Source organism: Mytilus trossulus, chromosome 5, assembly GCF_036588685.1.
Source record: "Mytilus trossulus isolate FHL-02 chromosome 5, PNRI_Mtr1.1.1.hap1, whole genome shotgun sequence".
Lineage (NCBI taxonomy): Eukaryota > Metazoa > Mollusca > Bivalvia > Mytilida > Mytilidae > Mytilus > Mytilus trossulus.
Window position 1 is genome coordinate 44,680,486 of NC_086377.1, and position 144,179 is coordinate 44,824,664.

Below are 144,179 nucleotides of genomic sequence, written 5' to 3' on the forward strand. Positions count from 1 at the left end.
GTTGTCGGACGTTTCGTCTCTAAAGGGGATATCAAGCCCAGTAGTCTTCATCTCTGTTGTCGGACGTTTCGTCTCTAAAGGGGATATCAAGCCCAGTAGTCTTCATCTCTGTTGTCGGACGTTTCGTCTCTAAAGGGGATATCAAGCCCAGTAGTCTTCATCTCTGTTGTCGGACGTTTCGTCTCTAAAGGGGATATCAAGCCCAGTAGTCTTCATCTCTGTTGTCGGACGTTTCGTCTCTAAAGGGGATATCAAGCCCAGTAGTCTTCATCTCTGTTGTCGGACGTTTCGTCTCTAAAGGGGATATCAAGCCCAGTAGTCTTCATCTCTGTTGTCGGACGTTTTGTCTCTAAAGGGGATATCAAGCCCAGTAGTCTTCACCTCTGTTGTCGGACGTTTCGTCTCTAAAGGGGATATCAATCCCAGTAGTTATCACCTCTGTTGTCGGACGTTTCGTCTCTAAAGGGGATATCAAGCCCAGTAGTCATCACCTCTGTGTGTTGACAAGAAATATCATCAAAAGTATAATTTTCTGTAGATTTACTGTTAATAAATAATGAAATACTCAAAACATTTAGGTTTTCCTCTAAATATATTGACTTAGCCGTATTTGGAACAACTTACAGAAATTACGGTCATAAACACTCTGCGACTTTGTTTTATTTGATTTGGCTCTACATCTTTTTTGCATTGAGCACCACCGATAAGTTTAATATAGCCGAAACTCGCTTCTGGCGAAACAAATTATCAGCATGGTATCTTTGATGTGGTTTTTTTTGTAACCAATAATATGTACTGGTAAAATCAAAATGATATATTTTAGATATCAATTTCATATTCTAAATTATGTATATAATACTAAAGCAACGATTAAAACCATTCTTTGTTATGTTAACTGTACACAATTTTAGACCCTTGTGTTTTGGAACTTTCACTTTTGAACTTTTAACTTAATGTTTTAAATAATGTATATAATACTAAAGCAAAGATTAAAATCATCCTTTGTTATGTTGACTGTACACAATTTTAGACCCTTGTGTTTTGGAACTTTCACTTTTTAACTTTTAACTTAATGTTTTATCTATTTGGCTAAAATGTGATTTTTATAGCGTCCCTTATTTAAATACGCATGGAGAAGGTTATTTCTGGGGAACATGCCATGAACACTTCAACCAGTGTCATTTATGTTAATTTATACTGCACTCGTTCTATTTGAGCAGTCAAAATGCGTTGACCGTATATTTCTATGTCATATACAGTCACTGACCTGATATCACTTTTCCTCATGAATATTTAAATAAAAATTGTCGAAATTATATTTAATTATTCATACGACCTCTTCAACCTTTTCTTGTTTCCAATGTAAACAACGATGCGTTTAACGACTCAAACTTGTTTCTTTTACAATTTTTGGGCAAACCTATTCCACTTATTAATACTTTTTGTTTGCAACCTATAATACATTATGTTTTATGTTTATTGTTGATATTTTGGTCTGTAAACAAATAAATTCGTTCACCATTGATTGCAAAAGGTAATGATGTACATTTCATCGTGTTGTATATTTCTCCGCCTGTGTGATATGAGGCCTTTCTAAAGGGGGATTTTCCCTAATATTTAAATCAAATAAATAACATTAACACACTAAACAACAATTGAAAATGTTATTTTAGATTGCAGTATAAAGACAACAATAGTGCATTGACTTGACATATCAACTATATAAGGATTCGGCCTGAAACGGGGAAAATGCTCGGCACAGCCTCGCATTTCCCCGTGTCTAAGCATCATCCTTATATCGTTGATATGTCAAGTCAATGCACTATTATTGTCTAAATATCCAGATTATATCATTGAAAGTATTAATCTTTTATAAACGTAGTTCAGATAGATAAATGTTTTTTTTTATAAACGACAAAAAGGGTAAAATATTTAAGGGTTTGTCTGTTTCTTATGTCTATCGTTAACACCAAAAAAATATTTATTTGGAGGAAAATGGTTGTAGAGCGTTACTGCGGTACAAATGTTTTTTTCCAACTAGCAGTTAATCAGAGAGAGAAAAAACATATCGCTGAAGTGTGTGTTGTATATTACATATCATGACGTATGAGAAAAACATATTAAATGTAGTAAATTTTACTGCATGACTTGATTAGAAATGGTTAAATATTATTTTTCTATACAAATTTAACAATTTAAAATTTTTGTATATTGCTTTATTAAAAATGTATACAACGCCATGCAAATCAGTTAAACCTATGATTAAAAGACCAATTAGGATTTACGGCATACTTTCATACGTTTAAAACTTTGTCTTTGTGAAATCCTTTGTGAGAAAAAAGTGTTCTAATATATCATATTATCATTGAATAAACTAATTAAAACATAAGAGCTCTAAAGATGATTTTTTTCTAAGTTTATTCAAAACAACATGAGATTGCCTTTGTTATGCAAAGATTTTTTTCTCTGAGCTTAAAATATTGTAGCTTTGGGAGAAATTCGCATAATGGTTAAACAATTCATATTTGGGTAATTGTTTGGTTTTTAAAATTTCAGGAACTAGCTGGTCAGTGCAATGGTAATAAGTGTACGGTCAATGAGGCCTGTATGCCAAGTGGAACGAATTACTATTGTGTTCCATTACCTATTCAGTTATCTGAAAAAAGCACACGTAAGTTTGAAATATAATGACATATGCATTTGCACAAAGAATTATGATGCAAGATGTAAAGATGTAAGATTTTTTCAAAGATTTATGAGGTTCTGAATGGGATCCTTGAATTCTGTATTCTTAAGTTTTTTTATGTCATATTTCTCTACTCTTTATCATGTTTATATTTTTTGTCCATTACCCTCTGTTCCTTGTATTTAAACATCTCTATCTTTTTATTTTATTAACGATTTTCCTATTCTTTATATGTTATGGTCTTTTTTCTGTACTTTTTATCTATTATTCTCTGTTCTGTAAGCCCAATTCAAACCCTCATTTATTGCATTTAGAATGGTTTCTTTTCGAAAGAAAAATATATTACTTATAAAAAGGAATTGTTCACCGATGTTTATAAAAAAATTATACTTGTTCATTCAAGATTTACTTTCCTACGGGTGCAAATTGACCACATGTTACCAAATATTCTTATTCCCTTGATATCAATACGTCGTTTCTAAAAATAATACTAACAACTGAAGCCAACTTTTAAAATCAAAAATATAAACCAACTATCGGGTGTTGTAACTTAATAATTACATTAGATGTAAGTTTCATTATAATACGTTATTCTGATTGGCTAACATGTTATTCCGTAAACAATTGCATCAGACAATAACATTTATCATGCATGATGACACGAGGTCCGACAAAAAAGTGCACAGGTGAATTAAATAAAACTGGATAAAAATCGTGTTTTCATGATTTTAGCTAAAAAAATGTAATTATAAGTATTGAATACTTCTTTTTGAAACTTTATAGGGTTGTAAAAGCGTTGACCGTGCGTACATTTTTAGAATGAAGCGCTTCCGCGCTTCATACAAAATGTACTTCGGTCAACGCTTTTACCACCCAATAAATTTACAAAAAGAAGCATTCAATTCTTAAATATCAAATGAAAGAGTATATTTTACAAAATGTACATATTTGATCAATTTTGAAAGAAACAAAATTGAGAACAATAATATTACGAATTAGTCTGGTCTTTTGCATTCATAATTTTGTTAAAACTTATCTATCTATTTTTCTGACTAATTATAGCCAGATAACATGATCAAGAGGTCATTTACAGACCACTCTTAAAGGTACAGATGTGGCTTCAGAATTGCCTCTACATGATAACAAATAACGATAATACAGAAATAAATATTTGTAGTTTAGATTAAATTATAACATTTTATCAGTGCTTAAATAAGCTTAGCTTTTCAAAAACATACTCATTCAACAGTTATAATCAGATAATAATGTAAGAACATTGTTCAATAGTCGAAGTTACAAATGTTTGTTTTAGTAACAGAAAAAAAGGTAAATGAAAATAAGGATGTTTCATTTTAGCTAATATGTAGTAATTGTTGAGTCGTCGGTTGGCTTTAAAGATTTTTTCACCATGGTTTTGTATATTTTTCTACTAACATTTTTTTCTTGTTTCTTTGAAATGTGTTTAAAATAAGTTTCAATAATCAATCACGTTTTAGAGAAAAAGAAAGTACTTTAGATCTCTCATACAAACATATATAAAACTAAATAATTATTTATTAGGTACTGCGTTACATATTTCTTTTTCGTTCTTGATTTTGTACATAATTTAGACTATTAGTTTTCTCGTTGAATTGTTTTATATCTGTCCTTTTTGGTGCCTTTCGTAGCTGACTATGCAGTATGCGCTTTGCTCGTTGTTGAAGGTCGTACGGTGGCTTCTCGTTGTTCATTTCTGTGTCATTTTGTCTTTTTGTGGAGAGTTGTCAAATAGGCAATCCTACCACATCGTCTAATATTTATATTCAGTTAATAAATGTGAGTTTTTGAAATTGCAATCTTCATCATTACATTTACAACACGAAAATACGCGGTTCTGTATCAAGGAGGAACTTTAAGGTATTTTACATCAAGGACTAGAACAAAAAGATTTAAAATGGTAAACTCATATAGATATTACTATCACAACGCGTTATCGTTCAGTCGTTCTCCGTGCACTTCACGTATAAAATTTCTGATACATGAGATAAATAAGTAAAAATAAAACAAAACAAATAAAGGCAACAGTAGTATACCGCTGTTCAAAACTCATAAATCCATGGACAAAAAACAAAATCGGGGTAACAAACTAAAAACGAGGGAAACGCATTAAATATAAGAGAACAACGACACAACACCGGAATGCAACACACACAGAAACGGACCAAGTAACAGACAAAACACCACGAGAATAACAAACATAACATCAAAACCAAATACATGAATTTGGGATAGACAAGTACCGTTCCACGTCTTATCTCAATATCTCCAAAATAAGAGAAAACACAAACGACTCAACGTTAAAATGTACCACACACAGAAACGAACAATATTATAACAATGGCCATCTTCCTGACTTGGTACAGGACACTTTTAAAGGGGAATAAAAGTGGTGGGTTGAACCTGGTTTTATGGCATGCCAAACCTCGCACTTTAATGGCAAAGTTAAATATAACATTGAAATGACAACATAACAAATCTACTTTTTAAAACAGCTTTAGACCTTTGCCCACATGACTGCAGTGACCTTCCACAAGGAAGTGAATCAGGGGTATATACAATATATCCAGCAGATAAGAAGTTTGATGTTTACTGTGACATGGATACAGCAGGATTTGGTTGGACAGTAAGTGTAGAAAGGATGTAGAATTTATTTGATTTTTGTTTCAATGTAATAGTATTATTTTGTTCGAACATAATACAGATATTAATGTTTAGTGTATTTTACTTTTGAAAAATTGGTGTTCTCTATGTCGAACAAGTGAAATGAAAACCAGTATTTCTCAGTTATAGATTTCACGACACATTTGTCGCATCAAAATATTGTTTATAAATAGAAAGGAACAATGACTAGTTTTAATTTGTTTTGTGAATGCTGTTTTATTTTTCCTTTTTGTTTTTTAAGTATTTGCTGTTTGTTATAGGCTATATACAGTTTTTGCACTTTCTTTATTATATATTGCTGGGTTATTTCTTCATAAAACCTACGAAACTTGTTTAAGCTTACTGTCCCTTTTTTCTAAAATTTTGTTCCATTTATTTCTTCATCTAAACTTTCAAAGGAATGGGGGGTTTTTCACTAACAAGATGAGCCATGTTTTGTGTTTTGAATTTACTGAAACTTGATTAAAAGGCAAAAAAATAGTGACAAATTTTAATTTCAGACAATACGGTAAATATGCTACATTGTTCAATATCTGTCTCTATTGATTTTTTGTTAGAAGAGGTAAATAACAAAACATAAACATGTTTGACGTATTTGTACGATATCGATTTCAATGAGCAAAACACTATTTACCTTACTCAGGTATTCGTAAAATTGAGAATGGAAATGGGGAATGTGCCAAAGAGACAACAACCCGACCATAAGGCAGACAACAGCAGAAGGTCACCAACAGGTCTCCAATTATATATTAATGTTTAAATAGCTGGTGAAGAACTTAAATGCAGATATGCATATTCAATTGATCCGTGACCACTTAAAACTGTGTTGTAAGCTAAATTTTATTTTTCAGTTATCCAGCTGTAAATATATATAAGTGTTGATTCGTAAACATATCATATGTCCAAGCATTTTGGGGTGTACACAATATATCTTTTAAAAATTCTCAGAGCTTTTCTGTCAACGAAGAACAGTCAATGCCTATAAAAACGTTTCAATAACGACTCTTCCGATTTCTGGATGTACTTTTTTTTCATCAGGAACGCTAGAAGAAAAAAAATGAAAGCGAAAGATCTACAATTAGATACGCACGTGAGTGGCTATAAATTCAAAATAAAAATGTAAAAAGAATAACGATACTGCATCCACATACGAGTTTTCTTCAGTGGAAATAATCAAATCGCTGAAAATGTCGAGGTGCGTTTACTTTTTTCATTATTATTAATGTTCTTAAATTTTTTAAAGGTTTTCCAGAGCAGAATAAACGGAACTGTTGATTTTTACAAAGGATGGACCGATTATGAAATTGGATTTGGAAATTTGAAATCTGAGTTTTGGCTGGGTAATTTTCTGTTTATAATTCATAGAAAAAACATCTTGTCAACATTCTGCACACTTAGTTAAGCCGTCTTTGGTAATTTTTTGTAGCCTATTCGCGTACAAAGTTTTTCAACCATAATGATGAAAGATTGGCAAATGTTTTCTTTGTATAAGAATGTTAACAGTATAAAGCGCAGACAATTCACGATTGACTTAAAGGTTAGAATTTGACCATGCTACTTGTTTATCTTTAACTTTTGGAATAAGGTTGGAGCTGGGTTTTCACTTTTCTGTTTTTCACAAAACATGAACATAGGATTCGACCAAGAAAGTTTGACTATGTATTTTTGTGCTGTGATGTTATGTTTTGATTTGTTTTTAAATGCAAATTCTTTAAAGGTTGAAAGCAAAAAGTAAAATACCACAACTCCAAGTAAAACTAAAAACGGAAAGTGCCTTATCAAATGGCAAAATTAAATGCTCAAACACATCAAAGGAATGGTAATCAACTTTCATATTCCTGACTTGGTACAGGCATTTCGAAATTGGTGGATTAAACCTGGTTTTATAGCTAGCTATCCTCTCACGTGTATGACAGTCGCATAGAACTAAAACTATTTTTTTCTAATACAATTGAGTACCTCTAACAAATACAAAATCCTAGTTACCAATACAGCCATTTTAAGCGCAATTAAGAATTATAGGATTAAAAAAGAAATGATAAGCCAATCAATTGACATTTATTCTCAGATTTATTTCTTATTTTATTTTTGCACAGGAAATAATTTAATAAATGTTCTGACCTCTTCTGGAAACTACAAACTTTACATTCACCTTGAAGATTTTGAAGGGCATTCAAGATATGCAGAGTATTCCGAATTCAGTATCGGAGATGCCACATCACAATACACTTTGAATATAGATGGATATAGCGGTGATGCAGGTATAACTTCACCATTTCACTTGAGTATTTTGAATCATTCATCATTATCTTTCTCAAACATGTATGTAATCTCTCTCTCGCATTTTTGGTGCAGTAAAATTGGTCCTATAAATGTTATAATTATATATAGGTTTATAGTTCTGCGATTTAATTTAGTCACTTAGGGTATCACCATCCAAGTATCCAGTTATTCGGTACTGGCATAAAATAACGATTATTATGTGATTGAAATTTGGTGCCATAACATTTTGAAAATCATTTTGATTTAAGGTAGCACAATACAAAGATTTGTTTACTTCCAATCACTAATCTTTGAAATGCTGTAACTTTTTTATGAATGCATAGAAAAATATAAAATAGGTATATAGAGATAGACAAAAGATTAATCTTTTAAATGAATGCAATATTTTTATTATGCAATCATTATGTAATCAATTATTATGTAATTAGTGGCAAAATCTGGGTAAGTTCACTTGAATGAATTTAGCTCTATCATCTCTTTAGCTATACAGAAAATTTTAACGAAATCTTAATCAACACATCATAGGCTTCAAAAGGGTGTCTCAGATTGTCTCTATGGTATTCCATTCTCTCATAAATCTCTAATTAGTGTAAACATCCTAACCACATAAAAGAAGATAATGTTTAATTAGCTGTAAAATTTGTTCTATACATTCTATCTGAAATCCGAGACACCCTTTTGTAGATAATGGCCATAGGAACAACATATAATAAAATCAACCCTCTAGAGATACCTATGCAGAAGCTAAATTCATTTGAAAGTGGAAATTTGGTGAAAAATATTTTAGACACAGTTAACATTATAATTGATTACATAATTGTTGCATAATACTAACATTGCATTATTTGGAAAGAGTAATCTTTTAGCTATCCAAAACTACCACTTTTATAAATTTTCAAGCATTATTAAGAAAGTAACAGCATTTTAAAACTTGGGAGTTGGAGTTGTAAAATCTTTGTATTGTTTTACCTTAAGGAATATATCTCACTCATGCCAGGCGCTGATTTCTGGTCCATATTTGGCTATACTTTAGGTTTGGTTTTTTTATCAGCTCTCCAACGTTTAAATTGATCTTGGGCATCTCTTAAGAGATATTAACTGTAGAAACGCTCACCTGGTGCAGTTAATTTTGTACCGTTAATGTAATTAATTTCCAATATTAATTTTTCGAAACAAATGAACGAAATGAGATATCATCACCTCGTTATTTGCAAAGTGTTTTAAGTCTATATGGAATTCAATTAAATATTATCTTTATTTATTTGCTCAGGAGTTTGCAAAGTGTTTCTTATATAGATTTATATGCTATTCAATCTTTATTTATTTGCTCAGGAGATAGCCTTACCTACCACAACGGCATGATGTTTTCTACTAAAAACCAGGATAATGACATATATCGTAAAAGCTGCGCACAAAGGTTTAAAGGAGCATGGTGGTACAATGCATGTCATTATTCTAATTTGAATGGGGAATATTTAGGAGGACAGCACTCTAATTTTGGCAATGGTATCATATGGCGTGAATGGACAACACAATACTACTCACTGAAATCTACTAGAATGATGATTAAACGGCACTAATAACCATTTTATAAAAGACATACAGCTTATGTTTCAAAAATACACAGTCAATGAAAGTTTATGAAAGTGGTTTCATGAAATAAACTATTCGAAGATAAGCAGAGAGTTTTAAATATGTGCTTATAGTGTAGATAAATAAAATAAAATACTGGTTTTCTTATTTGTATTGTGTTTATTTTATTCATAATCCATCTGTTTGGTGAAAAAGTCATTTTTAAAACTATGGAATATCTATCCGAAGTGAGAGGAACACAAACTAAAAACTAATGTGGGTGTCATCGTGCTACATTTATATGTCCAAAAGCAGTAAGGAAACTTTTAAAATGACACAGTAAAACAGATACACGAAAATTTCAACAAAAAAAAACACCACAAAATACAACACTGTTTGAGAATTAGTTGGTAAATAAATATAATCTAAAACAATGCTAATTTCAACTAGTAAACAGTCTGTTAGTTTTCTCGTTTGAATTGTTTTACAGTGTCTTATCGGGGCCTTTTATAGCTAACTATGCTTTGCTCATTGTTGAAGGCCTTAGGATGACCCATAGTTGTTAATGTCTGTGTCATTTTGGTCTTTTGTGGATAGTTGTCTTATTGGCAATCATACCACATCTTCTTTTTTATATGATTATTATAAAAGTTCAGTCTTGTTAGGAGATTTAAGTTAATTTTCATTTATTGTCCTTCTGTAAATTCAGTGGTTATCAGATATTTCTCCTGTTATAGGTCTTATTCTCCGGCATACCCGTATGCTGGTAAATTAGTACAAGTTAATACCAACTACTGAACATATCTTAATTGACTGTAACTAACTGAAAATTTCAAAGAAAATTCGTGATAATCAGAGTACATCAAGATAAGTGTTTGATGTGCTACGATAAATTACACTTGGAAAGTCAAAGGGCAAACAAAGACTTCAGTAACATTTAACTTTCATCTGTTTCCCATGTCTCATGAGACATGGAATTAAACATCAACAAAATAGAAACCCATGAGACATCATCAAAGCTTATTTAAGTCATTGTTGTACTAATGTTCGTTTTTCCTTGATAACCATTGTAACAAATAGCAAGGTGCAAACGTTTTATATACCCAAAGGTGTTTTGCAAAGTGTGTAATTCATTTTGGGTTTGGTTATCAATTAGATAGAAAATGAATATAAACCTTATGTTTGAATATAATCAGTAAAAAATGTCAACATCGAAAAGTGGACACAATCAGTAAATTTACATATCAAACGACTATTTTAAACCAATTGATTTTGGAAGATACTTATTTTCGCGTTTAAGGACGTCAATTTGACTTCGCGGCTATTTAATTCCGCAAGTAACACTCTCTCTAACGTGTATTGGTTATAACCATAAGGAATTTTCATTTCTATTGTCACTAATTAAAACGTGATCAAATTTGAACTTATTCCACGCACCTGTTCATCTCCAAGATTATGTAACAGATATCAGATGAGGACGCGGTGTATCAGTGTAAGATCAATCTGATGGCAGGAGGCATAGACGCTTGAATTTTTGTGAGTATTTTCTACATAAATTTTCAGGGAAGTCTTGATTCCGCATAATTACTTCCAAACTCCTTGTTTTCTTACAGAAGTGATCTTAGTTAGATCACTCCTTATAAGACCACCCTACCTTGAGTTTCTTCCTTTCTTTTTTTTCTGGAAAAATCCGATATATGTCCGGTGTCTTTGCGAGGAATCGAACCTAAGACCTGAAACCACAATACATACCTCGACACCAGGACGACTGAATACAAACTCACTGTGAATTTAATATATCTTAAACATTATATCCGGGGCTCATATAGGGTATAGACCATATATAAAGTATATAATAATCATAATAATAAATATTTGATTGTATACACACCTGCAGGGCATGACTAATTTTAATTTAACCTGTAAATGCTATGCTTTCATTTTTTAATGGTCTTTTGTATAGAAAACAATAATTTTACTTGGAAGTTATGCACACCACAGATGTTAGCAGTCAGTTTTATAAAACTTTTAGTAAATCATTCATCAGACTGGTAATTTCATACATACAATTTTTGCAAACATTGCTTTGTTTAAACACTTCTAGTTCATATTTTAGCTAAATTATGTTATATATATTAATTTTGGATGTAAAGCGTCTTCTCATTGGCTGACGTTGTTTTGTTTATCAGCTCATAGACATAATTTTGTCATGTAACTGTGACGTCATCACCGTTTTTCATAATTACGCCCGTTTAAAACGGAATTCATAATTAAATTATAAGAAATGAGTGTTATATTTTTTCTGTCTATTCAACATAACATACAAAATGAGGTGCACACTTATAAAGTAGCGGGTTATTCAGTATGCACCACATTTTTCATGTTATTTTATCATAGACAGAAAAAATATTACGGTCATTCCTTAAAGCGATGATATGGATGTGACAATATTTCTTAACTGAACATTTGAGGCAGAAATTGCGAACTTTTATTGACAAATAGGAATATAGTAAGATGTGGACTGGAGGCAGAGGCAGGATTGGAAACTTTATATAATCTTGACTGTTGGAATGATTAACTACTAAACGTATGTCAGAAAACATGTACATATGGTAAGCTGACACTAATTAAAGTCTTGTTTTCAAATTCTTTAAAAATTGAAACAGGTGTTGGGGTATAGAATGTACTGTAAAAGAAAAGTTGGAGTATATGCAATAATTTCTTTAAGGCTATAATTCTCATAATTGAGTATTGTTGTGAGGAAAAGTGTTTTTCAAGATTTATCTATTTGAATAAAAATTAGTATAGGTTGCACTTTGTAAATACAACTGTTTCAAAGGTAGTTCCTATGGGAAATTGCATTGTCTATATTTACAGAAGTGCAACAGTTATGAAGTCCGTATAGTGTGACTTTTTACGACCGTAACTTATCAATTGCTATATGTAAACGCCATACGATGAGGCAGAATGGACAATACTGCTGATAAATGGGAAATTAAGTTGGAAAAGTTGATATAATCACGCTTGTCAAAGATTCAGGATTGACGTCGCTAATTCGTGTCATTATCAAGTTTGAAAGTTTTGCTTATGTAACCTTTAATACTATAACTGAAATTCAGACCCAAAAATTTTACAAAACTATTCCTTTATATGTTACAAATTTATTCCTGCAGTATATTCTAAATATAGTTCTGCAGTCGATTGATGTGAGACGAACTGAACTACTACATTCAATGATCATGTCAGGATAAATCGGCTTCACAATCGTATCTCTGTATTGGTTTGTTTTGTAAGTCAATCAATGTCGTTGGTTCTTGTATGTCATATTTATTTTCGGTATATTAAATTGTGATACATCGGGCCGTTATTTTTCTCTTTTGAATTGTGTTACATTTTTCTTGTCGGTTCTTTTATGTGTTATTCTCCACAAGTAAAATCGGGGATTAATCTTATTCGAAAAGTGGTGATCTTCATATAGAATAAAAGACAGTGCAAATGTGTTAATTCCAAAGCGCTTCGCAAAGGGTGTTCGAACATGGTTTAATTAGAATTTCTTAAGACTTAAAATGTAAAAATATGTATAATTCACATTGTTGATATAAAAACAAATGCATAACGTGCATATCATGCATATCTGATGATTTTTTTTTATGAATAAGTATAGATTATAACATGCCTTTTTCCATATTGGCCCTGGTATCATCCCGAGACTCCCATATCGGCATCGAGGCTTTAGCCGAGGGCCGATATGGGTCGAGGGATGATACCCGGGCCAATATGGAAAAGACATGTTATAATCTTTTTATCACATATTTAAGTTCTGCAGAAAAGAGAAAAAACGTAAATTATAACAATTTTATGATACATAAAAGGTAAAATCTTATGCAAATAATCACAAACGTGTTATTGAGGATGCAATGACGTCACGTCATTAGGAACAGGGCACAATATGGATATGTCTTTTTTGCCCCGGGCAATTTGGAGGTTATTGCATATGCAAAACCTATGATATTCATAACAAATATGTGATAAATAAAGTATAAACTTTGGCCCAACTTATTTATTTATTATTACCCTACAAAAGTTAACTTTGAAACCGGTTTTCATCATTCGTGTTTTCTGAAATTTCGAGAATTCACGATTAAATTTCAGATAGAAAATACAATTTTATTATTCCGATCAATATAATACATTGCTAATAGCTTGTTGTTGTTTGATTATAAAATAAATAATAATCGGTTGGACCAATTTTAACGACATTAACATTTAAACAAGCTTAAAGTATGAGTGATTGGCATCGGTTAAACGTACACAATACTCACAAAGATGAATATATCTGTCAGAGAGGCGAACGATATCAAAGGGACGCTCAAACTCATAAATCAAAAATAAACTGACAACGATATGGCTTCAAAAAAAAAACCCAACATACGTCAGTACACAAAACAAAATATAGATAACTAAAGACTGAGTAACACGAATCCCACTAAATACTTGGGATAATCTCTAGCCTAGATTTTATTCACTTTCTTTCATACTAGGCAGGTGTATATCTTTTAGAATTACCATAACAATTATTTGATGGGTGCGATTAAAATATTGCGATTTCAGTTCAACTGAAATAGTTGCTTTAACTGGATAAGCCTTTGGTGTGTCTTACCTAATGCATATCCTTCTATGATATTACGTGGACTGAAATTTGCATATATTAATGAAATGTCTTTAAATGAAGTGAATATAAATATAGTTTGGCCTAATTGACTTACTAGTACCTTTAAGGAGTTTTGAAAGGTCGCGAAGTAAAACCTATATATAAACACTCAATCAATAAATAGTGTAAATTTACATTGCGATAAGACGTGTCACGGTACTTGTCTATCCCAAATTCATGTATTTGGTTTTGATGTTATATTTTATTATTCTTGTGGGATTTTGTCTGATGCTCGCTTCGTTTCTATGTGTGTTACATTTAAGTGTTATGTCGTTGTTATCCTCTTATATTTAATGCGCGTCTCTCGGTTTTGGTTTGTTACCCCGAATATGTTTTTTTCTATCGATTGATGAGTTTTGAACATCGGTATAGTACTGTTGCCTTTATCTAGCTGTTTGCAATTTACATGTTAAAGGAAATACAAATGAATAAATTACATATTGATTTATTTAACCGGTTCATCAATTTTCACACGCAGGATGCCGATATGTTTTTTAACTTGCAATGTCGCACTAAATTTCTGTATTGTTGTGTTATTATTCAGTTTTAATGAATTTGGTATGCGTGTCTTTGTATCTGTAATTTAGTTTTATTAAGTTGAATAAAATTTAATTTTTATACCAGATATTGAATTATTTCTAATGCAATAGAACACATTTAAATCCTTTTAAAAATGATGCGTCGTGTATGGAATTTATTATTTGGTCATACAATCATGTCCTTTGAAATACATACATAGTTGAGTATGATTAGGCGATAATATTGTTTTCACATTTCATGAAAAGCTGAGGACTGTATCTGGATCAAACATCAATAAGTCATACCGTTGATAACATAGTTTGTCACGCGTTGAATTATTATTGAGATAGTGTTCTGTTTTACGATACAGATTTGACCCAACAACACTCTACTTGACACAATTTATTTCATCGAAAATGAAAAAAAAGACATCTTCTGCAATAATCAAAACAGAGAGAAACGCATTAAATATAAGAGGAGAATGACGACACAACATTAAAATGTAACACACACAGAAACGAACTACCCAGACAACATGAGTATGTTGGCCCAACATTGGCACAACGTATATCATTGCATTGGCCCATCGTTGTATGTTAACGTTGGCCCAACGTATAAGTGCAAAGTGGGCCTACGTTGGCCAAACATGATGGCTTCATCTTGGCCCAACGTTGTACGGTTATATGCAATACATAGGGCCAAAGTTAGCCCATTGTATGAAAAACGTTGGAGCAACGTAGAAATATCTTTTCTAATTTTGGCACTATGTTGGTCGTCCAAGGTAGATATTTCTCATTTTTGTGTTGGCAATACGTTGGTCTATTGTATCAACCAAATTACAATGGATGCTGCATGAGGAGCTGGATATGATAATTACTCAGGAGCACATTTGATTTTTTTTTGTGTTCCAAACTGCCAAAGTTTAAGGTAGCAGTTCTGAATTTTTGTATTACCCATTGTTGTTACTGTCCTTGTTTTTTTTCATGAACTTTGCCTCTTTAATTCTATTTATTGTGTGACGCTAAGATATTTCTTTGGCAATGTTTGATGGATCGACCAGATAAACTCTGTGTCATTTAGTGTCTTGTAAAGAGTTGTCTCATTAGCAATCATACCACATCTTCTTTTTTCATATCAATTTCATTTATTCCTTAAACAGAACAAATGAAGTATGGTTTATGGTTAGGCGATCATACAAATAGATTTTTCGGAGATGTAATTTTAGTTGTATTGGTTCCAGATCCAGAATGAAAATTAAATAATTCAGAAGATGAAACTTTATTTATTTTAAGTTTGATATCATTGGTCGTCACCACGAGTAGTGTCCTCCTCAATTTCAACTTCAACAGTGTCATTATTAATTATATATGTTATTCTGTTTTCCCTTCTCTGTTTATTGCCACCTTCTCTGTCAAGGCTTAAGCGCAGCCAATCTTTAGCTGCATCATCTATCTCCTTATCCGAAGACTCTTTACAGCTATGTTTTTTTTCTAACCGACTCTATAATAAAGTTATAAGTAAACTTGAATTGTGTATTTATCTAATGCATGCGTGCGTAATCTCCCTTCTAGATATGTTATATAAATAAATGTATATTCTAAATACTTTAAAAACTTTTTAATACAAAATAAAATCTTAAATAACCATTTTTATTTTTTTTCATATTGGTTATTTGTCTAATGGTCAGAAATTCATTAGTATTAGAAGGAGTTGTGGGTATAACAAACCCTTATTATTATTATTTCAGAATTCGGTATCATACTTTATATATTCGTAATATACATGATATATAAAGAATAATTTAGATGTGTATAAATGAACAGTTATATATTTGATATATAAAACTCTGTTACACATGCTAGTGTGTATATATGGTCAGGTTTCACAAATATCTCGGACCTGTTTGCATGCGATTTAGAAATACAATAAAACTAACAAATTCATTTATATTTTAATGAAGTAGAAATCATTATACCACATTTATGAAACATTACGGAATAAGGTACATCTTAAGACAATTTTATTCCATTAACTTCAGTAATGATCATACATTTTGTTGTTATAGATTTTAGAAAAAAATATTAAAATATTGGTAATTTACAATTTGTTTGAAGATACTAATGCTCAGTGGCAAATATTTCATGATAATTAATAGGATTGAAATGATTTAAAATCTAGAAAATATTTCGCCCGAAATGTATCAACTTCAAGATCAGCAATATAAAATGATAGACATTAATATATGTTTTGATTTTTAACAACATCCCTCAGATTAAAAAATCATATTGTATTTGTCATTCTGAATCGTATATATATATATCAGATTTTTTAAAGTTACAACTAACATGTTACTATCTTTCTCTGTGAATCTCAGATGACATGATTTTCTCTTTTTGTTTTCTTCGTATCACTGCTTTCTTACAAATACACAACAGGAAATAATCACAAAAGTGACCATCCCATTACATTCAGATTTCCTATAAACTTAATTACCATAGCAACTATTTTTGAAATTTGTCGAACATATGGTCAACCTTATCAGAATGGGCTTGATTAACAGACTGGCTGTATCAAATATCACTCTGCATATAATTGCTATTATTTTGTTTCACAAAGTTTAACGAATAAAGTTATTATAAATAATGATTGCAATAAATTTAAATTTTTAACCAGGCAATCTATGTTTACGATAGACATTTTTTTATTACAGTAATGATATTCCAGTATAAGTTTTACCTGACTTATATATAGAGTATAATATATCATCAACATTGGCCCAGCATTGGCCCAACATAGAGTTGTAAATGTAATTTCAGTTGATAAACACTTTCGGTATAACATTAATTTTTCATAAAGCCTGCAGCAATCGAAATTATCCGCCTCCCAAGAGAAATAAAGCGTAAAATATTATATAATCAATTATATTAACGAAATTTCATATCGGCCCTATGTTGCTAATAACTTAATGCCAACATTTGCCCGATTATTTATAACCAACATGAGATAATAATATGAATTTACAACAACAGACCAAAGTTGGGCCAATGTTGTGCAGCCAACACCAACGTGCGACCAATGTACCAACAATTTGCAAACGTTGGGCCAATGTTGTGCAGCCAACATAAACTTGCGACCAACGCACCGACAATTTGCCAACGTTGGGCCAATGTTGTGAAGCCAACACCAACGGTCGACCAACGGGCCGACCATTTGCCAACGTTGGCCCACTGTTAGTCTGTTGACTGGGTAAGCATTAAACAAAATCCGATGAAAATAACAAATATTACATCAAATATTTTACAGACGCATAGTTTTACTAAGGGTTAATACTTGGCCAGAGTTGATTACTGTAATCAAGATAGGAACTTTGGTGAAGTCCTAATTAGAAAAACTAACTTAAATCAAGGCAAAAATTGACGACTCATATTTTCATGAACAATTTTTTTCTGAGGTTAGCACATTTAAACACATAACTTTTATGTATCTTTTTATAATGCATAAAACGAACCAATTCATTTCAAAATATTAATAAAAAAAATAATAATACCCGGCAATACGGATATATTTATTTTACCCTCACTCTTGAATTTATGACTTCTTACTGGAAGTAATTTACTGTCTTTTTAGAAATATTTCTCTCTCTTTCTCGTTCTGAAATTTTGATCATGATATCATCTTTAAACTATATCTGAATTAACTATCGTTTGTATTTTTTTCCTATCGACTTTTACAGATAGTCTCCAGAAAAAACGACTATCTTACGAAAAGTTTATAGATTGTTTGTAAGTCATTATTGAAAGGTTTAATGAATGTTTTTATAAGTTGTATGTATGAAAAAACAAGATGAGTATTTAAACGTAAAAACGATAAAAAAAATTCAAAAAAAAGATGAGACGTTTGAATGGTGCCTATTTCTTTTACCATCGCTAGAATCATTAATTATTTATTGCTACAATATCGAAAATTGGGTTAAACTGATCTGAAAAATTTCACTTCTTCATGAATTTTGCAGTTTAAATGATAATATTTAGTTTCAGTTTCCTGACAACAAAACAAATAGAGACTCATTTACTATTCGATCTTGTCAGTGTTTTACAATGACACCCAACTAAACACATCGAAAGTGTTTCGAAAAAAAAAGGAAAAAAACTTTTCATGGTAATTCAGTAGGCACATCATATACCATGTGACGTTTTTGTTAGTTTCCTTTTTTGCCTGGACATTGTGTGAAATAGTTGTTATCACAAAACAAAAAGATACAATATATAGTGGTCACGTTCTGTTTACGTTATATATGCCGATGTGGTCATTGTGCGCTCAGTTTTGCTCAAGAGTGCAGTTGTGCAAATCTATAAACTTTATAGAATGGAATAAAACCTGCCAGATAAATGATGCTGAACCCGGGGAAAGTAAATTCGGACTCATTGAAAGTACCGGAAATAGCTTTGTTGCTGCCTCGACCTTTCCACAGGTAATAACGATATAAGATCTATCAAAACAAATTATTGCAAAATATTTTTAGAACAGTTTGGAGAATAAAATACCTTATATTATAATGCTTATTTCGAAATAAACAATTGAAATTAGTCATGTTTTATTATAAATTGATTGTTAAACGTTTTTCACCATTGAATTGCTCGTATTCATTGTAAAAATATGTAAGTCTTTAGAAAGGCAAATTTTCAAAAGTACTTGATATGGTCTGAATATTCAGAAATTAATACGCTATTTTAGTGCGAAAGGTTTATAGTACAAAATGTATAAGAATTCCCTTCCTTCAGTTGAAAATGTACTTAAGTTCAAGGAACAGTAAATGTGCTATGTCGCAGATTTTGCTCAAATTTTGCATACAATCTTGGCTCGGTGAACTACAACTGACAATCGAAAAAATAATGCATTTATCTCTTTTATTATCTGAAATATTGCAGATTGATTTCTTTTAATATGGGTGAATATTTGTATAGAAAGCACTTAAAATCAGCGAAAAAACATACAAATTTGTCTTAAAATCGCCAAATCTTTTATTCTACTTCATAGATTTTTCTTTAAAAGCTTTATGTTGTTGACACATAAAATTCCGTCATAATGATGCAAAATAAAGATAGGGTCACCGACTTCGTTTGTTGTCTAAAAATCATTTTTTCACCTTGTTGGTAGTGAAAAACGTCAAAAATCAACGTTTTACGGCCGGCAACACGGCGACGTTACGATTATTTCGACGTTTTATAGGATTTTTTCACAAAGAACACAACATTGAATGATGTATACCGTAAAAACGAAGTCGGTGACGCTATCTTTATTTTATATCATTATAATGGTAATTTATGTATCAACAACATATAGTTTTTTAAATAAAATCTATGGAGTAAAATTAGAGATTTGGCGATTTTAAGACAAATTTTAGAAGGTTTTATGCCGATTTTATGTGCTTTCTATACAAATGCTCACCAGTTTTGTAAGAATTCAATCAGTAATAATTTAAATGATAAATGAGATAAATGCATCATTATTTCGATTTTTAGTTGAAGTTCTTAGAGCCAGAGTTGTATGCAAAATTTTACTGAAATCTGTCACATAGCCCATTTACTGTCACTTGACCTTAAAATGGTATGTATCAAGTTAAAGTTCTTTTTGGAAATAAATCCGATAGTTTGAGGTATAATTTGAAATTGATTACACAATTATGAAATGACTCATAAAAGCTATAAGACATTACATGCCTATACGCCATATTGCTATTTATTCCTCATTAAAGAATATGTCAAACCTTGATGTAGAATTTAAATGTTATTGACAATTCAAAGGGTTATAGTTTGACATCAATATGTCAAATGTCGCAAAAGTAGGAACCAAAAATCTAAATAGCTGGTATATTTGTAAATAATAAACTTTAAAACTTCTGTGCAAGTTTTTAAAAAAATCTTCCAAGGAAAATCTTCATTACATTCCGGTACATACAGATACAATACTTGCCATAAAGGCGATATTCATGTTGACCTCATGAATTCATTCATCAAGATTTTTTGTATGTCTGTATCTGAAAAAAATGACCTAGATGTTAATGGAAAAACTTTATAAAATGGTCAGCGTGTATAAATGACATAGTACACACCTTTTATTTTATTATTCTGGGAAAATAATAGGTTCACAATACTACAAATTTTACATAGAAGTAATGTGTGATACGACCAGTTCAAAACTTCTATTTTATTTATGAAGATTTGAACTCCTTTTAGATTTTATACTTTAACGGTTTATTTATTTGACTACAAAATGTTTTTAGATACGCATGAAGATTGTTATTTTAGGAAAACTTATCATTAGCATGTTAACCAGTATCATTTATGTTAATTAAGCGAGATTATGTTATTTGAAACTACACATATCTGTGTATTCCCTTTTCTTTCTTAACGTAATTTACATTGTTTGATGGTGCTGTATTTTTATATACGAAAAAAAGTATCGGTAAGTATTTGGGGGATGGGGTATCTATTGCATATTAAATTCAATGACGTGAAAGGAAAACGGATTAAAAAAAAGTATTAATTGTTTGTATTTTGTCACTAGGTTGATTTTTACTTTTCTAATCAAATACGGTAAAAAGTAAAATCACAAAGAAAAACTGAACTCAGAGGAAAATCAATTCGGAAAGTCCATAATCACATGGCAAAAGCAAATAACAAAACGCATCAAAAACGAATGGACAAGAACTGTCATATTCCTGACTTGGTACAGGCATTTTCAAATGTAGAAAATGGTGGATTAAACCTGGTTCTATAGCGCTAACCCTCTCACTTTAATAAGTAATCCTTTATTTTAATCATACTTTATTATTGCAGCTATTAATTGTGCCAGGAAAATTAGTAATACCTTTGATAAAAAGACAAACTTATACTACGGCATATTTTAGAATTTTTAAGTATTTTGTGAAAATTATGGTCCAAAACATATTTCATTTTTAGATATTATATAAAACAAAGTCTAACTTCATGAATAAAAGTTCAATCATAACAATCTCAAAATGCTTTTGTAATTTCAACAAAAAATATTCATCTAGGCTGAAAATGTTGTAACATCGGAACAAATTCGTACAAAGTTTTGAAATGTTCATGTTCATTTAATTATTTGGCCGAACAACTTTCAGAAACTAGCTGGTCAATGCGAAAGAAATGATTGTACGTGCAATGAGACCTGTATGCCACGGGGACGTGAATACTATTGTGCTCCATTACCTATAACGTTATCTAAATGTAGCACACGTAAGTTTAATATCTCATTGCATATACATCTACATATACATCTACACAAAATGATCTGATTAAAAAAATGTTTTCATTCAGCACTTCACATTTATTGTTGGAGTGAAACAGTATTTTTCTCGTGTCTTTGCAGCAGCTTTTCAACAGCTTTTAAAGGATGAAATTTCATGTACATCTTCTATTTTCAAACAACTTTGTCATATTTAAACTCTATTATTTAAACGATGTTCTTCAGTGCCTGAAATAAAATTGTTTTCTTGTTATTATGTCGTTTCGTATGATCTCAGACGAAATTGATAATACATATCATTTCCATAATCTTCTCATTTTATTACCATAAAAGTGAAATTATCAATTATAGTTTAAAGAATAATAAAGAATGTACTTTAACTTTAGATCACTGATACAAATATAATTAAAACTCAATCATTACTAATAATGTGCTTCACTTGATAAGGAAGAAATTGCAAAATTGCAATCTTCATTAGCTATAACACACATACAACACGAACTGACACGGTTTTGTGTCAGTGGGGACAGGTTCTTTACAGCAAGGAGCAGAATGTAAAGTTGTTTAAAAACTGGAAAATGTTAAGCTGATATCAGTATTATTATCACAAAGTGTCATCATTCATTCATTCTTCATGCACTATACGTATATATTATCTGATGCATGAGATGAATATAAAGTAATAAACATAAACAAAATCTATTTTTTAAAATGACTTCAGATCTTCGCATACGGGACTGCAGTGACCTTCCACAACGGAGTGAATCAGGGGTATATACAATATATCCATCCGACGAGAAGATTGATGTTTACTGTGACATGCATACAGCAGGATTTGGTTGGACTGTAAGTGTAGTGAAAAGTAGATTTTATTCAACTTTCGTCTAAATGCTAAAGTGTCATTTTATTCGTAAAGATTACATATATTAATGTTGAGTGTATCTTACTTTGAAACATTGGTGTTCACTTTGTCGAACAAATGCAATGAATACCAGTTTTTCTTTGTACTTTTTTACACGAAACATGTGTCGCATCAAAAGAATGTTTTATTAAATATAAAGCAACTAAGACTAGATTTATTTTTCTTTGTCAGCGCTGTTTTCATTTTCCTTTGTGTTTTTAGGAATTTGTTGTTTGTGATAGGCTTAATACCGGTTTTTTTTGACTTTCTGTTTTAGCCCCGAGTTATTTCTTCAAAAAACCTACGAGACTTGTTTGAGCTAACTGTCTGGTTTGTTTGGTTTGGGTTTTTTTTTGGGGGGGGGGGGGGTTGCTATTTTGTTTTTATTTTCCACTTATTTTCATCATCTGAATTGACAAATTAATCCTTGTTTGGTGTGTGAATTTGCTGAAACTCGATTACAAGTTTAAAATATAGTGACAATTCAAAGTTCAGAGAAAAAACTACTATCAAATATCGCAAACAAATTACCTTATTTAAAATTTGTCTCTATTGATTTTCTGTTAGTAAAGGTAAATCTATTAACATAATATAATTGTATTTGATATTATGATGTTCATTGCAATGATCAAAACACTTTTTACCCTGATTTCGTATACTTGATTAATAATATTTGGATATCTGGTGAAGATATATGCATATCTAATTATCCATAACTGTTTATAACTGCTTAAGGATCACCAAAATATGTTCTCTTAGCTAAATTTGTTATTTCAGTAGATATAGATATAGGAAGATGTGGTGTGAGTGCCAATGAAACAACTCTCCATGCAAATAACAATTTAAAAAAAGTAAACCATTATAGGTCCATGTACGGCCTTCAACACGAAGCCTTGGTTCATACCGAACAACAAGCTATAAAGGGCCCCAAAATTACTAGTGTAAAACCATTCAAACGAGAAAACCAACGATCTAATCTATATAAAAAAAAAGAGAAACGAGAAAAACGTATAAATTACTTTCACAAACGACAACTACTGTACATCAGATTCCTGACTTAGGACAGGTGCAAACATTTGCAGCGGGATTAAACGTTTTAATGGATCCAAACCTTCTCCTTTTTTCTGAAACAATACCATAAAATCACAACATACAAAAGCACACGATAAAATATCAATTGGCAGGCCTAACTCAATCAAAAAACGTAAATTAATACACTATGAACGAATAAATTTGATCGGCGATATGAATGTATAAGTTTTGATTCGTAACATATAATCTTTCCAAGCATTTGGAGCTTCTACATTACATCTTAAGAATTGCCAGAGCCTTTTCTCTCAATAAGGAACAGTAAATGCATATAAAACGTTTTAGTTTTCATTCTTCTGACTTCTGGATTTGCCTTCATCAGTAAAGCTTAAATGAAAATGAAAACGAAAGAGTTACAATTAGTAGCTCAAGTCAAAAGCTATAAATTAAAAAAAAGAAGACAAGAATAACAAAATATTGTTATGACGATACTGCATCCACACACAATTTAACTTCATTGGAAACGGACTAATCGCCGAAAGACAAAAATAATCAAAACCAAGGAGTAAACAAAGACTCACAAAACCAAGGACATTTACAGTTAAATAATAATTAAGAAACAACACGAACTCCACTAAAAACCGGGAGAGAAATCAGGTGCTCCGGAAGGGAAAGCATTTCCTTCACCGTATACGGCACCCGTCGTGTTATTTCTTTGTTCAGTTCGGTAATGATGGAAGGTTACTATGACTGAGAAAGAATATCAGATACAATTTTTGACACACTTTTTTCATAATGACCAATCAGTTCATGATGGCGACCGTAAAAGTTCTTGAGTGATGACCTTAATTTGATTGATTTATAGCCTTGTCCTAACAACTTTTGAGAAAGCAGTATTCCTCGTTCAACAAAATCAACGTACTTTGAGCTAGCTCTAGAGTAACGTATCAATTGTGACACATATGAAATGTCGAGAATGTGTTTTATTTGATTTCATTATCAAAAATGTTATATAATTTTTCAAAGGTTTTCCAAAGCAGAATAAATGGAAGTGTAGATTTTTACAGAGGATGGTGCGATTATGAGATTGGATTTGGAAATTTGAAATCCGAGTTTTGGTTGGGTAATTTTCCTTTTATAATCCATTGAAAAATCCGTTCTCCATTCAGTACAGTTAGAAAAGCCGTCTTTGTTTATTATTTTTTTATGTTATTTGAGGATAAAGTTTTCAACTAAAATGACAAAAAAGATTGGTAATCATTTCTTTGTATAGGAATGTTAGAAGTTTTCAACGGAGACAATTCACGTTTGATGTAAATAAAAAAAAAAGATGTCCACAAGAGACCAAAATAAAGGTTATTATTTGAGCATGCTACTTGTTTAGCTTAAACTTTGGAATTAAGGTTAAAGCTTTTTTAAACCAATAAGGCAATTTGACTTATATATCATTCAATTGTTTACCCATATCATAGATTAAATCAAAACAACAAAGTAAAGACCCACTCACAATCATAGTTTTATACGATTTGAACATCAAACACAAAAAAAAAAACCACTTCCGTGTTTCACAACACCTGAATATAGGTTACAACCAAGAAAGTGTTGTATGTGTATTTTTGTGCTATTATGTGATTTCTTGTTTTGAAATGATTATTTTATGTAAGGATGGTAGAAAAAGTCAAATACCAGAAATTCATTTTACGCGCATTTAAGAATTATAGGATTTAATCATAACTGATCAACCAATCGATTGGTGTTTGTTCTCAGATATATTTCTTATTTCACTTTCTTTTGCGCAGGAAATCATTTCATAAACGTTCTAACCTCTTCTGGAAACTACAAGCTTTACATACACCTTGAAGATTTTGAAGGGAATTCGAGATATGCAAAGTATTCCGAATTCAGTGTCGGAGATACCACAACAAAGTATACTTTGAATCAAAAAGGATATAGCGGTAATGCAGGTATAACTTTACAATTTCACTTGAGTATTTTTAAAAAAAGGGACGTTGTGTGTGATATATCTAAATAAGGTGTCAATCCAACAGTATGTACAACCTTAAATATGCATTACAAAATGCGGAAGTATTCTGGTTAAAATGTGTACTCCATTATCATTGAAAAGAAATTTTAATGAAAGTTATAGCTGGTTTATTAAAACAAAATGTTCAGAAAATTCATATTCACAAGTGTTTAATACGATTTTTAATTAATTCACAATGATTTCAAATAATAAAATTAAAAAAATATATAGATACAAGATAATTTTGGGTACGGAATTTCTTTATTACAAACTGAATGAGTACGAATGCACAATGTTTGGTTATATCGATATCGAAGTTTCAATTTAAGTCGTTCTTCCTCATAACCTAGCTGCAGCAGTTTATGATGTCTGAGCTTATCTGAAGTTGCATAATTTCTCCCGGAGTTGTGATATGTACCCCGGTATTCTTTCAAATTCTTGCCGTGTGTAATATAACAATCTTGCTTAACGTGATGTTTTCGGTTCAAAGCCGGGTACTCTTATAACTCCTGGTTATATTATTATCCGTAGTATGCTTATAATATGTCCAGCCTCATATGAAAGAGAGGTGAAATATACCAAAGTGACTTTCAAACGCTGCTGGAATGTTTAAGAAATAATTCATGGGGGCTTGAATATATCGTTATTTTACCACGGGTTGGCCCTTTATGACAAATATTTTACCCTGAGCGATAGCGAGGGGTAAAATGTCGGCATTAAGGGACAACCCGTGGTAAAATCTAGATGTACTCAAGCCCCCCTGAATTATTTCGATTCTAATAGGACAAATACGGCATTTTTTTGTAGATCGAAGCGCCCTAGGTGGAGGCCGTTATTTGCCGTTCCCATAAATTAACGCACTTTTGATTGGCGTAAAAGAACGGAGCAAACAGAATAAGTGACATGCTCAAACTATTCACAAAACTTATTTAGATAGATTTGGATGAATTTTAATGATAACTTACTTATATGTCTTCTATGTATATAAAAAATGGGGTTTTTTGTAGCCTTATACCACATTTTAGCATCGTTTGTTTACGTTTCCTTGTTGTGATGATTTTCGGTATCAAAAGCGTGTATTTTCCCGTAAAATGCTTAAATTATAACGTCATCATTCTATGACGTCGTGTACTTCATTCATGAAAAAACATATGACGTGGGAGTACGATCGGAACAGCCAATGCAATATATTCATATTTTACCACGGGTGTGTACTCAAAGCGTTTGAAGGACGTCATGTTAGAATGCTACATTGATATGGAAGGTTTACAATTGGTATGCTTAAATCATCTCTTTTGTCGTAGAGTTATGATTTCAATCGTCCCCCATTGTCAATTTCTAGATGTTAGTCAAGATATGAGGCAGACTTAAATGTATCTGTTGTATCCTTTATCTCATGTTCGATAAAGTAGATGCATTCGACATAGTCACCTATATAAAGCAGACTATAAACCATAATTTTATCGTATCTGTTTATTTATTTTGGAAAGATCAAATATTTTACAAGAGAAAAGTATCAACTTCCAATTACATCCACGGTAAATATCGAATTAAAATTGCAAATTGACTAGACCTTTTTAAAGTACCAGTCTTTGTAAGGATCAGGCAATTTAGGTAAAAATTCAAACATAATTAGAAAGAACCCACCGAGGTAATCTTACTATTTAATACTAACCATCATCCTGAGTTAAAAAGTGTTAGTCTTTCGTTTGTTTGTGTCTGGTAATATCAAAAACATGGTTAGCAAATTGGTTAGAATGATAGCAATTAAATTACAGAGTTATCTCCCCTTATTTGTTAATTTCTATTGCATTTCAACCAAATCGTATCTTCTATCACCAGAACAGAAAATGAGAATGATTTTTTTTTTGTGCATAACTACATATTATGAACTGAAATCAATGTCAAATTGAGTGGGGTTTTTTGGTCATGTTTTCACCACTGCCTGAATCTTAGGCAAACTGGCACTTAATAAGATATGCAAATTCTGAGACATGAATGCAACTCATCAGTGAGAAAAATTAAAGGCGGAAGATACCAAATGACCATTCAAATCTTCAGTCGAAAACAAACTTTCTATTCATGACAAAAAAACAACAACAAAAAACCAGTCAAAAGACAAATCATAAAACAGCCTACAAAATACGACAAAGCAATAGGAGGCCCTTAAAAAAACTGGTATGATTTCTAAAAGGTACTACTCAAGGTTAAATAAATCATCATCCGCAAGTGGCACCCGTCTATTTGATTTATTGTATATTTACGACTATTATCAATTATAAACAGATTATCGTTTTATTTATAATCTTTCTTCTCTTTCTGCAATGTAAGGGCAAATAACTCATTTTAGAAAGAAATAGTCAGTAAATTTACTTAATATTCTGTATTGTACTAATGTAGCAAGATTATTTTTTTTTCTGACATCATTTATTACCAAAGCTATCTTCGCATATTTCATTTCTAAATTTTATTGTTAATTAAGTTTCCTTCTATTTACCCAAAGGTTTTTAATCTGTAATCTGTACAATTTTGTGAAACCGAGAAGCTAAGTGATCGAAACTTTATATTTAAAAAAAAAAGATAATAGCTCACGATAAGTATAACGATAAATCTAGCGCTTTCAATTTTGACTGTTAAAAATTGACTGATCAAAAGTACGTTGCATCGAAACACAGTTCATAATCAAAATCAAATCATTTATAAAAACCGCACACACTAAGGTCCCCATATATAAAACTATCACTTTATTAAACAAATACCATAACTAAGAAAAGGCGTGAATACTTCAACGAGAAAGCAACCAAACATCTGAGCAAAGCTACAACATCTCCGGAAGTTCTAAATAGCAAGTACTAAATTGGGATAAATGTTTAGTAAATCTAAGACTTACCACTTAATCAAAAATTTTAATAACAAAAAAGAAATACAACAACGAACACAGTAACCCTTGACAGGTGCATGTTTATCAATATTTCGTGGATTAAACTTGTTCCTATCCCGTGTCGATATTCCTATCAAAAGTTTTGGATTTCTAAATGTTTGTTTATGGTTTTGTTATGTGGAAGGATTCTTTTCTATTATTTAAATGGATAATTAAGGAATGACTGTAATATTTTGTCTGTATATTCGAAATAACATCAAAAATGTGGTGCACACTGAACAACGCGCGTTGCGGGTTATTTTACAGTGTGCATCACATTTTTTATGTTATTTTGAATAGACAGATAAAATATTACAGTTATTTCTTATAATATAATCTTCATTTTAAACCGGAGTAAACCATGAAAAAATGTTGATGACGTCACGGTCACACGACTAAATTATATCTATGAGCTGATAAACAAAACAACGTCAGCAAATCAGAAGACGTGTTACATTCAAAATGAAACTATTGTTGTATCAACGACATCACCTCAGTTACGTTATTAGGTTTAAATGATTTGTAGGAGCAAAAACCTATCGGAATATGCAAGAAAACAATATACCTTCATAAATTATTTTTGGGAATACATCTATTTCACTAACATAAATTTAATTTTGCAGTATTTTTCCAAAACAAATGAAATTACTTTCAAACTAAATGAGTTATTATAATCCAGTTTTTGCAAAGTGTTTCTTACATAAATTTATATGGAAGTCAACTATATACAATCTTTTTTTATTTGCCAAGGAAATAGCCTTGCATACCACAACGGCATGATGTTTTCTACCAAAGACCAGGATAACGACGTACGTTCATTCAACTGCGCAGAATCCTGTCAAGGAGCATGGTGGTACAAGTCCTGTCATCATACTAATTTGAATGGGGAATATTTAGGAGGACCACACGAGTATTTTCATAAAGGGATGAAATGGAAAGCATGGAAAGGGGATTACTACTCATTAAAATCTACTAAAATGATGATCAAACGACATTAAGAACAATTTTGTGAAATATTCGAATTTTCTTTTTCAAAAGTACACAGTCAATTGAATTTTATGAAAGTGGTTCAATGAAGTAGCCTATGAATAATTTGAAGATAAGCACATAGTATAACAAATATGCTTAATATAGAGAAATAATCATTCGTGTTTTGTTTTCTTATTTTTTTGTTATTTACTACCTATTAAATTTCTGTTTGGTGAAATATCAATTTTTAAAAAACTATGAAACAGAGAAGTTAACAAATTATAAGATAATTCTGTTGTCTTCGTGCTTCTCCTTTCTTCAATCAGTAAAGAAACAGATGAAAACAGCATAGTATTTTTGGTACCCGAAAAGTACAAGGAACAAAACATTCACGATTTATTGCCTTATATTTCTCACGAAAATTCATTTCATAGTTTTAAACAGAAATTTAGATTTTTAAATCAACTGAACATTCTGAACCTAAAGAATCTAGTCTTGTCTAGAGTCTAGTAGTTATTATTCAGTTATTTGGAGATATTTTGCCTGTACTCAATCAAGATTATGAGATATTTTTAGATATTTTGCCTGTACTCAATCAAGTTTATGAGATATTTTTTAGATATTTTGCTTGTACTCAATTAAGTTTATGATGTTTTTAGATATTTTGCCTGTACTCAATCAAGTTTATGAGATATTTTTAGATATTTTGCCTGTACTCAATCAAGTTTATGATATTTTTAGATATTTTGCCTGTACTCAATCAAGATGATTCAGTTATTTTTTGATATTTTGCCTGTAATCAATCAAGTTTATTCAGTTATTTTTAGATATTTTTCCTGTACTCCATCAAGTTTATTCAGTTATTTTTAGATATTTTGCCTGTACTCAATCAAGTTTATTCAGATATTTTTAGATATTTTGCCTGTACTCAATCAAGTTTATTCAGTTAATTTTCGATATTTTTCCTGTACTCAATCAAGTTTATTCAGATATTTTTAGATATTTTGCCTGTACTCAATCAAGTTATTCAGTTTTTTTTAGATATTTTACCTGTACTCAATCAAGTTTATTCAGATATTTTTAGATATTTTGCCTGTACTCAATCAAGTTTATTCAGTTAATTTCAGATATTTTGCCTGAACTCAATTAAGTTTATTCAGATACTTTTAGATATTTTAACTGTACTATATCAAGTTTATTCAGTTATTTTAAGATATTTTGCCTGTACTCAATCAAGTTTATTCAGTCATTTTTAGATATTTTGCCTGTACTCAATCAAGTGTATTCAGTTATTTTCAGATATTTTGCTTGTACTCAATCAAGTTATTCAGTTATTTTTAGATATGTTGCCTGTACTCAATCAAGTTTATTCAGTTAATTATAGATATTATGTCTGTACTCAATCAAGTTTATTCAGATATTTTTAAATATTTTGCCTGTACTCAATCAAGTTTATTCAGATATTTTTAGATATTTTGCCTGTATTCAATCAAGTTATTCAGTTATTTTTAGATATTTTACCTGTACTCAATCAAGTTTATTCAGATATTTTTAGATATTTTGCCTGTACTCAATCAAGTTTATTCAGTTAATTTTAGATATTTTGCCTGAACTCAATCAAGTTTATTCAGATATTTTTAGATATTTTAACTGTATTATATCAAGTTTATTCAGTTATTTTAAGATATTTTGCCTGTACTCAATCAAGTTTATTCAGTCATTTTTAGATATTTTGCCTGTACTCAATCAAGTTTATTCAGTTATTTTCAGATATTTTGCTTGTACTCAATCAAGTTATTCAGTTATTTTTAGATATTTTGCCTGTACTCAATCAAGTTTATTCAGTTAATTATAGATATTATGTCTGTACTCAATCAAGTTTATTCAGATATTTTTTTTAATATTTTGCCTGTACTCAATCAAGTTAATTCAGATATTTTTAGATATTTTGCCTGTACTCAATCAAGTTTATTCAGTTATTTTTAGATATTTTGCCTGTACTCAATCAAGTTTATTCAGTTATTTCGCCTGTACTCAATCAAGTTATTCAGTTATTTTTTAGATATTTTGCCTGTACTCAATCAAGTTTATTCAGCTGCTTTTCTGACAATTAAGGAGGTAGACCTAGGCTTAGAGAAATAACTCATAAAATCATCAGTACGTTTGTTTTTATTTGTTTGACTGTTTGAATTAAAAGAAATACCGACATAGCTAGATAATACAATTAATTATCTAATTACTAAAAATCAACCTACAATTTTATTCTTAAAATATCCAGTACCAAGTCCGGAAAATAGCAGTTTTTATCTTATAGTTCGTTTTTGTGTGAGTTGCATTGTCGTTTGTTTTTTGTAGCACTTACCTGTTTATGTTGTTTCGTTGTTTTCCTCTTATAGTTGATGTGATTTAGTTTGTAACCCTAATTTGTTTTCTCTCAATCGATTTAGACTTTTGATCGACGGACCCGCCCGCACCTATTTTTTTCAAAACAGATTTTTTTTTATTTTTATTATATTCCCGCTTCCCGCATCCGGAAATGAAATCATGTCCATTTCCCGCACCGTTTTTTTTTTGTGTAAATATTATATAAAGATCTCAACATTTGTTTTTTAAAATCACAGTCTAGCCTTTATATAACGATTTTAAAAATATCAGCACCCCACGACACTATAAATATCTGCGATAATATTTGTTTCAGCATGAAACCAATTTATTCCAAGCGGGAGTGCTCCGATATAAATAGAAATACCAGTACAGAACAAAACGTTGGTTTCTTTCCCCCTAACTTATATCCCCTATAAAAAAAATGTTCGTTGTTAAAATAAAGTACAAAGAACTTCTGAAGGATTTGCCTTCAACTGCAATTATAATGTATGATGACGTTCATACCCGCTGCAGGTTTGTGCACCTGTCCTGGTTGATTCAGAGACCTGTCGTTCAGCAGTTATCGTTTGGTGATGTGGTTCATTGGTATTTTCCCGTTTGGAAATATAATTTAGATGGTTGGTTTCCCTGTTCGAATTGTGTACACTACTAAGTTGTGGTCCCTTATAGCTTGCTGGTTGGTCTTGATCAAAGCACTGTGTAAAAGGCCGTACTATGACCAATGTTTGTTATTATCAGGTTGGGACCAACCCTCCCTCAGACAAGGGCCTTGAAGGGGTCATTTTACCATGTTTATTGTGCAGTCTGTTGTAGAAAAGAAAATAGAAATGGGCCTTGAAGGGGTCATTTTACCATATTTATTGTGCAGTCTGTTGTAGAAAAGAAAATAGAAATACTAAGGATTTGTACAGTGCTACTATTCAAAACCTTTGACAACGTAGAATTTTTTACTCAAAAAGAGGAGAAATACATTATATTTTAAACAACTTTTCTAAAAGAGGGATGGGTCCACTTATTTTGAATAATATTAAACTGTTAAAGTAAATGTGTTAACATGGTTAAAGTCCAGGAATATTACAAAATTCTTGAACATGTTTTGACCATTTAATACCAAATATTATAGTTCTTTGGGAAAATATAAACCCTTTTGCACTTAAAGTGTTTTTACAAGAAAAATATATTATAACTTTAATATTTTGACCCCTCATAAAAGGGATATTCATAACATTAAGGGGTTGTTCTGAACCTGATTATGACTTGGATGGAGAATTGTCTCATTGTCAGTCCCACATACATAGACCAGATTTAATTATTCAATTATTTCTTGTTAAACAGGGAAAAATACTTCATAAATTAAAGAAATGTCAAGGTACAAGTGATAAATCAAGTTTTAATATAGTCAAAACCTACTATTTTATGTTTACCAAAAAAAACTAAATTCGCTCGCCTTTACTTTTTAAGCTTCGCCTCAAAAACTTGCAAATTAAATATTTTTTTATTAAAATTTTCAAATCGCTCGCTCGCCCCAATTTTTGGAGTCCAAAAATCCGTAGAACAAGAAATTAAATTGGTGTGGCCTTACATATATAGATTATTTCCAATCTATTTCAGGTACATGCTTAATGCGGGGTTCACACATTGCCGATTATTGCTCCCGATTGAGATCAGACAGCAATACGACACGAAAAGTGAAAAAGTCGGATTAGTATCCTCAATTATCTGGAATGTCCTATCATTGTCTGAACGCATTCGTTTTAGTTCGTAACAGATTCCTACGGATCGGGAAGGGTCCAAATAGTTCGGCAAAGCATCCCGACAGTTAGGTGCGTCCCGTAACATTCGGGGCAACTCAGCCGATTTTGTCTAGTCGGATTACAATCGTGGCTATGTCGTGACAGATTCTGCTGTATCGGATCGAGTTCCGAACAATGTCTTGTGTATTCTGGACGGTGTCCTGTGGAACGGGAATGATCCGGAGTAATTTTTCATAGTTGTTTTTCTGCCGATTGAGTCCAGATTGCATCCAGATCTTGTCGATTGCGAACCGTTTTTTGCCGAAACCGTTCCGAAACAGTCCCGTTATTAATACGAAATTCGTCAATGATACCCACGTCAGAGTCCCGACAATTACAGAATACAATACGACTGAGACCAGACAAAGTCGTTTGCAATGCGATAGAGCGGACTATGATAGGATTACGTTCCGACAGTACTTGATCATCCCGAATATGCCGACATTTTTCGAACGGATAACTTCCGTCAGCGTCGGTTCACTGTCCGGTCACTGTCTGATCTCAGTCGGATATCATTCGCTAGAGTCGGGACGCAGTCGTGACAGACTCGGTCGAATTTTACCTGGCGAAAAATACAAATCGGATTAGAAGCGGATTCAGAACGGTATTATCGGGACTAATTCGCTTAGAAACGGTTGAATATCGGTGCTTACTGAATACTATCTGATTGTTGTCGTGATCAAATTATTTTTTTTACAAATTTTAATTTAAGTTTGAATTTCCATCCACGATTCACAGGATCTTGATCAGACTTTTAATAAATTTTAATCGGGAATGGTCCTATCAAGAACGGTAGTAAAAATCGTGAATGTGTGACCCCAGCTTAAATTACATTGCTAAAACTTTACAAACGCATTACTAATTTAAAGAGTTTTCTCCCTGCACCAAGGTCTACCCCTTAAATATGTTGTTGTTGTGTACAGGTAAACAGTAACCACTGGAAAGTATAGACACAGAGTGGACATATCTTAATTGACTATAATCAACTAATGATTTTATAGGGTGTTCGGGATATGCAGAGTAAAGCGAGTTTTGTACTGCTATAACAAACAATGCTTTAAAAACATTAACGATGCCAATTTTTCTGCACTCTTCAGGGTTGCTCGTGGTCAAAATATTTGAAATCCAAAGTTTATAAAATTCGTAAGGGTTCCGCGGAACCCAGTGTCTCGCCTACTTTTGCTGTAACTCCTAGGCTCAACAAAAATGAGGAAAACAACCAATAAAAATATTCCTCTTGGTACTATCTTTTCATTGTAGAAGCTTCTGTCCAAGTTTGGTAAAAATTTCAGGATAGTTTATGAATCGAATAAATGTTTTAAAACTGCAGACTGTATGTAATGTTAACTGGAAGAAAAACTAAGTCCATTTATAAGTAAAATACAGATACACAGGTACCAAATATTAACAAAATTTCTTATAGATACTAGCTTTTGATTTTAAACAAGCTTCTGTCCAAGTTTGGTACAAATTTAAAATAGTATAAAAAAGTCATTAAATTTTTAAAAAATTTAACCACAGAGTGAATGTCTTGTTTCCTGGCAGAAAACCTAAGTCCATTCAAAAGTATAATACGGATTTTTTTTTTTTTTTTTTTTACAAAATTTACTTCTGGACACTTATAATCATAAACAAGCTTCTGTCCAAGTTTAGTACAAACCCAGGATAGTTAAAGAAAGTTATTAAAATTTTAAAAACTTTAACCACAGAGTGAATGTAATGTTTCCCCACAGAAAAACTAAGTCCATTTATAAATTAAAAAAACAGAAACAATGGAATTTCATTTTTGCAAACTTTACTTCTGGATACTATCTAATGATCATAAACAAGCTTCTGTCCAAATTTGGTAGAAATCCAGTATAGTTTAAGAAAGATATTCAAATTTTAAAAACTTTAACCACAGAGTGAATGTAATATTTCCCTGCAGAAAAACTAAGTCCATTTATAAATAATAAACAGAAAAAATGGAATTTTATTTTTATAAAATTTACTTTTAGATACTATCTTATGATCATAAACAAGCTTCTGTCCAAGTTTCGTAGAAATCCAGTATAGTAAGTTTAAGAAAGTTATTAAATTTTCAAAAACTTTAACCACAGAGTGAATATTTGTTGACGCGGCCGACGACACCGACGACGACGGAATGTAGGATCGCTTAGTCTCGCTTTTTCGACTAAAGTCGAAGGCTCGACAATAAAAGTAAAGAGCTATAATACAAAAGTCCCAAAAAGTATAACCAAAATCGTGAAAGGAACCAGAGCTTTGCATGAGGGAGATACATTCCTTAATTTATAATAATTTCTTACATTTTGTCACAGCAAATTTTAACTACACAAAAAATCCGTATTTCCATGCCAGTACCAAAGTACTAGCTACTGGGCTGGTGATAACCTCGAGGACTATAACAGTCAAAGGCTATTGATATACCGGGACTACATTTTGTTTGTCAAATATAAATGAAGATATGTGATAAACGTTCATGACACAGAACCCTAGTAGGCATCATTAAAGCTATACTCAAGTTATAATCATAATTATAGTACTATTTCTTATTTTGACACAGATACATAGTATAGATCAACCAATGCGTGATGGTTTCCAAAACTTTATGGAGTGTCATTTTTTTCATCTTTCCTCCTCATAACTCTGTTGGAACAATTTCAGCAAAAGGAGCACATGAATATTAAACTGATAAAATAATTAATAAAGTTGTAGACGAAACCATAAAATGGAGACAACACTTTCATTTGATTTTGCCATTTGATAAGAGACTTTATGTTTTGAATTTTCCTCTGAGTATTTTTGTGATTTTACTTTTTACCTGAAAAAAATATTTTTTGTTGGCTGTCATGTTCATTCACAGAACTTTATTTGACAGGTGGTTGTGTGTAGCAACTCAAATTATTCTCTGGATTTACTATCCATTAAAAATGCCAATGATAAGAACGACACAGTGTCTGAACTTGCAGACACTATAATATTGCAAGAGAACTCCAAACTAGACCAATTTGATAACAGGATCCAAAGAATCATGGGTAATTTAATTTTTAGTACCCCAAAATGAAAATAACGTAACGTCATTGGTTGAATTTCCATTGTTTATGACATTTTTAACCAATCACGATGTTTTGGTCTACACTTTTGAAATTATTACCAAGGATGCATTAGATTCTGAAACGGCGAATTTGATGACAGGATTAAAAATCCAAAGTTTGAATGCATGGTTATTTTCAGCATATCAACATATTACAGAACCCCAAAATTAAAACGTTTCTAGAAATCAAAGTAAGTTTAATTTTTTACCCACATTTGGACCAACTTGAAAACTGGACCCAAAACAAAAATATAAATACATGTTCAAATTCGTCATATCAAATAACATCAAAACATTCGATTTTCGTTAAAAACAAACTAGAAATTTATTTTGGACCCTTTAAACCTTAATGTAGACCTATTTGTTAACAGGGTTCAAATCCAAAAATACAAATACACGGTTAGATTCAGTATATCAAAGATACCCAATAAATCAATTTTTGATGATATCAAAGTTTCATTTTGGACCCTTTGGATCTCAATATGGACCAATTTATAGACGGCTCCAAAATTCAAAATCTAATACATCGTTGGTTTCCGCACATAAAATACACCAAGAATTAGACTTGGAACATATCTGTCGTCATCTTCTTCTTCTTTCAGAAACTTCCTCTTGTGGTTAGGAGCACATCAATTTCTTGATTATACACAATGGGATTATATTCAGTACATATTAAAAGACAATGGGCTTATTTTACACGAACGATATTAAAAGTTGTTCACTTTGATACTTCGTTAAAAATAGTCTAAAATCTAAAATGACACTGATTCACTTTATGACATTAGTAAAACCGTGGTCTGACACTATTAAATATCTGCATGTCTCTATATTCTAAAAGGCATCAGCTACCACTTTGGTACAGCAATTGTCTGTATACCGGTATTACGTATATTATTGTTAACATCGACGTATTCCTAAGAACATATATATATCTCAACTGTCCTCCATGTACTACTCACTTTTAACTGATCTTTATGTACGCCACTATTGTGTGTTCTGACAAGGAGTGAAAGAAAGCTCAATTCAATGTGATTATTAATGGATGTTTATATTATGACAGAGCATTAATCTGACTTAACCTTTATTGATGCAATTTATCACATAGATTCCTAGAAATTGTTTCAACCATATTAAAAACATTGTTGTCGTTTGGAAGTATAGAACCCGCTAGTTTTCTGCAGTCAACAATTAATTAGCTTAATGTTTCTCTATTTTGAAAATTCGTAATCCACTAATCAATTCCAATTATGCTGTCACCTGCTTGAAAACAAATTTTGCACTGCTGATTTGAGAAAAGTGAAAATAACAACAGTTGAGATGTTTCACAGCAGATTATAAACATCTGTCCAGTCTGGAGATTAGATTTCTATTTATATCTAATTACTTTTTGTATTTTCCTGTAATAGTGTTTGATCTAGAAATATTTAAAAGCATTCCAAATCTCCCGCAAGTATGCTACTACATTAAGACATACTTAAAACTGCAACTTTTATGAACATGAAATGGTCATTTTATAACAGGTATAGATATGGTATCATAAGCAGTCTTTTAAAGTAGCCCTGATTGTGTATGACACAGACTTGTATACCGGTATTATTTTCCTTTGTATCATTCTTTATGTCTCTTTTTTCAATGGAATGTCAATTATCATAGCTTGAAACAGTGGAGTTTATAATTTGGACTTACTCACTCTTTGCCATTACATATGGCAATGGTGGCCACTTCAATTGCAGTATTAAAATTCAAGGACTGTGGTACCTGTATGATGGAATCAGAGAATATCATATGTAGAAAGTGGGCTAAAAAACAACAGAGACAACAGCCAAAGTCAGGATATAGACAGAGCTATGCACTTTACATTTTACATCAATTAAAAATTTAAAATGAATTTTATGTAAATTTTATGATTTTGAGAAAGAAAGAAAATGTATTTCTGTTCCACATTATAGAGAAAAAATTTGCTTTCCGTTCTTAAAAGAAAATTAGCATAATAAAAATGAACAAGAGTGCACACGCTGAAATGTCTCGCCTATTTTTCTCACCATTTTATGTTGAAAGTCTTAAAGATAAGGGTTTTATTACAAGTATCTCATAAACATAACATTATTAAAGATCCATGAGAATGTGATCAAGGTCAGGTAAACACTGTCACACAGAAATGTACACCTTGCAACTATTCCGTACACCAAATATGGTTATCCTATTGTTTAATGTAATTGAAAAACAGACCAAAACACAAAACTCAGCATTGACCAATGAACCATGGAAATGAGGTCAAGGTCATATGACACTGGCTTGTCAGACATGCACACCTTACAATCATTCCATACGCCAATCATAGTTGACATATTGCTATTAATATTTGAAAAACAGATACAACCAGATGTTCCGCAGGGCGCAGCTTTATACGACCGCAGAGGTCGAACCCTGAACACTTGGGGCTAGCATGGACACAACATTCAAACTGGGTACAGCTCTGAATATGGATTTGTGATTAAATAGTTGACACACCATAGGTTTCTGACACAGAATGAATGTGGTCTAATGAACTTAAAATGTGTTGGTTTTTTTTTGCTTTTGAGCAATTCAGTATGCTGTTGAATATCAATCCTTTGATATTTGAAGAAATTTTCTTTTTCATTTCTGAAATCTGAAATAAGAAAAATTGAACCCCACCAATTTTTTTTACCTCCTCCTTTCCCGTATTCCAAAAATGATCTCAATTCAAATTCCTTATGGAGTTTTTCACCAGAACTACTCATTTAAATACATCATAAAATATAAAATGTCATACAGTCATGATATTCTGAACAAAGAAAGATAACACCAATGCAATATTTTATATTGGCAAATTTCTAATAAAGCTTATTAACCTTAAAATTTTGGCAAATTTTCAATGGAATTTATTAATAATAAAGTTTTTGGCAAATTTCCAATATACATAATTTAAGAGCAGTTTAGGTAAGATATTAAAATGAGTTTCATTCACCAACCTTACACTGCTTTCAAATTATGTTTTGTACTTAAGTAATTAGATATAGGAAGATGTGGTGTGAGTGCCAATGAGACAACTCTCCATCCAAATAACAATTTAAAAATTAAACCATTATAGGTTAAAGTACGGCCTTCAACACGGAGCCTTGGCTCACACCGAACTTAAGTAATTGTCCATTTACCTGGAAACCATTTTCCACCTTTTTTGCACCTTATTCATTAAGGGTTAGAGCCATAACTCCCAAAGACAATTCGTACCATCTCTTTGTGGTATTCCAATATCCAAAATCTAAATACATGGTTAGATTCATCATATCAAATTAAAGAACCCCAAGAATTCAATTTTTGATGAATCAAATAAAGTTCAATTTTGGACCCTTTAGACCTCAATGTGAACCAGTCCTAAATAATAAAAATCTAAATGCATTGTTAGATTCAGCATATTAAAGAACCCAAAGGATTCAATTTTTGTTAAAATCAAACGGAGTTTAATTTTGGAACCTTTGGACCTTAATGTAGACCAATTTGAAAACCGGACCAAAAATGAAGAATTTAAATACACGGTTAGATTCGGTATATCAGAGAACCCAAATAGTTCATTTTTTTATGAAATCAAACAAAGTTTAATGTTGGTAATTCTTAAGGACCAAAACTCCCAAAATCAAACCAACCTAGTGTTTAAATTTCATTGATTTCAATTGACTTACACTAAAGTTATAGAGCGAAAACCAAGAATAATGCTTATTTGGGTCCTTTTTTGGTCTCCTATTCCTAAACTGTTGGGAATAAAACTCCCAAAATCAATCCTAACCTTCCTTTTGAAGTCATAAATCCTTGTATCAAAATGTCAGACTTTTCTATTGCCTTAAACTAAAGTTATTGTGCGAAAACCAAGAGAATGCTTATTTGGGCCCTTATTCCTAAACTGTTGGGACCAACACTTCCAAAATCAATCCCAACCTTCCTTTTGTGGTCATCAACCTTGTGTTTAAATTTAATTGATTTCTATTTACTTATACTAAAGTTATTGTGCAAACATCAAGAATAAAGCTTATTTGGGCCCTTTTTTGGCCCCTAATTTGTAAACTATTGGAACCAAAACTCAAAATATCAAGTTATAGTGCGAAAACAAAGAAAAATGCTAATTTGGGCCCTTTTTGGCCCCAAATTCCTAAAATGTTCGGACCAAAACTCCCAAAATCAATCCCAACCTTCCTTTTGTGGTCATTAACCTTGTGTCAAAATTTCATAGATTTCTATTTACTTAAACTAAAGTTATAGTGCTAAAAACCAAGAATATTCTTATTTGGGCCCTTTTTGGCCCCCAATTCTTAAATGTTGGTACCAAAACTCCCAAAACAAATCCCAACCTTTCTTTTGTGGTCATAAACCTTGTGTTCAAATTTCATAGATTTCTATTCACTTTTACTAAAGTTAGAGTGCGAAAACTAAAAGTATTTGGACGACGACGACGCCAATGTGATACCAATATACATACGACCAAAAAAATTTATTAATTTTTGCGGTCTTATAAAAACCAAGAATAATGCTTATTTGGGCCCTTTTTGGCCCTAATTCATAAACTGTTGGAACCAAAACTCCAAAGATCAATCCCAACCTTCCTTTTGTGGTCATTAGACCGTTGGTTTTCCCGTTTGAATGGTTTTACACTAGTAATTTTGGGGCCCTTTATAGCTTGTTGTTCGGTGTGAGCCAAGGCTCAGTGTTGAAGGCCATACTTTAACCTATAATGGTTTAATTTTTAAATTGTTATTTGGATGGAGAGTTGTCTCATTTGCACTCACACCACATCTTCCTATATCTATAAACCTTGTGTCAAAATTTCATAGATTTCTATTTACTAAAACTAAAGTTAAAGTGTGAAAACCAAGAAAATGCTTATTTGGGCCCTTTTTGGCCCCCAATTCCCAATATGTTGGGACCAAAACTCCCAAAGTCAATCCCAACCTTCCTTTTGTGGTCATAAACCTTGTTAAAATTTTATAGATTTCTATTTACTTATACTAAAGTTATTGTACGAAAACCAAATGTCTTCGGACGACGACGACGCAGACGCCAACGTGATACCAATATATAGGACCCAAAAATTTAAATTTTTGTGGTCCTATAAAAATGGTGCTGGGTATTTTTTAGAGGTATTTCAATTAACTAAAACTGACATAGCTGATTTATGTAAAAAAATGGACAAAGTAAACTAGTGTTTTCAAGCATGGAATATTCACAAGGAATGATTACACTAGTGATTTTGAACCAGGAATAATTAGACTAGTGATTTTGTAGCTGGAATAATTAGACTAGTGATTTTGTAGCTGGAATGATTGCACTAGTTGCCTACTTTGAACCAGGATTTATTACACTAGTATATAACTTATAAGACTCATACATTGATGAAGTATTTTGGTACTTGATAACACAAGAAAATGCTTTATTTACGAATTAAATTATTTTTTTCTCCAAAAACTGGAATCAAATTTTTTTTTTCCAAAAAAATTCATAGCCCCCTCCAAAAATCAAGCCATTGCTACCTTAATAGATATAAACCAGTCACAACAGTTTTATGAAAACTGTTCAAAGCACTTTAGAATTATTGTCTGAAACTGGAAAATATTCCCTTTTTATGAAAGAATTCCCATAACTCAGAAATGTATAATCTAAATTTAGAGAATTCAAAAGGCAGCTCACGTCAATAGACAATTCACCAAAGTTATAAACAATTCAACGAAGTTTCGTGCAAATTGGTTAAAGTGTATTTGAGACTGAGTTAATGTCCAACATGTGCACAACAGACTGACAGACGGAAGGGCAATGGTATACTGCAATATGTCCTGTAAAAAGGCATACAAAAAAAGCGTCATAGATTTTCTCACATCCACATTTTTATCAAAAACAGTATTGAGTATCGAGCTAAGAGGTTTAGCATGACAAAAAATCAAAATTTTAACTACGAATAAAAGTAAAAGGCGACAAAGTCAAAAGTGTGTAATCATCTCAGAATAATATTGAACATGTTGAAAGGTGACAGAGTGAGGTGTCTGTTATCTTTGAAAACATCGAAAAGTTGACAGAAAGAGATTCCTTCATATAACACTGATTTCCTTTTTTCTGTTGTTTCAAGTGATTTAACAATTCACTATTAAAGGAGAACATAAAACAAGAATGTGTCCATAGTACACGGATGTCCCACTCGCACTATCATTTTCTATGTTCAGTAGACCGTGAAATTGGGGTCAAAACTCTGGCAGTCTAACATGAATACCTTACAATCATTCCATACACCAAATTTAGATAGATGTAATCTTAACCTTGATCAATGCATGAAATGAGGCCCAGGTCAGGTGAACCCTATCTGATGGACATGTTGACCTTGCAAGGATTTCATAGACCAAATATTATTATCCTATCGCTTACAATAAGTGAGAAATTCATATGGTAAAATAAAATGTAGTTTTTATAACCAGCCACTGAACATTGATGTGTCAATTGTCTATAATATTTGGAAACTTGGTAACACTAGTAGGCATCTATAAACAAGGTGAGCAGCATCCAGGTCTTCTACTTTCTGAAAATCTAAAGCTTTATACAAATAGTTAACGTAACGCTCTCCCATACTGCGACTTTCTCAAAGGCGGTAAAAAAAAGTAAAACAAGAGTGCACACGCTGAAATGTCTCGCCTTTTTTACTAGTCATTGATATTTTGTAGATAGTCCTAAATATAAAGCTTTATTACAACTGTCACATAAACTTAACATTATTCAAGAAAACTAAACATTGACCAATGCACCATATAAAAAAAATAAGGTCAATGTCAGATGGACAATGCCAGGCAGACATGACTGTACAGCTAACAATTCTTCCATACAACAAATATAGTTTACCTATTGCTTAAAGATCAAAAAAACAAAAACTTAACACTAAGCAACATGAGCAATGAACCGTGAAAAGGAGGTCATGGTCCAATAAAAAGTGCACAACTGACAATCAGATCATAAGATATTTCCATACACCAAATAGAGTTGGCCTATTGCATATAGAATAAGACCAAAATTCAAAAACTTAACTTTTGACTATTGAACCATGAAAATGAGGTCAAGGTCAGATGACACCTGCCAGATAGACATGCACACCTTACAATAATTCCATACACCAAATATAGTAGACCTATTGCATACAGTATAAGAAAAACAGACCAAAACACAAAAAAATAACTATAACCAATGAACCATGAAAATGAGGTCAAGGTCAGATGACACCTGCCAGTTGGACATGTACACCTTACAGTCCTTCCATACACCAAATATACAAGACCTATTGCTTATAGTATCTGAGTTATGGACTTGACCACCCAAATTTAACCTTGTTCACTGATCCATGAAATGAGGTCAAGGTCAAATGAAAACTGTCTGACAGGCATGAGGGCCTTACAAGGTACGCACATACTAAATATAGTTATCTTATTACTACTGATAAGAGAGAATTAAACATTACAAAAAATCTTAACTTTTTTTTCAAGTAGTCACTGAACCATGAAAATGAGGTCAAGGACATTGGCCATGTGACTGATGGAAACTTTGTAACATGAGGCATCTATATACAAAGTATGAAGCATCCAGGTCTTCCACCTACTAAAATATAAAGCTTTTAAGAAGTGAGCTAACACCGCCGCCACCGGATCACTATCCCTATGTCGAGCTTTCTGCAACTAAAGTCGCAGGCTCGACAGAAATAACATGTTTAACCCCACCACATTATTTAGGTTTGTGCCTGTCCCAAGTAAGGAGCCTGTAATTCAGTGGTTGTCGTTTGTTTATGTGTTACATATTTGTTTTTTGTTCATTTTTTTTACATAAATAAGGCCGTTAGTTTTCTGGCTTGAATTGTTTTACATTGTCTTATCGGGGCCTTAAATAGCTGACTATATGCGGTATGGGCTTTGCTCATTATTGAAGGCCGTACGGTGACCAATAATTGTTAATATTTGTGTCATTTTGGTCTTTTGTGGATAGTTGTCTCATTGACAATCATACCACATCTTCTTTTTATATAACATATCATTTAATGTTTATTTTCATCTCAGAATCATCTCTATTTTCAAAAATGCTCATATATACACAAATACCAAAATTCCATAGCTAAAAATTATAATAAAAAAAAATGATCAGAACTGAAACAAATTGAGATGTCTGGCCTGATCTTAAATTTCAACATGGAAAATTAAAGTCAGTCCATGATTTCACTTGTTAATGCAGCTATTCCTATTGCAGTCTTAGTAGTATCCAGTTCTTCAGAAGCTCATCAAATGGGTAAGGGCTATTCCATTGAAATGTATATTGGAGGGTAGGAAAGGACTTTCAAATTATCCCTACAACCAAGAACCACTTTTTTAGATAATTTTGCATAATGGTAATAGAGGCATACTGAAAAAAGACCCATGACCAACAGTTTTGTTCCTACCCTCCCGCATACATTATAATGGAATAGCTCTAATGAACAACTGTGTTTCTCTTTATAAATTGTATATAAACATATTAGTTAGTCAATTCTACTAAAGCTTCTACGATATCTCCTTTATGTTCTCTAAGCTTTCTTTCTGCTAATGATCTACCAATCTCCATTTCAAGCACCTGTCAAAATTAAATTACAAATGAAAAAAGAAATATTTACAAATTAAACATTTCCAACTTATATTTGTATATTTAAAGAAAAATATGCTTCCTTCTCCATTTGTTCTCTCTATCTCTGGTTTTCAAAAACAATGAAAGATATGTATGGACTAGATAATACCAACAGGTTTATCTATTTTATAATGCAATCATATGTGTGTATATTTTTTTGTAAATTAGAAGTAATAAAAAAAACTGTTTAAGGGGAAGTTGATGCCTTCCTCCAGATGTAGGATTTTCCTGCTGTGTTGAAGATCAATTGGCGACCTTGGACTATTTTCAGATCCTTTGTCAGGTTGTTGTCTCTTTGACACATTCCCAATTTTCATTCTACCTTATATATAAAATTTAGAATGGAAATGGAGAATGTGTCAAAGAGACAACAACCTGACCATAGAACAGACAACACATGCAACAGCAGATGGTCACCAATCACTGGTCACCAATGTATATAGATTTATCTTACCTCTAATACATTACTACGAATATAATTGGTTAAAAGCATCTGTGTATATGCCATATTAGTTTAGTAGGGAGGCGGGGCTTATTTCAATTCACAATTCATATAATATTATACTCTTCTGTTGAAATATATGATAAAGCTTATAATACATGGCAAAATCCGTATCACATGACGTATCACCATCAACCAATATCATCCATCGGGCCTAAAGGCCCTTGGGCTAATATTGATGTCTCAGGATGATTTGACATATGATACGGATTTTGCCATGTATTATTCTCTATGTAATATATATGTCTATTGACATATGTGTGTTTATCTGTATTGTACAATATATGAATATATAATCTGTTTTTATGTTAAGAGTTAACTCCCTTACTTAGGTATTTTGGAAACCCTTTACATTTTCTTAAGTTTTACTTACAATTAAATCCACATCCTCTTTACTTATTTTTATCTTTGACAATTCTTTCTCTCTTGCAATGAACTCGGCTCTTTCTTTGGTCTTTTTCTCTGTTAATTTGTTCATAGCCTGAAATAGAATAAAATCAAATATGAGCTTATTAATATAATCTTCTTTTATTAGGGTTGCAATTTCAGCACAATATCTTCAAACTTAACAAAAGTTTATTTGTTCTACAAGTATTCAATATTTAGTCGGTAGGGGACTACAAATAAAATCCTCCCATCTGCTCAATATAGTTCCATAATCTGTATAAAAAACTACCCATCATTTTGAGTTGGCCTTGGTTTATGGCAAGTACAGTTTTATTTTATGAGGGGGAGAGGGTAGGATGGGTCCTGATCCTAAAATCCTCGGCTTAAAAAAACACGAAATCCTGAGACCCTAATTTAAATAAAATTGAATCCCAACATTTTGCATTTTGAAAAAAGAATTCACTGATCCCAAAATCCATAGCTTAAAAACACCAGATCCCGGTGTCCTGATAAAGGTACTATTCCCCCTCTTTAATTAGTATAAAAATTGGTTGGGCCCCTAGAGGAAAATAGTTCAGTTTAGCCTAAGTTTCATATATTGGAATCATGCGAAATCCAGACCCATAAACATTTTTCATGGCAAAATCATAAACCACTCATTTATTCCTCAGTTATCACTAACTATTTCTATACCTTCATATTGGAAGAATCCCCCCTCCCTTTGTGGATTTGTAGTTGCACCTATATATCTGACTCCATTTTGTGTTTTAACGCCACTTTTAAGCAACTCTTTTTGGTCAGCCAGTTTTTTATTGATGGATGAAGCCAGGTGCCCAGTGAATACCACGGACTTGGAAAGGAAAACTGACTACCCATGTAAACTAAGATTCGAGTCAAGTGCACCAGCATGAGAGTAGTTCGAACTCACAATCACAGTGTTGACAGGCTAGTCAAGTGTTTTCACTTCATATGAATTTTATATATATGCATAAGGGGGAAGGTGCTTTATTATATCCTTTTCAGTAGGATTTTTAGCTTTCCTCTACCATTGATACAGCAGAGCATTTGGCAGTGTTGGTTTTAATATGTATTTTGTCCTAACCGATTCCTAGTTATTACCTAGGGAATTTTTGTAATTCAAGGTCTATAGTAGGGGGTTCAATATATACATTGTACCGCAGGGATGTCAAAATACCATGGCTTAGTAAAATTTTCAAAATATCTTTTCCAGTATGTTCAATCCATTTTATGTATAAGTTTTGCAGATCAGGAGGTTTTTTATCAACATAAATTTTGTCTTAAATGTAACCGTATGATGTAGAAATTGTAATTTTTCTTCAAATTTCCATCAAACTGTAATATGTTTATAGTACCTATAATGCCTTCCTATTTGTATGAAAATAAAATATTAAGAAGAATGTGTTTCTTGTTTTGTTTTTAATAATTGATTGTTCACTGCTTGAAAATAAATCATTAAATTTATTTATCTTATCTGTCATTCTGTATAGATTTGTATTCATGTCTCTGTCTCCTTATAATTGGTAACTGTATAGACAAATAAGAAACAAATATTTCCAACATGATAAATTAATCAAAATAATAACAAACACTAATGATACATGCAATAGTACTCAATGATTTTTAAACATTATGAAAGTTATATTTCTAGAAAACTTAAACACTCAAACAATGTAAAATGTTTTGCTATCTTTAGCTAAATTATAAATATTTTATACACTGACTTATCAAATGCAATACATTTACAACAAATGGAAGTTTTAAAGACCTTGACTGGCTATACAGCCCTTGCACAGTCGGTAGATGCAATATAATAGACAGACTTGGTATAGAAACTTCAGTGTAATCCTTGAAAAGAAGTCTAGATTGCTTAAATAATTTATAAATTTATAATTTTTAATTTGTCCTAAAACATTTAAATTCATTTAATTACCATCCTTTTAAGAGTATTTGATTAAAATATTATTCATTTATAGTCTTTACAATTTATGCTTTTAAAAGCAAAATAACTTAAAACAGGATAATTCAAAGGGAAGTAACAAAAATGTATTTAAATATTCCCAATACACATCGTTTTTATTACACAACGGCAGTAAACATTGTTGATAACCAGTACATAGATGCCAACCACCTGTTGACACAATCAGTAACAAACTATCCATTTTTCCGTATTTTGGAAAAGTTTTCAGTAATCATTCATAAACGTGCATTTACCAGTAAAAATCACTGACGAGTGGTTGCAAAGTGATGTGCTATAAAATTTGTTGTTTAACATGTTGTCTGTAATATTTATTCCATTCATTTATTGTTCTGATGTTTTCGACTCGTACATTTTCGTTTTCTCAAATAGAAGTAGAGAAAGGGGGAAAGCTACTTCATATAATGGAAGTTTGCCGGTTTTTGGAAGTCAGTAAGTTACCAAACAATAGGTTGATAACTCCCCAGAAACAGGAAGCATTACATTGGCGTTTTCTAAATACCTGACCAGGATGAAAAAGTAATGATAAAAATCAGCGTTTTACAAAATTGAACGGTAATGATTGGGAATCCCTAACTATTTGACTTTGACCGTAATAGCGTAGTTTAATTGCAAAATCAGGAAAACTACGGAAAAATCGTAATGGTTGGCATCTATGCCAGTATGTTTAACACCCAAGCTGTCTAATGAAGCCATATAATTATACATCTTCTTTGATTTACAGGTGTCAATTGCACCCGTAAGGTAGTCATGGTAGTAAGGATTTATCAAATAAGGCGGCTGAAAATTTTCATTCAAGAATTATTTTATATAGAGTTTTTTCTCCTAAATGGGAGGACACCTCTGAAATTGGATTATTGTACTCCCATCAGGAGGTTCACATGTATGAGTGTAGACTGCCCCAAACCTGGTGAGTGACGTCATACATATAGTTCCTAGGGACAACGAGGTCAGTCACATGCAAGAAGCAGGAAGTCCTGACAAAAATAATCATGGCCGGTCTCGGAAGAAAGAGTTACAGAACTATAAGTAATACTAATATCAACCAATTCCCCATATAAATAGAATACAGACAAGTAAACAAAGTGACCACCATTACACATTGCATTATGTTTGAGGCAGGCTCCAAATGTCCTCCTTTATATGCTGTAACTCGTGTTGGTGCTCCTAATTAAGGGGTTTATATGGAAACAAGACAAGACAAGGTGCTCGGAAGACAAGTGGTCTGTCTTACTTACACTTAAGTACTTAAGCCGCAGCGGTAGACCAAAATTTTATCCAGGTCCAATCGCGCCCATTCATGTTCGCACCCACTCATGTTCGCCCCCTTTCACTTTTGCACCCTACATGTTCGCACCCAATCAGGGCCGTAGCGTAATGGAGGCAAATGAGGCAAATGCCTCACTTTTGAAACGACGATCAAACTTTATAAGTGTCATTTTTTTTTAATTTCATGTATTTTACATTATCAATATGCGAGTTTCGAGTTTCAAACTATCTACCGACACACTACATCCAGTGTTTCCAATCTGTAGCAGCGATTTTGAATATAATTATTTTACCGTAGTGGTGACGGTAAAAAAAATAAGTGTCCCGATTACAAATCAAAATACAAAAATTGAGACAAATCTTATTTATGTCGTTACAAAACTGGTTGAAGACGGGTTCTTTAAAAAGAAAAAAAGATGAAAAGGGAAACTCATGAGTATATACACCCCCAATAAGTATGCTGGCTTATAACTTTCTTGGTTTATTTTTGAATCTGCCAATGTTTACACACTGAACAACAAACATGCTGCAAATGCAAATCGATAAAATAATTCATTGACCAAAAAATATAAATTGAATGATTATTTATAATTTAATTTAAATTAAACAAAATCATGAAGCGCCTTTTATATGGAAGTCTTTAATGCATAAGGCCATTCATGATTTTTATTTATCTATGAAAGTATGAAATATATTTTTTGTATTGTTTGAAAATATTGTTTTCGTGTTTCTTTTTTTTTATTATAATTATTAGCATTGTCTGGTTGTATGCTAGCGTGTTCCATTGATTCTATTGTGGTAGGCCGTGGGTTCGAACCCCGAACGGTAGGTCAGACCAATGACTTAAAAATTGGTAGAATAATGTGACCAGGTAGGTTGACATGTCTTCCAGCGGAATGTTTACATGTTTACAGATAACTTGTGACATTAGAACGTCAAACATCTGGTTAAGTAACAATGTTGGTCTAGTCTTCTCTGTACCTATTCTTATGGTTAATGATTATATATAATAAATGTATCCTAATTGATGCTTATAATATGTTCTAGTCTTTTAGACGCTTATAACTTGCTGTTGGAGATAAATATATATATATACATCAGAACGTGTGTTGAAGCTTTTTAATAGTACAGGTCACAGGAGAATCGAAAAGTTTTGGTTGACCAACAGAGATTAACTTTAATATTGAAACTCGTTTTGTTACTTACTAGGCTAGCTAATTTAAAAAAAAACGCATTTCTGTTATATTTTTTTGTTTTTTATATTATAGATAGTAATGCTGAAATAAGCTTCTTCTGTTTCATGCATCCGAACCCCCCTAAAAATATGTCCAAAAACTTTTCGCCTCGCTCAGCTCGGCGAAATGCCTCACTTTAAAAGGACATGCGCTACAGCCTTGCCAATGTCACTTGTGTTGAATAAATCGTAATCATGTTTTGGTTAGTGTATTGCTATTACTTTGTTTCGTTGACCATGTTGACTTGTTTCAAAATAAAGTGAGATTCTGACTACGTTTTTTTTTGTGTGTGTTGAATAAATTTTATCATGTTTTGGTTACAATAGTGTATTGCTATATTTTATTGTTTCAGATCAAAGGGACCAAAAACAATTATCGTTTGTGTTTTTCATTTAAAATCTTGAGTGTTTTACTTACTCCAAAGCAATTAATAACAACAATCATGATTTTCCAATTATTCAGCTGGAATTAGAATTGGGCGTGAACGTGTAGAGTGCAAACGGAACTTTGGTATAAATGTGCGTGGTGTTAACGTGTAGGGTGCGAAAATGTATTGGGCACGAACGAACCTGATACCTGGTAGACCACTCGACCACGGAGCCCCCCCCCCCCCATTCCCCCCCCCCCACCAAACACACAGACCAACTTTTGTTTTACTTTTTCAGTTTTGAAATTCGGTTCCGCCATTTGTTTTAGGAATGTAACCACTTACATCGCCAATGCTTTGTGCAGAGATTTCCGTTTCCTCGACAAAATCAGTGACTTTTTCTAAATCTGCAGCCCCTGAATCGTGTTTCTTTGATTTGTCCTTTTTACTGTCATCTTCTTGATCAGGCTCCTCTACTTGTTCTTCTTCAGTTGTCATGTTATTACTTGGAAATCAACCCTTTCAATGCAAAAATAACTTGTGGTTTTCTTTTCGGTATTTTCACATGTGTTGTTTTCTAAGAACGACAACTATGTAGAAAATATCCGAATACCGACTAAAATACTGTTCAATAACGGACAGAATTAGAAATTTATTTTATTCCTTTTCCTTGAGGATTTATGTCTTTATCTGTGATATTTTTGAATGTTTTTGTATCAAGCTTTACTCATTTTTGTTTTATGTAAAAATGCCTCTGATATAACATGTTTAAAGGAACCAACCTCACTAAGATTCGCCCTGAGTCACTTTTTGTACTTATTTTAACTTGAAGAAATACACAGGGATAAAAAAAAATATTTCTGTCTGTTTTCACATGAGCATTTACCAACTCTCATGTACCTAGGAAATTACATTATCAAAGGTTTAGAGATAAGATACAGATGTAAACAAAATAGGTTATCTATATGAAATAATATTTTATTATTGTGAGACCAAGGATTTGTATTAGTACTATACAAAATTGAAATCCTTGGTGAGACTCAAAATGATTTGATATAATAGTTATGACACATGTTGAATTAGGCTCTGATCCTGTATCTAACGTTATAGCATTATAGTATGGTAATGCTGTTCTTCTTTTTCAGATCATATTGCGCATGATATTGTTGGAAAATGATGCCCTTTATGGGTTCTTGATTAGGTTAATAAAATTCTTAATATCTTATCTTATCTTATCATGTTGACAGTATAGCGAATATTACTATGTTGCATCAACACACTCACCTATAATGATTCTTTTTTAAATGACTGTCACAAAGAACTCACCCATTTCTTCCAACAACATAACTTCCGCTGAGGAGTTTACTCATACCCCCCCCCCAAAAAAAAAAAAATAAATAAATAAATAAATTAAAGATGAGTTGCATGATTGATGATTGCATAATCACAGAAGCCATCCATCTACCCATAGATTAGTCTTCATGAAAATGAGATGCAGTGATTATAAATACGTCAATGTCAATTGCATCCAAAATATCATTGGCCGAACACTCCCCTCCCCCTTTTCAATGTTTCTCACCAAAATGATTCTGTAACTACATTTTCTATTCAATATATTTAAAGACGTTTGCAACTTTTAGTCAATTTGTCGCCATTAAAAGAAAAGATGTCTTATGTGATGGTGTATGGATTGGTGTATATCGCCCAGTGGCTGCTATTACATGCAAGATCGTTTTGGGGCTCATATGAAATTGTCCCATCCTTTTTTGCACACCATATTTTGGTGAATTTTCAAAACTTATACCCTGTATGATTTAATTGGTGCTAGTACACACATCAGGAAAACACAGGTTGATGATAAATGAATATAACTGACTCACACGTTCAGCTGAACTTTAATATGATAGCTCACAAGATCACAGTCACATTTCACCCTACTCGGGCACATTATTTCAACTCAAGAGTCTACCAAAAATTTACTACGACTCCTAAATACTGGTTACTTAGCGGTGAAACAAATTTTCAAGTCTTTGGCTATGGTTTAACCTAAAAACCTTAACCTCGAGTCGATCACGATACCATCACGATACCATGAGCTGAGTGTGTTGTTTTTTTCACCTGCGTCTCCGACGGTGAAAGCAGGTTTAGTATAACCTCTGAAGCCTGTCTGAAAAGACTTTGGATTGAAATGTACTTTATGAATAGGTTTACCTTACAGCCTTTTTTTTAATATCAAATTATGGTCATCCAATTTCAAATTATCGGGAAATCTACCCCATAACACAAAGGATCCGCGCATGTAAATTGCCCTACGACTTTGTGATGTCGAGTTGTAGTGTGTCTGCAATTTTTACATCTACCGTGCAGCCATTTCTTGTTTTTTCTCGGTATTTTAAAATATTATAACACAATATCCAAGGAAACTTTGTTCTTGACTTCTACGAACTGGAAGTTATAAACAATCTAATATTTGTTTTGCAGGTTGATTTTGAGGATCACTTACCGTATGATTCAGTGTTCATGTAACTTTAAACATTAACATGCCGCAGACTTGCAGGTCCAGACCCAGTATTGGTTTTGTTAAATATAAAGATTAGTTGTTGGTGGCTGGACTGTAAAAGAAGCCGTCCTGGATGAAGGTCAGGGAAATCTGGAAAATGAGTGTACTGGATAGGAACAGAAATTTTGCTTCTGAACAGCCTATTAACTACGGGTTCCTCAAAAGTTTTTTCTCATGGGTTCTAAACGTGCCGAGAATGATACATGTATTCTCTTTTCAATAGATATCGGATTTTACGTGTTCATTTTATTGTCGGATAGAAGACTAAAGTGGTCACATTCTTATTAATTCCTCAGCCGCCTTAGGGATGTTGAATATGAACGAAGCGATAACCTTAAGGTGGTACCCAACACTTGAACTAAAATTAATTTGGCTCGTTTATTTTTTTTTTTTAATTTTGACAAAGTATTTACTTTGACCCTTCAACAAAAATATAAAAATTTGAAAAAATTTGAACCAACCGTTTCATCAGAAAAATTACACTGGTTATATAGCAGTTTGACAAACAATGATTTTGATCATTGAGAAGCTTAATAATCCCTTAACAACATAACGTAATTAAAACGTTTAGCTGACTTTACAGTGTTATCTCCCTGTAGTTTAATATGTATTCAAATATATCTACCTGTACATTGTAAATATTTAAGTTATTTATACGAAAGCTATATTTGATTTTTTAATTCAAGGAACCAAACAGACTTTATTATACCCCTCCTTTCCTCAAATAAGGTACAAAATGCGCACCAGTTACCTTGTTTTGTAACCCCATTAACATAATGGTTACCTTGGTTACACGCATGCGACGAATTGAAACCTTCCTAGTGTAGCTAATTTTGAGTTTTTATCAGTCTATGATTACTATGATTACATTAATGGTGGTATCAAGGTTATCATGATGTACAATTGCATACACCAAATATAACACCCCTATATCGCTAATATTACACGAGAAACAGACCAAACCACAAAATAATATCCATGAAATATAGATCAATGATCAAGGGACCTTGCCAAACAAACATTTTCATCTTAAAATCAGTCAATACATCAAATTCAGTTGCACAATGCTCTAAGTATCTGAGATAACTGATCCATGAAATGAGGTAGTGGTTAGGCGTATTCTACATGAAGAACATTTAGACGTTTTAGGCAAATTTATTTACCCTATTTCACTTAATAAAAAACTAATTTTGTTCCAAGCAGTCACTAAACCATGAAAATAAGGTCAAGGGTAATGGCTTAAAATGAACGAAAACTTCATATAACAAGGTACGTGTATTGAAGGTAAGAAGCATCCGATCTTCTGTCTTCTGAAATATAAAGTTTTAAACATATAGTTTACGCCACCGTCTGATTATAATTCCTATGTCAAGGATAATGGCCATAAAATAGACGAAAACTTCATATATAACAAATTACGTTTATAAAAGGTATGAAGCATCCAGTCTTCTGCCTTCTGAAATATAAAGTTATATTCTGGAGCTGGCATGTTAGTAACTACTAGCAGTCCTTTGTTAATTTATATATTATTGTCATTTTAATTGTTAACTATAGTTTCTTTTGTTACCTATTCTGACATCGGACTCGTACTTCTCTTTAACCGAGTTTTACTATGCGTATTGTTGTGCGCTTGCTTTTTTCTACATTGGCTAGAGGTATAGTGGGAGGGTTGAGATCTCAAAAAACTTGTTAAACCCAGTCGCATGTTCGCGCCTGTTCCAAGTCAGGAGCCTCTGGCCTTTGTTAGTCTTGTATGATTTTTAATTTTAGTTATTGTGTATAATTCGGAGTATAGAATGACGTCCATTATCAATGAACTAGTAACATATTTGTGTAGGGGCCAGCTGAAGGACTCCTACGGGTACGGGAGTTTCTCGCTGCATTGAAGACCCATTGGTGGCCCTCGGCTGTTGTTTGCTCTATGATCGGGTTGTTGTCTCTTTGACACATTCCCCATTTCCATTCTCTATTTTATTAAACAAACAGTTTACGTCACCGCTGGATTATGTCCTTTCAACTCTACCAAGGACGTATAACTAACATTTACGTCCTTGACTCTACCAAAATAAAAAAAAGTAAGTGTTGAATGGTAAATGTATAAATGATTTTTTTATCGAAATCATAAATCAAAACCAAATTCCAAACAAAAGGTACGTGTCCTCTTCAAAACGAAATCCTTCTATCATAGCAGACGAATGTGTCCATAAGACACGGATGCCCCACTCGATCTATCATATTTTCTATGTTAAATGGAACATGAAATTCGGGTAAAAACTCTAATTTGGTATTAAAATTAGAAAGATCATGTCATAAGGAACATGTGTACTACATGTACTAAGTTGTCAGGTTGAAAGGAGTTCAATTTCACCAAAAACTACCTTGACCAAAACCTACCTTGACCAAAAACTTTAACCTAAAACGGGACAGATGGACGGACGAACAGACACACATACCAGAAAACACAATGCCCATAAATGGTACATAAAAAGATAATTGAACCTAAATCTCTTCTAAATTTGTTAATAGATGTTGCATTACCATGCTGAAAATAAATGAAGACAATTTGTTTGTATTTTAGTTCCAAGGCACAAAAATGACACATTCAAAAAGTTTTTAAATACATATTGAATACAATAAAAGATAAATATCATAAAATTTTACAATAAATTAAACACACATATATGTATATTTCTGACATTGGATAAATAGATTCTTCACTGTAACAAATGCATTTAAAAAAAGAAATAGTTGTTTTAACCAGTGTAAAATGTGTATTAGGATGAGATCTCATCTATTATGGTATGAATTAAAATGGAAGGACTATGAGAAAAAAGTAAAATAACAAAAATACTAAGGAAAATTCAAAACGGAAAATCCCTAATCAAATGGCAAAATCAAAAGATAAAGTACATCAAACAATTGGACAACTGTCATATTCCTGACTTGGTACAGGCATTCTCAAATGTAGAGAATGGTGGATTGAACTTGGTTTTATAGCGCTAAACCTCTCACTTGTATGACAGTCGCATAAAATTCAATTTTATTTCTAATAATTCAATTTTATTTTTAATGACGGGTGAACAAGACATTAAAGGTAAAATTGTCAAAATAGGGATACAGCCATTAAAAACTAGAGACTGTGTCGCTCACCTTTATCTATATGTGCATATTAAACCATGGACACAGATGGATTCATGACAAAATTGTGTTTAGGTGATGGTAATGTGTTTGTAGATCTTACTTTACTGAACATTCTTGCTATTTACAATTACCTCTATTCATAATAAACTTGGCCCAATAGAACATAAGAAAATATTTTGTCAAAATTTACAAATATTTACAAAATTTATGAAAATTGTTTAAATTTACCACAAAGGGCAATAATTCCTTGAGGTGTGAACTGACCATTTTGGTCATGTTGACTTATTTGTCATGTTTGTAGATCTTACTTTGCTGAACATTTTTGCTGTTTACAGATTATCTCTATCTAGAATAATATTCAAGATAATAACCAAAATCTGCAAACATTCCTTAAACATTTTAAATGACAAATAAATTACTAGATAAAATTGATCAATTGAAAATTGATTTGAGGTAGTAAAAATATTACATGTACATGTATCATTACAATGTTTGACATGATTTATGAACACAAATTGAGCAGTCGTTGTCTAGTTTACTTTAATGCCCTTATTGTGTAATTACCAATGATTACATTTGATAGTAAACCATACCAATTCTTATCTACAATGTCTACTAAACATATTAAAGTACTGTAATTTCAAAAATTATTGAAAGTTTTTTTTTAATGCAAAAAAAACAAACTTTGTGATTATTGCAATAATAAGAAAATTCATTTTGATATCGGATACAGAGATCTGCATGCAGCTTTTCACAAATCACAATAAAAACCAGATGCTCTGCGGTGCGCAGCTTTATACAACCGCAGAGTTCGAACACTGAACATTGGGGCAAGTATGGACACAACATTCAATCTTGATACAGCTCTGAATTTGGATTGTGATTAAATAGTTGACACAACACAGGTTTTTGACACATAATGAATGTGGTCTAAGAACTTAAACTTAAAAACTTTAAATTCTAAATTGGACATAACTTTTTATGGTCCAATATCCAAAATCTAAATACATGGTTAGATTCAGCATATCAAAGAACCCCAAGAATTCAAGTTTTGATGAAATCAAATAAAGTTCAATTTTGGACCCTTTAGACCTCAATGTGGACCAATTTGATAACCGGGCCCGAACATAAAAAATCCAAATACATGGTTAGATTAAGCATATATCAAAGAACCCCATATATACATTTTTTGTTGAAAACAAACAAATTTTAATTTTGGACCAACTTGAAAACTGGGCCTATAATCAAAAGTCTAAATACATGTTTAGATTCAGCATATCAAAGAACCCCAAGAATTCAATTTTTGTTGAAATCAAACAAAGTTTAATTTTGGACCCCGATTTGGACCAACTTGCAAGCTGGGCCAATAATCAAAAATCTAAGTACATGTTTAGATTCAGCATATCAAAGAACTCCAAGGATTCAATTTTTGTTAAAATCAAACTTACTTTAATTTTGGACCCTTTGGACCTTAATGTAGACCAATTTGAAAAAGTGACAAAAAATTCAAAATCTACATACACAGTTAGATTCAGCATATCAAAGAAACCCAATTATTCAATTTTTGATGAAATCAAACAAAGTTTAATTTTGGATCCTTTGGGCCCTTTTTCCTAAACTGTTGGGACCAAAAGTCCCAAAATCTATCCTAACCTTCATTTTATGGTCATAAACCTTGTGTTTAAGTTTCATAAATATCTATTTACTTAAACTAAAGTTATAGTGCAAAAACCAAGAAAATGCTTATTTGGGCCTTTTTTGGCCCCTAATTCCGAAACTGTTGGGACCAAAACTCCCAAAATCAATCCCAACCTGCCTTTTGTGGTCATGAAGCTTGTGTCAAAATTTCATAGATTTCTATTTACTTTATCTAAAGTTAGAGTGTGAAAACCAAATGTCTTCAGATGACGACGATGTCGACAATGCGATGCCAACATGATACCAATATACGACAAAAAAACAAACTTTTTTATTCATTCTCCAAATATTACTTTAACAATAAAATGCTATAATTTCTAAAATTATTGTACCATTTCACATTGTCAAGGCTATTCCATTAAAATGTTTGTAGGAAGGGAAGTTTAATGATTGAATGTTGGTCATGGGTATTATTACAGTATGTGTCTATTACCATTATGCATCATTATCTAAAACATGGTTCTTGGTTAAATGGAATAGGCCTAAGATTCAAGCTGCATATCAAATCAGACAACTTTATTGATTTTGGAATACAATGAAGTCAACCATCCAAATGTTCTAAACCATTGTCTAACACGTCCCTGTTTTTCAATCAGCAAGTCAGCAATATCATAATATTTTAATTCTTGAGCAAGTACTATTGGAGTCTTTCCTCCTAATGTTACATCACAGTTTGCTCCATTGTCAAGTAATAAAGAGACTATATGTGTATTCCCATTCAGTATGGCTTCCCATAGACATGTGTGTCCTTTCCCATTTATGGCATTAACATCTGCTTTATTGTGTAACAATAGTTCTACCATCTCTAAGCTGGACAAATGTACTGCAATGATCAAAGCAGAGTCATTGTCAGTAGTTTGTAAGTTTACATTAGCTCCTGCACTAATAAGATACTTAGCAACATTCAAGTTCCCAAGTTCTACTGCCCTAAACAGCGGACTGATGCCCTTTTTATTACATAAATTTACATTTGACCCAGCATCAACAAGGCATTGTATTAATGAAACATCTGCATGTCGACAAGCAGCCAACAGCACCGATTTGTCATCCTGGTCAGTTGAATTTATATCTGCCTGATGATCCAGCAAACATTGCACGCAATCCTTTTTACCATAGAAAGCTGCTATCCATAATGCTGTTTGATGTTTAATATTTTTTGCCTCCATTTGGGCACCTGATTTGAGTATTAAGAGTAATATTTCAGTATGTCCTTGTCTTGCTGCGGACATTATTGGGTAAAGACCTTCTGCGGTTGCCAGATTTGGATCAGCTTTGTTTCTCAATAGAAGTTCAATAAGCTTTGCATCACAATGAATGGTTGCTCTCAAAAGTGGACTAACACCGTCCTTTCTGCATATATTAACATCAGCATTGTTCTGAAGGAGTATAGTTACTATTTGATGTAATCTCCTTTGCACTGCAACAAACAGTGGTGTTCGTCCCCTATAGGTAGGTATATTTACTGAGGCTTTCATTAATAGAAGATATTTCACCACTTCAATATTTCCTCTTTCGGATGCTTCAAATAAGGCAGTAGCACCCTCCACACCTCTGTAATCTATATCTGCTCCATTTTGTATCAAAAGTTTCACTACTTCTAAGTGGTTGTTCAAAGATGCCATTGAAAGTGGACTTGGAGGAACGTTGTTGTTGCATGGAATATTCCTCTCACAGATTGATTTTGAACTTATTGTTTCATGACTGTTGATATTTACACTAGCTCCATTTTCGATCAACATTTGGACTATTTTGACCTGCCCTTTTCCAGCAATTACCGTTAATGGTCTGTATCCATTAGCCATTGTATGATTCACATTACATTTTCCTTTAATTAAAAGTCTAGCAATTTGTTCATGACTGTTTTGTAATGCAATGAACAGCGGAGTCTTCCCAATTTCTGTTGATATCTCTGTATCAGCTTTATGGTCCAGTAGAAATTGCACAATTTCTGAATTTCCAATTTTACAAGCTATGAACAATGGTGAGATACCCTTAATTTGAAGCCCAATTTTATCAGCCTCACCTAAAAGTTTCTGATGTTTGCATAAGTTAACATCAGCTTTTGATTTATGAAGAAATTTCATAATTTCCAGATGTCCTTCATGACAGGCAACAAACAGCGGAGATGCTCCATTTTTCTTGCATTTATTGACATCTGCACCATTTTGAAGAAGAAGTTTTACAATGTCTATATGTCCTCTTTGTGAAGCAATGAAGAGAGGAGTCACGTCTTGCTTGTTTACAGAATTAATATGAAACTCCTTTGTAATTAGGAACTCTAATACATCAATCTGACCTGAATAGGCAGCAACCCAAAGAGCAGATTCTCCCGATTCTGTCTTTTCAGGATATATTAGTTTTTTCTCATGCAAAAATTTGACAAGTTTAAGGTTTCCAGTAAAACACACAAATATGAATATCGGATAGTATCTTTTGTCATTTTCATCGTCCTCAGATGCCCCATGTGGATATTTTTCCAAAAGTTTTCTCAAAATTTCAGTTTTCCCTTCTAAAACTGCTAATGAAACACACAGGTTATAGTTCTGCATAATTTTCTCTTCAGCATATTTTGGAAATTGTTCTAGAATATAGCTAAAAATTCTGTCTAATCCTTGCGCCATTAACCAATGAAAAGTGCTAGTCTCCTCTTGGTAGAGTAAAGAATTCATGTAAGAAAGATGAAACTTTGCTATTTCATCCATGTCTTCAGATGAATTGGTAAGGTTCGGAAATGAAACAATTGCTTCTTTGCTTCTTTGCAAGAAATTTCCACAAGCTTTTGAATAATTGCCTCTTTTCATCAACATCTTTCCCAGATCATCATCACTCATTCTTTTAAACTGATTGACCAAAGCATCTTCAAACGATCTATCTTGCATTTGTTTATTGAAAAATACATCTTTTATATTACCATCCATAATATCTGCAAACATTCTTTTGAAATAGTCATCTTCTAATCCACTATCAAGAAGAATTACATTTTCGTCATCATTTTTATGACCTCCATATAGTCTTACTCTTTCTCTAATAAATGTACACGGAGAGTATTTCAGTAAGCAAAGTCCAACAGTTGGCCCTATTTTTGATGAGAGGAAGTCAAACATCTTGTCATGCAGGCTTCTGAACTTTCCATTGACTTTTCTCACATAAATATTTTCCAGACTTTCAAGTTCTTCCATAATACTTTGCCTTGAAGTGCCTTTTGGTTGACCTACTTTTCCACATATGGCATCAATTTTTTCTTCATCTTCCTTATCTATTTCTAAATCTGACAACATTTTCACAGTCAAATTATCATTAAAAACAACTAAAATTGCTAAGGCACAGTATTTTAGTGACCTTTTGTTCATTTTAAGTCTTTCTAAATTTTTGCTATATTCTTCAAATGGCTTTGAAAAGAATGCCTCAGGATTGTTTCTCAAAGATTTGTTTTCCCCAAATAATTCACACAAAAGTGGAAAACAATTTTGACTTTCCAAACTTTCTTGGCTTATCTGGATTTCATCAGCTTCATCATTTTCAACATCATCACCTTCATTTAAAAGATGCCTCTTTAAAATTGCCTTTCTTTCAGACAAACTTAATCTATGATGTGAACTATTGAGATTTACTATGCATGGGTCTAAGAATAACATCATTTTAAAACATTCATCTTGAGAAACAATAAGTCTTGTATTAATTAGGAGTTTCATATCAGTGTTATCAAATAAAAGTTTCAAATCATCTTCAAACCTGATCCATTCCTCAATCATAGCAGTATCTGCATAATATTTTCCACATGCATCATCACACACAAAAACTTGTGATATATTTGGATTATGATATCGGAAAATGTCACCTGGCTGTATAATTGGGAGTATTTTATACCCAATGCTCCTAAGCTTAAGAGCCACATGATGTATGACTGCAGATTTCCCAGCCCCAGAATTCCCTGTTACCAATACACATTGATTCTGCTCAATCCCTGTCCAGATAGCATCATATGAAGCGGTTTCTATAAACTTTTTGTCCTTCTCTTCCCATCGTTGAATTCTCTTGTCAATTCTATCTAAAAGTTTAAAAAGATACAGTAATAATTTAATGTAAGATGTAATGCGTCTTCTAATTGGCTGACTTTGTTTTGATTATCTGGACACAATTTTATCAAAGGTTTTTTTAAGGAAGCTGGCTTGTCATGATTTAGAATGTTTGTCAGATTTTGGGAATCCTCTGGTTTTATTCATTTCAATGCCTTGAAAAAATTTGCCAGGTGACCACCATTTTTCTTTTTGGTAAATCTTTAACATGTATAATGATAAGCCATCTGTAAAAGTCTTTTAAAATTTTAATTACTTTTTACTAGTTTTTGAGAACTTTAACTTGTCAATGATAAAGCTATGAAAAGTCAAGAGAGAATATTTTCCTTCCAAAATTTCAATGGCTAATATTTCGAAAACAAGCACAGTGGCCTATATATTTTTTTTGCTCTTTGGATTCCTTTATTAATCCCCATTCTATATAAACTAGTGTTTTGAAAAGTTAATTACTTTAAAACTGCGAACTCCCTTAAATGGAATTTAAAATTAAATTATAAGGAATAACTGTATTATTTTGTCAGTCTATTCTAAATAACATAAACTAGAGGTTCTAAAGAGAATGTGTCGCTCACCTTGGTCTATGTGAATTTTAAACAAAGGAAGCAGATGGATTCATGACAAAATTGTGTTTTGGTGATGGTGATGTGTTTGCACATCTTACTTTACTGAACATTCTTGCTGCTTACAATTATCTCTATCTATAATGAACTTGGCCCAGTAGTTTCAGTGGAAAATGGTAGTAAAAATTTAAAAATTTTAAGAAAATTGTTAAAAATTTAATATAAAGGAAAATAACTCCTTAGGTTTTTACGTCAACTCTGTCATGTTAAGTTATTTGCAAATCTTACTTTAATGAACATTATTGCCGTTTACAGTTCATCTCTATCTATAACAATATTCAAGATAATAACCAAAAACAGCAAAATTTCCTTAAGTTAAAATTACCAATTCAGGGATAAACAATTTCACCCCCATATCAGATTTGCTCTAAATGCTTTGGTTTTTGAATTATAACCCCAAAACAGCATTTTACCCCTATGTTCTATTTTTAGCCATGGCGGCCATCTTGGTTAGATGGCTGGGTCAGCAGACACTTTTTTAAACTAGATACCCTAAAGATGATAGTGGCCAAGTTTTTTTTAATTTGGCCCATTAGTTTCAGAGGAGAAGATTTTTGTAAAAGATTACTAACATTTACGAAAAATGGTTAAAAATTGACTATAAGGGCAATAACCCTTAAAGGGGTCAACTGACCATTTCGGCCAAGTTTGGTTTAATTTGGCCCAGTAGTTTCAGATGAAAAGATTTTTGTAAAAGTTAACGACGGTGGACGACATACACAGGACGCAAAGTAATGGGATAAGCTCACTTGGCCCTTCGGGCCATGTGAGTTCAAAATGTGGTGCTCACTGTTAAATAACTTGCTACATGCATTATTCAGTGTGTGCCACATTTTTTATGTTATTTATTCATAGACAGAAAAAAATATTACAGTCATTCCTTAAATGGATTAACATGATGCTGTGTTGTTATAGTATGATATTCCCAATTTATTTACTTTATAAACAGATTCAAATGTCAAATAAAACAGGAATTCCGTAGTGCTTTCTTGTAGAAAATAAATTTGAATAGCCTCAATTTGTATTAGTCTGTAATTAATGCATCAGACTTGATCAGAGTGATAATGATCAAAACTTTTTAATGTCCAAAAATTGTGTAAGGGTTCAGCCGAACCCAGTGTCTTGCCTCATTTGCAGGCTTAACAAAAATGGGGGGGGGGAATTATTATAAAAACATTTTCCTCTAGGTTCCATATTTTGATTGTAAGAAGTTTGGTAAAAATCTAGGATAGTTTATGAATCTAATAAATGTTTTAAAATTTTTTAACTGCAGACTGTATGTGAATAATACATACCTGCTCTATCACCCTCTCAGCTATGTGTTATTTAATTTATTATACTGAATGTCCTATCATTATGGTTCTTTTACATATTAATTTTATTTTAAAAGTATTTTCTATGAAGCCACATACATAACAATGTTACGGTATTAGAAACAAACAACAAAATATGTTTATTTTGACAGTCAAATAATAAAATCTGAGCCACAAACATAGAACTTATGCATTGTATTTTTATAACTTGATGCAAATTCTATTCATTGTCCTTTAGATTGTCGATTTTGATTGGTCTGGACAAGAGAGAAACATTGAAAAAAATTATCACTAGCTTGTGAAGTATTGTTTTTATTTTTTAATCTGAAAACACTTTCACAAAATGTTAATTTTGGTCAAAGCTCCTATCGACTTAAATATCAGTGCCAACCCTGTCATACAGATGTTTTGGAATGTTTTTAATTATAAATCAGCCGAAGTTATTTCTAACCTTGCTCTGTCCAGGGTACTGTCTTTTCTCGTTCTTCTTTAAGTTCTATTCTCAGCTGTTCTAGTTTTTGATTTGTATTAAGTACTTCTCTGTAGACTTCTCTGTCAGAACCATCCAAACAAGCTATTCTTAGGTCATTACAATCCTGGTCATATCGACCAAATCCTAATCTACTAATCGCCTAAAGAAGACAAAAACAACATGGAAAACTAGAATGGTTTTTGTGACGACCCAAAACAACAATCTGGATCTGTATTTTGTGGTCATAAGCATTGTGTATAAGAAAAAAGTAAAATCACACAAATACTGAACTTAGAGGAGAATCTAATCAGAAAGTCCATAATTACATGGCAAAATCAAATAACAAAACACAACAAAAACAAATTTATTGACATTTGGTAAAGGCAAACTAAAGTTAGAGAACAGAAAAGAACCAGATGCTCTGCAGGGCGTAGCTTTATACGACCGCAGAGGTTGAACCCTGAACAGTTGGGGCAAGTATAGACACAACATTCAAGCTGGATACAGCTCTAAATTTGTATTGTGATTAAATAGTTGACACAGCATAGGTTTCTGACACAGAATGAATGTGGTCTAATAAACTTAAAAATTTTGTTTTGCCTTTAAGCAATTCACTATGCTGTTGAATATTAATCCTCTCAAAAAAATGTTTGAAGAAAATTTTCTTTTTATTTATGAAATTTCAAATGAGAAAAATTGACCCCCCCCTCATTTTTTTTTCACATCCCCTTTTCCTTTATTCCAAAACCGATCTCAATTCAAATTTCTAATGGAGTTTGCAACAATAATTACTCATTTAAATACATCATAAAATATTAAAATGTAAAAAAAAAGTCCTTGTTATCACTGAATGGTAAAGATTGTTTTAATTTATCAGTTGGTAGTAAAAGTGAATATACATTGCATATTGTATAAAACAATGATTTAAGTTGATTCAACTACTATTCTGGACAAAGAAAGATAACTCCAATTGAAATTTCTTGCTATTGCACAATATTGTGCAATTAGAAATTTCTTACCATTGTGCAATACTGTGCAATTGAAAATACTTGCTATTGCACAATTTTGTGCAATTGAAGATTTCTTGCTATTGCGCAATACTGTGCAATTGAAAATTTCTTGCTATTGCACAATACTGTGCAATTGAAGATTTCTTGTTATTGCTGAGTACTGTGCAATTGAAAATTTCTTGCTATTGCACAATACTTAATATAATAATTTTGGATCCTGATTTGGACCAACTTGAAAACTGGGCCCATAATCAAAAATCTAGGTTCATGTTTGGATTCAGCATATCAAAGAACCCAAAGAATTCAATTTTTGTTAAAATCAAACTAAGTTTAATTTTGGACCCTTTGGACTTTAATGTAGACCAATTTGAAAACAGGACCAAAAATTAAGAATCTACATACACAGTTAGATTTGGTTTTTCAAATAACCCCATTTATTCAATTTTTGATGAAACCAAACAAAGTTTAATTTTGGACCCTGCTTTGGACCAACTTGAAAACTGGGCCAATAATCAAAAATCTAAGTACATTTTTAGATTCAGCATATCAAAGAATCCAAAGGATTCAATATTTGTCAAAATCAAACTAAGTTTAATTTTGGACCCTTTAGACCTTAATGTAGATCAATTTGAAAACGGGACCAAAAATTAAGAATCTACATACACAGTTAGATTTGGCATATCAAAGAACCCCAATTATTCAATTTTTGATGAAATCAAACAAAGTTTAATTTTGGACCCTTTGGGCACCTTATTCCTAAACTGTTGGGACCAAAACTTCCAAAATCAATACCAACCTTCCTTTTATGGTCATAAATCTTGTGTTTAAATTTCATAGATTTCTTTTTACTTATACTAAAGTTATGGTGCGAAAACCAAGAAAAATGCTTATTTGGGCCCCTTTTTGGCCCCTAATTCTTAAACTGTTGGGACCTCAACTCCCAAAAATCAATACCAACCTTCCTTTTGTGGTCATTAACCTTGTGTTTAAATTTCATTGATTTCTGTTTACTTAAACTAAAGTGATTGTGCGAAAACCAAGAAAATGCTTATTTGGGCCTTTTTTGGCCCCTAATTCCTAAAATGTTGGGACCTTAACTCCCAAAATCAATCCAAACCTTCCTTTTGTGGTCATAAACCTTGTGTTAAAATTTCATAGATTTCCATTCACTTTTACTAAAGTTAGAGTGCGAAAACTAAAAGTATTCGGAAGACGACGACAACGCAGACAATGTGATAGCAATATACGACGAAAAAAATTTCAATTTTTGCGGTCGTATAAAAATTTAGAAATTTTTTGGTTTGTAAAGGGGCATCAGTCTAGAACGGTTAAAGTGACACCAACAACATTCACACTTAATTTGTGTTTTGTGGTAATAAGCATAGTGTATAAGTTTCATAATATTTGGTTGAGACAAAATGAAGTTAGAGAATGGAAACCAACTTACAGAATGACCAATGGACAGACAGACAGACAGACATATGTACAGACGGAGAAGGGTAAAACTGTACCTTGACCATATGGTTTGCTTTTATAAATTGTGACTTGGATGGAGAATTGTCTCATTATCACTCAAACCACATCTTCCTATATCTATTTTCACAAAACATTAGCAACAGTTATATAATGAATCCCCAGTATATTGTACCTGAGATAAGCCATTCCATGCTGTGTTAAACTCAGTATAATTAAATGATCCATCAGTGTTATGGGCAATAAGATTTCTGTAACATTTGATTCTGGCTAAATCAGCCCCTTCTGTTATATCATGATTATTTGGTAGTTGATCAAACCCTGTTCCAGGTTTTCTTATAGCAGGTGTTGCTATGTTCCTAAGCAAACAGATGAGCAAAGTCAAATCAAAGGTACCGGATCCTACAAATATAGACACATAGTAAAACATATACAACCATTTAAATTGTGTAACTGGTTTTTCTAAACATGCTAAATGTCTTCTTAAAAATAATAAATTAAAGTATCTAGCAACTTTAAAAATAAAATGTATATAGCAACTATGTCATGACTATAGAAACTCTTTTTACAATAATTCTATATAGACTCAATAGAGTTGGCCATTACTTAAGGTTACTGTAAAACTAACCAGGGCAATGCAGGAGCTTATAGTCCAGATATTAGAATTGTTTTTCCTTTATTGTTTATTCAGTCAGTAACATGAAGGTTGCGTGCTTATAATGTTCTGTAAATTAAGAATTTATAACAAGGGCTTTATTCAATACTAATGCAAATAATGCAACTGTGAGATTTAAATTGATTCACAACAATTAATACATATATAGGTAATTTTTATTTGCCTGTGGATACAATTCTTTAAGGATCTTGGTGGGCAGTTGGTCAAAATAGTTCAACTTCTGCATCACAACTGTCATCATTGAACATGTGAGCTAAAAACCCAATATGTGGAAGGCAAGACTATGTGGTCAGATACATGTATATAGCCTGCTAATCATCTACATGCGTTTAAAAAAAGGTATGCCCCAGTGGGTGTTGGAAAGCAGGAGCATAGCTATATCTGACTTGTATTCTAGTCCCTATGGTGGAAGGTTCATTGGATTCAAATCTTAAGATGACTAGGATTGCCAGTTTTCCTCCCAAAATTCCAGCCTCTATGAGAATGATCATGATGAGTAAAATCATGAGCAATCAGACTTTATCTTACCTCCTACACACTAAAAAAAAATTACTTAGTAATTTTTCTTTACTTATTTTGAGTAATTATATTACTTACATATTTACTAACTATTACTTACAATTACTTAGTTTTACTAAATATTCTGAAGGAATTACTTGAAATTACTTAATTTACTTTTTTACTTGATTTAAGTTATCCAAATAGTTTTAAGTAACAATTGATTACTTGAATTTAGTAAAACTATTTAAAAAATTACTTAGTAATTTATTTTTACTTAAATGCAGTAAATGATTTACTAAAATTACTTCTGATTACTTGAAAAAGAAATACTTCTCATTACTAGGTAGGATTAGATAAATTACTTAAAATGATTACTATCTAATTTTACTCTATATATTTAAAACTTTTCAAACTTCTATTATATCTAATGATAAATGCTTTCTATGAAGTTTGTCTCCATAATTTAACAATTTCAACAATATGTGGGGTTAAGTCTGAAAATTGCATAATTTTGATAACAATTTTCTTTAAAGAGGCAATTATTTCAACTCGGAAATATTTTTAATTATATGGAATTTACATAATTTCCTATGCTTGAAAATTGTCATAAATTTCATGTATATTCTGTATTCTTATGTTCAGTGTGGCACCTTACACTTTCTATTTCAAATTAGATACTACATTTTCAATAGAATGTACTGTGCTGCGCACAACACTATCTATACAAAATACATTGTATGGAAAGTATTATGCAATGCTTAAAAATGATAATGCAGAATAAACATGGAATTTTAAGCACAAGAAATCATGCAAATTACATAATTAAAAATAATTCCAAATTGAAAAAATAGCCTGTTTTTAGATAATACTTCGAAAATGCTTAAAACATTGGATCAGAATTACTTAGTATTACTTAGAATTACTAGTCATTACTTAACCTATTTTCATTTCAAAATATCCTCAAATTATTATTATCTATTTTTAATATAATTTTATAATGTCAAATACCATGATTTAGTTTTACTTAAATTAAAAATTAACTATTATAAATGTACAAAATTGTATAATATTTCCTGAATTTTAAATAAGCAGTTTTTGATTTGAGACTGAAAAAAAAAATCATTGTCCAATCAGAATTAAGGTTTCATTTGACTTTGGTAAGCTATTTTTGAAAATTGGCTGGAGCTCATTCAGTTTTGAATTTGAACAAAAGTTCACAGAGTTTATTGAAATACTTACACGAGTTACACACACGAAAGGAAAGGAGAACCTTACAAAAAGGACAATTTGTGGGTTTTCATGTTTCTGGCTACTCTTTGTGTACTTATTCAATTAAATGAAGATATAACACAAAGAGTTGCTGGGGAGGTTGCCCATAATAACTTGCAACAAACAATAGAAATTATGGATTAATACAAAGGAAATAGTATATGATTATTCTTGAAAAAGGTATGTTATTATTTCAAATTATATGCATTTATAATAAAACAGTGTAGAATTTTTATTTCAATCTATAAATATATTATAAATAAGTGCCTATAGATAGCAACACATGACATACAAATATATGGGAGTGTGGATTAATCAGTACAGAGATTATTTACTCTTAGATTGTTCTTGAATAAATATTTCATTGATTAGATTTTGTTTTCTTGAACTCGTGTACTTTAAGCTGATTACTTTAAATTGTAATTACTTGAATTATTATTTTGAATAATGAAAATTAATACTAAGAATTACTTAAAATTATTACTAAGAATTACTTAAAATTATTACTATGAATTACTTAAAATTATTACTATGGACTACTTACAATTATTACTTAGGATAACTAACAGTTATTACTTAGGATTACTAGAAATTATTACTAATGATTACTTAGAATTACTTGTAATTACTTATTATTTAACTGAGTATTACTTAAGATTACTACTAAGAATTACTTGAAATTGCTTGGATTATTACTGTGAATTACTTACAATTACTTGTTATATTACTAGTATTTACTTGTAATAAATACTTGAAATTACTTAAAATATTACTCAGAATTACTTATGTTGATTATTTTGTTTACTGAATTGGATTACTTAGAATTACTTAAAAAGTAAATTACTTGTATTTACTTGAAATTACTTAACATCACCAATAATTACTAACAATGGTCAATAATTTTGCCAAATTCAATTACTTGAATCAAGTAATTGAATTACTTTTTTTTTGTAATTCCAAGTAATTTTTTTTTAAGAGTGTATACATTTCAAGGAATATGATTGGTTAAAAGCAACCTTGTGGAGACTGTGTATATTCAATATTAGGTAAGTAGGGAGGTGGGGCTTAATTCAATACACTGTTAGAAGTGAATTTACAACTTTGGCACTGCTTGATTATTTAAAAGTATTGAAAGTTCTGTTAAATATTGTTATACCAAGGTTGTAGATAATAAATAGTTATTGTTTCCATTATTTTTTTAAGTGCAGACCAATTGCAGAAGGTTCTTAAAATTGAACACTTTAATATAGAAATAAGAAGCTGTGTTATGATAGCAAATGAGACAACTCTAGTCTAAATTAAACAAATAAAGATAGTAGGTAAAATGTTCATAGATAGGATGTGTAAAATGTTATGATCTATATGCACTATATTTTGTGTATCAAAACTAGAGGCTCTAAAGAGCCTGTGTCGCTCACCTTGGTTTATGTGAATATTAAACAAAGGAAGCAGATGGATTCATGACAAAATTGTGTTTTGGTGATGGTGATGTGTTTGTAAATCTTACTGTAATAAACAGTCTTGCTGCTTACAATTATCTCTATCAATAATGAACTTTGCCCAGTAGTTTCAGTGGAAAATGTTAATAAATTGACCATTTTGATCATGTTGAGTTATTTGTCAATCCTACTTTGTTGAACATTATTGCTGTTTACAGTTTATCTCTATCTATAATAAAATTCAAGATAATAACCAAAAACAGCAAAATTTCCTTAAAATTACCAATTCAGGGGCAGCAATGCAACAAAGGGTTGTCCGATTCATCTGAAAATTTCAGGGCAGATAGATCTTGACCTGATAAACAATTATATTCCTATCAGATTTGCTCTAAATGGTTTGGTTTTTGAGTTGTAAGACAAAAACTGCATTTTACCCCCTATGTTCTATTTTTGCCGTGGTGGCCATCTTGGTTGGTTGACTGGGTCACGCCACACATTTTTTAAACTAGATACCCCAAAGATGATTGTTGCCAAGTTTGGATTAATTTGGCCGGAAAGTTTCAGAGAAGAAAATTTTTGTAAAAGATAACTAAGATTTACGAAAAATGGTTAAAAATTGACTATAAAGGGCAATAACTCCTAAAGGGGTCAACTGACCACTCGGGTCATGTTGACTTATTTGTAGATCTTACTCTGCTGAACATAATTGCTGTTCACAGTTTATCTCTATCTATAATAATATTCAAGATAATAACAAAAAACAGCAAAATTTCCTTAAAATTACCAATTCAGGGGCAGCAACCCAACAAAGGGTTGTCCGATTCGTCTGAAAATTTCAGGGCAGATAGATCTCGACCTGATCAACAATTATACCCCCTGTCAGATTTGCTCTAAATGCTTTGGTTTGTGAGTTATAAGCCAAAAACTGCATTTTACCTCTATGTTCTATTTTTAGCCGTGGCGACCATCTTGGTTGGTTGACCGGGTCACGCCACACATTTTTTAAACTAGATACCCCAATAATGATTGTGGCCAAGTTTGGTTAAATTTGGCCCAGTAGTTTCAGAGGAGAAGATTTTTGTAAAAGCTAACGATGACGGACGACGACAGACGACGACGCCGGACGCCGGACGCAAAGTGATGGGAAAAGCTTACTTGGCCCTTCGGGCCAGGTGAGATGAAAAGTAGTGATAAGCCTTGGAACATTTACTGATGGGTCGTTTGTAGACAAAACGCGTCTGGCGTATATACTAAATTTAGTCCTGGTATCTATGATGAGTTTATTTAGACATTTCTTGATGTCTTACCTTTATTGGCTGGATACAACAGATCCCATTGTGCAAGGTTGATAATTTTCTTGTCATTCAAACTTTTCAACTTGGAGACTTTTCTTTGTAAGATATTCGTCAGATCTGTTGGAGGAAATTTGTTATCAAACAAAACTCGGACAGCCTTGGGTGACAACTTGATTACAAGGATGGTAAGCCGCAGGAAGTTGGTTTCTTCTTCTGTCAGTGACATGACAACAATACATCCAGTTTAACTATAAAGAAAATTGTAAAGGTTAACTTATGTACTCATGACATGACACAGAAATTTAAAACATTTTTTTAAGGTAGTCCGAGATTACTCTGCTGTCCAATGACTATTCTGCCAGACAAGTTCAGGCCATGGGACGTCAGAGCACGTCCCATATCAAAACGTGGAAATTTGCCCATCCAAAATAGATGAGCTGCTTGGTCGCTTCTGGTGCCAACGGACAGCCTTGGAATTATATAAATCGGGTATCTTTGACACATTCCCCATTTCCATACTCCATTTTATTGTTCATTTTTCATTTTTCTCTTCATTTATGATTACATGCATTATAATGATATGATAATTATACTTATGCAAACATTGAATGCTCACCTTTAATTTGATGGCAGTGTCTGCAAGTACCAGCATGTGGGTACAAATAGTCAAATTGCCGTCAGTCAATTAATTTTATACAATTGTATTAGAGAAACTCAGAGTCAACATGGTCAATTGCAGCTGCAGAGCTGAAAGGAAGAACTGGAAACACAAAAATTAAAAAGGAATTAATTATGAAGATTAACAGAATAAATTCTTCCTGTATTCACCATGTTCACGGTGGCAAAAAAAATCCAAACAAATTCGACACGAAAAAGGCCTAATACAAGGTATTTGTTTTTAATTATTAACTAATCATTTACTAATATACTGTGTATTCATTTCAGGTATCAGTCATCCTTATTATTAAAGCTATAAACCTAGGAAGATGTTGACTCTCATTTATGACTGATACTCAACTAACAGCTTAACCACAGTGAATTTACAATGCCAGTTCTACAGTGCCCTATTGACGGCTGTAATTGGAAATCTCAGGACCTGGATGAAGCATTTGCTGCTGCTCTACAGATTCATGACAGAACCGTCCACCCACCTCTGGCTCAACCGTCAACGCACAAGTTAAAATTAGACCCACCGTCTATAGCCACAGGATGTGATCCAGATCAATGGTCTGCATTCACCAGACAGTGGAAGATGTATAAAACAGGGATGGCGATCACAGACAATGTCTTGCCTACAGCCCTTTTCTACTGCTGTGACACTAATCTGCGTACAGATATTATGCGTGACCTTCAAGGTGATGTTGCTAGTATGCTAGAGACAGATCTTTTAAAGGCAATCAAAAGGCTGGCTGTCAAAGAAGAAAGCACACTAGTCCAACGCATAAAATTGAACAGGATGACTCAATCACCTGGTTCAAATATCAGAACTTTTTTGGCCAGTCTCAGAGGCCAGGCATCACTGTGCCAGTATAAAGCAACGTGTAAAGAATTAGGTTGCAACCATATATTTGACTATAGTGATGAGATAATAAAAGACAATTTAGTAAGAGGTATTGCAGACCCAGAAATTATGTCTGACCTGCTAGGTGACTCCAAGACAGATAGAACATTAGAAGAGACTGTGTCATTTATTGCTCAGAAAGAGCAGGGTAAAGTCACAAGGAGTGCAGTAGGAGATTCAGCTAGTGCTATGAGTGCCACATGTAATACTCAGAAGCGACCACAAGCAGCTGGAGCCAAATGTTGGGCTTGTGGTGGTCCTGCTCATGGACAGAGGAATGATCGCAAGGCCAGGTCTAGATTCTGTGAAGCTTGGACATTCACTTGTTCTAAATGCACAGTCAAAGGTCATTACACCAAATCTTGCAGCAAGTGCACTACCTGTGGCGTATGGGGCCACCGTGATGCATCTTCTAGAATCTGCACTCAAAGTAAGGGCCAAAGGAACCTGTCCAATCAAGGGAAATCAACCAAAGATCAAGAACAAGAACAAGTTGGTTATATCTATGAGCAGCTGTGCACTACATCTGAACAGACGAACCAAGTATCGCGTCTTGAACATCACATATTTGATGGACACTGGGTGGCTAGACCCTCAAAACCACACCCAATGCTCCTGGTGAACATGACACCCCTACCTGAGGACCATTCATCGTTTGGACATCCCATTCAAGACACTTCTCAGCTTAAGACAATCACTATGTCCATGGTGGCTGATACAGGATGCCAGAGTTCAATCATACCTTTACAATCTGCAAACAGTCTTGGCATAACAGAAAAGGATCTCCTTCCAGTAAAACTTGTGATGCGTGGAGCTATAAAGGAAGACCTCGGTGTAATTGGAGCAGTCGCAGTAAGTGTAACTACAAAAGACACTACTAGCAGTGCCATGTCAACACGTTTATTGTGTTATGTCTCTGATACCATGGAAAGAGCTTTCATTTGCAGAGAAGCACTCATATCTCTGGGAATTATTCACACCAACTTTCCTAATGTATCAACAGTCACATCTCCAAACATTGCTGCATCTATGGAAAGCTCTGAAGATGTAACCTGCTCTTGTCCTAGACGTCGACCTTCACCACCACCTATTCCCACATCTTTACCACCCGGTCTGAAGGCCACAGAGGAACATGTAGAGTCACTAAAAGAGTGGCTTCTTGATTACTATGGTGCTACAACATTTAATGTATGTGAACATCAACCTCTACCACTTATGAATTGTGAGCCTCTTCAACTTCATGTTGATCCTAATGCCACACCCGTAGCTGTCCACAAACCAGCACTTGTTCCTATCCATTGGCAGGATAAAGTTTATGCGGATCTTGAGAGGGATGTTCGCATTGGTGTATTGGAACAAGTAAGTCAAAACACACCTACAACTTGGTGCTCAAGAATGGTTGTAACCAGCAAGGCGGATGGCACTCCAAGGCGGACAGTAGACCTACAACCACAAAATCGACATTCTGTTCGGCAAACACATCATGTCCCAAGTCCTTTTCATCTAGCTGACCGTGTCCCTCAAGGTATGAAAAAAACAGTGACAGACGCTTGGAATGGGTACCACTCAGTGCCTATTCGTGAAGAAGATCGCCATTTCACAACATTCATCACACCATGGGGGCGCTACAGGTACAAGGTTGCTCCACAGGGATTTATGGCCAGCGGTGACGCTTACAATCAACGATTTGATGCTATAATATCAAACTTCAACGACAAGGTAAAATGTGTGGATGACACATGTATGTGGGCGAACTCCATTGAAGCAGCATTTTTTCAGGCATGTGAATGGTTCGACCTGTGTGCTCGTAACGGCATTACATTAAACCCAAAGAAGTTTCAATTTGCTCAAGACACTGTCAATTTTGCAGGACTTACAATCACCCCAACAAACATACGACCAAGTACTAAGTTCCTAGATGCAATTAGCAACTTCCCAACACCAACTGACATTACTGGTGCAAGAGCTTGGTTTGGGCTCATAAACCAAGGAGCATATGCATTTGCAATGGCAAGACAAATGAAACCTTTTCGTGCTCTATTGAAACCATCCACCACATTCTGCTGGACAAATGAATTAGACGAAGTATTTCACAAGTCAAAAGAGATCATTATCCAGGAGATGAAGGAAGGTGTTCGTCTTTTTGACCCTGCTCGTATGACATGCCTAGCTACCGACTGGTCTGTTGACGGAATTGGATTCTTTTTGATGCAGAAGTACTGTCAGTGCTCAAGTAAAACCCCTACCTGCTGTAATGACGGTTGGAAACTATGTCTAGTTGGCAGCAGATTCACACATCCAGCAGAAAGTAGATATGCTCCTATTGAAGGTGAGGCCTTGGCTGTTGTGTATGCACTTCACCAAACACGCTACTATGTTCTTGGTTGCAAAGACCTTCTTGTTGCAACTGACCACAAGCCACTACTACAGATTCTGAACGATCGATCACTCACAGACATCGACAACAGGCGACTTCTCAACCTCAAAGAGAAAACTTTAGGGTACAGATTTACAATTCTTCATGTACCAGGCAGAAAGAACCTTGGGCCAGATGCAGCGTCACGGTATCCTGTTGGACCACCAGATCGTCTGAACTTACCTGGTGAAGCACCTGAACTTGATTCCCTAGTTAACATGACTGCTCATTATCATTCAGATACACTTACCAGTCTATGTCTACATACAGAGGATAATGATACAGCTAATGACGCCTCCACAGTCGCTGCTGCCACTTGTACCTTGAATGCTGTTATCACAGTTGTTACTTGGAACATGGTTCGTGAGGCCACTGCATCAGACCCTACATTTGTAAATCTAATCAGGCAGCTGGAAGCAGGGTTCCCAGAAGACTACAAGGAGCTACCAACAGACTTGCGTCCTTACCATCGCTTTGCATCCAGTTTATGCACCGTGGATGGTGTAGTTCTTATGGGCCAACGAATTGTTATACCTCCAGCTCTTCGCAAACCAGTACTCAATGCTTTACACGCAGCCCACCAAGGAGTCAGCGCTATGCGTGCGAGAGCCATGGACTCTGTATATTGGCCTGAGATCACAGTAGATATTGCCCAGGTGAGAGACCAATGTGTTCACTGCCATCAGATGGCTAAGTCAAACCCTATGCAGCCACCATCTGATATAACACCTCCAGATTATCCATTCCAGATGATTTGCAGTGACTACTTCACATATAACAGTAATGACTATGTAGTTATTGTTGACAGGTATTCAAACTGGCCAATGGTATACAAGTCTGAATCAGGTGCCGAAGGACTTGTCAAGAGACTTCGTGAGACGTTCGTGACATTTGGAATCCCAGAAGAGTTGACGTCTGATGGAGGTCCACAGTTCACAGCAGGGAAGACTCAAGAGTTTTTAAAGGCCTGGGGAGTTCGTCATAGACTTTCATCAGTTGCAAACCCACACGCTAACTGCAGGGCTGAGATAGCGGTAAAAACAGTAAAACGCATGCTGGTGGACAACATTACTGCTGTTGGATCTCTGGATGTTGACAAATTCCAGAGAGCCTTACTAATGTACAGAAATTCTATTGACCCAGAGACAAAAGCATCACCAGCATTGATTCTGTTTGGAAGACCCATTCGTGATGCCATTCCCATACTGATGGGTAGATATTCTCCACATGAAACATGGACTGAGTTAATGTCTCACCGAGAGATGGCTCTTGCCAAACGTCATTCAAGGGAACATGAACGGTGGAATGAACACACTCATCACCTGCCAACACTACAGGTAGGAGATCATGTATACATACAGAACTTGGTAGGCAACCATCCCAGAAGATGGGAACGTACAGGAACAGTTGTTGAAGTACGCCAATACCACCAGTATGTTATACGCGTAGATGGCACAGGCCGAGTAACTATCCGCAACCGCCAACACCTTCGAAAGTTCACTCCTTTTCAAACCAACCAAACACATGGTACTTTGATGGCACCTACTGCAGTTCAACATCCAGAATTGATCTTGAGCTCTCCATCTACACCCAAGACGACACAGCCACAAGTACCCAAGATTCCAGTGTCTTTATCACCAACAAGAATCTTAAGTCAACCAGCTGCATTGAATGAGACACCAATTATAGTCCCCACTCAAAAACAGGGTACACAGACTCAGACAATTCAACAGCCTTCACAAATAGATTTGGACCAGTCATTCCACCAGACCCCTGAACCAGATGTACCTTCAATGTCTAGAGTACCACGTGCTCTATCCCGTCTTCAGCCACATAATAAAGCTGGAGAGAAGGAACTATTGACACCACGAAGACCGAGCCGCCGCAACACAACAGAACATAACATTGATGAATCAGGAACTGATTAATGAGATATGAAAGACATTTATAAGTGAATCTAGAGACTTTGCGTTTAAAATTGTGAAAGGACACCATACATTTTAAATTGTGAAAGGACACTATATGTTTCAAATTGTGAAAGGACACCATACGTTTAATCTTGTTCGCTTCCGGATGACTTTAACAGAACATTCCTGAAGATCTATTTTCTAATAGACTTGACTTGGTTTAAGTTTTTTTTTTTCGTATACAAAAAACTTGTCCCCCGGGGAGGAGATAACTAATCATTTACTAATATACTGTGTATTCATTTCAGGTATCAGTCATCCTTATTATTAAAGCTATAAACCTAGGAAGATGTTGACTCTCATTTAATTATTAGTTATAAATTGAATTTGTCGTGTTTCATTCATTTAAGTGGCAGTCAAGTTTGCGTTTTTTATAATGTCACAGGCTGCACCAAAAACTTTTTCAACTACATGTACTAGTCCGAAGACCAATTATTCAAATTTTTTCTAATTGGTCCAAACACAGTTTTGCAATAATTTACAAGTCCAAATAAAATTTCACTAGTCTGGGGCATCGAACTAGTGGCTAACCACTAAACCAATTCCAAATGTTTACAAAAAATGTATTACAAAAATAAGATTAAGTAGCCACAACTTAGCTATAGAAAATGGAAGATTTTATGGTATAGCAAGAAATAATAGAATATGTACTTTTTGTAAAAATGATATAGAGGATGAGTTTCATTTCATCCTCAAATGTCCACGTTTTCAAGGTTTTAGAACAATTTATATTAAGCCATTTTATTGGAAAAAACCGTTGATGTACAAATTTATTAAACTGTTGAGTACTAATAATGTAAAAGAATTGTGTAATTTAGGTAAATTTATATTTAGATCTGTTAAGCTAAGATCCGAAATGTTAAAATAATGTTTGTTTATTACTACAACACCTTCTGCTGTCACATAGTCTGTGTTTATGTATGTATTATATGTATTATTGATGTTGATATATTGTATACCTTTAGTTTATATAGACTTTGGTAATAAAGATATATAACCGTGCAGACTGAATTTTTGTCAAATACTTCTAGTTTTTCTATTGTAAACCGTTCATATTAAATATAAAGCATTTGGCAGATTTTACAATAAGAAGGAATTATTGTTTTTTTGTATCCATCAAAAAAGCAATTGCTGAAACTGTGAAACAGACTGTGTAATGGAGTAATGCATTATGTTATTGAATAAAATGTGTCTTTCTGAGTAAATAAAAATAAAAATTACTCTGTGTTTGTGTTTTTTGTTAGAATTAGAGGGTTTTTAATTTCAAAATATTGGACATGGAATAGACATCATGACCTACTTTACTGACATCCAGCTTATTTTGAGTGGTATTTTAAAGTATTATTTATAAGTGGAGCCTAATAACATGGACTTATATTTTAATAAAAAGTCTTCTTTTGTGTTTTAATCATAACTTTAAGGCAGATTTTTATTGGTAAAGGCTAAAAAAGGTAATTTAATAATATTGTTGCTAACGTCACGTCTTTTCCGTCCATTGTGGTATGTCACGATCGCAATTTTCTTGATGGTTCTCTGACAGCCCATTGTAGTTATTTTTATCCCGGGTTTTATAAATAATTGAAAATAGCAATCATATTAAATTTGGATGACGTAAGGGGGTCAAAGGACTTGAGGAATCAATATCATTGGCTGTTTTATTTTTTGCGAACGTTACTGCTCGAGGTTTCCGTCCAAATCAGTGTCACGTGAGCAACATATATTTAGATCTGTAACTCTCCTGTATAGGAGTTACGATATAGCCCTTTGCAGAAATAGATTCGGAGTCAGTTCCTTCACATGATGGGGAAGCAAAGAAGGCAAGTTGTATGTAATATCGTTATAAGAGGACCTTAAATGTATTCCGTCCATCAAAAAGACGTTCGCAACAAAACGTAATGTCATGATAGTAGATGTTGCTAATGTTACTATTACGAATTGGTTTCTTGTGTATTCATTTGATATAAAGTACACCTGCAAATGGCATTCTGTATATTTAGAAATTCTAAACCAGACTGTACAATTTTATTACTCCAGGCATGAATTAAACATCACTGTGTGCATACATTTTAACTTTTAAAGATGTTGTTGCTAATGTGACATGTCCAAATGTCGCTAATGTTACTCATTTTTGTCTCCGTCACGTTAGCAACATAAAAGTAGGAGACAGAACACAATACTGTAAAATCTGCCATTTACATTTTATAATAGTATCAATTTTTATCATATGTTTCTTTTACAGGGACTGTACATGTGCAGCTTCATTTTCCATCAGTGTGTATTTAATTTGCATTATTTATTATGTATTATTATCTAATAAATACAATTTGAAAATAATATTTTTCATACTCTTCACACATTCTACAGGAAATCCCCATATTACCCTGAATTTCCATTTATATTTCATGTTTCATTCACGATCTGATTGCATTGTATTATTAAACCAGATGTGGGTAGGCGTAGCCTACGAATGGCAATTTGACTATTCATACCTGAATGTGAATGGCAATTTGACTATTCATACCTGAATGCGAATGGCAATTTGACTATTCATACCTGAATGCGAATGGCAATTTGACTATTCATACCTGAATGCGAATGGCAATTTGACTATTCATACCTGAATGCGAATGGCAATTTGACTATTCATACCTGAATGCAGGTACACGCACAGACACTGCCTTATTTGATCAGTCATGTTTTTGTCAGTCACAGCAAACCAATTTATTATATATAGATTTCATTCTTCCTACTTAAGTATATGTACATGTGCTGAATTTTGTAAAATGTTTGATTATTTCATTGACCACTGATTTTGCATGTTTTCCAATTATACCATGTTGTAATCACAAATTTGTCATTTATGGCATTGAAAAAGGTAAATAAAAATACAAAGTTCCAATTTGATTAGATGTCCATTTAATCAGGTGACGCTTATACTTTTTTAATATCTTCTTCTTCTTCTTCTGATATACAGTTACAGCTTCATTATTATTGAAGATTACAAACTGTTGCATGCGCGGAGTATATGATTAAAAAATATGAACAAAAATTTATCTTTAACTTAGTAGAATACTTGGTGATATTTACATGAAAGAAAACAACAAGTGATTAAAAAATATGTACATTGTTATTTATAGAATTAAATTATGTTGTGGAGAACAGTTGGTGTCAATGTTAATATGTTCTCAATAGACCAATCATACATCAGTCCAGTCCTTACCAAAAATATATGTTGAAATTTTACATAATGTAAATACATAAAATACGGTTTGCTCTAAAAAAAAATATATAATTATGATTCTTTCAAATGACATATTTTCCCTATAGATTCTTACACACATGTAACTTTTAAATTCCTGACACTGTTAAGCCATATCTATTCACTGATCTCCGCATTGAACTGTTGAAAACGAAGCAATGACCCAAGTTCTGTTAAAAAATATCTCATTTTCCCTTTTCTGGTTCTTGCGCATAAATGGAAACCTACATGAACAATGGAAAATTTCTGGAAACCAGTGTTTACTGAAAGTAAAACTAAAAAAAAGACGGACAAAACTGATTTTCCGAAATTTATTGTTGAAATGAACCAGTATCTAATCAGTTTACAGAACAGAGAAATGGACAACAAAAATTGAGATTTATTAATGAGGTGTTGAAATAAAATTAAAAAAATAGTAAGGGTTCCGCGGAACCCCAGTGTCTCGCCTACTCAGTGTTGCTGTTAATCGCAGGTTCAACAAAAATGAGATTTTTTTTTAGTAAATATAGTTATATTAAAGGTACCAGGATTTTAATTTAGTACGACAGACGCGCGTTTCGTCTACATAAGACTCACAAATGACGCTCATATCAAAATATGTATAAAGCCAAATAAGTACAAAGTTGAAGAGCATTGAGGACCCAAAATTCCAAAAACTAAGTTATGCCAAATACGGCTAAGTAATCTATGCCTGGGATAAGAAAATCCATAGTTTTTCTATATTCCTCTCGATCCAATTTTGATTTTAAGAAGCTTCTGTCCAAGTTTAGAAAACTCCAGGATAGGTTATGAACTAATAGACTGTGTGTAATGTTGAGTGGAAGAAATACTAAGTCCATCATAAGGAAAATACAGAAAAACAGGAAAAAAATCATGCAGTATAACCAAATTTCCTTGAAGATAAAAGCTTTTGATCATAACCAAGCTTATTTTCAAGTTTGGTACAAATTTCAAGGATAGTTTAAGAAAGTTAATACAATTTTAAAAACTTTAACCGCAGACTGAATGTTGTGTTTCCCGTTTTCTCAGTGGCAGACTGAAAACAAAATCCATTTCAGTAAGTAAAATACTGAAGAATTTTTTATTTATTTTTTTAATTTACTTCTTGATACTATCTTATTATCATAAACAAGCTACTGTTCAAGTTTGGTACAAATCCAGAAAAGTTTAAGAAAGTTATTAAAATTTTAAAAACTTTTACCACAGAGTAAATGTAATTATTTTTTACAAAAAAGCTAAGTCCATTTATAAATAAAATACGGATAAAATGGAATTTTATTTTTACAAAAGTTACTTCTGGAAACAATCTTATGATCATAAACAAGCTTCTGTCCGAGTTTCGTACAAATCCAGGATAGTTTAAGAAAGTTATTAGAATTTCAAAACTTTAACTACAGAGTGAATATTTGTGGCCGCCGCCGCCAACGGAATGTAGGATCGCTATGTCTCGCTTTTTCGACAAAAGTCGAAGGCTCGACAAACTGAATAGTAAAAAGTGTAAAAAACAGAGAGAATAAAAAATATTTAAAAATAAAAGTAAGTAAGTAGATTTTATCTAGAGTCCGGCATGATATGTACAATTCAACAAGGTAAACATGGGCTCTGTCGAGCTCTTATAAATCCGACTTGATATTTAAAACAAATAACAAATTATAAGCACATTTGACAAACTGCACATACAAAATATAATAGCTAAGCAAACATGCATTAATCAAAGCAAGCAAGCTAAAAAGAAAGGAAAAGTAAATTTTGCGTTAACTGGCTCAAAGACAAAGCTAAGAAAAAAAAATAAAAGCAAAGAACAAACAGAACTAGAGCCAGCAGATTCCAGCTTTGAGACAGCAAAGTTATTGTCTACATGCGCTACAGAAGCAGTTTTCTGAAGAACACCATGTAGAAATAAAATGTTTGATCTGTTCCAAAGTAGAGATCGAGGCTCTGTGCATGGTAAGGCAAGGAGTTCCACACTTTTGCTGCCTCAAAGCGAAATTAAGTCCTTGTAGTTCTTGGTTGTGGTAAATCAACTGTGAGTTATAAATCTTAAGTAATATGAGTTAATTTTAAAATTTAAATTATTGTGCAAGAACTCTGGACTGGATTTTGTCAAAATGTTGTAAGTTTCAAATGCTATGGTTCTTATGCGTCTTCTGATTTTAAGTGTTGGTAGTTTAGATTGTTCAAGTAGTTGTTCATATAAGTTATTGTAGTCACTGTAGATGAATCTTAGACTCGTTCTTGCAGTTTTTCATATTTTTTGGTGTTGCGCTCGCTACAAAAATGCCATATGAGTGGACAGTACCTTAAGTTTGACATGATGAAAGAATGGTTAAAAAACAGAATTAAAGGACCTTCAATCCAGAACCCCCGAGATAATCGCTCGTTTTTGGAGGTTTTTGTGTTCATCTGTTGTCTTTTAGTTTTCTGCGTTGTGTTTTAAATTCCATTGGTAGTCTAGCTGTAACTCTTTTAGTTTTCTTGCTTTAAGTGCGTGTTTATTTATTGATTTGTGATTCTTTTCCATTTTCCCTAATCAAATGGCAAAATCAAAAGATCAATGACATCCAACACATAAAACGAATGCATGTACAATCACTCAATTACTTACTGTCTGCATATTCCTGACTTGGTACATGCATTTTCATTTGTAGAAAATGGTGGATTAAACCTGGTTTTATAGGTAGCTAAATCATTTCACATGTATTACTTTTCTTCCACTTAAAAAAAAGTAACATATTTGAAAAAAAAATCATTTTGTAACATGCGGTACAATTTAGACGACACCAATTCACTTAAATACAGGTTATCGTCTGAAAACTAGAAATATGCTTGTTTTAGATCCTTTTTGGCACTTAATTCCGGAGCAGTTTAGGCAATTACCGCCAAAATGAATCCAATCTTCTACTTGTGGTATTTAACCTTGTGGTATGATTTCAGAGCAATCAGAATACTGATACACAAGTTGTATTGTCCTGAAACAGACAAATGATTGTTTTTTGCCCCTTATTCCTAAACAATCCTTTTATGGCATTAAAACTTTTGGTTAAACATAGAGATCCACAACTTTAAAAAAGTGTTGTTTTCCGGAAACCAAATGTCCTTGGACGACAACTCTCACCACATCGACAAAGACAACGTGATATCAATATACGACCCCCATAAATTACAATTATTCACGTTTATTTATTATTATTTTTATTTTATTTTTCTCATGATTTTTTTTTTCTCTTCCTTTTCACCTTTTTCATATTCATATATTTATTACAGAGCATGCCAGCATTTATATTTATGTATTGTTCAATAAGTGTATTATGTCTGTAAAGGGAGACAGATTTGTAAAAGCAAATTGCTTGTTTCTGAATCCCTAATATTATTTCATTGTATAATATGTTTAATGTTGATTTATCTGAATAAATATTGTTTAAACTAATATACGACCCCCAAATTTTTTGTACAGACATATAAAAGAGGGTTTGGATGGGGTTAAATGATTAGAGAATAATGCCCTTAAAAAATGAAGATTAGAGAATAACGGGGAAAAAAATAAAGATTAGAGAAATGCGTGGTCTAAAAATATAATGAATATTGAATGATTAATAAAAAAAAAACGCTAAAAATTACCTGTTAACAGAATTTTCCCTTCTTAAAATTTAAAGAAAATTATCAAAATTATCATTGTAATTATGATAAAAGTGAAAACAAACTTGGTAAACTTTTTTTGGTTTCGTGATAACAGACTGTAGGATTCAGTCAATGTGAACTGGTTTCCGATACTTCTTCTCAGACTTTTAATTCAGTGGCAGATCCAGAGGGGGGCGTAGAGGGCGTACGCCCCCCTTTTGCTTAGACTTTTTTTTTTTTAAATGATTAATCAGACTAGATTTCGTGAACATGGTGAACTTTGCCATTTCCCATGTACTACTATTTAATTTTTATACGACAATTCTTGACTTATAAAGATATTTTTCGCTGGAATTTACTGATTATCAAAGTCATGTGATTCGATTTGGTAGAGTTGACCTGCAGTGCGTCGAATACAACGTCTCTCAGTCATTTTAAAATTCAAATTACAGTAACACATTGCGTAGGCTGAGGATGACAATCATGACACCTTCAAAGCCACACAGGATTTAGCAAGAACATATTGACTTCTATTTCACAATTCCACCAAACAGAAAGTAATGCTCTATAGACTATTACACTCTCGTGAAAAAAAAGTTCCACAGCAATAGTATCTAACTACGGAAACATGTTTAACCCCAAACGCCCCAACCTGCCCGCAGCCTGCTGGGTGTGGCCTTTATGTCTTCATTTGTTGGCCGGCATTCATAAGTTCGTTGTCATTTCAGACTCATTCTTAGCCTTTGATTGATTTGGAACCCTTTACTTCCCTTAATGTTGTTGGGTGAAACATATCAACCAAACATTTGGATAAAAATTGCTTGTTTGTCTTTTTTAACTCGTGTCGGTCGTATTTCAAATTCAATCGAATAGCCCAGCGTATATCTTGTTAACAACAAGAACTATGTGAGGTTATTCTAACTTAACTTACAACAAACGTGCGAGAATTTTCCAAGCCTATGTTTTACTGACAAATCACACATTAAATGTATCAGTACATAGCTCTTGGATCCAAACTATCATTTAATGATAGAAATTAATAGGGAGATACAGCATCTAAAATGTCCAACCCTTACACCTTACCAGCAACTACAAAATATGCATGCCCCACGCCCGGAACCGTTTAAAAAGTGCATATTTCACTTATTTTATGTTTTTAGTCCTAAAAAGAGGCCAACAAAAATTTCGCCTCGCATTTTTTTACAAACTACGGCCCCATTTTCAAAAAACCGAATCTGCATACGTTTATATAGCTGACTATGTGGTTGGCTTTTTGTTCATTTTTGAATGCCGTACAGTGACAGTCAGTCTTCACGGTGAACCATTAAAACTACAGGCCCGGAGATCAATTTTTGAAATTTTTTAGTTAGATTCTGTTGGCCTGTAGATATAATTTTTACAGGCAATTTTACTAGCCTGGGCTGTCCGGGCTGCCACTCAGTGTGAAGACTGATTAGTTTGACATATAGTTGTTAATTTCTGTGTCATTTGGTCTCTTTGAAGATTTGTCTCATTGGCAACACACCACATCTTCTTATATGTACTGAGTCAAAATCACTGGAAAGAACTGATGAGAACTTGGACTTGTTACTTCAAGGAACTAGCACTTTAATCATGCAGAACAATACACATCAACACGTCATTGTTGAGAAACAAATGCAAGCCTTGCTGTTGTTTGGAAATCACCGTTCTCATTCATTTAAAAGAATGTTTTTTACTTTTTTTTTTTAAAGATTAAAGAAAACTGGGGAAAAAATTAGAGACGTTACGCGCGATGTTCGTACCGTTCACGTTTTTTGTATGTTTTGTGGTTAAAACTGAGCTACAGGTGCAGAAAAAAACGTATTTTGTATTAAACCTCTGATACTATTGTGCTTGATATAAATGTCTTTGTTCAATTATCTCCATTAAAACAATATAAAACGCATTTGGTCGAGTTGTTATGCATTTGATTATGGATTTTGGAATAATAATGGGCTGTCCCGGGTAACATTTGACGACAAAACCTGAAGTATAAGACTTCTTTTCGACTTTTTTTTGTGCATATTTTCATTATTTTTTTTGTTTGTCGCGAATTGCCATGAAATGGCAACCCATTATGATATATTTGTTTGACGGCTTATTGCGTCTTATTCTGTTACGCCAGGCAAATCTGCAAGGTTTCATTGTGTCCAATCTCCATTTTCGAAACTGCTCTAACGAAAACAGTTAAAAAATACGGATAAATTATGTCATCAGGTGAGAAAATGATATAGCTAGTATAATGTTGTTTTTCTGTAATTAATAGATTTCAAACGCAAAATCGGTCAAACACAAAAACAAAAAAGATTCAAAATTTTAAAATTTGGTGAATAAAATGTCACACGTTCATTTTTTGCAAAAACGTTGCGTACAGGCGTAATTAAAGTAAACTTTGTTAAGTTTTGCACAAAAAAGATTCAAAATTTTAAAATTTGGTGAATAAAATGTCACACGTTCATTTTTTGCAAAAACGTTGCGTACAGGCGTAATTAAAGTAAACTTTGTTAAGTTTTGCACTTGATTATCGACAATCAAAGTCGTATATAGACATGTTATTTTTCTAATCTTTTCAAAATATCTTTATTGGTCTCCATAGCATTCGAACTGTCCGAGAGAAAAATGTTTGAAAATTGGTGAAAAAGATGTCACACGCATTAAATTTCTGACGGTGGCAACCTGACGTCGTTTCGAATAGCCAAAATAACAAAAAACGCTGTGCAATAAAAACACACAGAACAAGCTAAGCGTACAACTTATATTAATCGATTGTCGGTGCATGTATTGTTCAACTACATATATATAGAGAGTATGTTTAAACTACGATTTGATATGCTACTGATTTTTCGGATTCTTTTTGTTATTCCGTGATATTGATAAGTGTTGCGCTCAACCTGGAACTGATTGCATGTTTTATTTTTACTCGCAAAATTTAAATTAAGTGCAGAACTAGCAAAGTTTTTAAAACGAGTAAAACTTGGGTGCGTAATTGTACGAGCATTTCTTGTGCGTTTATATCGTATAGCACTAAAGAGGCTTCTATAAAATTAACGGAAAAAAATATGTTTTGGATGATGCTCCCAATGTATGATTGGAACGATACGAATATATTACTGTGACAATTAAGAAAAAAAAAAGTCAGAAAATGCACTAAACCGGATAATATGTTAAATTACTTTAGAAAACTTTAAGACAAATTTGATGAAAATCAGTCCCGTACATAGTGGCAAAATGCACAACCTAAAAGTTTGAAATAAAACTTATTACCTAAGCACAGTATTATAATTCATGACTATTCTGAAAGTACGGTTGCAAAGAAAAAAATGAACTTATTTTCTAAGCAGCGATGTATTTATCAATATGTCATTTATTTGTCGATATAAGAGGTAAACGAAGAAGAAAGTTTGCCGAATATTTCATATATTATCAGCTGATACTATCGGTTTAGTATAAGTCACGACATTTTTTTTAATGTTACTTAACCGACATTTCTTTCAAACACGGATTTGAAAATTTCATTCGAAATTATTCCGAAACTCCGTGAAAGGGACCTTAGGACGCAGCCGGGGGATTTTTAAAGAATCAATTTTTTTTTTTGCGGGAACGAAATAATACAATCTGCGGCAGATTTTTAAAAATTATTGTGGGAAACATTTGAACGATGCTAAGTTACTGTATTGTAAGCGCAGAATATTTAGATATGTCGAGAGAATACATGTAGATCGTGACACAATTGTTCTTTAAATCGTTCCTAATATTAAAAGTATCTATCAAGTGTTTTTTCTTCTTTGGACGATGCTTATTTGACATTTAGGTACCTGACATGTTATTCTTGTGAAAACTATTTGATTAGTATTATCAATGACTGTATGAATATTTCCATTTGAAGTATAAGACGACCATACCGACAGTTGTCGAAAACAAATGAAACCGCAATTGGGATCCCACAGAAGATGTGATATGATTGCCAATGAGACAATTAACTCTCCACAAGAGACCAAAATAACTCAGAAATTAACAACTAAAGGTCACCTTTACGGCCTTCAACAATGAGTAAAGCCCATACCGTATACTCAACTATAAAAGACCCCTCAATGACCATGTAAAACGGGAAAACTAAGAGCCGTATTTATTTTAAAATGAACAAAAAACAAATATGTAACACATTAACAACCAGTGAATTACGGACTCCTGACTTGGGACAGGAAAATTCATACATAATGTGGCGGCTTTAAACATGTTAGCAGGATCCCAACCCTTACCCTAACCAGACAGGTACATTAACTTTACTTATTCTAGAAGTATTTTTGTAGAGTCTAAACCATGAAAAACGTCCGATTTTAGCGATATCTAGACGTTATCGCTAAAATCGGACGTTTTTCATGGTTTAGACTCTACAAAAGAGGATAATTGGACAAAATGTGCAGAATAAAGGTCTAAAAAACAAAGAAAAGAGAATACTGTACATTCAGAAATCATATGGCAATGTTTTTATTATTGAGAAAAATGCAACAGGGTTACATGTATCATCCCAATAATTAAAACTTGTACTGTGTGTTTTTGAATTTTTTTCTTTGAATCAAACAGGATTTTTCTGAATGTCTCAAAAATAAAAATTGCATTTTAATCTAAAACGATAAAATCCCAAAAATAAATTCACACAGTTTAATTTACAGTAAAATAAAGTAAGGAACAACAGGCAAATTATAATTATAAAGAAAAAAAAAGTAGCCTAAAAACACATTAAAAGATACTGAAATGAAGGACTCCATACACACCTTCTGGTCTGGTATCATATTGGACTTAACATGGGGTCTCTGTGTTACAGAAATGAAGGACTCCATACACACCTTCTGGTCTGGTATCATATTGGACTTAACATGGGGCCTCTGTGTTACAGAAATGAAGGACTCCATACACACCTTCTGGTCTGGTATCATATTGGACTTAACATGGGGCCTCTGTGTTACAGAAATGAAGGACTCCATACACACCTTCTGGTCTGGTATCATATTGGACTTAACCTAGGGCCTCTGTGTTACAGAAATGAAGGACTCCATACACACCTTCTGGTCTGGTATCATATTGGACTTAACCTGGGGCCTCTGTGTTACAGAAATGAAGGACTCCATACACACCTTCTGGTCTGGTATCATATTGGACTTAACCTGGGGCCTCTGTGTTACAGAAATGAAGGACTCCATACACACCTTCTGGTCTGGTATCATATTGGACTTAACCTGGGGCCTCTGTGTTACAGAAATGAAAGACTCCATACACACCTTCTGGTCTGGTATCATATTGGACTTAACCTGGGGTCTCTGTGTTACAGAAATGAAGGACTCAATACACACCTTCTGGTCTGGTATCATATTGGACTTAACCTGGGGCCTCTGTGTTACAAGGTAATTCTAAATGGAGCATAAAAAGAATTTCAAAAAGTTTAGAAAACGAAAGAAAAACCACTCCAGGTTTACCATGTTATTCTTTACTTTTACCAATGAATTGGTTACCATCCAGTGGCAAATATTACACAGAAATATCAGTAAATTACATGTTGATTTGATAAGATACTTTTATTCCAATTAAAAAGGGCACATGAAAGGCAAAGTAATTCATTACAATTATTTAGATATGTTCATGATGTTGTTCAATGCGATATGATTATTAACCTATCTTTGAACGATGTACGTCCTGAGCCAGATATTCAAAGTGCTAGTTCACAATGTTCATTTATCAATGTATCTGTTTCAAGTACTGTGGATTCAGTTATTTTCGTGGGTACCAGTTTTCATAAATTGCTGAAAACTTGCATTTTAATGGATATGTAATTTTGTGGTTTTACCAAAATCTGCAAATTTGTAATTCATTGAACATCAAAATTAGTAGTTAACCTAGCTTGTATCCTAAAAATCTGTATCCAACAAATAATAATGAAGCCATAGTATCCATTTATTCATTGATAAATGGACTAGTGTATATAGGTATAGCAAGATGTGGTATGAGTACCAATGAAACAACTCTCCATATAAATATCAATTTATAAAAGTAAACCATAATAGGTCAAGGTACAGCCTTCAACATGGAGCCTTGGCTCACAATGAACAAAAAGCTATAACATGTATAAAGGGCCCCAAAATTATGTATATATGATCTAATTTTGTCCAAGATTCTGGTTAGAGTATAAGTTATTGAAGGCTCCCACAAGTGGATTTTCACTACCATAAGTTTCGTTGGTATGTCTTTCTGTATAGTAATTCACAGGAAACCCATTCACAGTGTTCAATTGATGAACATTCTGAACAGGTTCTCCATGAGATGTGTTCAAGTGAGGCACATTCTGTACAGTGTTCCTATGAGAAATGTTGCTATTGGAAACCAAAATCCCATTAGACCTACAACCAGCACTATAAATGTGATCTGAAAAGCGAGTTTCACCTGTCATGTATATACTTGAGGGAGCTACATCAATTGTTGAAAAAATATGCTTTTGATGGGGAGCACTTTCAGATTGATGAGTTAAAAGATGTTTTTTAAGGGTTCTGTTGTAAAGAAACGATTTGTTACACACAGAACAGGAATATTTCTTATCATTTAAATGTATTCTCATGTGAATCTTGAGCTGTTTCCTGTCTCTGAAACTTTTATTACATTCCAAACAACTAAATGGCCTTGCACCTGTATGCTGTCGTATATGATAATCATATTTTTCTTTGTTCGGTAAAATCTTTTGACAGTAATCACAGGTATAGATTTTATATCCCCTTTGTTTGGCAATTTCTAGATGTTCTAGAACCAAATGTCTTCGGACTGCAGCAACGCTCAGTGTTTTAATTCCACAAATATCACATTTCAACCCATCTTCCCGATGTGTGCGTTTATGTTCATAAAGTCTATGTTTTTGTGTGTAAAATTTCCCACATATATCGCACATGTACGATTTCTTTGGTAGATGTATAGACTGTTGGTGGTTGTGTAATGCGTCCCAGCTCCGGTAAGTCTTTGGACAAGATTTACATTTGTATGGTCTTTCTCCTGTATGAGATCTACGATGTATCTACAAATAAAAAAACATGTCAGCCATGAATATTAATTACTCTAATCTTCAAGGCTTAAAGAAATTATTTTTCATTTTTCGACCGACAAATGACTGGTTTAACAAAATTTGAGCAATTTTTAGTAGCCTTATAGCCTTTAGCGAAGCCTTAGTAGTTTTTTCCTCATTGTTGGAGGCCATATGGTTGCCTATTATTGCTGACATCCACTTCAATTGTTTGATTGATTGTTGGTGGCACTAAATTTGAACTTGGTGGATAATCATAGCTGTCTCATTAGAAATCATACCACATCTCCTTATTTTTATATTAGTGGCTAGCCGCTACAATCACATACCAGATGATTATGTTGATAATCATTTAAAGAAAGATGGTTTATATCTAGAACAATGCATTATGAGTACTGTAAACTCAGAAACTATTGCGTTGTTTTTATTATTGAGAAATATGCGACAGGGATATAATCGCAATAATTAAAACTTGCATTTTGAATTTTTTATATAAATCAAAATGGATTTTTTTCTATTATCACAAAAATTTAAATGGCATTTTAGTCTAAAATGACAAAATTGCAATAATAAATGCACACTATTGTTTTACAGTAGTTGTTAAACATACCTTTAAATTTGTCATATCTCGACAACACTGGCCACAGAATTCACATATAAATTCCTTCAATTTGCTGTGGACTAGAAAATGTTTCTTCAGACAGGTATTAGTGGCAAACCCTTTGCCACATTCTTGACATCGATGTGGCCTCTTCTCATCAGGTAGATGTAAAATCATATGATGTTTAAACGTCTCTTCATTCTTACAAGTTTTGCCACAATGTTGGCATTTAAAGGTGGACTGATTGTTGTGTAATTTTACATGACGTGCAAAAGCAATTCCAAGTTTAAAAACACGACCACAAAATTTACATTTAAATGATTTTCTAGCAGTACCACATTGTTGACTGCCTTTACTGGAAATGCTTTCTTTCTTATCTTTCTTTAAATCATTTGAAGTTGTTTCATTTTTTGCTGTTTCATTTTCATCTATTATATCTGGATTTTTTAACACTTTCGAAAATAACTCTCTTAAATTTTTTCTTCCAGTACTCCCGCCATTATCCTGATTATTTATATGCCTGTTATCTTTTTCCACCACATCTTCATGATTTGAATCATAAAAACTTCTGATATCCTGATTAATTTCAGACTTTTTCTCATTTTCTAAATGTGTCTCTTCATGCTCCTTGAGCTCCAATTCATCAGGGAAGTACCTATTACAAACCAAACATAAATAATAAGCATGGCTAATTCTCATGTGTTGTCTCAGCAGCTCTAGGTTTTCAATTTCCTGCTTACACATAAAACAATGCTTTCTATCCTTATGAGACCTCATGTGAGACTTGTAATTATTATTAGTGCCAAATGCACGGTTACATAAGACGCACCAAAATCTAGCGGAAGAGTCAGCATGAACAGCCACGTAATGGTTCCTGACGCCATTTTTACTTTTGTATCCCCGTCCACAAATATTGCACTTAAAAGGGTTAATATCACTGTGTTTTTCACTAATATGTGTTTCAATACTCACGTCTTTGACATGAATAAGTTCATCACAAATGTTACAAATCTGATATTCCTTGTGGGAGCGGATATGATTAACATAGGCAATTTTACTAGACCAGTTCATCTTACAGATTTGACAGGTAATTGAATAACTAGGCCACTGCGCTCCTATTCGATACAAATCATTGTCCCTAGCCATATTGTCTTTACTTCTGTCTACACTGATTTGTCCATCAGTTTCAATTTGTGTATTTTCTTGAGTTATTTCCCCTTCACAACTGCCTTTTGTTTCTGTTCTATTTTTTCCTACTGTTGATGATGTGTTTTTTCTTTGTACTCTTGTTGTTTGGTCATCTTTCACAGACTTTGACACTTTTCTTTTCTTCGGGACAGAAGTTTTTAATGTCTTTTCCTTTAAGCTGCAAGAACAAACATTTAATTATTTAAACATGTAGGTGATTCAGGAATTAAATGTGCAAGTTCTGAAAGATGTCTAATATTTATTTAAATTGAGTAAGAATGGGCTCCAAAGAACCTGAGCCATATTTAAAAAAATGTCTAGTTTCCCTCTCCCGGGTCTACTCTTTGTAGACAGACCAGGAAGACAGGTTAATTTTTTTACTTTTTTTTAACTTGATGTCATAGACTAGTCACATGAATACTTTGACTTGTCCAGTCGAGGCTATTTATCAGTTGTTTGTGCTCACTTAGAGTGTATCTAATTGGATTATCAATACTTTTGCTTTTCAAAAATGTAACGAATTATTTTCAGGAATAAAAATAATTTCCATTTGTTTGTGGATAATAATTTTTTGACCCAGGGGCTTATTTTTGACCTCGGTGGGGAGGGGAAACAAATATATTTTTTATTTTGGCCTTACATGTAGAAAAATTTGTAAGGGTTCCGCGGAACCCAGTGTATCGCCTACTTTTGCTGTAAATCGCAGGCTCATCAAAATGAGGAAAAAAATCAATAAAAATATTCCTCTTAATACTATCTTTTGATTGTAAGAAGCTTCTCTCCAAGTTTGGTAAAAATCTAGGAAAGTTAATGAATCTAATAAATGTTTTGAAAACTTTAACTGCAGACTGTATGTAATGTTAACTGAAAGAAAATCTAAGTCCATTTAAAAGTAAAATACAGTAAAATGGAGTTATCTTTTTACCAAATTTACTTCGGGATACTATCTTATGATCATAAATAAGCTTCTGTCCAAGTTTGGTACAAACCCAGGATAGTCTAAGAAAGTTATTAAAATTTTAAGAACTCTAACCACAGAGTGAATGTAATGTTTCCCCGCCGAAAAGCGAAGTCCATCTAAAAGTAAAATACAGAAAAAATGGATTTATTTTTTTACTAAATTTATTTCTGGATACTATCTTATGATCATAAACAAGCTTCTGTCCAAGTTTTGTACAAACCAAGGATAGTTTAAGAAAGTTTTTAAAATTCTAAAAACTTTAACCACAGAGTGAATGTAATGTTTCCCCGCAGAAAAAACTAAGTCCATTTATAAGTAAAATATGGAACTTTGTTTTTACAAAATTTACTCCTGGATACTATCTTATGATCATATACAAGCTTCTGTCCAAGTTTGGTAGAAATCCAGTATAGTTTAAGAAAGTTATTAAAATTTCAAAAACTTTAACCACAGAGTGAATATTTGTGGACGCCGCCGACGACACCGCCGACGGAAAGTAGGATCACTTAGTCTCGTTTTTTCGACTCGAGTCGAAGGCTCGACAAAAATTGTTTGGATCAGGGTTTATCAATTTCCTATCAAAAACATTTGGAAGGTTTTTTCACCTGATTAGAGCACTTTCCAAATTTTTAAAAAGATTTACAAAAAGAATTTTGTACTAAATTAAATAAAAAAAACACATTGTGAACTAAATGTAAAAAAGAAGATGTGGTAGATTGCCATGAGACAACTCTCCACAAGAGACCAAATGATACAGAAATTAACATTTATAGGTCACCATTAGGCTTTCATCATCTTCAAAGCCCATACAATACTTGATTACCTGGTAACTGTACCAACTGGTTTGTTCTTTGGTTTTAAAGTCCTCTTGCTTTTAATTTCTCCTTTTTTGCTAATTTCAGATTCTGTAATGAAATAAACTTGTAACACATATATATCACCTTTTTCCTATTTTGATAGTAAAATGACTAACTAAAAATTAAATATCAATATATTCTAATCCTTATACAACTGCATACCAAATATCATTGACTTACCGCTATCCCTAGTGGTTTCCCATTATAAACTTACTAAATTTTAATCACAAACTTGAAAATGTTATCTCAGCAAAAATTGCAAAATCAAAAGACCATGAGATGTTCCAATACTAATACAATGGCAACTGCATACCAGACATCACTGACCTACCACAAGTGGTTTCACAAGAAAAATACATTTTATCTTTGATTCACTGATAAAAATAAATGAATCAACAATGATATTATAAGTAATGCATAATTTGTGTTGCATATAATTAAGGGATCATGAAAATTTCTAAATCTGGGAAAGTGGTCAATGTATATATTATGTAAAACTTGTTTCAAATTATGCAAAAATTGGACCAAAATAAATGTGACAACACAAATAACAAATAATGAAGGGTCATCACTTTGTTGGTTCTGATATATAATTGAAGGGGCATAATTGATAACAAAGAAAATTCAGACTTTTTCCTTTCAATCTCCCATGCGCCAAAGGGATCTTAATTTTCACATGTTTATTTCTTTATATTAATATTCCATTGCATGTTTTAGATTGAGTCTTTTCCATTAAAATGAAAATTAGAATAAAAGAATGGATTTTTTTTAAACACAACCTATCTTTTTGTTAAATTTGTTTTATGCAAAATTACTTAAATCAAGTTGGTTGAGAAATGATTTTCGAAACCCCCCTTTTTCCTCATTGAAATAAAAAAGACCTCACCTAAAAATATACAGGATTATCCTATTGAATCAAGTAAGAGATGCTTATCAAAAAATTAAGATATGAACATCAATGGGAGACAACTCTAATATAATGTAAATGTGAACATGGATGGGAGACAACTTAAAATAATGAAAATGTGATCATCAATGGGAGAAAACTCAAAATAATGAAGATGTGAACATGGATTGGAGACAACTCAAAATAATGAAGACGTGAACATCAGTGGGAGACAACTTAAAATAATGAAGATGTGATCATCAATGGGAGACAACTCAAAATAATGAAAATGTGATCATCAATGGGAGACAACTCAAAATAATGAAAATGTGAAGATCAATGGGAGACAACTAATATAATGAAAACGTGATCATCCATGGGAGACAACTCTAAATATTTATTTTATAATATAGAACTGCAGTAGATTTTTGTACATGAAAAGGATTTTTAATAAATCAGCATTTTCCCCTGTGGAAACTTATATTCAACGTTCAAAACATTGCATACTTTTATGCACAAGATTTTATAAAAAAAGTGTGATGTATTGTTGTTTTTTGTAAATAAATATGCCATTACATACATTTCTCCCAGAATGTTGAATAGAACAATAACTGTCTTTTGGTTTAGTAAATATTTGGTGTCACTCAGTGAATATCAGTTTTCTAAAAGTCAATAAAACCACATATTTACCTCATCATAAACAGTTATTGTATAGTAATTACCTGATTCTTTATTCTTTTCTTTTAATTTAGTCTTTGAGGTTTTTGTTGTCCTCAAATTTAAAAGAGGAACTTTCATAGTTTCCTGAAAAAAATATAATTAAATACTTTTCACATTAAGAAAAAAAGAGATTTGGTTTATATATGTATGAGACATAAACCCAACATTTCAAGTTCACATGTTATAATTAATCTCCTGACTTTTAAAATAGTGTGATCTGGATTTACATCTTAGATGCCCAATTTTTTCCAATGCCAACGTTGTGACAATTTCTCAAATTCTTTGTAATGCAAAATTGTTTAAAAATTCTTATGTAAAAGCATCTTTTTAACTCAAATTTGAGTCAAAATCATCAAATATTTGACAAAATAAGTAAAGTATTTGTAGTAAACAAATTACTTTTTCTTAATTTAGTTTTTGTGGCAATGAAACCAGAATTTGAAGGGCCAGAGTTTAATATGGGGGAGGGTTGGGGGCATGACCTTTTTCAGGATTTTGGGATCAGGTGTTTTTTAGTTATTTATTTAGGGATTGATCCTTTCTGGAACCCCAGGTTTCTTTTTTCAGATTTCAGGATGTGTTTTTTTTAAATTCGGGACCTCAGAGTTTCTGGATCAGCACTCCTCCCCACCTATTATGCATGTAGGGACTAAATCAGTATTTTTTATAGATACATTGTACCAGGGTCAAAGTTTACTTACATAATCTGAATAGTCTTCTGTATCTTCATCTGATAACTGGTTCCCTAAAACTAACAGATTCATGTTTTCCCAGCTCTTATCTTGACCTTTTGTTTGATCTTCATTTTGAATGGAACCAGTTGAATCATATAATGACACTGTAAATAAACCACTGCTGAATTAAAATTAAACAACATTACTAACTATGGCCACCCTAATCATGCTAATAACAAATTTGTCGAATGATGCTGCCTACTCATTCCTATTTGTTTGGGTAGGTAGGTAGGAATTTTTGTGTATGCTTGCCAAAAAACATAACATTAACATTATCAAAAAATTTCATTATTAAAAAATTGAAATTGAAATTCAGAAATTAACTTACCAGGAGTAAGTAAGTTTTTATGGATTTTTTCATTTTTTTCTATTTTTTTGGGGTCCTTATTAGGGTACATCATTTTGTTGAAATTTTTATAGATAAAGTCAAACCTGCATAAGAGACTATCTGTATTAACAAAACCTGTATTAAGAGGCCACAAATTTTAGATCCCTCTAGTACATTTTATATTAATTGATCCTGTATTAACAGACCACCTGTCTTCAGAGACCATTTTTTTGCTCTCCCAAAAGTGGTCTCTTAAAACAGGTTTGACTGTATATAATGTGATGGTACCCAAATTGCACCTATTTTGACAGTTTTTTCAACTACGTTTATTTATGATCAAGACAAACATTTCCATTTTGTGTTTATTTTGTAGCCATATCCTTCTTTATTATATAGGTACATCAATTTGATTTCTAATTCATTTGGAATCATAGAAAAATTGGTCTGAACTAACCTCCAAACCATCCATGATTCTGTAATGAGTAGTACCCAAATTGCATCCATACTTAAATTTGCATCTTGAAAAGTCGAATAACATAGCTATTGTTTATTTTTTTCATATATTTTGAACAATTGGATATTTGTCCATGCTTACTCTTCTTTTTTTAAGAAATGGATACTTTAAACATATTGTATTTGCTAATTTTAAAAAGTAGACGTTTTGATGACGTCGCATGGCAACGTTTCAGTACATTTTGCTTTTTCAGTATTAAACACTTGTTGCTTAATACTGTAAACGTTTTGTGTATATCTAAATATATTTACCTATGTGGAAAGACGTGCATACTATCGGATCATAAAAATATAACTTGTTTAGTCTCTAGGAAATCTTGAAAAATTTCCACTGCTATTTTTGCTAAATAGGTGCAATTTGGGTACTTATTGCAATTTGGGTACCGTTACATTAACTAAAAGTAGACATTAGTGGCTTAAAAACATTGGTTTCAATTGGAAAATAAACCAGAACACAATTTTGTTTTTACCTAGCTTTATACATAAGTCTACATTTTTTGTGCTTCTTTAAGGTCACGTGGTACCTAACACCTTGACTAAAATAATTTAGCTTGTTTAATTTTTATAACATTTTAACAAAATATTTACTGGACTCTAACTCACAAAAATATTTTTAAAAATTTCCAAAAATTTGAACCACACTTTATCAGAAAAATTTCACTGGACATATAGCAGTTTGACAAACACTAATTTTGATCATTTAGAAGCTCGATATATTTTTCACAATAGATTGTGATTTTAAAAAACACCAAAATTATTTTTACAGAGTTATCTCCCTGTAGTGTACCACCTCATAGTCAGACCTGATAGTGTAAACTCACAACAGAAATCCTTATACTTCTGTAAGCAATCTGGATTCTTATCTAGGAATGTATTAACTCCATCTGATGTTTGACATGATGTTTTCTCTGTTTGTTTATTTACTGACATGATAATGGTCTCATTTCCAAAGTCCTGTAGCTTTTTACACTAAAAATAAATAAATACACATTTAAATAAAATTTTTAAAAAAATCTGACACAATAGATGATGATGGATAGCTGATTAACATCCAGCAGCAAATCAACATGCACAATCAGGACCTGAACATGTATTTATGAAAATTAACCCTGCTTTGTACTCAGATTAAAATGTCTCTCTTTCATACATTCCCCATCATGCATTTCAATTCTTGATTTTATCTTACTTCGTAAATCAACTCTTAAAAAAGTCCGATTTTGAACCTGCTCAGTCACAAGATTGGCTGAAGTTGAAGATATTGGTGCAGATCTTACATTTTCTCTTTTTTTACAAGGTCATTTATATAATCTATCATGAGTTACATGTACCTTCGATAAATTTTTAACCAAATATAATTTGTATGGGGACAAAGTCCCCAATTACAGTAGAAAAATCAATAATAAAAAAAAAATTTCGGAAAATTTCCTGAATTTTTCATTTTACTATTGAACTCAAAATCGTTAACTTTTTTTCAGCCTTTTTTAAATCCCGTCATCTGCACAGAAATCTACCTCCTTTTCCGAGACTTTGAATAAAATATATATTTATCAGTCAAGTAAAATATGAGGAAGGAACTCAATATCAATATTCATTTTTAATAATTATTTGATATAATAAAATGTTACCTGGTGACCATGATGACAGTGTTTCTTTGTTTACAATGAATATGACGTCATAGCTAATAAATGACATCACAACTAACATCCCTAAAACCTGAATCAAAATCGGCAACGTAACAGTATTTCTGTTTCTTTTTTTTCACATTTTTGAATCAAATAAAAATAATTCATACAGATTTTGTCCCCATTCACCGGTTATGCCTGCTTCATATTAGCTGAAAACTTTGCTGTTTCAATGGTTTAATGTAATTAATATTACCAGAATTTTAGCTTCTCCCCATATATCCTCTTCAGTTTCCATTACTAACCACTGTCTTCCTGTCCTTTCCAAGTCAATGCAAGTTTTATGAATACATGCTCTAGGACAGAGATCTGAAATACATTGTATATAGGGAAATTTGATTAAAAAGTGTGAAACAATTCAAAAGAGAAAACCAACAGCCTGATTTAAACTTGAACTGTAAACTTGTGAAAGAAAATTGGAAGGAGACAGCACTCATTATCCTGTTTATCCATGACAAATTCTACAAGACCATCCCCTGATAATAAAAAACAAGCATTACAGTTGTATTGAGTTAATTTCAAATTTTTTTAGATGAATTTCTATTTGTATCCATCTGATGAGTAAATCATGTTTCAACTGATTTTTATAGTTTTTTCTGATCATGCCTATGTTATAGTACCAATGTCCCAGCTTATAGGGTATGATTTTAGAAGACGAGTCCATGGACTGGTCTTTTTCAGCCATGGTGAGTTCAACGGTAAAAAGAATATATATTTTTTGCAATGTAATTTTTTGTTTTAGTCTCCATATGACCTACATGCATGACATGTATTTAAAAGAGCAATGAATTATGAAATGACATGAACTTAAAGTTTTTCTCATTGTAGAAAGCCTTGCTATGCCTTTAATTGCTAATTATATCCACTTTACTGGAACTCTGATTGATAGTTGTCTCGATCATTGGCACATGACATTTCCTATTTTTTTAACAAATAAACAATGGGAATGTGATGTGATCTATATTTGTGTGTTCTATAAATATCTATTTAATAATAAAGTTTATAAGTCTTTCAAGACAATAAAAATATTATTGTTACATTTGAGACTAAATGCTGGAATGCATGGTTGGGTAAGGACCTGATTAATTACGAATGTAACAATAAATATTGAGGCTACAGTTACATGAGTTATCGTTTCATGGAAAACAGTAATGTACGATGGGACTTGTCATAAAAGTTGAAGACATTTATTTTATATTTACAATACATAAAATAATTACATACAATTTCTTTAACTTTTTATTTACAATGACAATTTCTACATATCCAGAAAGTGTTTTTTTTTAGCATGTTTAAGTCCGACACATTTTTTTATGAAACCACTCCAAGCAGCCATCACACACCAGTGATGCCACATTGTGAACGTTTGTAACCAAATTGTGCAATTCCATTCTGCGATATTCCTTTCAGGAGATAAGGCAACCTTTAATGTTTGCCATGGTTCTGTTGAGAAATACTGTTTTACTCTAGCAATATTTTGGTTGGAAGCATGTAGTGTAGTTTCATATTGTCTTTCAATATGATCGCATTGCCGTCCATTACGGATTTTAAGTTTACCTTAGATTTTAGTATCCAAACTTTGCTTTTGATGTATCATTTATTTAGAGCTGCCTTTCAGTTTGTATAGATAGCTGTATGAAATCTGTGTCTTGATATTGTTTCAGTTTCGATTCAAACGTATCCCAAGTTTTGATTTTTAACACAAAATTGTCCATATTTTGAGTTAGAGCTGATGAAGTTTTCTATAATTTTGATATAATTGGTCCCAAAAGTAGTACAACACACTGTAAAAATATTATTGAGAAAGCGCAGGTCTAAAAGAAATGCACTACGAAATAACTGTGTACTCGGACCTAAGAGGTGAAATCAGGAAATATAGAATCTGTACTTTGGCAACTTCCCAGAATGATTTGATGGTGTCAATTTGTCAAATAGCATAAAACTAAAGGATTTAAACTTTTATTTGATAGAATTTCTGCAAAAATGACAAATTTTGGCATTATATGGTCAAAATAAGCATTTCATAGCTTTTTCAATTTTGATGCATAAGTGGCATTTTGACTTTCTATCTGACATGTTTTCATGTGTCAATTTTTGTGTTTCTATGCTTTAATCCAGTTGTATTACTCATTTGTGAACTCTGAATCTACAGAAAAGAAGATTATCTCAGACAATATGAGCAAAGTGTGTTGTATAAATGACCCTCATCTAACGCCCTGTTTGGATCAAGTTAAATACTAGGAGCATGGCACATAAAAGTTGAAGTCCATAATAAAGACCTCACTAAATTTGTATAAAAAGCATTTAACAATGTCTTTTGTACCTGTTTCATTTCACATAATATCTTTCTTTACCTCTGTAGGAAACCATGTGGTTCAAATATAAGCCTGTTGAGACTAAAATTGCATGCAAGTTTTTCACTAAAAAGTGAAAAATCTTTGTATCAGACCATACTGTCTGCTCAAAAAGTTGAATGTAAGAGCCTTTTTGTGCTCAGATTTATTGTATCATGTCACCTGAGTATAGAAATGATAGAAAAGACACAATTTTTTATTTCCTATAGCTTCAATATGCATTTTTAAATGTAAATATGCCACTGCCTAAACTGACCCAAAATTATTTTTAGTCATACTTGGCCTAAGACCCTTTTAAACTAATATGATATGTTATTTGTTAGTTTTTTTTCCATTTAAAGTACATTAAGTACATATGTAAGGATTATTTATAATCAAAAAGCTTCACAAATTTAAAATTGCTGGAAAATATTACATCTCCATATAAGGCTCCCCTTCATTGGAAAACCTCCATTTTTAGGCACAGGCTCATATAAATTTGACTTTTGAAAAATTATGCTAAGTCTGATATATCAAATGAGTACTCTATTGCTTTAAATACATGATGTATTATATATTAAGGCATTTTAAAAGTATTTTTTTGCAATATTTTAATTTTAAAAGCCCGAAATGTTGATAGTTGAAATTTCTCAATTTTAACGTCCAAATTTAACACGTAAAGTTGAATATAGAATTAATCATAGTGTCTATAATATATATCCTATTGCTATGAAACTTTGTAAGCAGTCTTATAATATATATTAAGCTTTTGTCATACCAAGTTTTATAAAGATTGGTCAACTTTTTCTATCCTATTAGGTCCGAGTACACAGTTATCGTCCTTTGATTTTTCGTTGTCCACGAATATAGTCCTTTAAGTGTGGACAGTGTGTTAGTTGCCAATTTTTGTTATACCCCTTCCAAATTTAATTCTTCATGTTTTATGCCTCATATAGCAAGTTGGGGGGTGAAATGACACTGTAAAAATATTTGGGTGATAAATTTTTAGGTAAAGTAGTGATTAGGTCCAGCTGAAAAAGGTAAAAAATTAGAACTTCGGAAGCTGTCAAAAGATTTCAAGACCCCCTTAACACAAAATTGTCCATATTTTGAGTTAGAGCTGATGAAGTTTTCTATAATTTTGATATAATTGGTCCCAAAAGTAGTACAACACACTGTAAAAATATTATTGAGAAAGCGCAGGTGGGATTTTTTTTATTTACATTTATTGTCTAAAAGAAATGCACTACGAAATCACTGTGTATTCGGACCATCAGCTGCTGGCACTCTATTCATGTCTAATGCCTTTAATTTTTCTTGTCTCTCGGTGGGCTTCCAGTGTAACATAAACGCTGCCATTTTGTTTATTTACGTCATTTTCATGGGAGATAACTCAAGTACAAATCAAGAAACTCAAAAGGTTGTTCTCCGGTGAATAATAGAATAATAGGATTTTTCACCGATGGTGGAAAATTTTAGGGTTCTTCATCCTTCCTTGTAATTGAATGAAAAACAACTGAATTATTCCATGTCACATGATAACGTTTTACCTCATAGAATTGTTTAAAATATATGAAAGGTATAATAAAAATATTTATTATTGTATAGCAATATAATATTTCCAACAAAAAGTAACCAAAACTAAAAGTAAGAGTGCAATAAATACCAATATTGCACTAACTAGTGCAATAAATCTTCAAAATTAATGACGTCATCAAGGACAAAATCTTAATTTAAACCAACTTGTACTTTCAAATATTATATTGGCAATTTGCTATACAATAAAAGGGTTATTGCATGAATATATTAGGGAATATTGTCCCTCGTAGAACATATATTGCACTCGCAAGCTCGTGCAATATAAAATTCTACTCTGGAAAATATTCCTTAATATTCATGCAATAACCCTATATTATTCATCATTTTTACTTGGTAATATTTAGTTCATATGAAAGAATTAAGCAACACAACTATACAAGATTTAAGTTTAATAAAATTCTAGCGTAAATTGCTGTTTTTCATCATCATGTAACAATAATTCTTATATCATGCATATCATTTGCAAAGCTAAAAATATTTGAATTGGATTGGTCAATTCAAATTTTCTCTAGGTTTACACTTCGATAAAACCATGTTTCCGAAACTACTGTCGTAATCTATTCATGCACGATACACATTCTTGTAGGGATTCTGGGATTTTCAGCAAATTGAGATTATAAAAAAATAGACCACTTTCCAGTTCATCCGTCACCGGCAAAAACTTGTCAATTATGCACGCCTTTATAACGCAATTTACCAGATAGAGGGGGTCGCCTGTATCCCTGCACTCTTTACGTTCATCAAGCGTCTTAGTGATCGTCTTTGTGCAGGATAAAATAGAAATAATGGTTGCTCTGTAGGTACTTACTGACATTTCCCTAATGACAGCAGTGTTGATTGTCAATTTTGAGAATTGAATTTGCCGAATAATTCGTATAATATAGAATTATAGTTTTCCAACCACTCGCTCAACATTGGAAGGGAAGTGACGACGCCCCTAAACGCACAAAGGACGGTGATAAAAGCGTGTATAATTGACGAGTTTTTTCCGGTGACGGATGAACTCAAAAGTGGTCTATTGCATTACCGTTACCGTTGTTTCTATTCTAATGCATATATACAACAAAAAAAGAAATAAAACAAATGCACTAAAGCTTCGAAAATCTATAAAAATAAAATTTAAATAAAATTCCACGAAATTTCATGAAGGATTTTGCGAATTGAAGTCTTGGCATAACACGACTTCATACGGATAAAAATTTTCAAGGGAGAGATTATTTCATTATGTGAACGCTTCAATTTCGGACAATATTTAATTAAAATGAAGTTTTTGAGGTAGGTGCTATTTCATTTTAGATTCTGTTGCATTTATCAGACATTTATGGTTTTTAAGGAAATTAAGACAGCGGCGTACCCCGTAGTAACGACATGCCATTTTGCTTTTGATGGTTTATATAGCAGCCACACGTGAGCAGCCATCAAACAAATAATGTAAATTAATAATCGCCTATGTTTGGCTGAAGAATTATAAGGATTAAACACGAAATTTATTCAGTTTGTGAGTTAATTGACCCGGTTTAAGGTTATTGATGTGCGGACTTTTATGTTAAGTTTGTGAGTAATCGACCCGGTTAACACATCAATAACCTCTAGAAAAAATGTGTTTAATCCTTTAATATTAAACACAATGTTACCGTAGCCTCAATAATTAAGGTTCATCATAACCTTTTGGCTAATATGGCCGTATTTACACCACAAATTTTACTCGGAGTACAGACAAACCTATGCACCTGCAAAAGTTTTAAGGGATGACAGGAACTAGATATATAAATTTTAAATGCATTTCATATTTTAGAAAATTATAAACTTTACTAGATTTTGCTATCCAGTTTTTTTCGTTCCTGCAGAAGGTGTCAAAATTAACTAAGTTGGGAAAGAGGTTTGAGAATCTCCCCTCATATAATACATGTTGTGAGTAGTTACTGTATTAATTTAAATGGACAATAGATGGACAATAGACATCTGCAGATTATAGGTGATTTAATCTGAGTGGACCGTATCAATTGAAACTCGTGTGTTTGTTTATTTTGCTATCTTCTGCAGACTGGAAAAAACTGGACATCAAAATCAAGGCAAGTTTTTAATTTTCTGAAATGTAGACTTTATATAACTTTTATATATCTAGTTCCTGCCATGCCTTAAAACTTTCCTAGACGTACCAGTTTGTGTGTACTTATAGTAAATTTTGAGGTGTAAACACGGCCATATTTTTCAATTCCTTATGATGAACCTTAATATTGTTACATTCATAATTAATCGGTTCCGTACCCAAATTTGCATTCAGGCGATAAGTCTCCGATGTAACAATAACATTTCCATAACAGTAGCCAGTGGCAGTGCCTATTTTATTTTATCTGTTTAAATTAATTAGTGTTGATGTGTGATAAATGCATGGTTTGCTGTTTGTTTCTGAACTTGCTCAGCCTTCAGACTATTTATTACAACTTAAAATCTACCAATTTCATCAATAGGACGTGCTCTAAACACAGCAAAGGGTGCTCTATCATTAATGTTTGTCTTTTTGTCTGTTCCACAGTCTAAGCCCACTAATGTTTACGGAAATTTACCCGTTTTTGTTTACAAATTAATAATCTGGATCGACGTCTCGCCGACGCTTTAAATCAGAAAAAATTGTAAGCAAACCAGAAATTTGATAACAAGGTAACTAAAACCAAGGATTTGTTTAGTTAGAACTATACAAATCCTTGATAAAACATATGCTATGAGGTACCATACTAAATATGTCTCTTGAATTACGTGCAAAAGTATATATGACAATGAAAAAAGACTGTTCACAAAATATACATCACACAACATATGATACTGATAGACATCTTCTTCTTCTTCTAATGCCATGGTATCCAGTTATTCATCAGATTTTTGATGATCACTTACTGCTGCGCATGTGTAGGGAGAGATTTGTCCAAAATTTAATATGTGGCAGGCATCACCTTAGCTGTGGTATCGTAGCTCTTTAGGTCCTTTTGTTATTTTTTGACTTTTTGCGGACCTACCTAAAGAGCTACGATACTGCAGCTAGCATCAACTGTGAATGTAGCTGCGGAACTGTAGTGGGTCTCATTCAGTCATTGGGGATTGCCAATATTTCGTAAGCGTGAAACGTAAAAGTCAAATTATTTTGTCGTGAAAACGGGAAATGAGGTCTTGTGGGACCCGGGAAATGATAAAAAAATGAGAATTGCTTACGTACATGTACATAGTCAGTGTAAGCGGGATACAGGAATCTGACCACTCAGTAATAGACATATTTACACTTGTATGCAAATTTGTCCGCCATTACAGAGCATCACACAGGTCCCCGTAAACTTTGACTTCATAATTCAAATCATATGACGTCACAACTAAAAAGTGATTGTTGCTTGACGTCAAAAGGTTATTCGGAGGTGATATAAGGTCATTCGGAGGCAAAATACAGCTAAATACCAAAAGTGTAAATACCTTTATAGGGATCTGTGAACCCCCCAATAAGACCCCACTGTAGCTCTTAGGTCCTTATGTTATTTTTTGACTATTTGCAGACTATGGACAAATAGTCAAAAAATAACATAAGGACCTAAGGGCTACGGTTCCGCAGCTTCTGTGAATGGGGACGAAGTCTGTATGAATTATTTTTTTGTAACTTAAAGACCAAACAGCCTATTCATTTCTACCAGTGATTTTTTCTTAAAATTTTGTGTGAAGGTATTTCATGATTTGAGGAATAAAATATGATGAAAAAATTGGGGGTCACTGACTTAGTTTTGTCGCTATAGCAACCTCAGTTTTGTGTTTTTCCAAATATAAACATATAATATGGGCTTGTTATATAAACTCTCCAAAAAATACTTTATTTTTATATCAAACCTACAAGTATAATTCTTGTTTCACGTTAAACAGTAGATTTGTATCTATCATATACATGTTCAAGAGTTTTAGACTCGTATTGTTTTGATTTTTAAAAATATGTTTTATTTCATCCCCCGAAAAAATAAAACGTAAAAATGAAAAACGTTTCCAGTTTTAAAAAATATCTACATGTACTAGTGATTTCTTCATATTATTTCAAGAAGGAAAGTGCCATGTGTACTCTTCAAAATATAGCAATAAAAAGTGTATGTCACCGACCTTTCAAAAAAGTTATGAGTAATTTTCATGTTTTTTTCTCGTTCATTTTGAAGAAAAGAGTCTTTCTTCAGAACATTGCATCTGACGTCATAGTACAAACTTTCCTTGCTGGCGCAAAATTTGAAAAAAATTGCAAGTTGGACGTTTGAAACCCACATTTAACACATGTTTAAATATCCAAGAATGACAACTTTATTCACCTACATTTGTACTTTATTATCCGGTAATACAAGAGATTAAATGCATGTGTCAGTATCAGATCTTATGATGTTGCCGCACAATATTAACCTTCAGAAACACTATCTGTCTGAATGGAAAATTATTTAAAATAACCTTTTCACGCCGCTTTTGTTAAGAAAGTCTGTTTTTGTCCTCTGCCCCTCATTACAAATTATTGAAAATAAAAAAGAAGAGATGAAAGATGGCACTGGCTATAGGCTAACTACAGAGTGTTTGACTATATCAGACTAGATGTGTGTGGGTTTTTTTCGCGTCAATTTCAGAAGTTTGCCGTATCTACTCATCTGCTACTGTTGACAGATGGATATATATACAAAAGCACGGACGGACTTCTTCATACCATTATTTTTTCCTGATTAAGATGAACGTATAGACATTACTCCATCTAGTTAGTGAATTCATTATTACTGAATATTTAAGATATATAAGGAAATTAAAATTATAGGTATAATATATGAATTAAAGTTTTTGATTCTAAAATGCTATACATCTATCATAAAATACAATCCCTGTTATTACTTCCTCGCGTGTTTTGAATAAAAGAAACAGTAAGGGAGCTACCATTTGATTTTTATGGGGGGGCTAGGATGAAATTTGAAAAAAAGGCAGGATGAGTAACTTGGCAAAAAAAATAAGGCAGGATGACAATTGTTGTAAAAAAGTCAGGATAAGCTAAGAAAAAAAGGCAGGACCGAACAGACTGAAAAATAAAAAGGGAACAAAGATTTATTTAGAAATAATTTGTCTGTTGAAAACTACAGATTAAGATTTCTCCAACAACCATGACAACTAAATACCAAATGAGTAAATACGCTTATATATATAAATGCAGCAGCTATACAAATATTAAACATCATAAACAAACCAGGGTCAATTTCCACTAAATATGGTTTTCTCTCATTCACCATGTACTCCTACATGTATCTAATGGAAGAGATGTATACTTTCAGGTCAATGAAAAATATAATTCACCTGTAATTCACACTCAGCACAATATTGAAAATCAAAAATGGCACAAGTAAAAGTAAAACTCAGCGAGTGAAATGCTGATCGACAGAAATGCAAAATTCAAACAAAATTGTAAACTTGAACCAGACATGCAATGATTTAGCTAATAGAGTTATATGAAAAAGTGTTGCCTTTTCTTACATTCTGTACATCAATACTCATATATACGAGGACAAAAAACAAAGTGTATCCTGTTTAAATACTTTCTTATGCATTGACTATCATGACTATTCATCTGTGATGTGGTACATGTATAATGAGTCATTTTTTTTTCACTTGACAAACAGTTTCATTTTGTACATGTATATATCATGTATATCAGAAACAGATTATCTTTTTTTACTTATATCGTGTATATACAGGAACTTCAACAAGAAAGTTTTTGACATATTTATTTGACCCCAAAATATTTAAAAAGGACAATGAAGAATAGACAAATTCAACCAAGGTCAACTTGGAATGTAGTCTTTAAATAATTTATTAACATTCAAATATTTTATTTTATGTACATGTGGTATGAGAGCCAATGAGACAACTTACCATCCGAGTCACAATTTATAAAAGTAAACCATTAAAGGTCAAAGTACAGCCTTCAACAATTACATGGAAATCAGAACCTTGGCTGAGCAAGCTATAAAGGGCCCCCAAAATGTAAAACCATTCAAAAGGGAAAATCAACAGTCTTACATGTCTTATTTATATATATAAAAAAAAAAAACACTTATGCTATGAGCCACATCAACAAACGACAACTTTGACTGAACATTAAATTCCTGACTTAGGACAGGTGCAAACAATTGCAGCAGGTTTAAACATTTTAATTCTCACTAAGGTATCAACCTTCAAGTGTTTATATTGATAACAGCTTTATCATGTTTATCATTTTAATGATTATTTTTTAACCGTTGTAGAAATGCTGATTAAATGATTCACAATGTCCTACACAGTTGACCTTGAACAGTTAGAAGATGAAGAACTATTGTGGAGTATTTTAGAAACTTTGGTATGACATTTATTGATACAAAACTTCAGAATTCACTGTTGTCTATAAATACTGTGGATTTATAATTATTCGTTGGATACCAATTTTCGTGGGTACAGGTAAATCAAGAAATGTAATGTTCAACGAATGACAAATGTTCTAAAGGCATGATGGGCTTGTATGCAGACCTCGACAAAATCACAAAATTAGATATCCATGAACATACAAATTTTCCTTTATCCACAAAAATTGTCACCGTGAAAATAAATGAATCCACAGTATGATATAGTTAATTTATATTCTCTTGATCTTTTTCAAATACAAGAAAACTGTGATATATATAGAATAATAGGTAGTTGAGTTTTTGATACTGACTATATCATGTGGAATATCGAGACAAGCCCGTTAGGGCGAGTTAAGATATTCAACATGATATAGTCCGTATCAAAAACTCAACTACCTATTATTCTGTTTATCGGTAATTATGATGTCACGCAATGTTATGACGTCACGCAATGTATTGCCTACTATTTTCAGTGATACAGCCAGTAGTACGTTGATACTTGAAAATTTAAGGCAGTAAGATCAAAGGGAAAATATACGAATTACCGATAAATTTAGAATATACCAGTATGCACAATGTAGGAAAATAAACATTCAATTTGCCTCTTGTCTCTGAGAATTACTTGTATACTAACCTAAATCATGTTGATATAACGTACACTACATTTGTAGGTACAAAGTTCATATTTTGTAGAAATAACACTTAGTCACAATCTTCTGTTCTATGGTCAGGTTGTTGTCTCTTTGACACATTCCCCATTTCCATTCTCAATTTTATTATTGTTAAAAATCTATATTAAATTACTGAAAACTCAGGAATAATTACATTCATTTATTATTGCGATTTTGTCATTTTAGACTAAAATGAGATTTTATTTTTTGCAATATTCTGAAAAAATCTGTTTAATTCTTATAAAAAAACTTAAATGGAGTTTAAATTATTGCGACTATCTGTTGCAATTTTAGCAATAATCATGATAATAAAAGCATTGCAATAATTTCTAAATTTACTGTATCTATAAAATGGTGTACATGTATAACACATGTGTTTTTGTTACTGAACCCTCATGGTATATTGGTAGGGTTTTTCAGATACAAATGTTTCCCCAAGGGTGACTGGGGTATAGAAATATGGTCACTTGGTCTTCTCCCAAATGGCAGTAAAACGCTTGCTGAAGTGGGGCATCCGTTTGGCTGTGCGGGATGTATCAAGTTTGCAGTCACATCCGGTCAGAAGGGGACGTTAAATCTGATGCCTCGTGTAAAGAGAGTGCCACGCTCTTTGCACGTTAAGAACCCTTGCAACAACTCTTTGAGGGGTCCGTATGTGGCCTGTTGCAAGGCAAAATTTCTGTCCCTATCCAATATACCCTCCTTTTCCAGTGGCAGTCCAAATTTCTCCGACCATCATCCCAGATGGCCACTATTGTATCAACCTACCTATTGTATTTATTGTGAACTTGTTCTCGTCCTGAATATGCATGACATATTTGCCACTGGATGTTAAGCAACCAACAATCAATCAATCAATCAGATACAAATGCTGGTAATTAAGATTTAGGGGATTATAGATTTTAAATGCAGCTGAACATGAGATATTAATTAGGCTCCTAGCTAGTACAAACATACCAATAACTATAATTTCAGAAATAATTGCATGCATTTATTATTGCGATTTTGTCATTTTAGACTAAAATGTGATTTTGAATTTGCGATATTTAGAAAAATCATGTTTAAGGTAGTACCTAACATTACAGAGAGTTAATTCTGTAAAATCAGCTAAACGTTTCAACATGTTTCATTACATTGTGATGTTTAGTGAATAAAAGACTTCTCAATGATCAAAATTAGCGTTTGTCAATCTGCTATATAACCAGTGTAATTTTTCTGATAAAATGCATATGGTTAGTTCAAATTTTTTGAAATTTTTATATTTTTGTCAAAGGGTAAAAGTTAATGTTTTGTCAAAAATTTTTAGGAAAATCAAACGAGCCAAATTAATTTTTGTGAAGGTGTTGGGTCATGTGGGTACTACTACCTTAATTAATTAAAAAATCAAAATGCGAGTTTAAATTGTTGTGATAGTTTCTGAATTTACAGTATTCTGATAGATGCATTACAGTTCTAGAATAAATGAACACTAAGTGCAATCATGTTATATATGTTTTTTAATTAGATGATATACAATTACTGACATTTTAAACATGTTAAAGACATGATATATTTATTTTTTTCAGGGTAAAAAGCTAAATCGCAAAGGAAAAGAATGTATATTTTTAGTTTCTGGAAAAAACAATGAAGCAGTAATGAGCTGGACCACAGAACTAGGTGGATATTTTTTATCAACATATCCAAAATGGTCCTCATTGTTTCAAGACTTTTGTTGTACAGGTAAGGTTAGGAAATTACTTTGGTACGCCATGCTCCTTAGAAGGTATGGACTTGGCTCATTGTTGAAGCCTGTTTAGTGACCTATAGTTTTAGTCTCTTGTGGGGAGTAGTCTCATTGTCAATCATAGTGATACCACATTATTCTTTTTTATATCCTTTCCAATTTTAACATTGTACATGTCAATATCTTTAATTAACATTGATGAGAACAAATATAGTAGATATAGTAAGAAGTGTATAAGTACAAATGAGATAACTCTCCATCCAAGTCACAATTTATAAAAGTAAACCGTCATAGGTCAAGGAACAGTCTTCAACACAAAGCCTTGGCTCACACCGACCAGCAAGAAAAGCCACTGTCTAATCTATATCAAAAGCTAGAAACATGAAACACTTACATGTATGACCCAGATTCACAAATAACAACTTCTGAACATCAGATTCCTGACTAAGAACCCGTGCAAAAAATAAACAAAGTGATTTAGACAGTCTGGGGTACTACTTTTACAAGTATTTTTTTTTACTTGAAGAAGTAAAAAGAAATATACTTGTATAAGTAAATTATAATGTTTGAATAATCTCCCCTTAATTTTCTCAAATATTTATTTATACAAGTAAATTTTTATTACAATCCCACCAATATCAGGGGCGAATCCATTCATTTAAAAAAAAGGGGGGTTCCTAACTCAGGACAAAGGGGGGTTCCAATTACATGTCCCCATTCAAATGCATTGATCATCCAACCCCTGAACCCCCCCTCTGGATCTGCGCCTGAATATTCTCAAAGTTTAAGTTGTTAAATCATGCCTTTAATGGTTTTTCTCAGGTTAGCTCATAATTTTGATTTAGAGTTCAATATTCCATCTCATTAATTCAACATAGAAACTGATTGCACAAAGATCTTAGGTATTTGCGCAAATTTCAAAAATTGCTCATTTGGGGCGTGTAAATGACCAGAGTACTGAAGATAACGGACAAATGGGATTTTCATTGTCCATGAAATTACACTTTAATGATCAGTTAAGATATTTGCAATGGGCAGACAAATTAAAATTCTTATTGAGCAAAGAAATCCTAAGAATTTAAGAAATAAAGATAAGATGACTTTTTCACTTATATATAAGTAAAAAAAAATCTGAATGTCTAAGGGACATAACTAAGTCATTTTTGTCGAGCCTTCGACTTTAGTCAAAAAAGCTAGACTAAGCGATCCTACATTCCGTCGGCGGCGGCGTCACCAAATATTCACTCTGTGGTTAAAGTTTTTGAAATTTTAATAACTTTCTTAAACTATACTGAATTTCTATCAAACTTGGACAGAAGCTTGTTTATGATCATAAGATAGTATCCAGAAGTAAATTTTGTAAAAATAAAATTCCATTTTTTCCATATTTTACTTATTAATGGACTTAGTTTTTTCTGTGGGAAACATAACATTCACTCTGTGGTTTAAGTTTTTAGAATTTTAATAACTTTCTTAAAATATCCTGGGTTTGTACCAAACTTGGACGGAAGCTTGTTTATGATCATAAGATAGTATCCAGAAGTAAATTTTGTAAAAATAAAATTCCATTTTTTCCATATTTTACTTATAAATGGACTTTGTTTTTTCTGCGGGGAAACATAACATTCACTCTGTGGTTAAAGTTTTTAGAATTTTAATAACTTACTAAAACTATCCTGGGTTTGTACCAAACTTGGACAGAAGCTTGTGTATGATCATAAGATAGCATCCAGAAGTAAATTTGTAAAAAGATAAATCCATTTTTTCCGTATTTTACTTTTAAATGGACTTAGTTTTCTGCAGGGAAACATTACATTCACTCTATGGTTAAAGTTTTAAAATTTTTTATAACTTTCTTAAACTATCCTGGGTTTGTACCAAACTTGGACAGAAGCTTATTTATGATCATAAGATAGTATCCAGAAGTAAATTTTGTAAAAAGATAACTCCATTTTTTCTGTATTTTACTTTTAAATGGACTTAGATTTTCTTCCAGTTAACATTACATACAGTCTGCAGTTTTCAAAACATTTATCAAATTCATAAACTATGCTGGATTTTTACCAAACTTGGACAGAAGCTTCTTACAATCATAAGATAGTATCAAGAGGAATATTTTTATTGATTTTTTTCCTCATTTTTGTTTAGCCTGCAATTTACAGCAAAAGTAGGCGAGACACTGGGTTCCACGGAACCCTTACATTTTTTTTTTACCTATACAAGTAAATATTCACTTGTATAAGTATCTTACAAATTTACTTATACATGTATAAGAATATTTATTTACTTCTTCAAGTAAATAAAAATTACTTGTACAAGTAGTACCCCTGACTGTAAGACCAAATAGAACAAATTGGCAAGTCAACACTAATATTCATTAAATAGTCAAATTACTTTTTTGAATTAATTTTAATTTATATCTTTAGGTGAATTGCCCACAATGGAACAGCTGATGTCACCAGGTGAATTTGCAAACAAAAACACAACGTTGAATAATGTTGAACCACAATTTAAAACAACTTCAATAAAAATCTTGAGTGAACGTAAGAATACAAGCAAATGGCTTCAAGGAAAAGACAACTCAATGTTTCCAGTTAAAGAAATTAAGATAAAAGAAGAAGGGGCCCTGCACAGTGAAGTTATTAAACATTTATGTAAAGATATTGATGTCAAGATTGAAGACAATTCTCAACATTCTGATGAAATGACAGACTGCAACACTTCCTATTCAAATGTCCAAATTGAAGATTGCATCCAAGGTTCAATTGAGGCTGTTGGTGAAATGACAAACTTCAACACTATCTGTTCAAATGTCCTAAATGAAGACAACATTGAATTTGAAAATGAATTCACTGGCAGATCGAAGGAACACAGCATGTTTATATGTTCAAATGTCCTAAAAGAAACAGGTTCAATTGATGCTGGTGGTGAAATGACAAACTTAAACACTATCTGTTCAAATGTCCTAAATGAAGATACCATTGAATTCGAAAATGAATTCACTGGCAGATCGAAGGAACACAGCATGTTTATATGTTCAAATGTCCTAAAAGAAAAATTAAAAGACATCATTCATAAAAGAACACATGTAAATAATTCTCTTGATAACTGTACACTTAGAAATGTAAGCACAAGCAAGGCTGAAGTTGACCACAGTAATGTCTCGAATGGAAACAATATAGTAACAGGTTCTGACCAACAAGGTGCAGATAACTCTCAGAATAAAAGATTAAAGGGTTCAGGTGGCTCTCAGCGAAAATATAAAAAAAGAAAAAAGTCTACACGTGTGCCTTCTAAATGTGTCCCAATTTTACCGAAAACAATGGATGACAATACTTGTACCATTAAATATATTAGGTATGGTGGTATAATAAAAAATTCAACAAGCAAGGCACCTTGTGAGCCTCTTACGACAGAAGAAATAACTACAACAAACACTGGTAATCATTTATTGGATAAAACAATGAAGCAAAATTTAACAACAAAAGAAACTGATTTCCCACTAGCGAAAATAGTAAAATATATACCAGAGGCCAGAAATCGTTCAATAGATAAAACATCTATGAATGATGAAAAATGGAAAATGTCGCGAAAAAAGGAACCTTTATTACCTCTTTCAACTGTAGTCTTCACTAAAATAGTTGGCAGCAAGTTTCCAACAAAAGAAGAACGAACAAAGAAATTTGTTAAAGAAAACAGAATGATTCATGTCCCTCCCAAAATCTTAGCAGATCAGGTTGTTTCTGATTCATTTACTTCTCCTCTTGATACTCATGATATTAGTGCATCATCTAATACTACTTCCTGTCTTGATATTCTTGATATAAGTACTGGTAATTCTGCTTCCTGTTATGATGTTAGTGAATCTTCATTACAAGAAAACATGAATTGTTCACCTGTGAAAGAAAAAGCCAATGATTTTGCTGATAACCATGATTACCATGATAACAAGAGAAATAATCATACAGATTCAACATATCTCAAGCTTGAAATTGAATCATTGCCTAATTCGACTGAAAAAGATTCTGGAAAAAATGATAACGAATATGGATTTCAATTAAATCAAGAACCTAAAGAAGAAAAAAGAATATCAGTCATTTCTGAAAAAGAAACTGCGTATACATATAATAAGTCTAAAATATGCAAATTTTGTAGCATGAAGTTTTCAAACACCTTTTGGTACCACAAGCACCTGAACAGTTTTCACCGATCTAAGTTCAACACTAAATGTGTACACTGTGATGCTATCTTTAAATCTAGTAAGTCTTTAAGACATCACATGGCCATGCATATACCAAGCAATGAAATGCCTTACAGATGTGATGAATGTGGAAAGGGTCTCTTTACAGAGAAGTCTCTAAAACAACATAATTGTGCACTTAGAGTTAAAAACAGACCACAGATTATGTGTGAAATTTGTGGGAAGAGTTATCGTTATACAGAGGGGTTAGCAGTATGTATTATAAGTATTTGGAAGAATTATGTGAATTATTGATTCTCAATGAGACAATTCATAACCAGAGATCAATTGACATGGAAAAAAAGTACAGGTCATCATAAGGCCTCCAACAATGAGCAAAACCTTTACCCCATTGTAGGCTATTCATAAGCACTAACATAAATGAAAACATGTTTGATAGTTCTAAGAGTCTGAATTGTTTTTCAGCATTATTCTTGATCAGGAACACTCTAAGCCAAATATTTGAAAGCTGAGGATGTATAAGAAACGAATCAGTTGAAGAGTTATATGACACAAAAATGCCTAATAAAAGCTGATACTGTGAAAGTACTTAGTACTTAAATTCGTGGGTATCAATTTTCGTGGTTTGAACAATAATAACATGTTCGTGGGTTTTTAAATTCGTGGATTTTTAGTTTTCTAAGAAGAAAAAAGAAAAGCCCAGCATGAAATTCATTATTTCCCATTATGTACGAGATCTATGAGGATATAAAATGAACACTTTAGCAAACTAGCATATCAATAACGGAAATCTGACTTTCGTTGATGAAAAATATTTTTTATGAAAATTATCAGATCAAAAGATTTACAGTTTAGGTTGTAAAAGATTAAATGGGTATAATCCTGCATGCAGTTTTAGTTCTGTTATTGCCATTTAAGTATTATCAGATTCAATATTATTCTCTAGATCAAATTAGTAGTCAAACCTACCGATGAGGACCTTCCCTGGTCTTGATTTGGATAATCATTTTATGGTTGTTTTATTTAGTTGGACACTTAAATTCGTGGATAAAGTAATTCATGAAAACCACGAAAATTGGTACCCAACGAATAAAAGTACTTTCACAGTATATGACCAAAAAAAACCAGACAGCAACAAACAAACGAAAACCATTTAAATTGTGAAACAAAATAATAGAATTGAGGATGGAGACAAGAAATCCCCACAAAAGACCTCAAAATATCATGTTTTAAAATCCATGAATTTTGGATCAGGACCCTTCTGACCTCCTCTCTTCAAGGGCCAAATTTATATGTTTGTTTTTCCAAAAATTATATTCTGATCCCCAATTTTGTGGAAAAAAATGTTATGGTGGCGCACAGATGATGTTAAAAAAAAATGAACCTGGACTATCCCCATATTTAATTATTTAAAATTTTTAAGAAAAATATTTGATAGTGTTGGTAAAACAAATATTTCACAGATTAAATGAAATGAAATTTCTTAATCTAACAAAAATAAATATACCTCCTTTTCAATTTAAATGGTTGCTCCCTAAATGATGTCTTGTTTTAGTTTGTTGTTTTTCTTTCAGGTCCATAAGAAGAACTGTCATCCTGAGAGCAGTCTTCGAACCAATACTAGATGTGGTAATTGTAGAAGACTATTTGATTCCAGGTTAAAGTTGAACATTCATCAATCTGCGTGTAAACCTCAGGAACCATGTGATGTATTTCAGCAAACATGCCGAGCATGCGGACAATATTTTACAGAACTGAGTGCATTAAAAGTGCACATTAAAGAAGCACATCCTTTTCTTTGCTTCATTTGTGGGAAAAATTTAAAACTTGCTCTTTCATTTGAAAAACATATGAAAAGACACAAAAGGGATCAACAGTTTCCTTGTAAACTTTGTTCGGCAAAATATTATGAAAAAAATCTGCTGGATATCCATTTGAAAAATACTCATGGACAAGCTTCGTGTAATGTAGACTCACCCGATGCTAGTGATGACTTTCGAATAGCAGGATATTACCAGGGTTGTAAAATTCTTAAAGTGTCTTAATAAAATGTATAAAATAACTGTTACTATGGTTACAGAAAAGACTTTAAAATATTTTACTTGTTTATTAGAATATTTAAAGAAGTCTTAATTTTAGCTTCTTGTGTACAATTTGGAAATTAGTATGGCGTTCATTATCACTGAACTAGTATATATTTGTTTAGGGGCCAGCTGAAGGACGCCTCTGGGTACGGGAATTTCTTGCTACATTGAAGACCTGTTGGTGACTTTCTGCTGTTGTTTTTTTATTTGGTCGGGTTGTTGTCTCTCTGACACATTCCCCATTTCCATTCTCAATTTTATTTGCTTTAAATTGATGAAAGGCATTGTGTTATTTTCCCATCACTTGGAGTCTATCATCAATATATATCACCAAAAAACCATTTAATTGTGCAACAAAAATAAAATTGAGGATGGAGATGGGGAATGTATCAAAAAGCAACATCCCCAATAAAGAGCAGAAAACAGCTATAAGTCATTAATGGGTCTTTAGCACAGTAAAACAATCCCACAATCATGGATGGGCTTCAACTAGCAACGGAAGTCCTATTAAGAGAGACATAGGTATAGCTATAGGGCAGCAGTGACAGTGCAAATTATTTGTATAAAGCTTTATTTCAGAAAGCAGAAGATCTGGATGCTTCATATCCTGTATGCAGATACCTTTTCCTACAAAGTGTCCATCAATTATATGTTTTCATGGTTGAGTGACTGCTTGAAAAAAAAATGTCTTTTTTTTACATTTGAATTTCTCATTTATAATTAGGGGACGACCATTTGATATTTTGGGGGGGGGGGGGGGGGGCCAGGAGGATTTTGAAAATAAATAACTCAGCCTTGATAATCACAAAAATAAATGGTTTGTTCTGTAGTAGTTTGAAAATAAATTACCTGACTTGCAATGTATTGAAAATAAATAACTCAGCAGGTCTATAGCTTCTTGGGCCTTCAGCGGTTCCAAAACCCTTCAAAAAAAAATTTGCCTCGCTCCGCTCTGCGAAATCTGTTTCACAAGGCTTTGGAAAGAGGCTAGGTAAAATCAAACTAGTTAACTTTATTACTATGTATGTATGTATGCAATACGTGTATATTGCTTGGGAATATAAATGATTCATTTGGTGAAGAAAGTTATAAAATACTTAATCTTAATTATACTAATTGTCTTTCATATTATACTTAATTTTATTACTTTGTATTTGTGTTTCATTTGTCCTGTCTCGCTATGTACTATCTTAAAATGTTATATATTGTCCTCTTGTACACAAGTATGTGTACAAAGGTTATGAATGAAATCTTGAATCTTAAAATTTCTGCAGGGGATAATGATCTATTCTAATTAAATGGTACACAATGACTTGACTATACATGTATTAATGGTTTACCTTTTTTTTAAATTGTTATTGGGATGGAGAGTTGTCTCATTTGCACTCACACTACATCTTCCTATATCTAATTATTCATAATAAACAAATATTTTAAAAAATGTATGTTTTCGAAAATATCATAAATATAGTGGTGAAAATGAATAATCAGTCCCTTGCTTTAATGAAAATGAAAAATCTTGCTTCAGTAGTGCAGAAAATGAATAATCTGTCCTCTCAATTTACAAAAATAAATAACCGATCAAAATCAAATCCTCCTGGCCCCCCCCCCCCCCCCCCCAGAATATCAAATGGTCGTCCCCTTATGAGCAGTAGGAAACCTATTTTTGGTAAATATATATTAGTTCCTTTCAATGTTCACATGTCAATCAGACAGTGATCACTGACCTCGACATCATTTCACGGTTCTCAACATCATTTCAAGGTTTATGATCAAGGTTAAATTTATGTGATTAGGTCCATTTCTCAAATACTGAAGCAATGTCTATATTTGGTGTATGGTTAAATTGGTATAATTGTAATAGGTACATGTATGTCTGGCAAGTTTCATGTCCATTGATCATTAATTAATGTTGAATCTGTTTGGATCTACACTTTTAAGTACTACAAGCAATAGGTCGACTATATTTGTATGGACTGATTGTATTGTTAGACAATATACGTATAGTGTCTTGAAATATGAAATTTATTTGTATGAGGCTTAGAAACGGGAAAATGCGAGGTTCTACCGAGCATTTTCCCGTTTCGTGCCGAATACAAATAAATTTCATATTTCAAGACACTATACGTATATTGTTTTTATACTGTAATCGAAAAAAAAATGAAAAATGAAAAAAACATCTTACAAAAATTGTTAAAAAAGTGTTTGGAATTTCCCTCTTGAGGTACCATTTTAGGGTATTTCCCTATGAGCGTAGTCAAGGTGGTAAGACATTGGCGTATTAAGGAATTAGAAAGGGAAATGAACTTAATTAATAACATTTGATAAACATGATATATAAATAACCAATTTGAAGACATAAAAGTTTAAATTGAAAAAAGTTTGACCATTGTTACTTTACGTTGTCATGGTCGTGACGTGATGTTGTTGATGAAATACAATAAGGAGGCGGGGCTTATAGGTCAGTTGGGGTCATTGACGTATAAAGCTAATGTTTATACGTATAGCTTTATCTGTACAGTAAACTAGCTGATTGCAGTATAATAAGGTGTACAAGTCTGTCTGGCAGGTATTTTCATGTCTGTCAAAAGTTAGGAGGCTGAGACTGGCCTTTGTTAGTCTTGTCTAATTCGTAATTCTTGTTAATTATTATGTTTTGGAGTTTAGCATGGCCTCTATTATCACTGAACTAGTACACAATTTTGTTTAGGGTCCACCTGTAGCACACATTTCCAATTTCCATTGTCAATTTTATTATTTGACCTTGACCTTATTTTTATGGCTCATTGGTCAATTTTAAGTTTTTGTCACGCCTGCAACAAGTTCGACATAGGAATAGTTTTCAGGCTGTAGTGGTGTCATTGGCAGATGCAGGGAGGGGGAGGTGGATTTCCGGGGGTTGGAACCACCCTTTTATTTGGACAATCAATGCATTTGAATGGGAGCATATAGTTGGAACACCCCCTCCCCCCCCCCCATTTTACTCTGGGTTTGGCCCCCCTTTTTAAAATGTCTGGATCCGCCCCTGGGTGTTATCTAATTACTTAAAAGCTTTATATTTTAGAAGGTGGAAGACCCGGGTGCTTCAGACTTTGTATATAGATGCCTTATGTTGAGAAAGTTTCCGTTTGTCACATGTCCATTGTCCTGGAAAAAAACCATAGACCCCCCCCCCCCCCCCCCAGTCAGAAAATCAAATGGTTGCTGCCTAAGGTTCCATGTTGAAGGACGTGTTCAGACCTTTACTTAATTATTTGTTACACAATGAGAATATGGGGGATAGTTTTTTAATTGGCACTCACACCACATCTTCTTTATATTAAAAAATGTCCAGTTTGATATGTGATGCTTAAAGCATTGTATAGTAAAACCTTTTTATTGAAGACTTTCAAGATAAAATCGATGGTCAGTAAAGCAGGCGAATCATTTCAGTATGTGCACCAGCTGCGGAAACAGAACTTTTTATAAAGGGGGGGGGGGGGGGTCTGACTGGCCTAAAAAGGGGGCCCGCTCCAGTCATGATTCAGTGATTTCCTATATATAACCCCCCCCCCCCCCCCATATATCCCCCCCTTGGATCCGTCTATGTTTTCCTTCACTAGCGTTTTGTGCATACCATAAATATATAAGATAGACGCAGCATGTAAACAGAAGTCTGCAGATTGTTGAAGATGCACATAAATATAGGTGATCCTCTATAGCTTTTGTCTCGCCGGCGCAGTATGCATGACATATATATATTACCATCCAATGGCGGGCAGTGGCGGATCCAGGAATTTTCATAAGTGGGGGCCCACTGACTGACCTAAGAGGGGGCCCGCTCCAGTCACGCTTCAGTGATTCCCTATATAAGCAACCATTTTTTTCCCAAAAAACGGGGCCCTGCCCCCCCCCCCCTAAATCCGCCTCTGCCGGTTGCGTAATCTTTGTATAAAGCTTTATATTTCAGCTGGTAGAAATATTTTATACGCAGGTACAAAGTTTTCGTGAATTTTTATATGTCCATTGCAATTGTCCTTGACTTCATTTTCGGGTGTGTTCGTCATGTGAATTTCATTACTTAGGATTAATATGATAATGATGGTTTGAACTAAATCGTGGTTCAGTGATCAAGGTTAAAGTTACTAGTACATAAATTGATAAATTGTATGTCCAGGTCTCAGATATTGTATTCAGTATATATGGTTGAACGATATTTGGTGTATGGAACGATTGTAAAGGTCTGTTTTGCAGGAATCATCTGACCTTGACCTCATTTTCATGGTCCGTTGGTCAAGGTTTATTTTTGTTTTTAATTTTGATCTGTATTTAAATAACCATAAGCAATACTGAGGTTCGAATAGCTTTGGTGTATGAAATAATTGTTAGATGAACATGGGTGTCTGAGAGGATTTATCTATCATTGTCCTCTTCGTCATAGATCTTGGGAAATGTTAAGTCATACCCGTAGCCAGGAGGGGTCGGGGGTTCGGAACTCTCCCCTTGAAATCAAATAAGCACTGTCGGCTCTGGTTTTGTAACACTCTTATAATCTCTTGAGGTTACTCATGCAGTGAGTTTAATACTTCAAATTACAAAACGTATGCTAAATGTATGCCCCATTTATGGAAATCATGTTTTCTGGTCTTAGCGTCCGTTCGTCCCTATCAGGTTTAAGTTTTTGGTCGAGGTAGTTTTTAATGAAGTTGAAGTCCAATCAACTTGAGACTTAGTAAACTTGTTCACAATGCTATGATGTTTCTAATTTTAATGGCAAATTAGAGATTTTATCCCATTTTTACGGTTTACTGAACATAGAAAATGATAGAACTTGGGACACATTCTTGTTTAATTATGATTTTGAATCATAGTATCAAAATTAGTATGCAGCATGCTTTACTTATGAGTTTTATGTTCAAAACAGTCAATATGTTAAGAGACTTCATTTTAAAGGGACACTAGCTATAGCTGTCAAATTCATCTTCAACGATTTGACTCTAATTTTCTTATTTGATTTATATAATATTATACTAAAACGTAGATCTAAATTAAAAAAAAAAGAGTCTTAAATAAAAAAAAAATACAATGCCGGGCTCAATAACATGTATCCGAATTTCGTGTGTTTTATTTCCACTTTCATTGTCAGCACTTAAAAATACAATAATTATTAATTTCTGGCTTCATATATCATTAATATGGACAGTGTTTTCAGCATGCGAAAGACCAAATTACTTTTTTTCATATCAAAAGAAATTAGAAGAGGAATTCATAAAATCCTGGAAACAAGCCTTTTTTTGTGACTCTAATAAAGATAGCCAGGGTGATATTAAAACTAAGTACATATCGCAAAGTTAAATATACTTTTGAATTAGAAAAATATCTCGTACTCTGGACCTTAACAAAATTGTTATTTCTAAAATGGTAAAATTCAGAATTATTATAATAGCAAATTACTAATAGATATAAAAAAGAAGATGTGGTATGATTGTCAATGAGACAACTATCCACAAAAGACCAAAATGACACAAACATTAACAACTATAGGTCACCGTACGGCCTTCAACAATGACCAAAGCACATACCGCATAGTCAGTTGTAAAAGGCCCCGATAAGACAATGTAAAACAATTGAAACGATGAAACTAACGGCCTTATTCATGTAAAAAATGAACGAAAAGCTAATATGTCACACATAAACAAACGTAATATTGGTAGATATACTATATAGAACACCTTTAGCATGTTTAGAACAGAGAATTTGTCCACTTTACAAGGATGGAATTGAAGACGAATTCCATTTCCTCATAAAATGTGAAGCGTTAGAATTTAATAGAAATGTACTCTTTTGTAATTTCAGTGATATAGTTCCATCTTTTGTTAATATGTCTGAACAAGAAGTTTAGTTTTATTTTGAAAAGTAATGATACGTATATTAATAGTAATGTATGTGTTAAGCTGGAATAAACGATATGTATGATTCGAACATTAATTTAAAGCAAATATAATGTTGTTAAGAACTGTTATAGTATCATAGTGAAGCTTATCAAGTTGTAATGGCTTGAATTAGTACAGTATGAAATAACTCCTCCACGCAATTTAGATATAATATATGTGTCTCTTATCATTAGGTAAATATGTCCCTGTTATTTTGTGTGTTATTTGTAGTTTGTAAATGTCAGCTGGTACCTGGGGGAGGGGGGCTTCCTATACCTTTAAATTTTAGTGGTTTGAGTGGGCCACAAAACAGGGTCGCTTTTTCACGTCTGTTGGTTAGAACATGGTCCCTTTTCCATGTCCTGCTGGTTATAACTTGAGGATCGCTTTTTCATACCCTGCTGGTGAGAACAGCTAGGTTTTTTTTCAAACAAAGCACTGTATTTGTCTAGGACCGTCTAGAACAGGATCGCTTATTTAACTGTTTGAGATAAAGTCTAGAACCCGGGTCAAGAACAGCATCTATTTTATACGGTTTAGAACAGGGTATACATTTTCTGACTGTGTCTAGAACAGGTATGTTCAGTTTCAATATTTCTGTTGAGAACAGGGCATGTCAGTTTTCAATGTTTTCTGGTTAGAACAAGGTATGATTTGGCCAGTGCTGTCGACATAGTTATACCCAAAGGAATAGTCAGTAATCCCTCGGAAGCTGGTATCATCAACGGTATTGGAATTTAAACCAATAACTTGAAATTATTTGATTTGATTTGATTTGATTTGTGTATTCTAGTCTAGACGCCATCTAATTATAAGCATCGCGGTGACCTCCGAAGAATGTCTAATATACTGTAAACGTTAGTAATCAGGGAGCCAGGACCCCAGGCTAAAATATGTATTTCCTTGCAAATTAATAATTTATCAGCAATGTTTATTTAAGTTAAAAATTAGATTTTTATATTTTAACTCAGTCTAATTTTAATTACTTATTTTGACAAAATTGAACCAAACTGGCTGATAAATTTAAGAGTGATTATTTCACGATCTATAAACTTTCATAAGTGATTGAATAAAACAAATCGGATATTATCTTTTTTCTATATCTCATAACTTGTGTCCCGTTAAAAGTTTTTTTTACTAGAAAAGTAAATTCTGGGGAATATAAATTTGATATAATACGGATCGAGTGTTCCTAATCCGGATCCGATATCAGATTACAATATTATTATTCTGAGTCATGCAGACGCTTACGTTTGTTTGGAGTGTTTCCCAAATTTTGTGAATATACTCAATAGTGGATTCACCGCTGCTTAACGAGGTTCTTTCTCAAAGTAAACAATATTTGTGTATATCCCTTTGTGCCTTTCGCTCATATGACTTCCTGAAACCTCGTCCCAACTTTTTGAAAACTTAGACTAACCACTCTGAGGGAGTCTCTAAATAACAATTCATTATGATTATAATAATTTTTGTCAAGCCTGCAACAAATTCATTTGTTGCAAAAGGAAAACATAGAAAGCATAAATTGAGTGTGTGTTGACTGCGGCAGAGGCCACAAATATTAATTAATTCCCTCTGTGTTTTAAGTTTTTGAAAGTTTGATAACTTTGTGAAAGAGTCACATAGGTGTCAAATTCATGTTCACCGATTTGACTCAAATTCTCATCATGCTCATATTTGATTAATATGAGTCAGGCATTACCTGTAAATGGGGACGAAATCTGTATGAATTATTTTTTTTGTAACTTAAATATTTGTTAAAAAAAGAATCGGAAATACTGTAACGTTTCCGATTTTGGTTCTGTTGTTAGGGAGTTTAGTTGTGACGTTATTTAAGTTATGACGTCATATGCAATGTAAACAAAGAAACTCTTTCATCAGGTAACGTTTTTTCATATCAAGGAATTAATAGAAATGAAATTGATATTGCGTTTCTTCCTATTTATAATTGACTGGTAAATATATTTTACTTAAAGATTCATACAAACAAAACCGGAAAAAGGAAGTACATTGTAGATTTCTGCGCAGGTCCGGGATTTCAAAACATGACATAAAAAAAATTGAACGATTTTGAGTTCATTAGTACAATGAAAAATTCAGGAAATTTTCCCGAATTTTTTATTTTATTGAATTTTTTACTGTTATTGGGGACTTCGTCCCCATATTAACAATGTATAAAAACATTTCCAAATTATGAAAAGTCTCAAATAAACAATACACCAGGCATGGGCCTGATAATTTAAATTTGTAGCTTTGTTTCAATTGTATTTAAGTCTAGAGCAGGGGCAGATTTAGAGGGTTTTCCAGGGGGCCCTGGCCCCCCTTTTTTATGAAAAATTTGGTTGACTATGTAGGGAATCACTGAAGCATGACATATAATTTTTATACTTTTTTATTTGTATTTTATAGGAGTCAGTCATTTTTTTGAACATTGAGAAGATACCATGGAGCAGGATGGTTCCAAGACTGATCATGCTGATGATGATAAAATGTGGAAAGATGTGGAAAAACTGGTATGATCAATATCATGAGAGTTTCAGATAGTCATTATAAGGAAAAATACTTATGTATCTGTTCAAACCAAATATTATATAGTATGATTTGACAAGTTTTATATATATATATGTAATTTTTACAGTTGATTTAAAAAAAAATCATACATGACTTGATTCTTTTTAATCTGGGTCCAGTGCTCTGAACTTAACAGTAAAAATGTCAACCCGTGCTATGCCTGATCTTCCTACAGTAAAAGCAACATCAAAAAATTCGAATTATTTTTTACTGTTTGGTGTGAGCCAAGGCTCTATGTTGAAGACCATATACTTTGACCTATATTATAATGATAAAATTGATAAAGGAAATGGGGAATGTTTCAAAGCGACAACAACCCAACCATAGGGCAGCCAACAGAAGAAGGTAACCAACAGATCTTCAATGCAACTAGAAACTCCTGCACTTGTAGGCGTCCTTCAGCTGGCCCCTTAAAAAATAGGTATACTAGTACAGTGATAATGGACGTCATACTAAACTCCGAATTATACACAAGAAACTAAAATTACAAATCATACAAGAATAACAAAGGCAAAAGGCTCCTGACTTGGGACAGGCACAAAACTGCATGTTTATGAGATCTCAAACAATGGTTCATATATTACAAATTGGGACTTGGATAAAGATATGTCTCATTGGCACTCATACCACATCTTTTTATATACAATGTACATCTACAAACAAAAAAAACAATTTGTACCTCACATCACCAAAAAAACAGGAATGTTAAAAACAAGCTATGGTAAAATATTAGCACATATTATGATGATGTTGACAGTGCAAAATATATAATTAGTAAGTAATTTTATGCCCCAGCTGTGGCGGCGGGGGCATTAATTGTTACCCTTTACCTTTCCTCCATCTATAGCTATCTGTCAGTCCCATTCTTGTTTCCACACTTTTACTTAAGTTAGCTTCTACCAAATGTTATGAAACTTATACACATTAATGCTAATCACCACAAAACGCACACCAAGTTTGAATTTCAGTTGCCATTACTTCTACCATTCTGGAGTTGTTTACCTTTATTTATGTGGATAAATTGTAGATTTTTTTTTTCAGTCTCTCTTACTTAGTTGGCCTTATTCAACTGTTATCATGGTTATGAAACTTATGTACACATTGCTCCTGTGGTAATATTCTCCTTTTATTTAAAGCTTTATATCCTTATCATTACGTTGATAGTCAAAGCATGTTCTGTTATTAATGTCATTTTGTCTTTCAGGGGAAAAGATTTCAAAGCAAAGGAAAGCAATGTATATTTCTAGCTGTTGGTGAAGATGGTAATGATGTCCAGAGTTGGTGTACTGAAGCTGGTGATCAGTTCACAACTCAATATCCTAAATGGACAACTATGTTTCAAGATTTCTGCTGTAAGCTATATATTACACTTTCAGGCCATTCATTAGGAGACAATACCTACTTGAACAGAAGCCTGTGTATCTGTTTTTTTCTCTTAATGATTGTTGATTAATATTACGTTCACTCTGTGGGTCAGGATTTTATTTTTTTTAAATTCTTACCAAGAAACTTGTTTAGGAGGAAATTTTGTAAAAAAATATTTCCTGTTTTTCTATATTATACTTATAAAGGGACTTGTTTTTTTGTGTCAGTTAACATTTCATACAGTCTGTATTTAAAGTTTTAAAAATCATTTATTAAGTTCATAAACCATCGTGGATTTTTACCAAATTTAGACAGAAACTGATTACAATCAAAAGATAGCATACATGTACATATCTCAAGTAAATTTTTAATTAATTTTCCCTATTTTTGTTGAGCCTGTGACCATGGTGACCAACATTTAAAGTTGGCAGGACACTTGGTTCCCCTGAACCTTTACAAACTTTTCAAAATCAAACATTTACTAATCTGAGAAATGTACAATATTTTAGTTTATACTGTAAATTCAGAAACTTTTGCGAGGTTTTTATTATTGCAAAAAATGCAACCGAATTGTAAACGCAATTATTTTAACTGGCATTTTGAAATAAACTGTAATTTCTGAATTTACAGTATGCAAGCTTGATTCTTGTTATATGTGAAAGTAGTGGTAAAGTTTATAAATGATATTAAGTGTCAGTTGCTTTAGAACTATTTAACTTGTGAACTTTGTCATTTCAGTTATTCTTTAAATTGATTTTCGTAAATTTTCAGCTTATTATCAGACAAGTGCCTGTAACAAAAAGGGAGATAAAACAATACTTGATCAGTCTGCAGACCAGTTAGGGTTGATATCCAATAGTGGAAATGAAAGAACCAAAAATGATAAAATGCCCAGTACAAATAATACAGTTAGTTCTATGATTACTTCCCTTGATCAAAATGAAGACCAGTTAGAGATGTCCAAAAGCAAACAAGAAAGTACAAATAAAGAAAATGTAAATGGGTCCATGGATGTCTTTGTTGGCCAAGAGTCAGATAACTTGGTAACTTCTGGTAATCATCAAGAAAGGACAGATTCGATTTCTGATACAGTATGTATATATATATATATATAAAATGACTGAATAAATAGTCAACGATAAATCTTACGGGGCGATGGATCATATAAACATGATGCAGTACACTACATAATATAATATATAACAAGTCTAAAAGAATACAACATCACCAAAAACACAATAAAACGAACAATATGTTAGATATTTCGGATAACAGATATCCTTCTTCGGTAATTGCACGATGAAAAATGAATCATGTCAATTCAAATTAAGACTCTATCAAAATCTTGATTTATACAATTTAAGCGAACGCTGGAATAATTTTCAAATTTTCAAACACACCGCAAAGACTACAAAAATATGCCAAAAATTAAAAAAGTTATTTACGATGTGAACTGGCACAACTCTAAATTCCCAAAGGTGTTGACAGTTGAGATGTTAAACAACTGCGTGGAAATACAGTCCCAATAAACAGTCCTGACCGATCTAAACTGGTATGATATTTAAAATATGACAACGGTAGGGCAGTTGCATCAGAGACTGCATATATATATATAATTAGATGTGGTATGATTGCCAATGAGACAACTCTTCACAAGAGACCAAATAGTACAGAAATTAACAGCTATAGGTCACCATACATCTTTCAAAAATGAGCAAATATAAAAAAGAAGATGTGGTATGATTCCCAATGAGACAACCATCCACGAGAGACCAAATAAAACAGAAATAAACTGCTGTAGGTTACCATACATCCTTCAAAAATGAACAAAGCCCATACCGCACAGTCTGCTGTAAAAGCTCTGAAATCACAAATGTAAAACAATACAAACAAGACAAGTAAAGCCCTACTTTAATAAAAATAAGTAGGGCTTTAGTTGTCTTGTTTATATTGTTTTAGGTCTTGTTTTTATCTTCCATAAACACCAAATTTACCCAAAGTGAATGTATTTATCGTAATTGCAATATTTAGTTGATATAAAACCCTTTCGATACATTTTCAACTGTCCAATATATATGGCAATTACAAAATTGACATATATATATTTAGAAATGATCAGTAATATTTTTCACAGGGTTTTCTTTTCAATTACTTGAAAGTTTAACTATGTCATTAAAACGTTCTGCTAATTTTACAGAGTTATCTCCCTGTAGTGTTAGGTACCACCTTAAATGATATTTTTATTGATTTTACATTAATTTCAATGATTTAAATTTTCAGAATGAAATGGAGTGTGTTAATGATGTTGAAGATGATGACACAGATGATTATACTGTTAATGATGAGCCTCCAAGTCATAGCTCTGCAACAGGTAATGATATAGAATGTCCAGGGTAACAGAAGATCTTTTGACAGACAAAAATGTCATTTGATAAGTGCAACCCAATCTATCTTTTTCAACAATCTTTACAGAGTAACTGCCTCCCCCCTTTCCCCTCCTCCCCACTTTTATTTTTGCTTTTTGTGAATATTATGATAGATTAAGAGAAACTTTTTTAGGAAAAATTTCCAGATGACAAGATCTTGATAGAATTTATATGCATTTAGGGGCCAGCTGAAGGACGCCTCCGGGTGTGGGAATTTCTTGCTTATACATTGAAGACCTGTTGGTGACCTTCTGCTGTTGTGTTTTTTTTCTATGGTCAAGTTGTTGTCTCTTTGACACATTCCCCATTTCCATTCTCAATTTTATGTTTATCTAGTATAATGTAGACAGAATCAGAGTTGGATAGAAAATAAGAAATGAAAAATGAGAACAACAATTGAAATAATTCCATGCAACTGGAGGACTTTCTTTGATTTTACTTCATCACGACACTTCAAGCCTAATATTTGAAAGACAGCGATGTATAAGAACCAAAACAGTGGAAGAGCTATAACAAAAAATAACTTAAATAACAGTAAATTTCAAAAAATGATTTCCATTTTTATACGACCGCAAATTTTGAAAAAAATTTCGTCGTATATTGCTATCACGTTGGCGTCGTCGTCGTCGTCGTCCGAATACTTTTAGTTTTCGCACTCTAACTTTAGTAAAAGTGAATATAAATCTATAAAATTTTATCACAAGGTTTATGACCACAAAAGGAAGGTTGGTATTGATTTTGGGAGTTTTGGTCCCAACATTTTAGGAATTAGGGGCCAAAAAGGGCCCAAATAAGCATTTTCTTGGTTTTCGCACTATAACTTTAGTTTAAGTTAATAGAAATCTATGAAATTTTGACACAAGGTTTATGACCACAAAAGAAAGGTTGGGATTGATTTTGGGAGTTTTGGTTTCAACAGTGTAGGAATAAGGGGCCACAAAAGGGCCCAAATAAGCATTATTCTTGGTTTTCGCACAATAACTTTAGTATAAGTATATAGAAAATAATGAAATTTAAACACAAGGTTTATGACCATAAAAGGAAGGTTGGTAATGATTTTGGGAGTTTTGGTCCCAACAGTTTAGGAATAAGGGGCCCAAAGGGTCCAAAATTAAACTTTGTTTGATTTCATCAAAATTGAATAATTGGGGTTCTTTGATATGCCGAATCTAACTGTGAATGTAGATTTTTAACTTTTGTCCCTTTTTCAAAATTGGTCTACATTAAGGTCCAAAGGGTCCAAAATTAAACTTCGTTTGATTTTGACAAAAAATTAATCGTTTGGGTTCTTTGATATGCTGAATCTAAAAATGTACTTAGATTCTTGATTATCGGCCCAGTTTTCAAGTTGGTCCAAATCGGGGTCCAAAATTAAACTTTGTTGATTTCATCAAAAATTGAATAAATGGGGTTCTTTGATATGCCAAATCTAAATGTGTATGTAGATTCCTCATTTTTGGTCTTGTTTTCAAATTGGTCTACATTAAAGTCCAAAGGGTCCAAAATTAAACTTAGTTTGATTTTAACAAAAATTGAAATCTGTTGGGTTCTTTGATATGCTGAATCCAAACATGTACTTAGATTTTTTATTATGGGCCCAGTTTTCAAGTTGGTCCAAATCAGGATCTAAAATAGTTATATTAAGTTTTGTGCAATAGCAAGTCTTTTCAACTGCACAGTATTGCGCAATGGCAAGAAATATCTTATTGCAAAATATTGTGAAATAGCAATTTTGTTTTTAATTAGAGTTATCTTTCTTTGTCAAGAATAGTAATCAAGAAATATCTAATTGTAAGATTTTTTTTTATTTGGAGTTATCTTTCTTTGTCCAGAATCAACTTAAATCTTTGTTATATATACAATATACAATGTATATTCACTTTTTACTACCAACTGATAAATTAAAATAATCTTTACCATTCAGTGATAACAAGCAGTTTTTTTACATCTTAATATTTTATGATGTATTTAAATGAGTAGTTATTGTTGCAAACTCCATTAGAAATTTTAATTGAGATTAGTTTTGGAATAAGGGAAAGGGGGACGTGATTAAAAAAATTGGGTACAATTTTCTCATTTGAAATTTCATAAATAAAAAGAAAATTTCTTCAAACATTTTTTTGAGAGGATTAATATTCAACAGCATAGTGAATTGCTCTAAGAGAAAACAAAATTTTAAGTTCATTAGAACACATTCATTCTGTGTCAGAAACCTATGCTGTGTCAACTATTTAATCACAATCCAAATTTAGAGCTGAATCCAGCTTGAATGTTGTGTCCATACTTGCCCCACCCGTTCAGGGTTCAACCTCTGCGGTCGTATAAAGCTACGCCCTGCGGAGCATCTGGTTTTATTTTGCTAATTAACAAGAAATACATAACTTTTTATGTCCCATTATGGGCATTATGTTTCTGGTCTGTGCATCAATCTGTTCGTTCGTTCGTCTGTCTGTCGCGTGTCAGGGTAAAGTTTATGATGAAGTTGAAGTCCAATCAACTTAAAAACTTAGTACACATGTTCCGTTTGATATGAGCTTTCTAATTTTAATACCAAATTAGAGATTTTTCCTCATTTTCACAGCTCACTGAACATAAAATATGATAGTGCAGATGGGGCATCCGTGAACTGGGGACATTATTTTTTTGTCCTGAACCAAAGTTACAAACATCCGTCAGGAAGAACTATTTTTAAGTTATATTGAAAATGACATGGCAAAGAACTATTGATTAGTTTTTCTTCTTATTTATTTCAGGAAAAATCACAAAGAAAGTGACAGAAACAAAAAAGACTGCAGATACTCTGAAAATCAGAAATTCTCCAAGACTAAGACAATCAATGAAAACAGGACCTAAAAAGACTTCAAGCTATGAAAATAATCCAATATTGCATAATATCAGAACCAGGGGTTCTATCAAGGTTAACTTGTCCGAAATAAAAGATTCCTCCAAGAGGTCAAGAGGTCAAATTAAAGATAAACTTCCCAAATCTTTGACATCCTGTGTAGTTAAACTTGAAAATCTGTCTGAAGGGAGTTTGAAAAATGGGGAAGGAGTTGACAAAATTTGTGAGAATTCATCAGTTTCAAAGAAAAGAAGGAGAAGTAAGGATGGAATTGAAAAGAGTTTGAGTGACACAGAGAATGAATTGCAGGCAACTGATAGTTGTACCAGGAAGACAGCAGTAAATAAGAAAGATCAGATCAGCACACAAAGGAATGGAAATGCAGACATGGTCTCTACAAGGACCAGAAAGACAGCAGATGATAAGCAGGAACCAATTAAAACAATGCCCAATGAGGTTATTAAGGATCTCAACCAATACTTAAATCGTAAAGAATATATTTGTGGAGTATGCTCAAATGAGTCTAGCAATGCATTCAGCTATTACAACCATGTCAAAAACCACAGAAACTACCAGCTTTGCAAAGTTTGTGATGTTATGGTACCATCTAACAATGAAACAATAGAAAAACACCGAAAGGAGTTCCATAAAGATGATTTATTCTTCAAATGTCCCAAATGTAACAAGAATTTTAAGAGTAAACTCCAATTGAAAACTCACTTCCCGTCTCACAATTCCGATGTTAAATATCTGGAACGTTTGGTTGACACTACTAGCAGCAAAGTAAAGGTGATGTCTAAAGAGCAGGAGCGTTTTACCAAGATGCACCCAGATTTGCAAGAAATAAATAAATATTTAAATCGGACTGAATATGCATGTAGTCTCTGTTTCAATGTGTATAATAATTCCGTTAGTTACTACAATCATATAAGGTCTCATAAAGATCATCAGCTCTGTAAAGTCTGTGACACGATGATTCCTTGTGGTGCTGGAAAAATGGAAAAACATAGAAAGGAAATTCACGGAGACGATTTCTTATTCAAATGTCCAGATTGCGACAAGAAGTATAAAAGTAAGCTTGGTCTGAAAACACACTTTATTCTTCACCATGCTGATCAGTCAGTGCGATTCAATTGTAAAATCTGTAAAGCCTCATATGGGAATGCGTCAATGTTGAAAAGGCATGAGAAAATACACACGTTTGACCATTCCTGCTTCATTTGTCATGAGAAAATAGAAACAAAATTGAAACTGAAACAGCACATGTTAGAAGCACATTCTTTCCATTTCTGTATGACCTGTAGTCTCTACTTTGTTGATAGTTTGGAATTAGAAGAGCATGAACAAACTCATTTTAATTCAAATTCATCAGATGATGATAATGAACCTGCCACAAATTCTACTTCCTTTGAGGAGAGTTCTTCCTGTATGCCACTATTAGAGAAAGAAAATGTTTCTTCGGATATGGAACCAGTAGAAAATGCAAGTAACCATAGCAACATACAGGAAGTTGTTGTTGACAAGGAGAAAATGTCCACCGAGGCTGAAGTTACAGATGCAATAGAAAGTTTGATAATTGATTTGACTCCCGAGTTGTCAGACATGCCGAACATCAGTGTAGATGAAATTGAAACAGCCAAAGATGGAATCGACCAGATAAAACAGAAATATAATGAAAATCTCGATAAAAAATGTAAATTTTGCGGAAAGAGGTTCAAGCATGAAAATGCCTTAGATAGACATGTAAAGCTTCATAACAATAAAGCTAAATTCACATGTGTCCACTGTGGACAGGTATGTAAAACTGATGAGACATACAAGCGCCATCTACTGGTGCACCTGCCAAACGCAGAGAAGCCGCAGCATTGTGAGAAATGTGGAAAAGGTTTTGCAACATACTCAGCTCTGAAGATCCACTCGTACACTCACTTTGACAAAAATCACTTCATGTGTGAGTTTTGTGGAAAAGGGTACAGGGATCCTAAAATGCTGAAAGTAAGTATTAAAGTGAAGAGATCAATCAAGCATAACATTAAAATGAACTAAGGTTAAATATGTGGATAACTATGTGGGTTGAGGGCGTTGATGTCTTAAAAAGATAACTACATAAACTAGGTGGGTAGCCTGAAAACTGGAAAATATAATGCATTATAGTGTGAAAAGTTGCTCTGATACCCATCACCCATGTATTATTAATACAATGTGCCTTCCAACCCCCCATATATTTTTTTCTGGAATAGCCCTATTGTTGAAGGCAGTACAGTGACCTATAGTTGTTAATGTTTGTGTCATTTTGGTCTTTTGTGGATAGTTGTCTCATTGGCAAGCATACCACATCTTCTTTTTTATACTAATTAGATTAAAATGGATTTATCAATATTTTATCAAAATTTGAATTTGCTCTAGGCCTTTTTAGCTTTTTGGGATTTGGGCATCACTGGTGAGTCTTCTGTAGACGAAACACGCGTCTGACGTATATACTAAATGTAGTCCTGGTATCTATGATGAGTTTATTTAGCCGAGGTTTGCTTTCACACCAATTTTGACAAACATGTTTTTGATCAACCTGCTGGGCGGTCTACTTTTACGCGATCAAAGAAATAATCCCATAACATTTTAATCAATCGAATCCAGCTGCTAAAATTGTTTACCACATGTTGACATAATCATAGATATCTATGACATAATCAAATTGTCCACTAAAGTCAAAATATAGGATACTTCATAAACATCCATACTTTGCCTATATTTTTCAACCTATAACGAATAAAGTCCTAAACTTTTTCGGAAATACCGATTTTTATATTATTTTCATGAATTGGGAATTTATTTTCACAAATATTTTTTGGGGCCGCTTGCCGATTTCAGGGCCGTCAAGCAGCCCTGAACTATATAGTGGAATCATCCCTGAAACGTCTTGTAATAATACAATCTCATGTAAGTACAGTTTCTCATAAATGTAGATTATGATGAAACATTATAGTTATAAATAAAGGCAACAGTAGTATACCGCTGTTCAAAACTCATAAATCCATGGACAAAAAACAAAATCGGGGTAACAAACTAAAACTGAGGGAAACGCTTTAAATATAAGAGGAGAACAACTACACAACACTAAAATGTAACACACACAGAAATGGACCAAGCATCAGACAAAATTCGACGAAAATAACAAATATAACATCAAAACCAAATACATGAATTTGGGATAGACAAGTACTGTGACACGTCTTATCGCAATGTGAATTTACACTCATATTAAACAGGATTGGCGTTGAAGGAATTTATATTAACTTATATATATCTCCAGAGAGTTTATTGAATTAACTTACTGCAATATTCCAATTTCTTGGTATAATCTTGAGTAAGCATGGTAAGTGCAAATCCTCATAAACAACTAAACAGATATAAATAAAATTCTTAAAATTTTAAAAAGCTTAACAAATTATATTGAATATTTAAAAGTTTTGAAAACTATTTCCTTAATTTAATTATGCCTAGTGCTTCCCTCTTAAACATCTAGCTGTATATACAGCAAATATTAATAAAATTCCTAAAATATCTGATAGCTGAACAAATATTATATCAGATAGTTTATGAACATCATTTCCTTAATTTGATAATGCCTCAATGTATAAAAAAGAAGATGTGGTATGATTGCCAATGAGACATCTATCCACAAAATACCAAAATGACACAAACATTAACAACTATAGGTCACTGTACGGCTTTTAACAATGAGCAAAGCCCATACCGCATAGTCAGCTATAAAAGGCCCGATAAGACAATGTAATACAATTCAAATGAGAAAACTAAATGAACGAAAAACAAATATGTAACTCATTAACAAACGACAACCACTGAACTACAGGCTTTTTTTTTTTTTTTTTCAGATACACAGAAGAAAACACACTGGAGAATATCCTTATCATTGTGCTGTTTGTGACAAAAAGTTCAGAAGCTGGGACTTACTGGCCATGCATAAGATCACCCACAAATCAGACCCTGACGTTATCTGTGATGTATGTGGGAAAACTTTCTCCCACCGCATAAGATTGGCCGCACACAGAAAACGACACACGGACGAGAAAAAACATAAGTGTACTCTCTGTGTAAAAGTATTTAAAAATCCATACAACCTCCAACAACATTGTATTTCTATGCATGTAGAATATGCCAAAAGTCGGGGATGGAAAATGCATGAATGCAAAGACTGCAACAGACTTATAGCCACAAAAGAACGTTTCCGTCGCCATGTAAGAACTCATACTGGAGAACGTCCATTTGGATGTGAAATTTGCGGCAAGCGGTTTGCGGAAAAAGGGAACTTAAATTCTCATATGAAAATACACAATGATGATAAACAGTTTGAGTGTATATATTGTTCCAAAAGGTTTATACATAATCGTACATTAAAAAAACATCTTTTGATCCATGAAAAGCCTATACCTGAGAACACCCTTGTTAACCGTAGTGGATACACCCCTGATGAGCTACTAGCTATATCAATTGTTGCAGATTCAAATAATTATGTTTTGCAAAATAATCCATCTATTTCATTAGCAGGACAACAAACAGTGACCGAAACTAGAAGTTATAATTTAGAGATAAACAAAAACCTGGAACAGAAAACTCATGCATCAGTTCAGTCTGAAGATAAAATGTTCATTCAGCAAGCTCAGCAAGTAGACATACCTGTCGAGGCCATTCAGAGTAATGATAGTGGTTGGAGAGATAAAATTAGACTGATGTACAACTGATGTAAGGCCAATACAACTGATTTATATATATAATATGAAACGCTGATATGTCACTGTCTGGTCTGATGAGTCTTATGCAGAAGAAACCTGCGTCTGGCTGACTTGATTATAATTCTGGTACCCTTGATAACTATTAACTAACTGTGCATTTATTCATATTTTATGTGTATCAATTTTTGTTGATTGAGGAAAACTTGCATTTTTGTAGATGTTTGATTTCATGGTTTTGCTTATCTCCGCATACATTCCTATAAAACATATGTATTACTATAAACATTTGAATTTGTGGTTCAACTGTACCATGAAACCCATGAAAATTGGTATCTAATGAAGAATGACGAATGTACAGTATTATACCATTTGTTTACTCATTTGCAAACACAATTTTGTGTATATTTAAATTTTGTTATTTACACTTAAATTGAAATACATGTAATATTTTTTTAATTTATATTATGTAGATAGGTATAGTTGATAACATAAATTTTACAGATAAAGATACATGTATTATATACTATATACTGAGAAACCATAAAAGTTCTGTATATATATATATATTTGTATTAATCAAAACTTTTATTAACTTTTAGTGGAAAATAACTTCTAGTATCAAAAGAATGTAGCTTTAAATAACATCAAATGAAATATTAAAGATCAAAATATATGAAAATCTTAAAAGGTTACATACAGTACACACAGATAAATTTGCTCTAAAGACTTTCATTGGACTTAAAAAAATGATGTCCCTCCTATTCAAGGTTGGCAAAAAAGTGGTCAATACTAGTATTGACCATGCCAGTGGTAAATACCGGTATTTACCGGGAAATACTGGGAAATACTGGGAAATACCGGCAAATACTGGTCGATTGAAATTTTGAGTGGTCATTACTATAAAAACCACTATCTATTTGGTCAATTATAATTACAATTAATAATTAATTTATATAGAGAGTGTTCAAATCATTTTTAATGCTTTCATTTTTAATTCTATTGTAAATTCAAACAGGAATCTATATTGATTAATGTGAACATAATATTATAGTTAAAGGATAAACATTTTTTGTCCCTACTTCAAATTTTCATTTCCAGCAAGAAGAAGGTTTTTATCTCACAGTTAAATAGCTATAGACAGGAAATAATTTATTGTTTAGGGGAGTCTTCAAATATCAATTTTATTACTTTCAACCCATGTACTGTCAACTTTTATTGGAGGCTATTGTTTTAGTAATTAAATTTTCACACCTAGCAATGCCAGGTGATAGGTAAAAAGACCCATGTAACTTCATTTGCCTGTAGTTTTATTTACCTTTAATTTTAATTACCTGTAAAATCATACATTTTGAATAAAAATTCATTAATTTAAACATGTTGAAATAATATATAAATTTGTATATATTTATATATCTTAAGTATGTAATATCATAATTCATAAAAACTAAATTTTAAATCAGTGACAGTAAGAATAAGTGTTATAAATGTATAAAACATATCAAATTCATTAATTTTATAAGCTGACAAATTATATTTGACTTTTTATCAAGATTTTACTTCAATTAATAGTAGAAACAATCATGAAAATTTCAATTGACCAGTATTTGCCAGTATTGACCACTTTGGGAGTATTGTCCCGGGCAGTAAATACCGGTAAATACCACTGGTAAATAACGGGGGTGGTATTTACCGCCCAACCTTGCTCCTATTGGAGATTATAGCAATTACAGGAATAGGAAATCAGACTGTTGTTTATTGCATATAATTAGAATTTTATTTTGTATCACATAATGTATGCCTAGTATTATGATCACTTGAATTAATCTTTCATTATCGTGATTATTGTTGCTACTGTAAATTCAGAAATTATGCAATGTTTTTATTATTGCTAAAAAATGAGACAGGGTTATAATCGCAATAATTTAAACTCCTGTTTTGAAAAAAAAGATTATGAATTAGATATGATTTTTGTCGAGCCTTTGACTTTTGTCAAAAAAGACATAGAGATCCTACATTCCGTCTTTGTCGTTGTTGGCGGCCACAAATATTCACTCTCTGGTTAAGTTTTCTTGAAATTTTAATAACTTTCTTAAACTATCCTGGATTTCTACAAAACTTGGACTGAAGCTTGTTTATGATCATAAAATAGTATCCAGAAGTAAATTTTGTAATTTTCTGTATTTTACTTGTAAATGGACTTAGTTTTTCTGCGTGGATGCATTACATTCAATGTGTGGTTAAATTTTTTTGATAACTGTCCTAAACTATCCTAGATTTGTACTTAACTTGGATAGAAGCTTGTTTATGATCAAAAGCTAATATATAGAAGGAAGTTTTGTTAAAATTTTGTACCTGTTTATCAGTGTTTTAATTATAAATGGACTTTGTTTTTGTTCCAGTTAACATCTCATACAATCTGCAGTTAAAAGTTTTTAAATAAGACATTTATTAGATTCATAAATTATAATGGATTTTTGCCAAACTTAGACAGAAACACTTACAATTAAATGATAATAATCAAGAGAAATATTTTTAAAGAATTTTCTTTATTTTTGTTGAGCCTGCGATTAACAACAACTCCTTACACATTTTATTCTCAATATTGCAAAGATAAAAAAAAAAAAGCATTTTAGTCTCAAATGACAAAATCGCAATAATAATTGCAAGCAATAATTTCTGATTATACAGTAATCAGTGATAAAAAGGTTGAAATTCTGACGTATTTTAAAGTGAATATGAATGTATTTTTGTTTCCTGATTTTTTTACTGGATATTTTTGATTATACAATGTATTGTTTATTTAGGATATGTTGTGATTGTTGACATTGCTTTTGACTTATCATAATAAACTTTTGAATTACACATTGCTATTTTTTTCTATCAAGGGGTGAATTTTTTCTAGGGGCAACAAATCTTAGTATTTATTGAAATAATCAAAAAATTATTAACTTGGAACTATGTCTAAACTTACACTTATTGCCATGAGCATGATGAGTAAAATGTTTTTAGCTCACATGTTTAACTCCGCTACATTCTACCCAATAGCGGAGCCTTGTACTTGTTATTAGTTTATGTCCTTTTTGTTTTTTGGTAAATTGTTTTGGTGTAGATTTAGTCCTTAGTTTTTGTCGAGCCTGCAACTTTTGTTGCAGAAAGCTCGACAAGGATAGTGATCTGGCGGCGGCGGCGGTGTTAGCTCACTTCTTAAAAGCTTTATATCTTAGAAGGTGGAAGACCTGGATGCTTCGTACTTTGTATATAGATGCCTCATGTTACGAACTTTCCGTCAGTCACATGTCCAATGTCCTTGACCTCATTTTCATGGTTCAGTGACCACTTGAAAAAAAAGTTCAGATTTTTTGTAATGTTGAATTCTCTCTTATTATAAGTAAAAGGATAACTATATTTGATATGTGCATATCTTGCAAGGTCCTCATGTCTGTCAGACAGTTTTCACTTAAACGTGACCTCATTTCATGGATCAGTGAACAAGGTTAAGTTTTGGTGGTCAAGTCCATATCTCAGATACCATAAGCAATAGGGCTTGTATATTCGGTGTATGGAAGGACTGTAAGGTGTACATGTCCAACTGGCAGTTGTCATCTGACCTTGACCTCATTTTCATGGTTCAGTGGTTATAGTTAAGTTTTTGTGTTTTGGTGTGTTTTTCTCATACTAAATGCAATAGGTCTACTATATTTGTTGTATAGAATGATTGTAAGGGGTACATGTCTAGCGGGCAGATGTCATGTGACCTTGACCTCGTTTTCATGGTTCAGTGGTCAAAGTTTTTGAGTTTTGGTCTTCATATCTACTATCTACATATCTATAAGTTAAAAATGAAAAATTCCCTACATGTCCAGTATAAATTTTGTACTTAAAAGAGTTATCTCCCTTTAAATGGCTTATTTGAAAAAAAATCATTCTAAATGCACAACTATGCGGTATTTGTTAAAACATTTTCGATAATGCAATGAATAACTAAGTTTTCTTTATATAAATAAACAGTGTGACCAATAAATTGCAAATCTGTCTCCGAATTTGCAGATTTGGGCAAAATAACCGATTA

At 32.5% G+C, this 144,179-nt stretch overlaps 7 protein-coding genes across 10 annotated transcripts in view; 4 read left to right on the forward strand and 3 right to left on the reverse strand.

The window, feature by feature from the left end:
• The window catches only part of LOC134719677 (microfibril-associated glycoprotein 4-like), a 12,168-nt gene extending 2,778 nt beyond the window's left edge, over window positions 1–9,390 (forward strand). The window contains exons 2-6 of the mRNA XM_063582651.1: window positions 2,557–2,671; window positions 5,218–5,348; window positions 6,630–6,726; window positions 7,483–7,647; window positions 9,002–9,390. Of these exons, the coding sequence (XP_063438721.1) occupies window positions 2,557–2,671; window positions 5,218–5,348; window positions 6,630–6,726; window positions 7,483–7,647; window positions 9,002–9,249 (756 nt within the window). The 3' untranslated portion in view covers window positions 9,250–9,390. The remainder of the gene's footprint in view (window positions 1–2,556; window positions 2,672–5,217; window positions 5,349–6,629; window positions 6,727–7,482; window positions 7,648–9,001) is intronic.
• Window positions 9,391–18,582: 9,192 nt separating this feature from the next.
• On the forward strand, window positions 18,583–29,611 carry LOC134717986 (microfibril-associated glycoprotein 4-like). Its single transcript, XM_063580485.1, has 6 exons — window positions 18,583–18,942; window positions 21,616–21,730; window positions 22,462–22,586; window positions 24,697–24,793; window positions 25,470–25,634; window positions 29,364–29,611. Exons 1-6 carry the CDS (start codon window positions 18,766–18,768, stop codon window positions 29,609–29,611), a joined length of 927 nt encoding a protein of 308 aa, XP_063436555.1. The 5' UTR covers window positions 18,583–18,765.
• A 15,306-nt stretch (window positions 29,612–44,917) lies between these two features.
• LOC134718876 (huntingtin-interacting protein K-like) lies at window positions 44,918–51,921 on the reverse strand. Its single transcript, XM_063581706.1, has 3 exons — window positions 51,644–51,921; window positions 46,418–46,525; window positions 44,918–45,491 (listed from the first exon to the last, which is right to left on the reverse strand). Exons 1-3 carry the CDS (start codon window positions 51,794–51,796, stop codon window positions 45,396–45,398), a joined length of 357 nt encoding a protein of 118 aa, XP_063437776.1. The 5' UTR covers window positions 51,797–51,921; the 3' UTR covers window positions 44,918–45,395.
• A 7,271-nt stretch (window positions 51,922–59,192) lies between these two features.
• LOC134718877 (uncharacterized) lies at window positions 59,193–82,273 on the reverse strand. 2 transcript variants are annotated; one of them, XM_063581708.1, is made up of 5 exons: window positions 82,125–82,273; window positions 72,854–73,089; window positions 67,837–68,063; window positions 65,158–65,338; window positions 59,193–62,745 (listed from the first exon to the last, which is right to left on the reverse strand). In XM_063581708.1, the coding sequence occupies exons 2-5, from the start codon at window positions 73,065–73,067 to the stop codon at window positions 59,204–59,206; spliced, it is 4,164 nt and encodes a 1,387-aa protein (XP_063437778.1). In that variant the 5' UTR covers window positions 73,068–73,089; window positions 82,125–82,273; the 3' UTR covers window positions 59,193–59,203. The 2 variants fall into 2 exon arrangements, with proteins under 2 accessions (XP_063437778.1, XP_063437777.1); XM_063581707.1 differs by having other exon boundaries at window positions 82,121–82,273.
• Window positions 82,274–91,237: 8,964 nt separating this feature from the next.
• Window positions 91,238–107,715, reverse strand: LOC134717987 (zinc finger protein 595-like). The gene is made up of 8 exons (XM_063580486.1): window positions 107,602–107,715; window positions 101,410–101,522; window positions 100,353–100,500; window positions 98,658–98,794; window positions 97,959–98,040; window positions 96,317–96,398; window positions 93,354–94,710; window positions 91,238–92,737 (listed from the first exon to the last, which is right to left on the reverse strand). The coding sequence occupies exons 2-8, from the start codon at window positions 101,449–101,451 to the stop codon at window positions 91,835–91,837; spliced, it is 2,751 nt and encodes a 916-aa protein (XP_063436556.1). The 5' UTR covers window positions 101,452–101,522; window positions 107,602–107,715; the 3' UTR covers window positions 91,238–91,834.
• Window positions 107,716–107,725: 10 nt separating this feature from the next.
• On the forward strand, window positions 107,726–120,221 carry LOC134718878 (uncharacterized). 2 transcript variants are annotated; one of them, XM_063581710.1, is made up of 5 exons: window positions 107,726–107,806; window positions 111,430–111,521; window positions 113,801–113,954; window positions 116,385–118,217; window positions 119,734–119,972. In XM_063581710.1, exons 2-5 carry the CDS (start codon window positions 111,453–111,455, stop codon window positions 119,739–119,741), a joined length of 2,064 nt encoding a protein of 687 aa, XP_063437780.1. In that variant the 5' UTR covers window positions 107,726–107,806; window positions 111,430–111,452; the 3' UTR covers window positions 119,742–119,972. The 2 variants fall into 2 exon arrangements, with proteins under 2 accessions (XP_063437780.1, XP_063437779.1); XM_063581709.1 differs by having other exon boundaries at window positions 107,728–107,806; window positions 116,385–118,411; window positions 119,734–120,221.
• A 7,161-nt stretch (window positions 120,222–127,382) lies between these two features.
• On the forward strand, window positions 127,383–142,972 carry LOC134718879 (zinc finger protein 728-like). 2 transcript variants are annotated; one of them, XM_063581711.1, is made up of 7 exons: window positions 127,383–127,486; window positions 128,565–128,668; window positions 129,931–130,078; window positions 130,863–131,182; window positions 132,372–132,462; window positions 135,271–137,354; window positions 139,253–142,972. In XM_063581711.1, the coding sequence occupies exons 2-7, from the start codon at window positions 128,600–128,602 to the stop codon at window positions 140,117–140,119; spliced, it is 3,579 nt and encodes a 1,192-aa protein (XP_063437781.1). In that variant the 5' UTR covers window positions 127,383–127,486; window positions 128,565–128,599; the 3' UTR covers window positions 140,120–142,972. The 2 variants fall into 2 exon arrangements, with proteins under 2 accessions (XP_063437781.1, XP_063437782.1); XM_063581712.1 differs by having other exon boundaries at window positions 127,394–127,473.
• The last annotated feature ends 1,207 nt before the right edge of the window (window positions 142,973–144,179 follow it).

What these genes read in the sequence shown, in the direction of transcription:
- LOC134717986 (XM_063580485.1), top strand. Translation starts at nt 18,766, where the DNA reads ATGCCGATGTGGTCATTGTGCGCTCAGTTTTGCTCAAGAGTGCAGTTG. An exon ending in CTGCCTCGACCTTTCCACAG is followed by an intron (nt 18,943 to 21,615) that starts GTAATAACGATA and finishes AACAACTTTCAG; the next exon opens with AAACTAGCTGGTCAATGCGA. An exon ending in AGGATATAGCGGTAATGCAG is followed by an intron (nt 25,635 to 29,363) that starts GTATAACTTTAC and finishes TTATTTGCCAAG; the next exon opens with GAAATAGCCTTGCATACCAC.
- LOC134718876 (XM_063581706.1), bottom strand. Translation starts at nt 51,796, where the DNA reads ATGACAACTGAAGAAGAACAAGTAGAGGAGCCTGATCAAGAAGATGAC. An exon ending in CTGCACAAAGCATTGGCGAT is followed by an intron (nt 46,526 to 51,643) that starts GTAAGTGGTTAC and finishes ATTCTATTTCAG; the next exon opens with GCTATGAACAAATTAACAGA. An exon ending in AAGAGGATGTGGATTTAATT is followed by an intron (nt 45,492 to 46,417) that starts GTAAGTAAAACT and finishes TAATTTTGACAG; the next exon opens with GTGCTTGAAATGGAGATTGG.
- LOC134718877 (XM_063581708.1), bottom strand. Translation starts at nt 73,067, where the DNA reads ATGTCACTGACAGAAGAAGAAACCAACTTCCTGCGGCTTACCATCCTT. An exon ending in CATGGAATGGCTTATCTCAG is followed by an intron (nt 65,339 to 67,836) that starts GTACAATATACT and finishes TGTCTTCTTTAG; the next exon opens with GCGATTAGTAGATTAGGATT. An exon ending in AGTACCCTGGACAGAGCAAG is followed by an intron (nt 62,746 to 65,157) that starts GTTAGAAATAAC and finishes TTAAACTTTTAG; the next exon opens with ATAGAATTGACAAGAGAATT.
- LOC134717987 (XM_063580486.1), bottom strand. Translation starts at nt 101,451, where the DNA reads ATGGAAACTGAAGAGGATATATGGGGAGAAGCTAAAATTCTG. An exon ending in CAGAAGACTATTCAGATTAT is followed by an intron (nt 98,041 to 98,657) that starts GTAAGTAAACTT and finishes TATTTTTTTCAG; the next exon opens with GAAACTATGAAAGTTCCTCT. An exon ending in CCAGTTGGTACAGTTACCAG is followed by an intron (nt 94,711 to 96,316) that starts GTAATCAAGTAT and finishes TTGTTCTTGCAG; the next exon opens with CTTAAAGGAAAAGACATTAA.
- LOC134718878 (XM_063581709.1), top strand. Translation starts at nt 111,453, where the DNA reads ATGTCCTACACAGTTGACCTTGAACAGTTAGAAGATGAAGAACTATTG. An exon ending in GGAGTATTTTAGAAACTTTG is followed by an intron (nt 111,522 to 113,800) that starts GTATGACATTTA and finishes TATTTTTTTCAG; the next exon opens with GGTAAAAAGCTAAATCGCAA. An exon ending in GTTATACAGAGGGGTTAGCA is followed by an intron (nt 118,412 to 119,733) that starts GTATGTATTATA and finishes TTTTTCTTTCAG; the next exon opens with GTCCATAAGAAGAACTGTCA.
- LOC134718879 (XM_063581711.1), top strand. Translation starts at nt 128,600, where the DNA reads ATGGAGCAGGATGGTTCCAAGACTGATCATGCTGATGATGATAAAATG. An exon ending in GGAAAGATGTGGAAAAACTG is followed by an intron (nt 128,669 to 129,930) that starts GTATGATCAATA and finishes TTTGTCTTTCAG; the next exon opens with GGGAAAAGATTTCAAAGCAA. An exon ending in TATGTTTCAAGATTTCTGCT is followed by an intron (nt 130,079 to 130,862) that starts GTAAGCTATATA and finishes GTAAATTTTCAG; the next exon opens with CTTATTATCAGACAAGTGCC.